Source organism: Rhinoderma darwinii, chromosome 3 (genome assembly GCF_050947455.1).
Source record: "Rhinoderma darwinii isolate aRhiDar2 chromosome 3, aRhiDar2.hap1, whole genome shotgun sequence".
In the NCBI taxonomy this organism is placed as follows: Eukaryota; Metazoa; Chordata; class Amphibia; order Anura; family Rhinodermatidae; genus Rhinoderma; species Rhinoderma darwinii.
In genome coordinates, this window is record NC_134689.1 from 27,018,626 (window position 1) to 27,162,804 (window position 144,179).

Consider the following 144,179-nt stretch of genomic DNA (forward strand, 5'->3'; position numbering starts at 1 on the left):
ATTATATGTTCTGCAATAAATGAAACTAATTTCAAGTGTCCCTGTAACCTACTACATCTAGTGGAGGCGTCCATGTCATTAGCCGATCTAGAAAACATGAGATTAGAATGAATCTTTAATGATATCACTGTGTTCACATGTAGAGGCTTTGGTTTATGTGTCAGACAGATTTTACATTATAGTGAAGAGGATTCTGGCTGCCTGCAGCTGCCACAAGGGGGAGCTTATGAGTTATTGCATACTTTTTAAAAGGAATCGGTCAGCAGTTTGACCCCTCAAAACTGATGACAGCATGATATATAATGGGAAAAGCAGCGTAACCATACCTGTGCCTCGGCAATTTCCGTCAGCCCCATAAACTTTGAATGGTACTGCAACGCGCATTCCTGGCTCCATTCAAACACCTCCTAGCTGCTGTCTTGTGGCTGGGGGGACCGGGGTCCCCCATTCTGGCGATCGGTGGGAGTACCAGTGGTCAGACCCCCGCCGATCTAGCATTTTTCCCCTATCCAGTGGAAAGGGGAAAAATGCTCAAGGCTGGAATACCCCTTTAAGTTTAATGTATAAATTGTATGCAGTAAGCCTTCAAGCCTCATGGTGGCTGCAGGCATTCAGAATTGTATCATCTATCTAAATTTTCATAAAGGGAATTTGGAGCTCTAACATTTAAGAATGCTTGAGAAAGACCCCATGGAGTAGGGCTGAAACGTCGCATGTGGTGAATAAATCCACTTTTTCACTATTGAGGAGTGCTGTCTCGTATTTTGGAGGATTTGACTAGGTATCTGGGGACACTGGTCACGTGTCCAAACGGGAATATTGCACCCTGACTGTACGTATTTGGAAAACGGTGCTGCTTTTCTACCTCTTTTTATTTATATATATATATATATATATATATATATATATATATATATATATATATATATATATATATTATAAACCCCCTAACAGTCACATTCAAATTGAAAAAACTCTCCTAAAATGTAACTTATCTTAGAATTTATGTTAATGTAGTTGCTGCATAACTTAGGTGCCTTAAATGAATTAAGCTTGCCATACACCTTAGATAGCTGTTGGCCGAACGATCGAGCTATTCCTCTCGACTCCCTTACACATGTACACTTAGTTCTGCCGAGCGTGCATGTGTTTTTAATAGGGAGAAAGCTGCTGTCAGACTCCTCTGGCAGCAGCTTCTCTACAAACAAACAAATGGATCAGGCATGTTGAAATTGAATATGCCAGTCCCTTCTCTCCTATGACATCTTCCTTCGAGCGAGAGTCGGGACGCCGCCACACATTAGATGGTCGGCTGGTGACTATAATTCCTGGGTTAGGCTGACATACATCTAATGTGTATCACCAGCTTTAGTGACGTAACTAATTTTAGCCTTAAAGGGGTTTTCACTTCTATGGGCTTCTATAAGCTTCTATAAGCTCGACTGTTTAGGCACTCCCAGCCGCCTCGTAACTCTGTGACCGGATCTTAGTGAGAGCAGGTAGGATTGGGGTCAGGGGGCTTCGTTCTAGCGATAGTTGTGGTTCCAGAGGTGGGACACACATCTATCGGACATTTATGGCATATCCTGTGGTAATGCCATTAATGTCCGACATGAAAATACCCCTTTAAGGTGCAGTAAAACTTTTCATATAATAATTATTGTTTTTCTTCAGTAGAGCTGTATAAGACCTTGTATTTTGCAGGATGTTGTAGTTTTTATTGGAACCATACAGGCTGGAGTGAGAGCTGCAGTTTTTGCAGCTCACACTTCAACCTGCTCTATCAAAGATTTTTGGCTTTAAAACAAGACCAAAATAGCGGTTCTAGCAGCGCTTTAAGCCGAGTTTAGAGTGGCAGCAGTCTGTGCCATCACACTGCTGAGAGCTGTGCTCGGACTAAACTGTAAAGCCCCTTACCCAAAGCTCGAGCACAGCATGGGATAAACTATTAGATGGGTAAGGCTGGGTTCACACAGACTTTTTTGCATGCAAAAAACGAAGCAAACTATGCTTTCTCTGCCTCCCATTGATGTCAATGGGAGGTCAGAGGCGTAAACGCCCGAAGATAGGGCATGTCCCTTCTTTTTCCTGTGAGCCGTTTTTTCCGCTCGTGGGAAAAAACGCCTCCGCCTCCCATTAAAATCAATAAGAGGCATTTTCGGCTGTTTTTCTGGCGCGTTTTCCAACGTGGTTTCCGTGCAAAAAACATGTAAAAAAACTCAGTGTGAACTGACCCTAATAGTTGCAGAGGTAAAGAGGTAATAGTCTTAACCTTTTCCCATAGCCTGGGGAAGCAGTGACAATGTTATATTCAAAATCCCTCTTTTTTTAGTCTTTGGCTATTTGAAAAACTAGAAATGGTTACTTCTCTCTGTTACTTTACATTATACAATACTACTCTTTAGTTAATGAACATGTTCTTGTAACAATATATACTATATGTATATTCCTGGACATCGGTGTATTAGTCTGCTAGTTAAGCTCTCTGGATTCATCACAGTTCTTGGACACTCGTAAAAAATTTTTTTACATACTTTACATGTGTGATATCTGTAACTACTTTTACCAGAGGACGGTTAGTTACAGTATATTAGGGAATGGGACAAGTGATATGGGGATTCTCAGCAGCAAATTATCATTTGCAAAAAGTTTGATAAAAACAAGGGGGAAAAAATATTCTGAATTACTGTAATAAACTACCAATGACAACAAAAACACATCCTCATTCTATTCACTAATGATTGCCTAAAAACATTATTTTTGCACATGTTTATATGGAGACTTGTATCTAATTTATGAGCCCGGTGGCCTACAATGATTTAGTCTATTTCCAAAGGGTTCCTCTCCTGTCCACAACCACAACAAATGGCTTACAAATAAATATGGATGCCCCTGATCTTCTCGATTCTCATGAAACAATAGTTATGACCACCACCATAACATTGGTAAGAGAAAATGTGGACACCTAGGTAAATAGAAAAGGGCACAGGTGGTATGTAATTGCACGGGCCCAGATTTAAAAAAAAGGCAATTCTTATTTGACCAGAAGAATTAGTGCATCAGAAAATAAAAGTCAGTTTGTCTGAATTTCTACATTACCCATCTGAAGATCGGGACCATCAACTCAACATGAGGGTATGACAGTGAGAAGCTTTATGTATGGTGGAGACATCTCTAATGAATTCATTATCAGGAACAATTCATTTTTGTTGGGATGTTGTGCTTACTACTCAAGTTGCTAGTTTTACTCCGACGTGCTTTACACATATGTGCAGTCTTTGAATACTGCCAGTGGGTAGGAGCTAATAAAGCTAAAATATATCTTCTATGGAGTCTAGACCTTAAAACATGTTGGTTCCCTTGGGCCATCAAAGGCCTTATTTTAAAAATGTACGTTTAAAAGGATGGTCCAGTTACGACCCTTCTCTCACATTGTAGGTCACCCTTTAGACATATTGATTGTGGGGTTCTTATTTCCCAACGCTAGGTTTCTTAGGTTTAGTGTCTTGTTACACAATCATATTGGGTCTTGGTCAAGCCAAGGTTTAGTGTATTATTGCATTAAGCCCTTGCTTAAAAACATTCACATAAATGTAACATAAAGTATTATTAAGGGACTGGAGCTTTAACCATGAGAACAACATGACTATACACTTAAGGGTGTTTTGTGTATAAATAGTGTCTGCCTCTTCAGTCTTTGCCAACATCTTCACAACCTTTCTAGATGAGTATATGTATTGCAACCACTGGTTTACAGACACCATCTAAACACTCACAATCTGCAAGTAACCCTCAAGATATACAGCAAGTTTCAGGGAATTAACCAAACACATGGGCAAGAAGACAGGGTGTCTAATAGTGAGACATTACTATAACATAAAAACAACATAAACAGATCTGCACCTAGTCCCATACAAAGAGCTTTCCGTTGACAGCATTTCTCAATGTAAAACCTCAGTCCATGGGGCCAGGTTGGACACAAGAATGAGGACAATCGTGTCTTGTGTTAGGGAAGCATGTAGAAGCCCCAGAAGGAAAGGACCATAAAATCCACTTAGTTCTTCTTGACTCTCTTCTGAACATCATTACATCATACATTCTTCCTCAATTTCTTTGTCCACTTCAATAGCTTGGTTTTCATAACTTGTAATTCCTCCATACTTCCGCATGTGGACCATCAATGGTCTTGGGGACTGGCTACCTGCCAAGGTGGTAACATACAGGCCTGTCCTATTTTCTTCCAGTGATGGACCCCAGTCCATAGCTGGTCTACTAGCCTGGCATATTCTCTGTAAGAAAGATCAGAAGGAGAAGACTTTCAGAAAGAGTCTGGTAACATAGTACATAGGCATGAATAACTATGCTGTCCGTCATGGTATCTCAAGGAACCTTCATTCTTGGTGTGCCTAATGAACATTTAAAGACCTACTGATGGTTATTGATTTGACTGCTTGACCTTTTACCAGAGTTTCTATACTCTACTAAAATAATTGTATAGATACATTTCCCCGAATATCTCAAAGTCCTACATTTTTTACCATGAAACCCTAGCCTAACAAAAAACCCACCAATAGATGTAATCATTCCAAACGTTTTTGTTGCGACTTTTTTTTGTTTTGTATGTTCAGGATAAGTTATTTATTTTCTAAGAAAATAGTAAAATTTTTGAAATATGGAATTTGCACAGGTTCAGCTTACCACTGGTGCACTTATAAAGAGGGAAGGCTCGGACCAGTTTGACCCATCGGTCTTCCATGTTGATGGTCTCTTTCATGCATCTGACACCATACTGGTAGCAAACAAGATGGTCGATGGGTACATGGCCTGAGGGTCACACCATTTGATCATATGGGATAAGAAAAGGAATAACTTATCTTTTGTATGCAAAGGAAATGTGAACATGTTTTTAGTTTGCCCTTTTTGTGGGCATTGGGACCATTAAATTACATTTTTAAAGTGGATATAAATAACTGTTATTTAACAGGAAAATCATGTTAGTAAATTATATTTGTGCTTCATTCAGATCTCAGATTTTGTCCCTTTTCAGAGCACAGCGTCCCCTCCTTCCCCCTTACAGTGCTTTCTGTTTCCACAATAGCTGGATAGAAAATAGGCCACATCAATGCACAAAATCATTAGCCACTTCGTAATAAATCCGATGTGTATGCTATTAAATATCAGGCCGTGTATTTAGATATTTGCGTTAGAAATTAACATTCTTTCCTAGACAGAATGCTGTAATGCTTCATGTATGAGGCCAGACTAAACCCTTTCCATTCATGTCCAAGTCTATTCAGAATATATTATGTATGAAAGATACAGTCCCTCACGCCAGCAATTTACAAAAATCAGTAAGATTCCTGTAATCCAGCATCAACATGTCTTTGTGAAATGCTCTCGATTTCCAAATGTCAAAGAAATGTATATAAAATTTACTCGGAAAAACTTCACAAAAACAGACCACAAAAAAATGATAACACAAAATATGCAGTCTATTATTTTTAATATGAGGATCTTCATCAGTGTCATAACGATTGCGGTCTCAGGTGACGCAATCGCGACCAGTCCTGAAGGGTAAAGGGGCCCCGGCTGCCACATCAGGCCCCGGCAAAGTTCTGCGCTGAGGCGCATACAAGGTCCTGATGCCAGGCATCGTCAGGACGTTGTTTGCAATGCAGCATACAACGAGAACGTGTGCTGCAAGGTTCCTGCATGGGCCATTGCTTGATGTAGCAGCCTGAGGGGATCTAGGTTGGCCCCTGTGGACAAGAGAAAAGGAGCGGTGAGTAAATCCTTTTTTTTTTTTTTTCATGTACGATCTTAGGGGGGCATTGGGTACAGCTCTATCTTGTTACGCTCCTGAGTCTCATGTACTATTTCTGCTCAATCATTTGGTAATATAAGATTCAATATTATCTTTCAATTCTGTTTCGGAAATAGGTGTCACACTATCATACTCTCTGGATTACTGAATGGCAGATTAAAATAATTGTACTGTATATGCCACATTAAAAACCCAGTGTATATCTCTAAAGTTATCATGATATCCATATCTTCTTCCATTTCATTCTTTCCCAAGCTGCAGTCCTAATAGTTAAAAAAGATCCTTTGTATAGAATATTTTCTTGGAGGAATATATTTGATCTCCTCCTTTACCATTCTGTGTTTAGAGCATATTTGGGGAAACTTTGCAAGATTTATTTCCGCAGGCAGAAATCCGAGGCTTCACGCAGCAGTTCTGCACGAGGAGGAGTGCTCCGAAGTGGTGGGACGCTAGGCATAGGAGCGTCTTGACCGTAAGGGGTACAGCGTAATGATGTAGGCGTAAGGGAGTGGAGATAGTCAGTGAGCACCAGAGGGGGAAAGAAGAAGAAGTGTATTTCTCACCCTTCTCCCCGTGCTGGGGTTGCTTATTGGGGTTTCTGTTAGGGATGGGTTTTTTTTCGAAAAAAAATAAATTTATTACAAAAATAACAATATTGTATAAAGATGGAAACAATATCTTTAGAGATGCGACTGTGGTTAATCATGGGGACCTGTTTTGTACACAGGACTTTTGTGTACTATTTTGTTATATTTGTGGTCAGTTGACTGTTAAGCTATGCATTATATGGTTGCTAAGACTGGCTAATTTTATGTACACGTGTATATTTGGTTAATGCCTAACTTTTTTAAACCGCCTTGCACGGGAGGAATAGGTGTTGGCCGAACGATCGTTTATCTCAAGTTTATGGCCAGCCATAGATTGCTTTGTTTCTGACCGAGAGGGAGTAATTTATGCCCCTCAACATTTCTGTCTGCAAAAGGGACCAAGCAGCACTAATCAATGCCTCCTTAGCTGAGCCCTGCTCGCTACCAACACAGTGGATGATAAAAGAACAGTCCGTATCAGGAGCTTGCTGAAGAGTGGTTTGTAATTGAAGCATTAGGAGTTGGTGCTGTTTCCTCCACTCAAGTGGCATTGCTCTATTTCTAGATGATTACCACATTGTTTCATGTTCCAGTTCAATAATATTAAGCATATGTTTGGTGTAGATGCCAACGTGCGAGGAATATTGAGGCAGATTTATCAATAATCACTTTACAATTTAGAGGAAACATAAACAGACAATATCAGATATTACATAGTGACAAAGCTAATTTACAATTCAGACAGGAGGAGTGAGGACCCTGCTCGCAAGAGCTTACAATCTATGAGGAAATAAAGGAGACACAAAGTGTAAGGCCTCATGCACACGACCGTATTTTTTCCCACCCGTAAATACTGGTGTAAATACGGGTCCGGTGTCACACGTATTCGACCCATTTTGCACCAGTATTTACGGACCCGTGCCCGTAAATATGGGTCCGGTGTCACCCGTATTCCACCCGTATTTACGGGCACGTTTTTGGCTGCAAAATAGCACTGCACTAATCGGCAGACCTTCTCTCTATCAGTGCAGGATAGAGAGAAGGGACAGCCCTTTCCGTAATAAAAGTTAAAGAAATTCATACTTACCTGGCCGTTGTCTTGGTGACGCGTCCCTCTCTTCACATGCAGCCTGACATCCCTGGATGACGCGGCAGTCCATGTGACCGCTGCAGCCTGTGATTGGCCTGTGATTGGCTGCAGCGGTCACATGGGCTGAAACGTCATCCAGGGAAGTCGGGCCGGATGTCGAGAGGGACGCGTCACCAAGGCAACGGCTGGGAGACCGGACTGGAGGAAGCAGGAAGTTCTCGGTAAGTATGAACGTCTTTTATTTTACAGGTTGCTCTATATACTGATCGGAATTCACTGTCCAGGGTGCTGAAAGAGTTACTGCCGATCAGTTAACGCTTTCAGCACCCTGGACAGTGACTATTTACAGACGTCGCCTAGCAACACTGCCGTAATGACGGGTGCACACACGTAGCCACCCGTCATTACGGGAGCTCCATAGACTTCTATGGGCTGCCCGTGCCGTTATTACGGCCTGAAATAGGACATGTTCTATCTTTTTCGACGGCACGGGCACCTTCCCGTAAGAAAACGGGAAGGTACCCGTGGCCAATAGAAGTCTATGAGCCCGTTATTACGGGTCGTAATTACGACCCGTAATAACGGGTGTTTTTACGGTCGTGTGCATGAAGCCTAACAGTGTTTGTTCAGTACAATGGTCCATCCATCTTCTATACACATGGGGTGGTAACATAAAGCTGCATGAGCCGGTCATCAGCCAGTATCCGTGTATGACGGACATGAAGAGAAGGAGTGTGAGGGAATCTTATTCTGAGGACTAATGGGGCCATGGAAAGGAGTCTGATTAGGGGATGTTATAGGCCTGTCTAAAAAGATGTGTTTTCAGGACATGTTTAAAACTGTGGATATTGGGAATTAATCTGCTTGTCTGTGGTAGCGCATTCCAGAGGACTGGTGCAGCACGAGAAAAATCTTGGAGACGTGAGTGGGAGGTTCGGATTATGGAGGATTTTAATCTAAGGTCGTTGGTAGAACGTAGAGAGCGAGTAGGGTGGTCAGGGTCGCCATCAAGAATTTCAGGGCCCCATACAGCTAAATTTTCTGGGCCCCCCTACCATGGCACCGCCTGATAACGGTACTCCATCCAGCACTGTATCATGCTACCCCTTCATTTCTACTTGCTCTCTGAGAATCGTCCACACAGATGTAGTGCAGTTCAGAGTATTGCAGCCTCCTGACATTCAGTTCATTGTGAGAAGGCTGCAATACTGCGAATCGCCGCTACATCCGTGACGACGATTCACAGTGAGCAAGTAGAAATGAAGAAGAAGCAGCGCTCGGACCGACCCATAAACTATTGATGGCCTATCCTGAGGATAGGCCATAAATTTTTAGGGACCGGAAAGCCCCTTTAAAAGGAACCTTTTAGCACACTCATGCTGCTCTAACAATGGACACAAGCCGGTGCTAAAGCTATGACTTCTCTTATAGTCTAAAGCAGGGGTCTCAAGCACGCGGCCCGCTCCGAGACTCTGGAATACCCTGACATCGCTGTCCACATATGAACAGCGATGTCTGGGGCTTCCCCAGAGCCGGAGTCCCGGGCAGAGCGCTAGTACAGGCTCTGCTCCGAGACTCTGTGGAATTCCCTGACATCGCTGCCCATATATGGACAGTGTGTCAGGGTCTTGCCCAGAGCGGAGCAGAGCGCTGGTGTCGGCTCTGCTCCTGGACTCTGTGGAATTCCCTGAATTCGCTGTCCACATATGAACAGCGATGTCTGGGGCTTCCCCAGAGCCGGAGTCCCGAGCAGAGCGCTGGTGTCGGCTCTGCTCCGGGACTCTGTGGAATTCCCTGACATCGCTGTCCACTTATGAACAGCGATGTCTGGGGCTTGCCCAGAGCCGGAGTCCCGGGCAGAGCGCTAGTACAGGCTCTGCTCCGAGACTCTGTGGAATTCCCTGACATCGCTGCCCATATATGGACAGTGTGTCAGGGTCTTGCCCAGAGCGGAGCAGAGCGCTGGTGTCGGCTCTGCTCCAGGACTCTGTGGAATTCCCTGACATCACTGTCCACATATGAACAGCGATGTCTGGGGCTTCCCCAGAGCCGGAGTCCCGGGCAGAGCGCTAGTACAGGCTCTGCTCCGGGACTCTGTGGAATTCCCTGACATCGCTGCCCATATGTGGACAGTGTGTCAGGGTCTTCCCCATAGCGGAGTCCCGGGCAGAGCGCTTGTATAGGCTCTGCTCCGGGACGCTGCGGAATTCCCTGACATATCTGCCCATATATGGACAGTGTGTCAGGGTCTTCCCCAGAGCGGAGTCCCGGGCAGAGCGCTAGTATTGGCTCTGCTCCGGGACTCTGGGGAAGCCTCTGACATCGCTGTCCATACATCGACAATGATGTCAGGGGCTTCCCCAGAGCAGGAGTCCAAGTGATGTCAGGAGCACAGCTGGAGTCCCGGGAAGAGCCTACTAGCGCTATGCCTGGGACTCCAGCTCTGGGGTTGCCCCTGACATCTCTGTCCATATATGGACAGTGATGTCAGGAGCAGAGCTGGAATCCCAGGCAGAGTGCCAGAAGCGGCTCTGCTCCGGGACTCCAGCTCTGGGCAAGCCCCTGACATCACTGGGGCAGCCTCTACAGAGGGCACTGGGGCAGCCTCTACAGAGGGCACTGGGGCAGCCTCTACAGAGGGCACTGGGGCAGCCTCTACAGAGGGCACTGGGGCAGCCTCTACAGAGGGCACTTTGGCAGCCTCTACAGAGGGCACTGGGGCAGCCTCTACAGAGGGCACTTTGGCAGCCTCTACAGAGGGCACTGTGGCAGCCTCTACAGAGGGCACTGTGGCAGCCTCTACAGAGGGCACCGTGGCAGCCTCTACAGAGGGCACTGTGGCATTATCTACAAGTGGGTGTGTGGCAGTATCTGAAGAGGACACTGGCATTATCTAGGGGTATGTTGCATTATCTACAGAGGGCACTGTGGCCTTATCTACAGAGGGCACTGTGGCCTTATCTACAGAGGGTACTGTGGCCTTATCTACAGAGGGCACTGTGGCCTTATCTACAGAGGGCACTGTGGCCTTATCTACAGAGGGCACTGTGGCCTTATCTACAGAGGGCACTGTGGCCTTATCTACAGAGGGCACTGTGGCCTTATCTACAGAGGGCACTGTGGCCTTATCTAGGGGTGTGTTGCATTATCCACAGAGGGCACTGCGGCAGCATCCACAGAGGGCACTGCGGCAGCATCCACAGAGGGCACTGCGGCAGCATCCACAGAGGGCACTGCGGCAGCATCCACAGAGGGCACTGCGGCAGCATCCATAGAGGGCACTGCGGCACTATCTAAAAAGGGGTTGCCCAATCTTGACATGTGTGCTAACTGAGCCGCCGGGCTGCATTTAGTGACACTTAAACTGGAAAGGTGGATTGTTGAAATAAGCACGTGGAGAAATATCTCAAATTTTAAACCTAGCGCTATTATTATAGTAATGTAGTATTATTATTCTAGTAATATAGTGTTCTAGTAGTTCAAATAACTAATTGATTAACAATAATTTTGTATTGTATCAAATTTGAAAGTAATGCGCCCCGTCAACTACCCATTTTTTCTATATGCGGCCCACTTACCCGACCGAGTTTGAGACCCCTGGTCTAAAGAACCTTTTTTTCTCATTTGTGATTTTTGCAGCAGAACTGAAGCATTTCCGCAACAGAGGAGCAGCGATTCCACAGCATAAATTTACATCCGGCGGCTTAAAAAAACACACTGCAGGTCATTTTTTTTTGCAGCGTGTGGATGACATTTGTTCAAATCTCATCCACTCTGCTGCGACTGTAAAACGCTGCAGGTTTTCCACAATAAAATGTGTTGCATAAAATCCGCAGTGTTCATGCCTAGTGTGTTCCTACCCTAAGGCCGGATTCACACGAGCGTGTGCGTTTTGCGCGTGCAAAAAATGTAGCGTTTTGCGCACGCAAAAGGTCCATAACAGCTCCGTGTGTCAGCAGCGTATGATGCGTGGCTGCGTGATTTTCGCGCAGCCGCCATCATTATGACACTCTGTTTGTATGTTTGTAAACAGAAAAGCACGTGGTGCTTTTCTGTTTTCATTCATAGTTTTTACTGCTGTTGTGCGAATCATGCGCGTCACACGGAAGTGCTGGGCGTGATTTTCACGCACCCATTTACTTATGGGTGCGTGATGCGCGAACAATGCACAAATATAGGACATGTTGTGAGTTTTACGCAGCGGACACACGCTGCATGAAAATCACTGACAGTCTGAAAGGCCCCATAGACTAACATAGGTCCATGCGAGGCGCGTGAAAATCACAAAGTTTTTGGGCCTTGATATTGACTCGGACACTGCGTCAGAATCAGCATAAAAAAACGTCCAAAACTGCCTCCCATTGATTTAATCTGAAATCAATGGGAGCCAGTCGCGGAAAAAATAAAAAGCAGCGCGTCCTTTCTTGCCGCGGTTCCGCCTCTGACCTCCCATTGAAATCAATGGGAGGCAGAAAATGCATTTTTCTCTGCGTTTTTTGTCTGCTGTCCTCAATCGCCGCGGGCATAAAACGCAGCAAAAACGCAGCAAGATAGTGTGGGCAGGTCAAAATCTGCCTCAAAATTCTTTAAGGAATTTTGAGGCAGATTTTTTCTGCCTGCAAAATACTCTGTGTGAACAGGGCCATACATAATCAGCACTTTGAGACACTTTACTCACTGTGTCAGAAGAGCTGCTGCTGGCTCCCACGCCAGTCCTCGTTGTCAGGCGATGTCTTCGGTCCAGACGGTCCAGTCCTTCACCTCCAGCCAGGCTCATGGTAAGTTGTGTGTCCGCGCGCATCGTTCGCGGGTGCGCGGGGGGGGGCGCTCACAGGCATTCGCTAGAGCACAGGCGCGGGCGTTAGCGGGTGCACGCGTGCTGTCGTCGTTGCACGCGCGCGTGCGGTCGTCGGTGCGCACGTGCGGGATGGTTGCGGGTGCGCGTGCGAGCAGGCGGTGTTTGACGGCCCCCATGATGAGAGGGGGTGCCCGCAGCTCCCGACATTCTTTTGGTGAAAAAAACGGGCCCCATTGCAGGGGCCTGTTTTTTTCTACCAAAGGCAAGTCGCGGCAGTTGCCGGGCCCCCCTTTCAATTAAGTTTGGCCGGGCCCCTCACAACAGTACCCCTGATGGCGGCCCTGAGGGTGGTAGACAGATGAGGGAGGAGATGTAAGGAGGTGCAGTACTGTGGAGAGCTTTGTGGGTGAGAGTAATAAGTTTGAATTCAATTCTGAAGGGGATGGGCAACCAGTGCAGTGACTGGCACAGGGTAGAGGCGTTGGTGTAGCGGTTGGTCAGAAAGATGAGCCTGGCTACTGCATTAAGGATTGATCAGAGAGGGGAGAGTTTAGTGAGGGGAAGACCGACTAGTAATGAGTTACAGTTGTCAAGAAGAGAGTGAATCAGAGCGACAATAAGAGTTTTTTCTGTTTCCTCAGTAAGAAAAGAGCGGATTCTGGAGATGTTTTTGAGGTGAAAATGACAGAAGCGTGAAAGTGATTGAATGTGAGGAGTAAAGGAAAGATCTGATTCAAAAATAACCCAGAGAGAGCGGGCGTGCTGCTTAGGATTTATGGTTGTGCCACACACAGAGATGGAGACATCGGGTTTAAGTAGGTTGGTAGATGGTGGGAACACAAGGAGCTCAGTTTTAGAAAGATTCCGTTTCAGGTAGAGAGAGGACATGATGTTAGAGACAGCGGACAGACAATCACTGGTGTTTTGTATTACAGCGTGGGTGATGTTATGGGAAGTGGCATATAATTGGGTGTCATCAGCGTAGAGATGGTACTGGAAGCCAAATCTGCTGATTTATCAATGTATTGTTCAGCACGAACACCTTATTTATGAAGCCCCTGTACTACTTTTTTTAACACATACATATGTAGCGGAGAAAGTAGAAGAGGCATCAGAATCCCAACGAGCGCGAATTATGTAAATAGAACTGGCAGAAATCAATGCCAGGTCCGGCTACACTGGAGTGATATACTGGCACATTGTACAAGCATTAAAGTCTAGCTAAACGTTTGACAAACTTCTGACGTGTCATAGTGACACATCAGAAGTTTGGATTGGTGGGGGTCCAAGCACTGAGACCCCCCCCCCCCCAATCGCTAGAATGAAGCAGCTTCGTGTCTGTTCGGCTTTTTCAGGAAAGCCGATGTATCGGAGTACCGGCTCATAGACTTTTTATTGAGTCCGTACACCGATACATTTATTTCCGGAAAAAGCCGAACAGACACGAAGCGGCTGAGCGCTCACACGAACGATTCAGCTGCTTCGCTCTAGAGATTGGTGGGGATCTCAGTGCTCGGACCCCCACCAATCCAAACTTCTGACATGTTACTATAACATGTCAGAAGTTTGTCAAACGTTTAGCTACACTTTAAGGTTATTAAGTATTAGTAAATCTCCAAATTTTGACTACATTCTCCAGAGATTTAAATGTAGTACTGTCTAGGCATGTCCACAGTCTACACTATTACAAAGTACAACCCGTAGACTCCTTTCTCACAAAACGGAGATAAAGTCAAACATTTTCATTCATTGCTGTAATTAATACACAATTTCTTTAACCCCTTCCCGACATTTGACGTAAGTCCATACGCCAAAGTTGGGTAGGTGAAGTATGGAACGGGCTCACGGAGTGAACCCGCTCCATACGATGCGGGTGTCGGCTGTATGTTACAGCCGACACTGCAGAATAACGAGCTGTATCGCTCTCGAGCGCAATTCCGCTTGTTTAACTTGTTAAATACTGCGGTCAATAGCGACCGCAGCATTTAAATAGTTAGAAAGAGGGGGCGACCACCTCTAACAGCTCATCGTGCCCCCCGCAACGCAATCGCGGGGGGTTGATGGTTGCTATGGCTGCCTGGGTGCTTAATGAACGCCCCCAGGTCCGCCATCTTTGTGCTCCTATGAAGCCCTGCCTCCAGCATGGCTTAATAGTTGCCTGTCAGAATCACGATATACTGCAATACATTAATATTGCAATATATCGTGCAAGCGATCTAACGATCGCTGGTTGAAGTCCCCTAGGGGGACTAATAAAAAAAGTTAAAATTAGTTAAATAAAGGTTTTTTTTGTGGAAAAAAAAATATATTTAAATTAAAAGTTAAAAAAAAAACCTTTTCCCATTTTTCCCCTAGAGCATAGTAAAAAAAAAACAAAAAAAACCCATAATTGTTATCGCCGCTTCCGTAAAAGTCTGAACTATTACTATATATAATTATTTAACCTGCACGGTGAACTACGTAAAGAAAAAAAATTGTAAACGCCAGAATCTCTTTTTTTTGGTCACTTAATCCCCTGCAAAAAATAAGCTCTCATACCACTTAATCGACGGAAAAATAAAAAAGTTATGGCTCTCGGAATTTTGCGAAACAAAATACATTTTCTTTTTTACACTTAGGTTTTTACTTGTAAAAGTAGCAAAATATAGAAAAAACTATATATATTTGGTATCGCCGTAATCGTATTGACCCACAGAATAGAGTTAACATGCTGTTTTAATTGCACAGTGAATTGCGTAAAAAGGGTGCGCAAAAAAACATGGAGGAATGGCTGTTTTTTTCATTTTCTACCCCACAAATAATTTTTTCCATGTTTCCTAGTACATTATATGGCAAAATAAATGGTGCTCCAAAAAACTACAACTCGTCCCGCAAAAATCAAGCCCTCATAGTACTATATAGATGGAAAAATAAAGACGTTATGACTTTTGGAAAGTGGGGAGGAATGGGTCCTGTGTTGGGAGGGTGGCCGTGACACTCATATCTGTTAGTCACATCAGCCACTAGGGGGAGCTCACAGAATGCCGCTGACATCCTCTGCCTTCGCTTTCCAGCAGCCGGTGTGTCCCTAGTGTGCATGGGCATGCTCCTAGTGTGCATGGGCGTCCCCCTGGCCATCTCTTAAAGGACCAGCCCGCGCAAAATTCAAAAATTGTCTAATTATCCCTGCTGCTCACCAGGATTATATAAGGCACCTTCACCATCTCCCAGATGCCTGAGCAATTTTGGAATACTTAGAGTTATCCTCCGAAGGTTCCTGTATGCACCTTAGCCTGTCTGCTATCGCTTTTAGTTACCAGTCTATATCCAGTGATCTGCTATCAGCCTTTGTCCAGTGGTCTAACACCAGCCTGCTTCCAGTGGTCCGGCATCTGCCCTCGTCCAGTGGTCCGGCACCTGCCTGCGTCCAGCTGCCAGCTGTCTGGGTTCCACTGTCTGCATCCACCTGTCATGAAGGTATCTTCTGACAGTGCCTGTCAAGCACCTGTCTGAACTCTGCCGGAACACCTCAAAAGGTAGCAACCTGGCAGTCTCCCTGCAGCGAAGACTAGATCCCTGTATAGGGGTTAAAGGGTGAGGACTGGGGAGGCTGCTTAGACAACGCCCTTAGAGGTGCCCCTAAGCCAACGCGATGGGGTAGCTCAATGGGTCCACAAACCTGCTGGCTGGTCATTACAATGAATATAGATTTATACAGTTTCCATTGAGTTCAATACTACCCATATAAATCTGTATGCAGTTAGCTCCCCCTAGTGGTGACTGCATGCAGACCATATTGATATAATACATTACTAAATATTATAAAGGCGAGGTACATTTCGCAGAACTCTCAGTAGACAGTGGGACCCATTCTGTTTAGATATGGAGCCCTATGATTTCTGTGTACACCACTGAGTTTTGCTAGGATTTAGATCTGAAGTATTTACATTTTGGAAGAATATTCCGTGAACAAATAGTTAACACTATGACTCAAGTCATGTCATGCGTTCTGCAGAATAACACTGTAAATGGAGAAAGTATCACTTTTTTTGCTTCAGTGCTTCTCTCGGAAATGCAGGAAATGAAGAACAATTCGCACTACAAAGTCACATTTCCATTAGTATTCAGAAAATACCAGAACGGTGACGGAAGGATCGCTTCTGTGTAGTTGCCTTAGAAACAAAGAGCACGGACCAGCATCATGTAGATCTGTAATACGGGAACGTAGCAGTGTGTGGACTCGATACCAGGTAATGTCTGACAAATACATGTCAACTCACCTGTATTCCTGGGAGCCACACGTATTTTACCCCCTCAGTTATTTATCAGCTATCATGGGAATTCATGCAGGTGTTTCAATATTCACCAAATAAATGGTCCATTTGGTGTCTGTATAGTGCAGTATGTTCAGTATGGGGGAGATTTATTAAGACTCACATTTCATACGCCAGTCCTAATATAAAAATTGAGTAAGATGCGCCAAATTTTTTTAAGAGATGCTCGCCTCTTATTAAATCTGTGTGGCTGAAAGGGAAATCTACACAAGTTATGAGATGGCATAGATTTCCGACATAATTTACAGCAATTTTTAACGTAAACTACAGTAAACTTGTGTGTATATATGAGGTGTTTGGACGTGGTTTGCAAATATATATATCTATGGTGTCAAGTCTCCCGGGGTGCCACGGAAACCTCCCTGATGGCAGCACCTCCCTAACATTTCCTGTGCCGTAGAGAACACACGAACATACCACACCCCTTTAATACACTGGGGGCACTAATGACCGGGATACACGAGGAGAGAAGGGGACTTTAATGACTGTGACACACAAGTATGGGTACTAATGACAGTAACACTCGAGGAGAGGAGGGGATGCTAATGACTGTGACACTCAGGGAGAGGAGGGGACCCTAATGACTGTGACACACAAGGATGGGTACTAATGACAGTGACACTCGAGGAGAGGAGGGGATGCTAATGACTGTGACACTCAGGGAGAGGAGGGGACCCTAATGACTGTGACACACAAGGATGGGTACTAATGACAGTGACCCTCGAGAAGAGGAGGGGATGGTAATGATCGCTATAAACAGTGTAGAGAAGGGGTCAATATATAATAGTTGCCAAGTGTGTTTTTATGGTGTTTGTATATGGTGTGAGTACTGAGTACATATTTTTGCCATTGATATTGGTGAAACTATATATTGGTATGGTGTCATGTAAACACTGCATGGTGGCATTATTTTGGTACTGTATGACAGTATTTTAATAGTACTTTTACCTGTCACTTTGTTCAAGGCATGGCCACTATAATAAAACCCCACCTACTGCCATAGCTAGCTATAGAAAAAGACCATCGTGTCATAGTATGCCCATTTACTGAAAGCAGCGCTCTGTAGGAGAAATGCCAAAAGGATCTAGGTCCCTTTGACTTTCGGATATGTTGGGGTTTTATAGGTGGGACCCCCAATGATCAGAATGTCATGGCATATCCTAGTGATATGCCATAACCTTATCAGATGGGAATACCACTTTAACTTAAATGGAGTTTATGAGATTATAAAAAAAAATGGTCTGCTTTTCTTTTCCCCAGACCAATTCCAGCAAATAGGGCTAAGTTGCAATACCACACACAGCCTACAGATAGTAGTGGCGCTATTTCTGAAGCAAGAATTACAGTTCTTTTATTTCTCTTATCATAATTAACCGTTTTAACTATCAGCTAGTAACATATTTGTATTCATTATCAGTAAGTAAGGTCGGGACTTCCACATAGGGTATTGATTCTAATACATTCGACTCATCTGTATAGTAAATATACATTATATTTTGCATTGTTGTTGTGTATTACTTACTTCCCATAGGGTTCCTTCTTCTTTTAGCACAGCAACCAGCATTCCAATGGGGATCATCATGCACGAGAGAAGCCCCATTAGGATTCCTAACGCCTCTGACCAGTAGGGGAATTTATAGCTTCCATACTGGGATGGCTGGTATTTTATTATGCTATACGCCAGCAGACCCTGCGAGGACATGAAAGCAGTGATCAGGAGGAAAACTGGCATTAACTGACTACAGCACACAAATCTGGAGTTGACGCCATAGAGCCTTATCCTGCCACACACACATCGCTACCTGCTGCTGTGGGCACACATAGACCCTTAATTAACTCAATAATCACTGGTCATCTTTTACCACATTTCTAAAAATGATTAATAAAGGAAAATTGCATTAAATTCATTTTCTAGAATATTTGGATCCTCATGAATGATAAAGATGGGGTCCATGTGATGGATCCAATCATATTGGCCAAACAGGACTTTGGCACTTTTCTTGGCACTGCTCAGAGATTTCCCTCTCTGGACCATAATATATTATTTTACTCTGTACAGTGTAGAAAAATATTCCTGTTGCTACTTGGAAACCAACAACATGCAGGCTATCTGCTGACATCTGTTTTGTTTTCCCATTATGTATCCCTGTGTATACACACAAAGTACTAAACAGAAATGTATTAAGAAGAACAGATCCATCAGAAACTAGCCTGCTTGTTCATGGTTTTTAGGTAGCAAAAGAACAAACTTTTCAGCCTGTTCAATGTAGAAAAAAAAATCTGAAAAATACGTAAAATACAAAAAAAACAGATAGATAGACAGACAGACAGACATAGATAGATAGATAGATGATAGATAGATAGATAGATAGATAGATAGATAGATAGATAGATAGATAGATAGATAGATAGATAGATAGATAGATAGATAGATAGATAGGTAGGTAGGTAGATAGATAGATAGATAGATAGATAGATAGATAGATAGATAGATAGATAGATAGATAGATAGATAGATAGATAGATAGATAGATAGATAGATAGATACGTAGATAGATAGATAGATAGATAGATAGATAGATAGATAGATAGATAGATAGATAGATAGATAGATAGATAGATAGATAGATAGATAGATAGATAGATAGGTAGATAGATAGATAGATAGATAGATAGATAGATAGATAGATAGATAGATAGATAGATAGATAGATAGATAGATAGATAGATAGATAGATAGATAGATAGATAGATAGATAGACTTCTTACAATAACATGGTAAAGTTGTACTTATAGAGAACCAATGTTTCTATATTTACAAGTTTAGTTTTACCTTTAATTCCTTTATTAGCATTGCATTTTTTCTATTTTGGCTGGAGCATTGTAAACACTACAGCTTTTATATACATAAGAAAAAGTTAAAATGAGGTCATTGCTGGAAAATATCACCTGAGATCACCTTACATGTCCTATCACTTCTATACAGAAAATCAATGCATGAAGCAGATGTAGCAGATTATTTAAGACGCTTCTGTATTCCCGCAGATTATAAAGTGTAAATGATGCAATTAATCAATTGTCCATAGCAGGATGTATTTATAGAGAGGCTGCTATGTGTGTCTACGGAGGAGGGGTCTCCACAACCCTAGAGATACATCAAGCTGTCACTGACCCAGGCACAGGGGGTTCCCTTCATATTTATGCTTCATGATCTCCACAGGAAGATGTTGTCTTAAAGGAGCTCAATAAAAATAGAATAAGGCAGGGCCGCTTTTAAGGTTTCTATTATGGCTGTGACTTAGCTCCTAACTCTGCAAGTGGTTTTACTACAGGGTTTTATAGATATCAGTACAGTAGAACCGCAGGGGAATGGGGTGCTGCCGCCATAATATGGCCTGAGAAACCAGCCTTAGGGCCTGTTCACACAGAGTTTTTTTTGCAGGTGGAAAAATGGGCCTCAAAATTCATCCAGCGAAAACCGCTTTCTCTGCCTCCTATTGACATCAATGGGAAGTTAGAGACAGAAACACCCAAAAAAAAGAGCATGTCGTTTCTTTTTCGGGCGACATGCCCTTTCTTCAGTCAATGGGAGGCGATTTCGAGCGTTTATTTGGTGCTGTTTCCGATGCGGTTTCCGCATCAAAAACAACGCCAAGATACTCCATGTGCCCTAAATTATCATTAATCTTTTGTGAGACATTTTTGATAAATGAGGCCTCAAGTATATTAGAAAGAGTCTTAGATGGAATGACACAATATTTTTTTTTCTGTCTCAATCTGACAGTAAAAAATTCTTTATACCTCTGTATGAAATCAATCATACAGAGGTACAGTAGGACCTAATAGAAACCTATGGGTGCCCCATTACAGCTTTGTACAACACCAAGGTATGGCATGTGCAAGAGGCATGAAAGTCATCGATTGAACACATTTGTTTTCAGCGTGAGTGGGGCCTCTCCTTTTGGACCTCCCATGATGTCTCCCCCTGACATGTTTCATTGACAGTTTAAAGTTAATATACTAAGAAAAGTTTTTAAAGAATATATTTTTTTGTTTAATATTTGGAATCACCGCAATCGTACCGACCCGCAGAAAGTTAACATACTATTTATTCCACACGCTGCATGGCGTAAATAGACCCCCATAAAACAATGGTGAATTTATGTATCCCAATATGGTACCATTTAAAAACACAACTTGTTCTGCAAAAAACAAGCTATTATACAGTTCCGTTAACAAAAAAATAAAAAGTTATGGCACACAGAATGCAATGTTGATTAAAACGAGATAATTGCTTGAATCTTAAGGCCCAAAATAGACCTGTCCTTAATGAGTTAAGCGACATTGCAACATTTTTTAACACCTGCCCGCTTCACCCCAACTGTAAGGCATTTGAATCACAAGTAGTGCATATGGCCCCCTTCCTCACACCTTAAAATGAAGACAGACCCCAGACCAGACCTTTAAACAAATAAAGATCCAGGCCGCCACCTAAATAAAATACAGATCCCACACCAGACCCCCTAAATAAATACAGACTCTAGATTAGACTCTGCAGATACGCACCTCTCCTTGTTCCTGCAGTCCTCTTCACTCCCTGTCACTACCACAAACAATGTCCAAATGTCAGCTATGGGGTCAGGACGTTGTCTATGGTGACATCGGTAGTGAAGAGTATTGCAGGAACGGGGAGAGGTCAGTATTTGGTCAGGACGTTACACCTGGCAGACTTGCCTCCTCTTCTTTGAGTTTGACTGGTCGCCACTTTTGTGAGACTCCCGATTCCGGGAGAGTAGGCCGGTATTCTTTACCCTCTATAATAATATTGACATTACAGTAAATTTATAGTAAAAAAAAATGGACAAAAATTACTCACAATTAAGGTGACTGGTGAGAGAAAAGCCCAGCATGCTTTAAAATATATTCCTGGCTTAAATCCCAGCATCATTTGGATATCCCTGCAGAAGCTCTTGATTCCTAGACAAGTAAAATATTACACAAACAATGAAATGCCTTTTTAATGATTTTACTGTTTTGTCTATAAGCGAAATTGCTAATTGCAGTTGTGTCTTGGAGCGGGTGACATTGAAAACCGCTGAAGCAAAAGACAAGCCCCCCCCTGGAACATATGGTAGTCTTGGGGTAATGTTTGTTAATCTATCTCATGGGATTAGATAGTTTGACTTGTTTGATCTGTAACCGTTTTGTTAACGTCTTTTAAGGACAATGCCAAGGCGACAACATAAGGATGTACATTGGTCTCTGATGAATTGATTATTTTGCAAATAGACTTCTTAGGGGACTTTACTGTACCGCTGTATGCCTCTGATTTCATATGGAGGTATATAGATTTTTTTTCTATAGGACTCCGTACGAATGTGTTAGAAGGATCTGATGAGGGGAGAATATCTCCAATATACGGCGCTGCGTTACGCACCATACAGTGGCATACATAGTACGAGCCAGAGGGAACTTCATGTACTGCCGTATAGTCTTTTGCATATGCCATTGACGTGTGCATGAGGCCTTTGGCACAACTGAGCCCATGGGCATTATGATCGAGAAGCTGCACGTCATGTTTTATTACTTTATTTCCTATTGCCTATATAGTGCCAACAGATGCTGCAGCGCTCTGTAGAGGTTGTCACCAGTAACATTAGTCCACATTGTTTACATACGGCTATTGGCTTCATACAGCATGTTCCGGGGGCAAAAGTACTGTAGAAATTGTATTAGTTGGGGATTTCTTTCTTTTAGGGAGTCTGTCATCCAATTTTTCAGCCCCAAACTACTAATACCAGTATATAGAGTAGGATGATCGTTTTTCAAATATACCTATGTTGCCCAGCCCAAGTCAGCCCATCGTGAACCATATAAAAGCGCTTTATTCCTCCGGGTGCTCTATGCAAATGGGCTCTGAAGAGTCCTACAATCCTGGAAGAGTCCTGTATTCTTCATGATCTCTGCTAAGAATGCAGCACACTGCCTGGGTTGCAGGACTATTCAGTGCTTATTTGCATACTGTGCCATGGAGAAATAAAAGCACTCTTTATGGTTCACGATGAGCGGACTTGGGCAACCTACTTATATTTGAAAAACTATCATCCTTCCCTATAAAGCAGTATTACCGGTTTGGGAGGCGAAAATGTGATGACAGCCCCCATTTTAAGAGGACCTGTCACTAGGTTAAATAAGTTGAACTGGTTTACTGACCTGAAAAGTACTGTCTTCCTGATTCCAGGTCTGTGTTTTTTTTTTTTCCTGGACCCCCTCTGTTCCAGAGATATGGCCCACTGTTGTATTGGCTCCCTCTATTTTAGTTTGCTGTAGTTAGCCAACAGGGCGAGAACTAACCTCAAGCTGCCTCGCACTAATCTGTCAGCATCAGAGGCAGGGAAGATAGCTCCACCCCATTGGCTAACTACTGCAAATTACCATATAGGGAGTCAACGCAACAGTGGGCCATATCTCTGGAATGGGGGGAACAAATCAGCGCTGGTATCAGGGAGACAGCGCTATTTAGGTCAGTAAACCAGTTTAATTTATATGACCTAGTGACAGGTCGTCTTTAGATAATAACCTTTTGGTATATATTTACTATCATTATTATTATTTGTATTAATTATTTTTTTAACCTGAATAACCCCTTTAGCTGATAGATATTTTGGAATCTCTGCATGGAACATAAACAGAGTATTCACTTCCCAGCTGATCATTACAGGGTTTGCAATTTCCATTTCATTATCACTCCTCCGACACATCAGCAAGAAGGATCAGAGGCAGCCAGAAGCGACATGATTGTATATCAGCAGTACATTACTAATGGCGTGTGTGTAGGATGCTCAGTGTCTCATCCCTTTTCTCATATTCTGATAGCTTCAGATTCATATGTTACAACGTGACCATAATTATACCAACATGGAAACTAGAGCACTGAATCACGGAATCGCTACAATTAAATTACATGGTCAAATGTGCTCTATAAATTTAAATAAATATGGCTAACAATAGATGAAGCCCCTAGAGCTATTTTGGGGTTCATGGAGACGGGACATTAACCATGGCCAGATTAAGAAAAATGGTTCTCTCTGGGCAAAATCCAACACAAACTTTTAGGTCTATTTCAGGTCGCTTTTATTTGAAAAAACTGCAAGTCATACACATTTATTAATCAAGTGTGTTAACCCACATACCGCCATAAAATGCCCAAATAATATTCTTATACAGTGCCCAAATAATACAGCCTATATAATAATGCCATACAGTGCCCACATAATACATCCATTCAATGCCCAAATAATACTCTCATACAGTGTCCAAATACTACAGCCTACATAATAATGGCATATAGTGCCCACATAATAAATCCATTCAATGCCCAAATAATACTTTCATACAGTGCCTAAATAATACGGCCTACATAATAATGCCATAAAGTGCCCACATAATATGTTCATTCAATGTCCAATTAATACTCTCATTCAGTGCCCAAATAATACGGCCTACATAATAATGCCATAAAGTGCCCACATAATACGTTCATTCACTGTACAAATAATACTCTCATACAGTGCCCAAATAATACAGCCTACATAATAATGCCATAAAGTGCCCACATAATACATTTATTCAATGTCTAAATACTCTCATACAGTGCCCATATAATGCAGCCTAAATAATGTTATATAGTGCCCACATAATAAATGCATTCAATGCCCAAATACACCATTCAATACCCACATAAAACTTGTTATTGATTTATATTTTACAATATAATATTACATTTCAACATATAGAAACACTGGATCAGTATCCTGTGCACCAGGTAGACGTTATAACTCTTGACTTACCATAAATTCTTGAAACCACAAGGCAGAATGTGATAACTAGCACAAGAAGACCAAACCCTGCACTGTAGTCATCCAGTAGGACCAGCCAATACATTCCTCCCTAGGAGATACAGATAAAAAATATGGTGGACGTATTATAAGCAATGACAATTTTTTTTATATTGTTTGTAATAACTCAAACAGCGGTGGCCTACATGGTTTTTACAATGTGGAACTAGAGTTTACAAGGCTCACCACCAGTGTGATACATTGAGGTCTGCTGAGGTGACAACCTCAAATGTCCACTTGTCATAAGTAACCTAGTCAGGGGTAACCCTAAAATATAACTTCATAGTTAACCTAATCTTATCTCTTATCTTATCCCTTTATCTCTGTTCTAAAGGTAGCTTTACATAGTTGGTTCATATATATTTACATTTCATCCTCTTCTTCAAAACCTTGGATGTTATCTGGTATAGTACCTTCTGCACCCAGCATTTATTATAGAAATGTGATCATCTAAACTCTGGGTGCCTTCCACACGACATCTCTGTAAATGTGCTCTATCAAATGAGATGAAAGTACAGAACTAAAGGTGGTCATACACATGAGTTTAACATTGTCCGAACCTTCCGATTTCGTCAGGATCAGACGACCACGCAGGGCATATGGGAGCCTCCCGATTCTTTCCTGGCAGCAAATGTTAGGGGAGAGAAGGATCGGACAGTTGGAATTCAACATGCCCGATTCTTTTGTTCTCAGAGGAGATCAGTCGCCGCCAGAGGTGCCTGACAGCAGCTTACTCCCCTCTCCCCATCCAAAATACATGCATGCTTGGCCAAACCGAGCGTGCATGTGCATGGGGGGATTGGGAGGAATAGCTGTGGGCAGAAGGAGTGTTGGGAAACATCTATGGAGATCGCATTTCGACATTGCATCTAATGATTGTCAATATTGATTGTGTTGCGGCATGAGAAATAAGGCGACCGCAACACGACTGTCGCCGAAAATCCAAACCTGCTAGATTTTTGGTTGCATGCGGCTTTTCCAGCATAAATTGCAATGTAAGGATTGCTTGCGACCTTTCTGCGACCCGTTAGTTTTTTACTGTCAAATTGCAAATATAAAATAGCCTTGCTACAGAAAGTCGCAGTCAAATTGCACACGTTTTTTGGTCATGCGACTTGTCTGAGGCTTAAAGTCGCTCAACCAAAGTTATTTATTGAATTTTTACCATTTTTTTGTGCCATTTCCATTTATTCTACTGTTTGAGCATTCTCAGACTATCACGCCTTTTTATATACATAATTATTTGTTTTTTTATTCAACATAAATATCTATCCCCCTATTGTCCCTTTGGGGGTTCACATCATTGTGTTGTGAGCGCTGGCTCCTCAGGACTGTGTAGTTTACAATCATCCACTCACTGTGTCTCTGCTTTAACTTTCTCCTCTTTGTGTCCCTCTTAGGCTTCCGTTGGCATGGTCTTTCCGTTTGCCATGGTTACCAGCATGCTTTGACCAGTGTCGCTGTGTTCCTATGGCTACCCACTAAACCCTCCAGGCATACTACCGTCATAATGGCTGGTGATCGCCGTTCATCTCTCTTAGTAGCTTCACACGGCGGTGCCGCTGTTAGTGCATTTCTAAACAGTGCATTTCAACCAATCCTTGACTTACTAAATATATTGTGCATTCTACTAATGTCTATTTTTCCATTTCCCTTATATATATATATATATATATAGCTATGCCTGTGTTTATATTCTATATTTATATCTTAGATTTTTAGGCCTCATGCACACGACCAATTGCACGGACGGGCCGCAGAGTGTCACCCGCATTTGTGGGCAGTGCTCATAGTAATAAGCATAGGAGTACGGTCCGTAATTCCGAAAAATAGAACATATCCTATTTTTTGCAGGGAATTTCTACGGCCCGGACACTTACCTGTAAATATACAGGAAGGTGTCCGTGGCCAATAGAAACGAATATGTTATTTTGATATTTACATTTGTTTTGCATACATGACAGTGAGGTCGATTTCGGCCTCCTTTTATGTCTGTCAATCCTAAACTCTGACCTCACATGACATCATTAATTACTTTTGGGCGGTTCTTATTGTAATTGTCTCACTATAAGGCCAGATTCACACGATCCTGTCCGTTTTGCGTCTGAAAAAAACGCACCATTTTTCATGTGTTGCAGTTCCGTGTGCCATTAGTGTTTGTTCCGTGTGGCATCAGATTTTCATGTCAGTGTTGGTGCACATTTTTTATTCATTTATTTATTTTTTTCTCAGCATATCTTTAGCCGAGAAAAATTTCCGTGTGGTGTCCATGATATTCACGCAGCCATAGATTTCAATGGGCGACGTGGCCCATGAAACGGATCAAAATAAGACATGCAATGAGTTTCACACAACGGCCACACGCTGCGTGAAAAACAACGCATGTCTGAATAACCCCATTGAATTGGATGGGTCCATGTGCTGTCCGATTTTTTAACGGACAGCACATGGGCCTATACAACGTTCTTGTGAATCAGGCCTAAGGCTGGGTTCCCACAGTGCAGGTTTTGTGCAAATTTTGCATGCGTTTTTTAAGCCAAAACCAGGAACGGAACCTAAACAGAAGAACTATATAAATAAAGGCCTTATAGGTCTGTACTCCTAGATCCAATTCTGGTTTTTGCTTACAAAATGCTGGCAAAATCTGCACTGTGGGAACCCAGCCACACATTGTGTAAATACTGCAGATTTTCCGCAACGGAATTAGTGGCGGAAAATCCGCAGCATAATACAGTAGTAGCAGAGTAGATGAGATAGAACAAATCTCATCCACATGCTGCGTAAATACTGAGCGGAAAAAAACGCTCAGAAATTGACATGAGCGGGAAAAACCGCTCAGAAATTGACATGCGGTGCGGAATTTTATTCTGTAGCATGTCAATTTTATTTGCGTAAATGCTGCTTATTTGTTGCTGGTTTTCCCGATTTAATTCAATGGGGAGGTAAAACCCGCAAAACAAATAGCAGTCGTGTTTTTTTTGCAGCAGGTTCGCAGCGATTCCGTCGCAAAAAAACGCAACTCATAAAACGAAAAAAATCTTATACTTACCCAGAAGTCTGTGTTTCCTCCTGCAGGGCGGCCTCCAGGGTTGCTATTTCATCCCAAGTGACCGTTGCAGCCAATCACAGGCTGCAGCAGTCTCCTGTGATGAAGCGTCATCCCAAGAGGCCAGCATGGTAGCAGGCCGGCTGAATGCTGCAGTTTAACGCAGCTGACAATCTGGGTGAAAATCTGCACCACAGTTTTCGCCCGGAATTCCCTGCAGCGCACAAGGCGAATATGCTGCTTGTTTTTACGCAGCGTATCCGCCCCATGTGAACTCAGCCTAAATGTCTTGCATGTTCTGTGTATAACTCTTGGCCTGATGAAGATGCTGGTTCAGCATTGAAACGTGTAGCCTTAATAAATCTTGTTAGAAAATTACACATGGATCATTCTCTGATGTCAGTAGCGTTTTTTCTTCATACCCTGTTCTAGCTCAACCAAAGTGTCCATATAGCCCTAGTCTAGTAGCACCAATCCTCATTTATCTTGTCCTACATGATGGCTGGCAAACCATTGCTCCACAAAGCATGTCCTACAACTCTCTTATTTTTTTTTATTTTTTTGTTAAGATAAAATAGTAAAATAGAATGATATAAAACTGCTAAAATGTTTTTTGGTATTAGATAAACATAGCAGCTTTCTTCCAGTTTCAGCGCCATTTTTGCCTTTAGTCTGTGTCTGGTATTGCCGTTTATACCCATTTAAATGAATAGGGCTGAACTGCAATACCACACACAGCCCATGGACAAGAGTGGCGCTGTTGCTAGAAGAAAAGCTATGTTTTGATAGAAGCTATGCTCTGATAGATAGGACTTACAGAAGTTGTAAGGACTAGTCCTAGCAGGAATAAAACTATGCAGATAATAAGAGAAAGAAAAGCTTTCTTCGGTCTGAGGTAGTAAGGGAATTCATCTGTGATGGCCGTCACTATTGTCTCCATGAATGCAAACTGAGGACGAAACAAAATATATACTTTATTATTGTGATAACTGTTTATTACAATCATAGTCTCAACATGTAGCTTTACTCAACTTTTCTAGCTTTAAAAAATTGCAAATATTGGTGCATGCCTTATTTGCGCTAACATTTTTTTACTTTTCCCTGCTCTCGCCACTTTTGAAAAGTAGAAAGAAAAGTGGGTGGGGTAAGTAAGAGGGGGTAGGGCCAGCAGGTGTCCGACAAAATTGGCACCAAGGAGGTCATAGCATAACTAGAACATGACGGTATGGGCAAAACCATATCACTCACAGTTAACACTAGGGTAAAAGCCATATAAATCAGTCACATATCTTAAAGTTTTATCCTTTTAGTACTTGGTGTGGCTCTATTGTATTTGAAAGTGACTTACAACTTACACAATATTGGGGACCGCTGATGTAACATATGAAAGAGACTTGTACCGTATAAAAGGTGCCTAAAATATACTAAGAACCTTACCTGGCTGTCTAATCCGAGGGTCAAAAGCATAAAGAAAAAGAGAAATGACCAGAATGGGGATAATGGAAGCATCGTCATTGCTTGTGGGTATACTACAAAGGCCAGACCAGGACCTGTGGGAAGAAGAGTACATATTATATATAAACTTAAGAGTATCTAAGCCTAGTCATACTCAGCTTTTATAGATAGTTACAGTTCTCCTCAAAAGCACTCAAAATCATTCAAGAAATGTGTCTTCCAACACTCTGGAAGATCACCTTGAGATTAAATTCACCATTATCTCAAAGAAACCAATGGGCCTAGGATGGTCTATCTAAGAATGAGTAAATTGTAGATCTTTGGTGTAGGTAAAAACACCGGAACATGTTTGGTTAGCTTTAAAGGGGTTGTCCGCTTTGGACAATCGCTACTTGTTAGAAGGGTCCCTTGACAATAAGCTGATAAAGTATCCCGCTGCAGGGATCCCCAGCGGTCAGCTGTAATCTGTAGGCAAACCTGGCAGTAAGTGTTCAATTTCCCTGCAGCGCCACCAGAGGGGAAATTAATCATTACATAGTACCCAGGAGAGTAGGACAGGCCAGGTGCTCCAGAACGAGAGAAAGGTCTTTGTAACTGCTCTCCACTCTGACCAAGAGATGAGGCTATATTAATAGGCTATATGAAAATGGGTTTTCTTAACTGGACAACCCCTTTAAGCATACTTGCTACCGTTAAAACAAGATTAAACAAAGACCAGTAAAAAACATTGTATTGCATAAAAAATCATAATCTTACCACCATTCCTTCTTTTGTTCGTCAAAAATATAAAATGTACACAGCACACTGCCAACGGCGACCATTAGTCATCATGGCCACCATTAAATAGGTTAACAGATTCTGAGTTAATACAATTGAGCCCCTTGTTTGGGATCATCAATTAGCCGGATCGGAAATTGGCTACAAAGAGTCTGTCTCTATTTTCATGGGCACTATGTAATGCTTTTTTTTTTTCAGGTGGTGCTGCAGGAGAATTGAACTGAGGAGGGAGGTCAATGTAGAAAATAAAGGGTGTAGTCATGTTAGAGAGGGGTCAGACTATATTGGTGGGGGGAGAAACAGACTGTGGGGAGAGGACTAGACAACAGGATAGGGAGATCCTTTTACTGAAAGTGGAAAAATTAAAGCCAAGTTAAAGTGTATGTTCACAAATGCCAGAAGTCTAGCAAGCAAAATGGGGGAGCTGGAGGCCTTGATACTGGAAGAAAATATAGATATAGTTGGTGTTGCTGAAACATGGCCGGACACTTCACATGACTGGGCTATAAATCTATAGGGTTTTACACTGTTTTGGAAAGACAGGACAAATATGAAAGGCGGTGGAGTATGTCTGTATGTGAGAAGTGATATGAAGGCGGTGGTGTATGTCTGTATGTGAGAAGTGATATGAAGGTGAGTGTGAAAGAGACATTAGAGGGTGAAGATTGTGAGGAGGTTGAAACATTGTGGGTGGAATTACAAAGGGAAGTAAACACTGAAAAAATTACTTTTGGTGTAATCTATAGACCCCCAATATAACTGAGGAGGTGGATGATCAGCTATATACAGTGAAGGAAATAAGTATTTGATCCCTTGCTGATTTTGTAAGTTTGCCCACTGTCAAAGACATGAACAGTCTAGAATTAATAGGCTAGGTTAATTTTACCAGTGAGAGATAGATTATATAAAAAAAAAACTGAAAATCACATAGTCAAAATTATATATATTTATTTGCATTGTGCACAGAGAAATAAATATTTGATCCCCTACCATTAAGAATTCAGCCTCCTCCAGACCAGTTACAGGCTCCAAATCAACTTGGTGCCTGCATTAAAGACAGCTGTCTTAAATGGTCACCTGTATAAAAGACTCCTGTCCACAGACTCAATTAATCAGTCTGACTCTAACCTCTACAACATGGGCAAGACCAAAGAGCTTTCTAAGGATGTCAGGGACAAGATCATAGACCTGCACAAGGCTGGAATGGGCTACAAAACCATAAATAAGACGCTGGGTGAGAAGGAGACAACTGTTGGTGCAATAGTAAGAAAATGGAAGACATACAAAATGACTGTCAATCGACATCGATCTGGGCCTCCATGCAAAATCTCACCTCGTGGGGTATCCTTGATCCTGAGGAAGGTGAGAGCTCAGCCGAAAACGACACGGGGGGAACTTGTTAATGATCTCAAGGCAGCTGGGACCACAGTAACCAAGAAAACAATTGGTAAGACATTACGCCGTAATGGATTAAAATCCTGCAGTGCCCGCAAGGTCCCCCTGCTCAAGAAGGCACATGTACAGGCCCGTCTGAAGTTTGCAAATGAACATCTGGATGATTCTGAGAGTGATTGAGAGAAGGTGCTGTGGTCAGATGAGACTAAAATTGAGCTCTTTGGTATTAACTCAACTCGTTTGGAGGAAGAGAAATGCTGCCTATGACCCAAAGAACACCGTCCCCACTGTCAAGCATGGAGGTGGAAACATTATGTTTTGGGAGTGTTTCTCTGCTAAGGGCACAGGACTACTTCACCGCATCAATGGGAGAATGGATAGAGCCATGTACCATCAAATCCTGAGTGACAACCTCCTTCCCTCCACCAGGACATTAAAAATGGCTCGTGGCTGGGTCTTCCAGCATGACAATGACCCGAAACATACAGCCAAGGCAACAAAGGAGTGGCTCAAAAAGAAGCACATTAAGGTCATGGAGTGGCCTAGCCAGTCTCCAGACCTAAATCCCATCGAAAACTTATGGAGGGATCTGAAGATCCGAGTTGCCAAGCGACAGCCTTGAAATCCTAATGATTTACAGATGATCTGCAAAGAGGAGTGGGCCAAAATTCCATCTAACATGTGTGCAAACCTCATCATCAACTACAAAAAACGTCTGACTGCTGTGTTTGCCAACAAGGGTTTTGCCACCAAGTATTAAGTCTTGTTTGCCAAAGGGATCAAATACTAATTTCTCTGTGCACAATGCAAATAAATATATATAATTTTGACAATGTGATTTTCTGTTTTTTTTTAAATATAATCTATCTCTCACTGGTAAAATTAACCTAGCCTAAAAATTCTAGACTGTTCATGTCTTTGACGGTGGGCAAACTTACAAAATCAGCAAGGGATCAAATACTTATTTCCTTCACTGTAAACACTAGTGATAATGGGAGATTTTAATTACCGGGATATTAATTGGTATCATGGTTCGGCTTCAACTGCCAAGGGGAGACATTTCCTCAAACTGTTGCAGGAAAATTTTATGGGCCAGTTTGTGGAAGACCCGACTAGAGGTGACGCTCTGTTGGATCTGGTCATTTCTAATAATGCAGAGCTTGTTGGGAATGTCAATGTTCGGGATATAGTTACTTTTTACCTATACTGTAAAAAACAAACACAGGCTGGGAGGACAAAACCACTTAATTTTAAGAAGGCCAATTTCCCCAGGATGAGGGCTGAAATTCAGGATATAGACTGGGAAGAACTAATGTCAAATAATGATACAAATGATAAATGGGAGATTTTCAAATCTATTTTGAGTGATTATAGTGAAAAATTTATTCCTATAGGTAACAAGTATAAGCGACTAAAATTAAACCCTGCATGGCTTACACCTTCTGTAAAAAGGGCAATACATGACAAAAAAAAAGGGCATTTGAAAAATACAAATCTGAGGGTACAGCTGTAGCCTTTGTAAAATATAAAGAGCTTAATAAAATCTGTAAAAAGGTAATAAAATCAGCAAAAATACAAAATTAAAGGCAGGTGGCCAAGAATAGTAAAACAAATCCCCAAAAATTCTTCAAATATATAAATGCAAAAAAGCCAAGGTCTGAACATGTAGGACCCCTAGTTAATGGTAATGGGGAGTTGGTCACAGGGGATCAAGAGAAGGCAGAGTTACTAAATGGGTTCTTTAGCTCTGTATATACAACAGAAGAAAGAGCAGCTGATGTAGCCAGTGTCAGTGCTGTTAATATATCAGTTCATATACTGAATTGGATGAATGTAGAGATGGTCCAAGCTAAATTAAATTAAATAAATATACACAAGGCCCCAGGACAAGATGGGTTACACTCTAGAGTTCTTAAAGAGCTTAGTTCAGTTATTTCTGTCCCCCTCTTCATAATATTCAGAGATATTATTATTATTATTATTATTATTATTATTATTATTGCGCAGGGCAAATGTGGTGACTATTTTCAAAAAGGGCTCTAGGTCTTCCCTGGGCAATTATAGACCAATAAGCTTAACATCCATCGTGGGGAAAATGTTTGAGGGACTATATACAGGATTATGTGACAAAAAATAGTATTACAAGTGACGGCCAGCACGGTTTTACTAAGGACAGAAGTTGTCAAACCAACCTGATTTGTTTTTATGAAGAGGTGAGCAGAAGCCTAGACAGAGGGGCCGCTGTGGATATAGTGATTTTGGACTTTGCAAAGGCATTTGACACTGTCCTTCATAGACGTCTAATGGGTAAATTAAGGACTATAGGTTTAGAAAGTCTAGTTTGTAATTGGATTGAGAATTGGCTCAAGGACCGTATCCAGAGAGTTGTGGTCAATGATTTCTACTCTGAGTCGTCCCTGGTTATAAGTGGTGACCCCAGTGTTCCGTGCTGGGACCTCTATTATTCAACTTATTTATTAATGATATAGAGGATGGGATTAATAGCACTATTTCTAATTTTGCAGATGACACCAAGCTATGTAATAGGGTATGTGCACACAATGAGAGGCTTTTACGTCTGAAAAGACAGACTGTTTTCAGGAGAAAACAGCTGCCTCGTTTCAGCAGTAAAAGCTCCTCCTCACATTTTGTGGGGCTTCTCTGACAGCCGTAAATTTTGAGCTGCTCTTCATTGAGTTCAATGAAGAACGGCTCAAATTACGTCTGAAAGAAGTGTCCTGCACTTCTTTTGACGAGGCTGTATTTTTACACGTCGTCGTTTGACAGCTGTCAAACGACGACGCGTAAATGACAGGTTGTCTGCACAGTACGTCGGCAAACCCATTCAAATGAATTGGCAGATTGATTAATTTATATAAATATATGAATGGCACAATATGGTGAAATCCTGTTCCATGTAAAAAAAACTCAAAAAACAAGGGGGCACTCCCTCCGTCTGGAGAAAAAAAGGTTCAACCTGCAAAGGCGACAAGCCTTCTTTACTGTGAGAACTGTGAATCTATGGAATAGTCACCGCAGGAGCTGGTCACAGCAGGGACAGTAGATGGTTTTAAAAAAGTGTTAGATAATTTCCTAGAACAAAAAAATATTAGCTCCTATGTGTAGAAATTTGGCCCTTTCCCATCCCTTGGTTGAACTTGATGGACTTGTGTCTTTTTTTCAACCGTACGAAGTATGTAACTCTTGCTGCCGGATCACCATTAATTCTTGGATCATTACACTTTAAATGCTATTCTTCCTCATAAAATTCCGTCTAATAATTAAAGAACATTTTAGTTCAGTCATAATCTGTTCCATTTCCAGCAGAAACCTACACAAATTAGTAAATTTCTTGGCTGTAGCGTGAACCCAGTCAGTTTAATTTGTCAGTTGGTTAATTAGTCAGAGGGGCTTGTGCCAAGACGAGCTGTGTTTCAATGAGAAAATGGGGGATTAAGTCTGCCAAAAGTGCAACCCAGGAATTTATGGAAATAATTTTCCAATTTATTTTAAATCTATGTTAGTAGAATGTATATAAAATATACACAATGTCCTATTACTTGCTGCTAGTAAGTCATATGACTGTCAGCAATCCAATTCTGCAGTCTATCAAGATATTCTATATATAATTGATTTATCACCTTAAAAGGTGTTGTTCACATTGTATAGGTTTTTGTTTTTTTGTTATAGGGTTTCTCTAATGATCAGCTGGTGATACAGTATGCCACTGCTAAGATGCTCAGCGATCTTCTGTAGTATTTAGGGAAATCTAGCAGCAAGTTCTCAATAGCCCTGCAGCACCACCACAGGCGAAATTAAGTATTACACAGTTCCTATTGAAATTAGTAGGCTGTGCATGTAATGCATGGACATTCTGGGTCCTCCAGAACGAGAGATACTGTGTCTCTGCTATGACTAATAGATCAGGGTTCTGAAAAGGGTACCCCCACTTTATTACTTCAGAAATCCTTAACCCAGTATTTGAAAATTAGTTTTTGAAACCCGATAACTTATATAAATCATGCCTTGCATGGGCCATAGCAAGTTCTCAAGATGTGAGCCCTACCTTACCCCATTTTTACCATCACCTCCAAAATCAATCCTAGTTATAACCACAGGACACTTCTGTGTTCTCTGAGCTAGTAGCGGAAATGATGTCCCTGAATAGTTGCAAATGTTACTGCTTAAAGTGGACTGTACTCCTCTGAAAAAATTAGACTGCTGGCACAAACACAAACCACGCAACGACTTTGCCCTTTAACTTTGCTCATCAGACACAGGATGATATGGAAAAAAAATTGCGCTCTCTGTTGGACGGGATTGCACACCTCATTGACGTCAAGGCAGCTATATCATTGTAGCTCTAGTTGGAGCAAGGTTTGTAGATAATGATTCCCCCCTGTGTTACAAGGAAATTTCAGTGATGATGAAAAAAACTGAATTGCTGCCACTGATCAGATAGAGAGTCTTGTAAAAACCTTAATAATTAGAACAGAGAAGCGGAATTAGCTGAATGGATTGGAAGGGACTGCCAAAACTTACGGCACCAATCCCAGCAGAATCAGGATGGAGAAGAACGGCACCATCTGCCTGGCAGAATGTGTATGACAATGGCATCCCACGTGGGCGGCAGACATATACAGCGTTAAACGTCGATGATGTTAGATCAATGTCTTAGGGTTCCTCTTAAAAAAAAAAAGAACCAAGTAAATATTAAAAGAAATATTCTGAGGGCTAACATTGTGCAAGTCAAGTATGTATTTACTACAGTATTAACGAACTAATGTTTTACGAGAAATCTGGACTGTAATTTCTTTCCAAAATTGACATGTGAACCCATGGTTATTACTCCAAAAATACTTTATTAGGACTGTTACTACAAAAATACTTCATTAGGACTATTACTACAAAAATACTTCTTTAGGACTATTACTACAAAAATACTTCATTAGGACTTTTAGGCCATGTTCAGACGTGGCAGAATTTTTCAGCTGAAAATGTTGCTGCAGATTCTTTGCGAATTTGCAGCAACATTTTCATATTTGACAGGTAATTCAGACGTTGTGGATATCATAGAAGACGCTGCAGATTTCAGTCTTTGCAATGCAAATGCTGAAATCCGCAGTGAAATTTCGCTGCTTCTCCGCAACATAATGAGCATGCTGCGGAGGGAAAATTCTGCACCCCAGCCTAATTTCCGCACAATTATTTTCCGCAACGTCTAAACTAAGTTTCCTAAAAATGTATAGAAACAAATGTAAAAAACGGCTGCTGCAGGATTCCACTACGGACTGTTCGCAGCGGAATTCAACAGCAATTCCGCCACGTCTGAATGTGCCCTTACTCCAAAAATACTTCATTAGGACTACTACTCCAAAAATACTTCATTAGGACTACTACTCCAAAAATACTTCATTAGGACTACTACTCCAAAAATACTTCATTAGGACTACTACTCCAAAAATACTTCATTAGGACTACTACTCCAAAAATACTTCATTAGGACTATTAATCTAAATACTTCATTAGTACTATTACTCTAAAAATACTTTATTAGAACTACTACTCCAAAAATTATTTGCCTGTACTATTACTGTAAGGCTGGGTTCACACAACCTATTTTCAGGCGTAAACGAGGCGTATTATGCCTCGTTTTATGCCTGAAAATAGGGCTACAATACGTCGGCAAACATCTGCCCATTCATTTGAATGGGTTTGCCGACGTATTGTGCATACGACCTGTAATTTACGCGTCGTCGTTTGACAGCTGTCAAACGACGACGCGTAAATGGACTGCCTCGGCAAAGAAGTGCAGGGCACTTCTTTGCCACGTAATTTGAGCTGTTCTTCATTGAACTCAATGAAGCACAGCTCAAGATTTACGAGCGTCTCAGACGGCTCGCAAAATGCGAGGAGGAGCATTTACGTGTGAAACGAGGCAGCTGTTAACAGTCTGTCTTTTCACACGTAAATGCCTCTCATCGTGTGAACATACCCTAATAACACTTCATTGGTACTAGAGATTCTTTTTAGATATTAGTCGTTATTAGTCCATATGTCGAAAAAAAATTGTTTGGCTCCTTTAAAAATCAATAACAACACGTATGTAGGCCTTTACTAATTCCCTGTGCTCCAGGGGGCCTGACATTTGGGTTTTCCTGACATTACAGCCTGGTCACCAGACCTACAGTATGTTCTTGCCCATTTTCACATATTCCGAAGACACATAACTTTTCTCAGCCCCAAGCTTTCAGACGTTAAATACTCTATTGTGGCATTAGGGTGTGTCTAGGCACAAGAGAATGTATGAGATTAGAAAAAAGGACTTCTTATTTCCAGAAACAGCGCCACTATACTACAAGGGCTGTGTCTGGTATTCCAGCTCAAGTGAATAAGGCTGAGATTCAATACAAGACACAGTAATGGTATATATTTTTTATAATTTCATACAGTCAATACCTGCAATCACGGCAAAGTGCAAGCCGCTCTGACAGATAATGTCTCTAAATAGTTTCCCCACTAAAGTTGGCGATATGAAAATGATAGCTGTTAAAGGGATAGAGCGATTGAACGACTCCATTTCATATTGAAGATTCCCTGGCCACAGGATAATCACTAAACAAAATACAATATTGCCAGCGATCGCAGAGAGAACCTCTGTATAATTTCTCAGTACATTATACCCATTCAAATAAATTGGTTCCATGGTATTTCATTATATCCTGGTAGTCCTCCAGAGCTGTACTCTCTCAGCTCTAACTACAGGAGGAGGTTAATGATCAGATAACACCATCTTTGAGCACAACAAATCCTAATCGGGCAAAGGAGAACTATATGTCTAAAGATCTATGCGCATGGCATTGCAACGTACAAGGACCCTCCACGGTAGCACGCGGAGTCTCTGCAGGCCTGCATTACGGAGCTGTGTGTCACTGTACGGTACATCCTTCAGAATACCTCCTTAATGTGGCATGCATTGAAAGGTGTCATGTTTTTGTATTTTTCTCATGTGTTCATATGGAGGAACATTGAGGAACAGTATGTAGGGTTACATACAGCCCATTGTAGGGTTCGTACAACATACCGTAGATCCATAATATGGCCATGTCCAAGTACAAGCAAGAGAAATTCTACAGTCCGAGTATAAAGTGTCTTTATCACATTTGCTTTTCAACTTTGTTAATTTCCGTTCTAGATCGCAGGTTTGCCAAGAAAGTAACGGGAGTCATTTATCAAAAAAGTACTTTGTACAGCACATAAATGTTTTCTGAAGTTCAGTAGAAAATGTTACATATTCTATAAATGTCACAGAGCAGAGACAAAGAATATAGAGCCGGAGCTGACTGTTCTCGGGGGAAATATAATGAAATATGTTCTTAAATGCTATTGGTAAGAAACAAAATCACTTTTCCAGGCCTATCAACTCTCTGCATTATTAAACTGCATGGTGTACCCATGTCACAGCTTGAATATCAGCATCTCTGAGATGGCAGCTCGAACAAGGAGATAAGTGACATTAATTGAATAATGTTCAGCTCTCCGGGGGCGTCCTGGGATGTACTCCCTGCAGCTTCAGCAGCATAGGCTGTGTTCACACCTATTGTTTGTCATCAGTTCCTAAGAACAATAAAATGGAACTGATGACCAACAATTAACTAGATCAGAACCAATGACGAGTATGTTCATCATGAGCGGTAGGCAGTTGCCATGCTGACCATGCGGGCACTGTTCACACGTAGCGTAAATACTAAGGATTTTCCGCAATGTATTTCATTGCGGAAAATCCGCAGCATAATACAGTAGCAGCAAAGTGTATGCGAGTTAAACAAATCCCATCCACACACTGTGTAAATGCTGAGTAGAAAAAACGCTCAGAAATTGACCTGCGGCACATTTTTTTAATCCGCAGCATGTCACTTGTATTTGTGTAAACGCTGCTTATTTGTTGCGGGTTTTGCCCATGGAATTCAATATGAGACAATCATCAGTTTGTCCACGTTAAAGTCGGTGGCGATGACAGGGGATTTACCGTTCATCCTTTTTATATCAAATCCATGCATGCAATGTTTTTCTGTCAGGTTAAGAAGATGTCCAAGGTTAAAGAGTTGTCGGTTTTAGAAAATGTATTATCAGTTAATAGAGGGGAGGTCCCTCAGTTTAGGAACCTCATATATGAGCCAGAGGAGAGAGCGGCGGCAAACAATATCTGCTCATTACATGGACATTATTGGGAAATGCATAATGCTTTGTTTCCCCTGTGGTGGCGCTGCAGGGAAATTAAACACTTGGTGCTGATCCCACCCTACAGATTACAGCTAATCGCTGTGATCAGTTTATCGCCAGTGTAGCATTCTAAGGCTGGGTTCACGTCGCAGTCGACTGCGCTATTGATGGCATCAAAACAACGGAACCCTTTCACAATGGTGACAAACGGAAACCATTAGCAAAGTTTCCGTCTCCATTGAGATCAATGGTGATGCAAACGGAAGCTAAGGTTTCCGTTTGCCTTTCTGTTGAGGGGTTCCCCTGACGGAAAGCTCTGACGGAACCCTCAATGGAAAGACAACGCTGATGTGAACAGGCCCTAACAAATAGGAATAGGTCCAAAGCGACCAACACCAGGATAGACACAAAGTGATGCCTTTGCATCATTTTTTAATCCCATTTAAAACAATGGGATCAGTTTGAAAATTATTTTTCTCTTCCTAGTACGAGGCATGATGCAAATGTCATTCTAGTGGGCGCAAGCCTGAAGTCTAAACTCTGCAGAAACAAAATCTAAATCTCAGTCGGTTACTTGTAGGAACATAAACAAATTGTACCCCAATGGTGTCACATTCCGTCAGCTCTACATCCATAATGGCTATTATATGGACATGCATAATATAGGTCTACCTAGACTGTTGGAGACGCTGACGTGATCCATGGCCAGAAGGGTGCTCAGCCCCTCTTAGAGCCATTAGAGTTTAAACATAGGATCTGGTTAGGTATATTATAAATATAGGGCCCATTACCATTATTGCTCAGGGGCCAGACTACGCTTAGACCGCCTCTGCTCTATTCATATTTATGCATAGACTCAGTACTGCATTTTAGAACAATTGTGGTCATTCATGAAAACCAGTGATCTTTTCCACAGCAACCAATCAAGAACTGTAATAAAAAGAAAGCCATGGGGAAAGCCATTTCTGCCTTCCATTAAAGGGGTTGTCCAAGACTTTAAGAAATTAAATAGGCTGCTAGATATGTTATAAAATAAAAAAGAAACAACATTCACCTTTTAAAACCCCTGCCGTTCAGCGCTGATGCTTTGGTGGTCCCGGCCAGTCTTGGTTTACTAATCCTGCAGTGATGACATACCATACATCTATGTGACCACTGTAGCCGATAATTGGCCTCAGCGGTGACATGACGTACATGCTAGTATCCCCATTGAAGCCAGTGATTGGCTGCAGCAGTCACATGGATGTGCATCACTTTATTGCTGCAGTAAAAGTAAGCAAAGGCCACCAGATCATCAGCGCTGGAGTGGCGGGGGATTATTGTATCTTTTTCAAGTTTATAAAAAATCCACCAGCTTATATAATTTCTTAAAGTCTTGGACAACCCCTTTAACTAAATAAATACCAAATGTAAAAAAAAATTTCAAAAATATTAGCACTTTCCATACTACCAACTCTTATTTCATCATGTTGTATCCCATATCAGAATCAAAATGTTGAAAATCTAAAAAGCAAATCTTTAATATTATCGATAGATAGCATTCTACTCAAAAAGCCCAAATGAGGCCAATGGTGGGTTCACGGGTATGGTTATGCATATACAAATACATACAAATAGATACATATGCAGAAATAATATAATGGCACCATACAATGTACATATACAAAGCTGCCATACTGTACCCATAACTAACACCACCATACAGTGCTTATAAATGAAGCTGCCATATTGTACAAATAAATAGTGCCGTTATACAGTGCACAAGTATCCACATCTAACAATAGCCAGAGTTCTCCCAATGACAGTACAGTCAGATTCGCCTTAATAACAAGTGCCCCCATAAATAATGCCAGCTGAGTTACCCCATAAACAATAGTTCTAGCAGAGTGTAGTGGTAATATCTGTGGTGTCTTGGGCAGTAAAATGTTTAATAGGTTCAGCAAAGACTAAAGGCCCTTTTACACTGGGCAAACGCTCGTTCATTGGCTGATTGCATAGTTTTAAATGCCTAAAATATTATTGTTGTCGGCAGCACATCTGCCTGTGTCAACAGGGAGACGTGCTGCCGACATGAACGAAATGTATGGTGACGAACGATCGTAGTGATGAGCGCTCGTCCCCATACTGGCTCCTTGTGAAAGGAGCAAACAAGCGCCGATCAAGGAGTTGTCTCAATGATCGGTGCTCGATTACACGGCCCACAACGGCCTAAGTACCTTAAGGAGAGAAATGGGGAAGGGGATTTAAAGGGGTTTTCCCATCAGAGACATTTATGACATATCCACAGGATATGTCATAAATGTCAGATAGATGCGGGTCCCACCTCTGGGACCCCTAAACCCCATTCTACTGCTCTATATTGTGGCTGAATCGTGTGATTTCTGACCATGAATTATGGCTGAGCTACGCTGTTTCCATAAGTCCCATAGAACTGAATGGCAGTTATGGAAACGGTGTAACTCGCATGCTACGTTGCTTCCATAACTGCCGTTCACTACTATGGGAGTTATGGAAACAGCTTATCTCAGTGAGCTACGCTGTTTCCGTAATTCAGGGTCGGAATTCACACGCTTTAACCACAACACAGAGCAGTAGAACGAGATTTAGAGGGCCCCGGTCTAGAGATAGGTTCTGGTCCCAGAGGTGGGACCCGCATCTATCTGACATTTATGACATATCCTGTGGATATGTCAAATGTCCCTGATGGGAAAACCCCATTAACCTCATTATCCCATCTGCCTTGTTGCCTTCCATAACATCAGCACACTCAGCTCCTATCATTGAGAGCGTTGCCTCCTTATCCACATGAAATCCAGGTACAGGTAGACAAACAACAGATGTCAAATGGATAATGTGCTCAGAATTTATTCTTACCTGCTTTAGCCACTTGATCTACTGGTACACCTAGTTCCTGGGACATATAACCCAAGACGGAGAAGATAGCAAATCCTGCTAGAATGCTGGTAAAGGCATTGCCTAGCGTGACAATGAAAGTGTCCCTGTAATATAAAGAATAAAAAACACGTCTCTTAACCTACATTAAACATTGCCGGGAACAATTCAAATATATTTGCAGTCTAAATGATTAATGCAAGGAAAGCCACACTGGCTCATTAGTGGAATATATTACTTCAGAAGTCGGCTTAACTCATTGCTCTGGTGACAGATTTTTTAGTTATAGACCAGATTTTATACTATATCTGGAAGAAGTGGATTTACATATTTACCTGTAGATATTTTGATGAAAAGTATTGTAGGATGCAAATGTGAGAAGTCCTCCAAATCCAACCCCGAGGGAATAAAAGATCTGCAGCGCTGCCTCTATCCATACCTATAATTAGAGTTGATTAATATGTTAATTAACAGACTGAGAATAAGGTTCGGGCTACTAGGCGACAGATTGGTTGCGCGTTCCTAAGATCACATCGTCGCTTTGCAACATCGCAAATAATTCTTGTTTATGTGGTCATATTACTATACACGAAGTGATGCGAAATAACGGCATCTGTCGGAATTTTTGGTCGCAGATTACAGTTGCACACAACATTTTCAGCCTTCAATGGAAGTTGTGACTAATTTCTGACATGTCAGCAATTTTTCTTTTTTTGAAAGCGACCAAATCGCACCCTAACATAGTCGTGACCCAGCAAGTAGCAGGCAAATTGCTAAGATTTTTTTGTTGCGCAACCAAAGTCGTCGTGTAGCCCTAGACTAAAGGATCGTGCACTTGGCCGTAGTTCCGCCGTATCCTTCAGATTTTAGACAAAGGTTTTGTTCTGATCTATTCCATACGAATATGACAAAAACAAAAAACATGACAGCTTTTTCAGACTCTGTATGTACGGAGATATTCTCCAGAGGCATTGCTACTGGAGTTGAATATTTCTGTAAATGGAGTCCAATAAAATATGTGCGGCAGTGCATGGCTCTGTACTAAAGGCTCCGAGCACAGGACGTGTGCTTAACCCTAAGGTTGGATTCACATTGTGTGTTTTTATTGCATTTTTAGAATTTTATTTTGTTTTGTTTTGGTTGAAGAACTCCTATTAAGAGACATAGGAGTTTATATACGAAAACAAAAACTTGCATGTTAAAAACGCAACAAAAACGCACAGTATGAATCCTGGCTGTCCAGGCATTTTTTATTGATGGCCTATCCTTAGGATAGGTCATCAATATCAGATCAGTGGGGATCCGACTCCTGGCACCCCCACTGATAAGCTGACTGAAGGGGCTGTGGCGTTCGTTCCCAGGCACAGCGCCGTAAACTTCCGTAGCCGCTGTGCCTGGGATTGCAGCTCAGTACCATTCAATTGAATGGGACCGAAACTGCAATCCCAGGCACAGACACAGGGATGTGCACGGTGCTGTGCCTGTAAACTAGGAAAAGGCTGCAGCGACGAACGCCACAGCCCCATCAATCAACTGATCGGTAGGGCTGCCGGGAATCGGCCCTCAACCGATCTGATATTGATGACGTATCCTAAGGATGGGCCATCAATAAAAAATGCCTGGAAAAGCCCTTTAAGGAGGTTTAACACGAGCAGATATCGCCCGTGTTTTCCACCTAAAATGAGCGCCGATCGAGAATAAAGCTCATCGATCAGCGCTAGTTTTCTCCCTTCAAAGAGAGAAGTGATTGTTTAGTGTAGGGGGAACGATAGTCACTACGATTGTTCGTCGCCATTCATATGTATCATGTCAGCAGAACATCTCCCTGTTTACGCAGGTGGATGTGTTACCAACAACCAACAACCAAAAGATGCGATCAGCCAATGAACAAGCTGGTTCATCGGCTAATCTTTGTCCTTCTTACACAGGGCAATGATTGGGGACGCTAGTTCACCGAATCATTGGCTCATGTAACAGAGCCTTTAGTTCGAAAATTAAGTATTTGAAGGGGAACTTCATTATAGCTCAGAATATAGAACACAAAACCATGATGTTAAAAGGTGGATATTCACATTAATGCTCTTTTATGTTGTATTGGAGCTGTCAGTAAACTTTCACACTCCACTGAGTGTAGTACCAAATGCAGACACAATGAGGGTAATTCAGTCAGTAATAATGATTATTGAATATAAATAGATTCTGCTAAATCACATGCCAGCGAACCAATGAATTTGCTCATTTATCACGGATCTAGCTAATATCAGTCCTACTTCTATAATTTTCTAGTGCAAGGGTGCAGGATACATTGTTCAATAACTCTAAGTTTCGCACAGGGCGTATACACTGCGTAAAAGCACACAGAGTATACGCCCTGAGCACTGCAGGTAAAAATTGCACCAAATTGCAGTTATTCTAATGTCTGCTGCCAAAAAATGCACATAAAAAAGTTTCATATTTATATAGCCATGGTGACGCGACCCTCTGCCGACCTGCAGTCCGGCTTCTTGGGATGACGTATCATCCCATGTGACCGCTGCAGCCTGTGATTGGCTGCAGCGGTCACATGGGATGAAACACCATCCCAGGAGGCTGGCCTGGACGAAGAAGCACAGAATTCTGGGTACAATTTTCGTGCCAGAATTGCGGCTTTTCCCCCGCAAAATCTGCTATTTATTGCGGGTTTTACCTCCCTATTGAATTCAATGGAGAAAACTCGCAACAAAAAAGTAGCAAATACGCAAATATAATTGACATGCTGCAGATTAAAAAACCGCACCGCAGGTCAATTTCTGAGCATTTATTCCGCTTATCATTTACGCAGCGTGTGGCTGACAAATCTCATCCGCTCTGCTGCTACTATATTATTCTGCGGATTTGCCGCAACGATATCCGTTGCAGAAAATCCACAGTATTTACGCTATGTGTGGACTTACTCTAATAGTGAACATTCGTTTTAACTGCCTTTCACTTACCTTTGAAGATAACAAGTGGTCAAACTGTGGTGTGAGATAGAATTTGATTCCTATCCATGCTCCATCCAATGTCACACCACGAATCAACAGCATGACCAGAATTAAGTATGGGAATGTTGCTGTGAAATAGACCACCTAAATACAGAGATATAAACTGTAAGCTATAACACTGTACATAATCCAGTTCTGATGTCTATAATGATCTATGTGGTTGTTCTTAAAATGGCCATAACCTTAAGATTTTGGACAGTGCAAAAAGGCGACTTTTGACCATTTTCTGATGACTTTCGTCACCTTTTCATTACATAAACGAGCGTGACGGACACCGAGATAAGACAGATACTGTATCTGTGGAAAAGTTGATCTGACTTGTTAGATTATTTTGTAAAGTTATTAATGTCAAAGGATAGATCTGCATCCCATCGATAGAAGCCCAGACCCGGCCACAGATCAAAGCAGAGATTAATCTGCTTAGATTTGTCCTTTTAAAGAGGCTCTGTCACCAGATTTTGCAACCCCTATCTCCTATTGCAGCAGATCGGCGCTGCAATGTAGATTACAGTAACGTTTTGCTTTTTTAAAAACGAGCATTTTTGGCCAAGTTATGACCATTTTTATATTTATGCAAATGAGGCTTGCTAAAGTACAACTGGGCGTGTTTAAAGTAAAAGTACAACTGGGCGTGTTTAAAGTAAAAGTACAACTGGGCGTGTATTATGTGCGTACATCGGGGCGTTTTTACTTCTTTTACTAGCTGGGCGTTGTGAATAGAAGTGTATGATGCTGACGAATCAGCATCATCCACTTCTCTTCGTTAACACCCAGCTTCTGGCAGTGCACAGACACACAGCGTGTTCTCGAGAGATCACACTGTGACGTCACTCACTTCCTGCCCCAGGTCCTGCATCGTGTCGGACGAGCGAGGACACATCGGCACCAGAGGCTACATTTGATTCTGCAGCAGCATCGGCGTTTGCAGGTAAGTCGATGTAGCTACTTACCTGCAAACGCTGATGCTGCTGCAGAATCAACTGTAGCCTCTGGTGTCGATGTGTCCTCGCTCGTCCGACACGATGCAGGACCTGGGGCAGGAAGTGAGTGATGTCACAGCGTGATCTCTCGAGAACACGCTGTGTCTGTGCACTGCCAGAAGCTGGGTGTTAACGAAGAGAAGTGGATGATGCTGATTCGTCAGCATCATACACTTCTAGTCACAACGCCCAGCTAGTAAAAGAAGTAAAAACGCCCAGATGTATGCACATAATACACGCCCAGTTGTACTTTTACTTTAAACACGCCCAGTTGTACTTTAGAAAGCCTCATTTGCATAAATATAAAAATGGTCATAACTTGGCCAAAAATGCTCGTTTTAAAAAAAAACAAAAAACGTTACTCTTATCTACATTGCAGCGCCGATCTGCTGCAATAGGAGATAGGGGTTGCAAAATCTGGTGATAGAGCCTCTTTAACTTATAGTTGTCCAGACAAAAATTCACAGTCCAACCGTGAACAAATAGTCATTCAGAATGTGGCTGCCTGAAATCCGTAATCTATGGCCATTTTAGGACAATAAGAATAATTAACGATAGTGCAGACTTATGCTGGGTTCACATCAGCGTTGCTTTCCGTTGAGAGGTTCCGTCTGAGCTTTTGATTCCGTCAAAACAATGGAACCCTTCCACAAAAGTGACAAACGTAAACCATTAGCAAAGTTTCCGTCACCATTGAGATCAGTGGTGATGCAAACAGATGCTAAGGTTTCCGTTTTGCCTTTCCGTTGAGGCGTTCCCCCGACAGAAAGCTCCAACCGAACCCCTCAACGAAAAGCAGCGCTGATGTGAACAGGCCCTTAGTATTGAATGGTAAATATGAGTGATGAATGCGGCAAATAATCAAAATTCTAGTGTGTTTGCACCTGGCTTATTTTGGACAAGCTTCCGAAAAGAGTAAGTTTGTAAGTATTGTTTTTCCAGGACTGGTGAGGAACATCTAGGAATATTCTTGGGTTAATTTGCACCCCCTAGACTTTTAATTTCATCCATCCCTAAATAATATTATGGAGAACGAGTATAATATTTTATTATATTTACCTTGCCTGATGACTTCACTCCCTTAAGAATGCAGAGGTACACAATGGTCCAGGCCAGGAGAAGACACAGACACAGGTTCCATCGAATTTGTCCTGGATCCCCAATTCCAGTACTCCCTTGTATGTGAAGAACGTAGCGACTTCAGTGGAAGCATTGACCGTAGAAACCACAATATAAAATGGATAGGTAGATATTATTGATAATGTTTGGTTACTACAAATCTTCTCCACCCAACATTATCAGATATCTCGTTCTAGTTCTTTATTTTTTCTCCAAGATCAATAAACAATGCAGAACGTATAGGTCACACTGTACTCACCTCCAGTACTCTTCACTGGGGCTCACTGTGCTGCTGATGTTGATTGGCATCGCAGAGTTGCTGGCCCGAATAAGATGGTGGTCTAAACAAAGCTCAGTATTCCACCAGTTGCCACAGTGTTCCCAGGGCAAACTGCTGGTCAGGGAGGCGAAGAGGTAGAATAACACGTAGGCTATTATCATGTTGTAGTAGATGGCTACCAGGGCAACAATTAGCAGCATGCCCATGCCAACACCTTTGGAGTAGAGACAAAGACATTGGAGGGTCACAACATTTGTCCGAATTCCTATGTTTCACTATAATGGGTATTCAACAGGATAAGCTCTGGCACACATAAGAGAGGATAGGAGAAAACTTATGAGCCCACAATTCTGTTAGAGTCGTAAGGGGCTTTGTAGTCCGGAACAATGGCAAAGCTGGTTAGACAGCACAGGAAATCACACTCACCTTTGAAAAGTGGACTTATTTTCCACACAGCCAGGGGTCCCAGGCTGGAGAACTGGCCTAGCGACAATTCCATGAAGAAGAGGGGGATTCCACAAATGGCCAACATGATGAAGTATGGAATAAGAAACGCCCCTGAAAGATGACATTTTGTGTTACGGTGCAGTTGATCACTACTAAACTTTGAAGATTACTTAGAATAATATTAGCTACTTGCTAAAGTACTTGGGGATTTGTTAATCCCATGGCAGCTATTGCCTGTGCCACGTTGATGCCCTGTTCATCCCAGAAGAACAATTTTTGTAGCTTCTACCTATCCCTGACACTGTAGTCTAGATCAGTTCCTTTAAGGTCAATATCATGGACAATTTTGAGAGTATGCAAGGTTAAGGAATGGGTTAAGATTCTGTAGTATTGAACTATGTAGAAAAAATTGGCCTACATTGACTGCATACAGTAGATAGGTTCACACATAATTTCTGTTGGTTTCAAACAATTGTTTTACATGGCCATTTATAGGATTGTAGCCCCAGGTGCATATTACCAAATTATCATAAAAAGAGAATGGCCCAATAGATAAAAAGCAGTTGCGACCAGCTTTTCTTGACAATCCTATGTCTTTACTATGTAGTCCTTAAAGCTGGCCATATACATGTCACTATTTCTGCTGAGTCCACCATAAACATTCACATTCGAGTAGGCTTATTTCAATGGGGAGAGGGGAACAAGGCTGGTGTCTGGCAGCGTGGACACAAAGAGTCTCACATCTACTGTCAGGGGACAGTTGGGAGGTCCCATACAAATTAAAGTATTGGCCGATCCCGTTAATAATGGCAGGTTATGGCAGGCCAACTTTTCTCTCAAGCATGGCCAACTTTTGGTTTCCTATATTTATTCAGTAGATACTAAAGACTTTGTAGTTCAGGTTTCAAAGAAAATTAATCACAGGACAACAACTTTATACAGTGAAGGAAATAAGTATTTGATCCCTTGCTGATTTTGTAAGTTTGCCCACTGTCAAAGTCATGAACAGTCTAGAATTTTTAGGCTAGGTTAATTTTACCAGTGAGAGATAGATTATATAAAAAAAACAACAGAAAATCACATTGTCAAAATTATATAAATTTATTTGCATTGTGCACAGAGGAATAAGTATTTGATCCCTTTGGCAAACAAGACTTAATACTTGGAGGCAAAACCCTTGTTGGCAAGCACAGCAGTCAGACGTTTGTTGTAGTTGATGATGAGGTTTGCACACATGTTAGTTGGAATTTTGGCCCATTCCTCTTTGCAGATCATCTGTAAATCATTAAGATTTCGAGGCTGTCGCTTGGCAACTCGGATCTTCAGCTCCCTCCATAAGTTTTCGATGGGATTAAGGTCTGGAGACTGGCTAGGCCACTCCATGACCTTAATGTGCTTCTTTTTGAGCCACTCCTTTGTTGCCTTGGCTGTATATGTCGGGTCATTGTCGTGCTGGAAGACCCAGCCACGAGCCATTTTTAATGTCCTGGTGGAGGGAAGGAGGTTGTCACTCAGGATTTGACGGTACATGGCTCCATCCATTCTCCCATTGATGCGGTGAAGTAGTCCTGTGCCCTTAGCAGAGAAACACCCCCAAAACATAATGTTTCCACCTCCATGCTTGACAGTGGGGACGGCGTTGTTTGGGTCATAGGCAGCATTTCTCTTCCTCCAAACACGGCGAGTTGAATTAATGCCAAAGAGCTCAATTTTAGTCTCATCTGACCACAGCACCTTCTCCCAATCACTCTCAGAATCATCCAGATGTTCATTTGCAAACTTCAGACGGGCCTGTACATGTACCTTCTTGAGCAGGGGGACCTTGCGGGCACTGCAGGATTTTAATCCATTACGGCGTAATGTGTTACCAATTGTTTTCTTGGTGACTGTGGTCCCAGCTGCCTTGAGATCATTAACAAGTTCCCCCGTGTAGTTTTCGGCTGAGCTCTCACCTTCCTCAGGATCAAGGATACCCCACAAGGTGAGATTTTGCATGGAGCCCCAGATCGATGTGGATTGACAGTCATTTTGTATGTCTTCCATTTTCTTACTATTGCACCAACAGTTGTCTCCATCTCACCCAGCGTCTTACTTATGGTTTTGTAGCCCATTCCAGCCTTGTGCAGGTCTATGATCTTGTCCCTGACATCCTTAGAAAGCTCTTTGGTCTTGCCCATGTTGTAGAGGTTAGAGTCAGACTGATTAATTGAGTCTGTGGACAGGAGTCTTTTATACAGGTGACCATTCAAGACAGCTGTCTTTAATGCAGGCACCAAGTTGATTTGGAGCGTGTAACTGGTCTGGAGGAGGCTGAACTCTTAATGGTTGGTAGGGGATCAAATACTTATTTCTCTGTGCACAATGCAAATAAATATATATCATTTTGACAATGTGATTTTCTGTGTTTTTTTTTATATAATCTATCTCTCACTGGTAAAATTAACCTAGCCTAAAAATTCTAGACTGTTCATAACTTTGAAAGTGGGCAAACTTACAAAATCAGCAAGGGATCAAATACTTATTTCCTTCACTGTATATTGGAGTTTCTCCATAGTCACAGTCTGATAAACAAAAACAAAAAACGTAAAATACCTGCAGATTTTATTGTTGGATGTACATATGACCAAACCTGTTGGGCCCTGTTCACATATGGACTCGGGTTTCCATTGCTCTGCTTTGTCATTTTTGGTGGACAGAGCCTCCAACACAGATGTGAACAGGCCATTACGCTAGTCAAAACAGACCCAAATCAAAGGCTATGGGTCGTTTTTGTGTCATTTACAAAGGTGGTTACAAATTTTAGGACCATGAAAGATGTCCTTTTTGTTTATTAATGCTTAGGATTTGTTTATCACTGCTGATATCATCCATGCATAATAAGTTGGGGGTAGAGATGCTATTTATGTCATCACACTGTATAACTAAATTTAGAAAGACTCCCACAACTGTGAAAGAGGCCGTGCTGGTGACTTACAGTAACAAAAATAGTAACAAAAATACTTCACACACATCCACTGTTAGGGCTCATTCAGACGAGCGTAATACTTGTCTGTGTTCTGTGCATTGAAATCACTCACAGCACACGGATCCGTGCTCGTCTAAATGTAGCCTTAGCTTTTCCTTTAAACAAAGCACCGAAGGGTATTGCTCCGCAAATTTCCTCTGTACCTTTCCTCTTTCCTGCCGTGTTCTTAGAAGAAAGCTGGCCTGTAGGGAGAGATTATGGACCAACCAGAGCTCTCTATATTAAACACTCGATCTTCACTCCACACTAAAAAATATTTGATAATTTGGGAACTGTTCACACCATGTAAAATAATATTTATTTTTTTTACTGATTGGACCATGTTAAGTAAAGAAAAGTGGGCCAATCTCATCTGCTAATGTTTTTTTACATTGTTCTGATGACCCTTTAATTCTGTTCTAGCTTTTAGGTCCATTTGGCAAAATGCCCGTTATTTATAGCATGTAACAATCTTCTAAAAATGTCCAACTTTCTTTTATATATTAAAAGCTATAAATATACTGATATCAAACAATCAATCTGAGATCTGCTTATCTGGCCCCCAAAACCTGATCTAAAAACTGGACTGATAAGATATTATTAAACATATTTTATACATATGTGTGCTCATATCTTGCCGGCAAAATGGTAATGTTAAAAGCATACCTTCCGAAAAATAATAAAAACTTGACATTGTTCTTAGACCTTAGTACCTCATGAAGCCTTTACCTTCAAAGCTAAACAGTTTTTGCTGTAGACCTCTGCTTCTTCTTAATTCACTAACAGAAAGTTGTTATCAGAGTAGGCGGGGCGTGACACATGGATTCTGGCTTTGGAGTTTTTTGAACCCCTGTGTCATGAACCAGCCTCTTCAGGCCCTGCACTAAGCATAACACAGTTCATCAGGTTCGCCAGGAATGTTCCTTATATTGTCATTTAGTTTGGATAATTTGAACAAAAGACACAACGACACATGGTTCTTACATTGCGTGCGTCATTATATTAAAGATGTTGTCTAAGAAAGGTAATCCTGGACAATATATTCCCATTAGATGTCCCCTGCTCAGGACCCCCTCTTCGAGCCAGAGTGGGGTGCTAATAGGTAAGAACGGATCATGGCATACCCAACCTGTCTATGAACTACATGATCAACCTCATTTGCGGTATTACTTCTGATACTAAATTGGGTCTTTAAGACTGATAAAGACGCATTGTTTCTCGTTGAAGGTACATATGGTCGTAAATTTTATGCCTATGCAGAGTTTACGCTGTGACAACTTAAATTATGTTGATACAGAGAGCACTGATATTGTTACAAATTCAAGACAAGTCCGTACACACTTAGGGCCTGTTCAGATCAGCGTTAGGTTCTGTTGATGGGTTCCGTCAGACCTTTCTGTCAGGGGAACCCATCAACACAAAGGCAAACGGAAACCATAGCTTTCCGTTAGCATTACCATTGATTTCAATGGTAATACTTACGTTTCTAATGGTTTCCATTTGTCTCCGTTCTGTACGGTTTCCATTTTTTCTGCGGAAACAATAGCGCAATCGACTGAGCTATTGATTCCGCCAAAACAACAGAAACCTTACGGAACGGAGACAAACATAAGCCATTAGCAACGGAAGTGTTACCATTGAAATCAATGGTAATGCAAATGGAAGCCTTTCCGTTGATAAGTTCCTTCGACAGAAAGGTCTGACGGAACCCATCAGTGCAAACCCAACGCTGATGTGAACACACCCTTAATGCTTGAAAGACCATCAAGGCTGCTTGTTCATGGCCTGTTACACTACCAAGAATTTTTTTATTTATTCTTACATGTCATTTATATAGAAGTCTTTTATGGGTACACATCTTAAACAGGTTGAAAATAGCACGAATGATGGGCACAACACCTTATCGAGCAACAGATGAGGAAGAAAATGCACTCATTCTATTTAAAAAAAAAATATATTACCTCCTCCATTGGTATAAGCTCTATATGGGAACCTCCAGACATTGCCCAAGCCGACACAATATCCAATGCAAGACAGCAGAAAATCTAACTTTCCTGACCAATTCCCTCTGTCCTCTGGGTATTCCATCTCCAGCTCTGCATCATCACGATCACTAGGGCTCATCAGAAGATCTGGAGTGACGGGCTTGGGATAGTAACAACAAACAACATCATGGATAATTTGACAAATATAAAAAAATTAAATTAACAAACTAACCCTGTAAAGTAACATTAGTTGGTTGCTGTTTTTTTCTTATAGAAACCAAGCCGCATAGTCGGTTCTGTTGCATGACAGATACAACCAGCACTGGAAGGACCCCATTGACTTACAACTGGTTTCCGTTGAGTTCCGTTCTGCTTTTTTTATAGTTAAAACGGGAAAAATAGCACCATATGCAGAGCTATTCTTTATGTCAACTCTGACAGGACTGCTGACGGAGGCAGTGTGAACATAGCCTTAATGAAACACAATTTACACAATCTATAAAATTTCTCCTGAACACAAACCCGCTGAGAGTCGAAAGTAAATGTAACTATAAACTGTATTCTAATTTGCAATTTTCCCAGCATTCATCTGTGACTTTGGTCTATATGGGGGATTGCTGGCCAAGGACAAGCAATTGAAAGGGAGAATGCCTTTCTCAGTTAAAGTTTAAACCATTACTTTTCATGTAAACGTATTTGTGTCAGGATTTAGGGGCCAACTTCAACAGTTGATACAGTCTGACATGTTGCGTGGCTTTTTTTGGAGGTCATATTATAGTCAATGGTCAAAAGCTGAGCGGAGCTAACAGATGTCAGTCCCCTCCAATCAAATATTGCATCGTAATCACGTATCTTTTTTAATATAAACATATTTTTAACCTTAGTTTGTGGTGTTTTTTTATATAACTATCCACATAAATTGTTTTTGAAATATCCTAATTTTTAACACTGGCCACTAGAGAAGAAATAACAGGCTAACACTTCAGAAACACTGTTTTCTGCAGCTCACTTATCAGCTTTGCTGTATAGACCGTAACATTGTGAGCAGAGTTATCTCATTATTATTAAAGGTGTGCAACTTAATGTCAGCTCTATTGCACTGCTTAATCCTAGTTATGTTAGGATAGTGAGGCATCATTTACACGAGCGTAATATACGCGTGTGCGTACGCACCTATATTAGGCTATGGGGCAGTGCAGACAGTACGTGAATTTTGCGCAGCGCGAGTGCGTTGCGTAAAACTCACGACATGTCCTTTCTTTGTGCGCTGTTCGCGCATCACGCACCCATTGAAGTCAATGGGTGCGTGAAAACCACGCATGCCGCACGGAAGCACTTCCGTGGGACGAGCGGGACTCGCGCAACAGCTGTCAAACTCTGCATGTAAACAGAAAAGCACCACGTGCTTTTCTGTTTACAAACATCCAAATGGAGTGTAATAATGGCGGCTGCGCGAAAATCACGCAGCCGCGCATTATACACTGATGACACACGCAGCTGTTAAGTGCCTTTTGCGCACGCAAAACGCCGCGTTTTTTGGCGTGCGCAAAACGCACACGCTCGTGTAAATCAGGCCTGACACTATATACTATATACATGGATGAGGGAGCTTTACACCATTACTTCCTGGAGACTGCAATTATCTATGACATTTCTCTGTCTACTGACGCTTATCCATGAAGGAAGTGTGTGCCTCCAATATGGTCATCCCAGAAATGTTTTTGAAGATAAGAAAAAATAAATAGCTACATTTTAAAAAAGCACAAATACATGATTTATTTTCTACAGATTTACATCTAATTAATAAAACTAAAATTAGAGGCATTCCCTTTAGAGGGGTTGTTCACTTTAGATAATACCAACTTGTAAAAAGGGTAACGTGACCATAGACTGATCCCAAAATATTCCTGCTGGGACGCCCAGCAAACAGCAGATTTTCTGTGAGGAAATCTGGCAGTCAATGTTCAACATCCCTGCAGCGCCACCGCAGGGGAAATTAAGTATTATACATTGCTCATTGAAATCTATAGGTTGTCTGTGTAAGGCAGGACAGGATAGGTCCTCCAGAGTGAGAGATGCTCTTTGTAACAGCTCGTCAAGAAATAAGACTCCTGAAAAGACCTGAAAGGGGAACCCCCCCCCCCACTATAAACTCCGAATTCTGTAATAGAGTATATGAAAATAGGTTTGCTAAACTGGACAGCCCCTTTAAGTGACTTTTCTAATTACATTGGGTCCAAAGTGACATTATAATTCTTTTCTTCACGATATAATAACATTTTAAATATTTTTGTTTGTATAATAACTAAAAATAAACATCACAGTTAACCATTGATGAAAATGGTACTATGGAGAATTTTCCAGCAGTGAACGCTCACGCTGTGATATGATCGAATGTACAATTACAAGAATAAGTGGTTAAAAGGCCACTGGAAATGATAGCATACAGAGAGCTCTAATTGGGGCAGAAATAGCCTCACATCTAATTATAGCATTATTTATTTATTTATTTATATATTAGCCTTATTTTTCTCGGTTTAGAGATAAGAAGATGTAAGAATATTTTGACGCTGCATCCAGCATTACACTAGGGCATACAGTGCTGTGCCCAGAAATAAATACAGTTATATATGATCTGTGTAAATGATGAAAATAATAGATTCTATACCTGATATACAATTTATTAACACTTTGTGTGAATTTTCAGGTGTCTGGTTCATGTAAAAAAAAAGATGTAGAAATAACTGGTGACATTGGCACTACTTGGTAATCACCCTGGTGCCAATGTGGGTGTTTTTCGGGGTAATTGATCACTACATGGAGGTATTACACATCCTTATAGATTTTAACAATCACAGTACTATTCGCAAAGCGATGAAGAAGCCTAAGGGCCTATTCAGATGAGCATTGTAAAACATATCTGTATTTCATAAGGGATATTGTGTCAGGCCCCATGCACATGGCCGTAATTTTGATCCGCAATTACGGATCCGTAATTGCTGATCAAAATACGGACCCATTCATTTCTATTGCCCGTGGACACCTTCCCGTATGTATACGGGAAGGTGTCCGGGCCGTAGAAAGGCTCCACAAAAAATAGGACATGTCCTATTTTTTTGATTTTAAGGACCGTGCTCCCACACTTTATAATGGGAGCATGACCCGCAAATGCAGGGGACTATCCGCAGCCGTCCGTGGCCAAAGCCATAATCACAGACCAGGATTACAGCTAAGGCCGTTTGCATGGGGCAGTGTGTTATTACCGTCCGTGTAGCATCAGTGATCATCAGCATTTTACGACCGTCAAAATAAACATCCTGTTTTCTTTTCAGCGTCTCCTCGAATGGCGTCCCTGTGCTGCCCGATTTTTTTATGGACCCAATGACTTGATGGACGAGTCTAGTGCGAGAATCGGACCGAAAATTACACACCGCAGGTCAATTTCTACATGGAATTTTTACAAAGCATGTGGATGAGATTTGTTCAATCTGATACACTATGCTGCTACTGTATTCTGCTGCATTTTTTCCGTCCGCTATTCTAGACGTAAAAAACGCAGCAATTCTGCAGCGTGTGGACGAGCCCTAAGATAGATATGAGATAGATAGATAGATAGATAGATAGATAGATAGATGGATGGATGGATGGATGGATGGATGGATGGATGGATGGATAGATAGATAGATAGATAGATAGATAGATAGATAGATAGATAGATAGATAGATAGATAGATAGATAGATAGGTAGGTAGAGAGAGATAGACAGACAGACAGACAGACAGACAGATAGATAGATAGATTGATAGATTGATAGATAGATACAATGGCGGATTATAATATGGGCGGTTCGGGCGGCCGCCCGGGGCTCCCAGGGGGCCCATCGCCGCTCCGAACCGCACACACCGCAAAACTATGCAACGCTGCTAGCTGCCGCACTGTCCCGCTTCCAACTGAATCTGCGTCCGCAGGACGCAGATTCAGTTGGGTTGAATGCTGGAGCCTCGCTCCAGCATTCACTCTGCCATGAGCGACTCGGTGCAGGCAGGCGCGATGTAGTGACGTCATCGCGCCTGTCTGCACGGAGTCACTCACAGCACAGTGCAGAGGAGGAGAAGCATCCTCCACCGTCGTGGGAACCGGGATAGGTAAGTAATTATGTTTTTTTATTTATTAGGTACGTACATATGGAGGCATTATACTGTGTCACAGCTATGGGGGCATTATACTGTGTCACAGCTATGGAGGCAATATACTGTGTCGCAGCTATGGGGCATTATACTGTGTTGCAGCTATGGGGGTATTATACTGTGTCACAGCTATGGGGCATTAAACTGTGTCGCAGCTATGGGGACATTATACTGTGTCGCAGCTATGGAGGCATTATACTGTGTAGGGTCAGCTAAGGGGAAAATTATACTGTGTATAGGCAGCTATGAAGGGCATTATACTGTGGGGGCAGCTATGGGTGGCAATATACTGTGGGGGCAGCTATGGGTGGCAATATACTGTGGGGGCAGCTATGGGGGACATTATACTTAGCAATTACAAGAGCTGCAGGTCCAAGGGGGGAGACGCTGTGTAGCACTATATACAAGGGGGGATTGTTGTATAGCACTATATAGAAGGGAGCGCTGTGTATCACTATATCTAAGGGGGATTGCTGTGTAGCACTATATACAAGAGGGGGAGGGTTATGTGACGCTATTTACAGAGGGGGAGGACTATGTAGCGCTATTTACAGGGGGCTGTGTGTGGTGCTATCTACAGTGTTTGACACAATTATATTCAGGGGCGCAGTCTATGGTGCTATAATATTTAGGGGCACAGTGTTTGTACTATTTTATTCAGGGGCACAGTGTTTAGTGCTATTATATTTAGGGGCACAGTGTGTGGCACCATGATAATATTATCTTTGTTTATAGGTGTGGAAATGTTGGAAAAGTGAGGAGCCAAAGACATCTGAGTGGCAAATTCTGCAGAAATGGGTCATGGCTGGGAAAAGTCATCATGAAATCTGGACTGGATGGAGAAGAAAAGAGGAAAAAAACTACGTCGTCACCTGTGAGTCACTAGGTTTATAGACAATCTGTCATCTCTACTGTCATGTTTATTATAGGAAATCCTTGTATTTCACAAAGTCTTTGTGCAGTCCAGAACTGATAGACAAATAAGTGTTACTATTCCCCTTGTCAGGAGAATGTGTCCCTACACAGTGCGATACTGTCAGCGATGGTTGGAGACTGTCAGTATGTGGGGACACAGCCTTTTGACAAGGGGAGTAGTAACACCCATTTGTTAATGTCTGGACAAAAAGGAAGTGTTAACAATAGTTACAGGGCGGCGGTGGAGAAGGGGGGCCCAAGTTTGGATAGCAGCCCAGGGCCTATGGTCTACTTAATCCGCCACTGGATAGACAGATAGATAGATAGATAGATAGATAGATAGATAGATAGATAGATAGATAGATAGATAGATAGATAGATAGATAGATAGATAGATAGATAGATAGATAGATAGATAGATAGATAGATAGATAGATAGATAGATAGATAGATAGATAGGATGGATAGACAGACAGATAGATACACACACAAAACTTGCATCTTAGCAGTAGAACAACATTCTGGAAGTAGAACATCTTTGCATTGCAGGATGGTAGCAGAATGTATATATAAATACGCTCACACATGTGTTAAATCAGCTGTCTACATTTCCATGGAAACAAAGCATTATACTGCACTGTGGAGGAAACTCTGTGGTACAAGGGCAGCCCGGCAATCTGTGAGAGGAAATAAGTGAGGGAAATTTTCTATTTAGAATTACCAGCACTGTCGGCGTTAATATCAGCTCTGTTCATATAACGTTTGCCGGAAAATTCCCAATGCAATTCAGCCTAAGGGAAATAAACAACTTGATAACAGCAGAAAATTATCTATCTATCTATCTATCTATCTATCTATCTATCTATCTATCTATCTATCTATCTATCTAGGCTTAGTTCCAGTTCTGGGTGTATGTGCAGCGTAAGTTCCCACCTTACAGAGGTCGCCTTGTCGTGGCAGGTGGGCTAACACTTTTTGATCAAAATGTGCACTAAGAACCTCCCTATTTGTAAGTAGATTGAGCTTTAGTGCATATCTATTTATATTTAGTGGTTTAGGTGGCATTAGTGTTGCAGGGTGCTGTCGCAATTTTTTTATATCTGCTGTATATCTGCAGTCATAGGTGTTCTTGCACCTGCGTATTTTGTATCATTTAGTTGGAATGTGCTGTTCAATTTTTGTTGTGTTTATGGGATCCATATATGTGCGGTTTGTGGCTGCCTCCACTTGTTGTTCTTGCACTCCTCCCACTCTGCCCTGGGTGATTTTAATCAGTTCAATGCTGGATCCTACCATCCCCAGGTATATATGTAGGCTTAGTCCCAGTTCTGGGTGTATGTGCAGCGTAGGTTCCCACCTTACAGAGGTCGCCTTGTCGTGGCAGGTGGGCTAACACTTTTTGATCAAAATGTGCACTAAGAACCTCCCTATTTGTAGGTAGATTGAGCTTTAGTGCATATCTATTTATATTTAGTGGTTTAGGTGGCATTAGTGTTGCAGGGTGCTGTCGCCATTTTTTTATATCTGCTATCTATCTATCTATCTATCATCTATCTATCTATCTATCTCATATCTATCTTACGGCTCGTCCACACGCTGCAGAATTGCTGCGTTTTTTCCGTCTGGAATAGCGGACGGAAAAAACACAGCAGAATACAGTAGCAGTATACTTTATTATGGGAGCACGACCAGTGGCGGACACAGACTGCAAAAGGCCCCTGTGCAGATAATGTGCCAGGGCCCCCCCGCCCCCCCCCCCCAATACCGACAAAGTTACCTAAACATATATATGCATATAAAAATAAACCTTACTAATAAAAATTATGAAGGAAGATTTATATTGTACATTTTATTACCAGTTTAGAACACAAGTAACACATTTTTTTCCGGGTTAAATTCTTATCTAAACTAAGTCCCTAAATGTGGGCAAAGAAAATGAAAAACCTATACTCACCTCCTCCGGCGCCTCCGTTCCCCCTCCGCAGCCCCTATCCCTTTCTGTGTTTACAAAGCTGCTGTGGTGACGCGCGGTCGATGGCACATGACCGCTGCAGCCAATCAATGCCCTCAACAGCGATTTGCTGTGGAACTACTGTCCTCAGCAGCACACCAATGAGGAGTTATTGGCAGCAGCGGTCACGTGCCATCGGCAGCGCGTCACCAGTGCAGCCTTGTACACTTGTAACACAGACCGAGACAGGAGGATGGGGGCTGCGGCGGGTGAACGGAGGCGAGGGAGGAGGTGAGTATAGTTTTTTTATTTTCTTTGCCCACATTTAGAGACTTAGGTTAAATTGAATCATTGAATATAACACAAAGCACTCATGCAACTGAGATGCAATAATTTAGATGATCTTATCATGCTTAGCTTACTGCACTGTTACCTATCAAGCAGGACTGAATCTCAAGATATCTACAGAGGGGGCTGTATGGCGTTATCTACAGGGGGGACTGTATGGCGCTATCAACAGAGGGGGCTGTATGGCGTTATCTACAGGGGGGACTGTATGGCGCTATCTACAGAGGGGTCTGTATGGCGCTATCTACAGGGGGGTCTGTATGGCGCTATCTACAGGGGGGACTGTATGGCGCTATCTACAGGGGGGACTGTATGGCGCTATCTACAGGGGGGACTGTATGGCGCTATCTACAGGGGGGACTGTATGGCGCTATCTACAGGGGGGACTGTATGGCGCTATCTACAGGGGGGACTGTATGGCGCTATCTACAGAGGGGGCTGTATGGCGTTATCTACAGGGGGGCTGTATGGCGTTATCTACAGGGGGCTGTATGGTGTTATCTACAGGGGGGACTTTATGGCGTTATCTACAGTGGGGTCTGTATGGCGTTATCTACAGGGGTTCTGTATGGCGTTCCCTACAGGGGGGGTCTGTAGGGAAAGTCATACAGCCCCCCCCTGTAGGGAACGCCATACAGACCCCCCTTTAGGGAACGCCATACAGACCCCCCTGTAGGGAACGCTATACAGCCCCCCCTGTAGGGAACGCTATACAGCCCCCCCTGTAGGGAACGCCTTACAGCCCCCCCCTGTAGGGAACGCTATACAGCCCCCCCCCTGTAGGGAACGCCATACACCCCCAATCACTCAAAAAAATGCGACCTACAGTGTGAAAAGACAAAAGACATGTATCCCCTATCCACAGGATAGGGGATACATGTGTGATCGCTGGCATTGATAGGGAGAGCGGGGGACCGAAAGTCCCCCGAAGTTCTCCATCACTCACCTCTGACTTCCGGTGTCTGCGCAGCTCAAGTGTGACCGGCGCTCCATTCATTTCTACGGAGCTGCCGACACAGACCCCGGAAGTCCGAGGTTTGTGATGGAGAACTTCAGGGGACTTTCGGTCCCCCGTTCTCCCTATCAATGCCAGCGATCACACACGTATCCCCTATCCTGTGGATAGGGGATACATGTCTTATGTTTAATGGCAGAGCGGGGAGATACTCCCTGCTCTGCCGTAGTGTTCCGTGGCATCGCGCTGTAGCAGCCATAGCGGCAGCTAGCGGAGATTCCGGCCAAGGTGGGGGCCCGTGCCGGCAGGTGACGCGGGCCCCCTCATGCCGCGGCCCCGTAGCAGCCGCTACGGCTGCTATAGCAGTAGTTACGCCCCTGTGTTAGGGGGAGTTCACACTGAGGTTTTTTTCGCGAAAAACGTCAGAAAGTGCCTCCCATTGAAATCCATGAAATTTTTCCTGCGAGCAGTAAAAACCGCATGCGGGAAAAAGAAGCGCAATGCCCTTTCTTCGGGCGTTTCTGTCTCTGACTTCCCATTGACAACAATGGCAGGCAGAAAATGCGTTTTTTGCTGCGTTTCCCTGCCCACGGCCCGATGGCCGAAAAACGCCACAAAAAAACGCAATGAAAAACGCGGGAAGTGTTCTACCGGCAGGTCAAAATATGCCTCAAAATTCCGGAAGGAATTATGAGGCAGATTTTTCTACATAAAAACTTCTCCCTTCTGACATGAACTTTTTAACTTCATCTACCTGTCCTCTGCAGTCTGCACGTCCTCCACTCGTCCTGTGTCTGTCCTCCGCTCATCCTATGAGTTCTCCGGCAGTCCTGACTGTACTGTCCAGCCGCCCGAAGTCTTACGTCGCACCGCCCCCTGTCCTCTCCCCTGCCTGAGCGCTCCTCCTACCACCAGCATCGCCGTCCTGTCCTATTCATCTGTGCCAGATTGGCAGTGCAGTGTAGCGGCTATCACCGGGCCCGGGCACCCGCCCCCTCCCTCCCGATTGGTAGTGCAGTGTGGCGGCTATCACCGGGCCCCCGCCCCCTCCCTCCCCTCATGCCTAGTGTTGTGATGCTACTAGGCATGAGGGGGCCCGTGCCGCCAGGCCTGGTACATAAAATGTAATGTGCCTGTCAGGGCGACACGGGCCCCCCCATGCCGCGGGCCCCGTAGCAGCTGCTACGGCTGCTACTGTGGTAGTTACGCCACTGAACGGGCCCCCTTCCCACGCGGGGCCCTTGTGCAGCTGCACCGGCTGCACATGCGGTATGTCCGCCCCTGAGCACGACCCCTAAAAACGTCCACGCCCGTAATTACGAGTCGTTATTATGGGCACGGTCGTGTGCATTAGGCCTTACACTTGAAAAAGCTGTCAGACAAGGGAAATGTGACAGGTCTTGTAGGTGTTTAGTAAGTATCAGTATTTGGACAGAAAAGAGAATAGTACAATAGGGTAATCAATATGGTGAACATTTTCAATGCCATAATTTCCATCATACTTGTGTAATTTTCATGTCTACAACATACTGATACATAAACCCTACTGACACTTCACTAAATGTAGATACTTACTTGTCAACAGTCTCATCTTTCGCAGGGCTGTCCTGTAAACTATACCTTTAAGTGGGTGGAGTTTAATCCAATGCATTAAAATAGTGTCTCTTGCAGTTTTGGGGGTGTTTCTGAGTAGAACAGTGGTGGGTTTAAATCCTGTAATTTGGGATTGAAATTATGGTCAGAGCAGGTAATATTGTTATGATAATCTGTCAGTAGTACAGCCTCAGGCTTTGAAATAATTGTCTTCAGTTATGGCCTCTGGTACGGTCTACAAAACAACTGTTTCACTATATCAGGGTGAAGTCCTGTTCACACCTCATTGTGTGATTTACGTTTATCATGTACGTTGGTAAAGCTCCTGACGCACACAATAAACGTGTCCATAGGACAGTACTAGCCTGACAGAGACCAAAAGAGTTCTTTTGGCCATTATCAGACTAATATATGTTGGTATGCCTTTTTTGAATGATGGAATAGCATAGTAGACATCTGAGTCTAAGGGTGATGGATGCCTCTGTTAGACATCCATCACAGGTATAGGTTAAACGTATACTTCTGGAAGCTCCAGTGGCATATTTGTTAATATATGGACAGTTATGTCACTGGAGCTTCCTGCACAGCCGCTCTGCCGGGTGACTCCGGCCCTAGGAAAGCTTTTGACTTCTCTGTCCATATATGGAAATAAGATCAGGAGCTTCCCCAGACCGCAGTCTCTGGGCAGAGCGAATCCTGATGCTTCCTCTTTCCGAGGACACTGGCCCTGGGGAAGCTCCTAATGTCACTGTCCAGATATGGACAATGACTTCAGGGCTTTCCCATGGCCGAAGTGGGATACACTGGGATACGTTTCAGCCTTCCGTCGGACATAAAGCCAAACCATGATGTGAAGAGGGCCTTAGGCTTAGTTCATACTAACGTCATGGCTTTCGTTTATAATGTTGTTGGAAGGACCCAAATAGTGACCGATGGCCCCCATTGACTTATAATGGGATTCATCGAAGTTCCACCAAGGTCTCTGGCATTTCAGCTTCAAAAATAGCAGTACATGCTGCACTATTCTTTCTGTCAAAAGTGATGGAAACCCTAAATTAACTCCTGACAGAGGCTCTCTAATAGATAGATTTTCTGCTGTTATCAAGCTGTTGTTTTAATCCTTAGGTAGAATTGCATTGGGAATTCTCTGTCATACTTCATATGAACAGAGCTGGTATTCTGGATGGAATATTTATTTGGACAGTAATGGAAAATTTATATGGACAGTTATGTCACGAGCTTCCAGCACAGCTGCTCTGGACTGTGACATCAGGAGATTCCTGAGGGCCGCAGTCCCTAATCAAAGCGATTCTTGGCGCTTCCTTTGCCTGGTGACTCTGACATCACTGGCCATATATGGACAGTGACTTTAGAAGCTTATCTAGGGCTGGAGTCCACATGCAGAGCATCAGGAATCGCTCTGCCTGGAGACTCTGGCCTGGGGAAGCTCCTGACGTCATTATTCATATATGGACAGTGATGTCAGGAGCTTCCACAAGGCCAGAGTCCCTGGGCAGAGCGTTAGCTGATGCTCTGCCTGAGAACTCCGGCAGTTAGGGAAGCTCCTCATGTCACTGTCCATGTATGGACAGTGATGCCAGGAGCTTCCCCAGGCTGTAATCCCTGGGCAGAGTGATTCTCAATACTTCCGCTGCTCAGGGACACCAGCCCTGGTGAAACTTCTGACATCACTGTCCATAAATGGACAGTGATGTCAGGAGATTCCACAGGGCCGGAGTCTTTGGGCAGAGCACTAACTGAAGCTCCACCTGGGGACTTCAGCCGTGGGGTAGCTCCTCACACCACTTTAGTTATATGGACAGTGACTTCAGAAGCTTTCGCACGGCCTGGAGTTCCCATGCGATGTATCCCACTGTATACCATACAGTGGGATACGCTGCAGCCTTTCGTCTGGGGTATACGTCGGGAGTTCTTCCGACGTAAATCTGAGTCGGAATAATAAATTGTGATGTGAAGAGAGCCTTAGGCTAGGTTTACGCTAGCATCATTGCTTCCATTTATAATGTTGTATGAAGGACCCAAAAAGTGAGCAATGGACCCTATTGACTTATAATGGGATCCGTCAGGGGTTCCATCAAGGTTTCCAATATTTTAACTGCAAAAATAGTACTGCATTCTTTCCTTCAAAATCAACAAAAACCTTAAATGAACTCCCGACCGAGGCTCACAATACAAATATGAAAAAAGAATACAATTTTCAGTCTGCTTTGTTCTGTCCTAGCAGCAAAAACACACGGTAAGGTCTACAAATTGTTGTAATTGTTTATGCAGACACTCATTCTTGTTTAATTCCCAATGAACTTGGTTTCTATGACAACTAAGAGCAATAATATTTCCTTTCTTTTCAGGTCATAGGAAATAATATTGCCCAGGGTTCGCAGGAAAAATAGACAACTGACAGAAGATATTCCGCTGATCAGATATCATGAAATGAATGATTTGTAACTTATGTAATTATTGTGACACACCAGAATACGACTACAGATGTAGCAGAGTTGATTTGTCATTTAACGCTATTGGACTTCATTAAATCAAGACCACAGTTGTTGTTTTTTAGGTAGAAGTCATTAATTCAATACGTTCACGAATTTCTGAAAGGTTCGATTAAAGAAAAAAATTGGAACTTGCTCTAAAATCAAGAACAATTATAGTTAGAAACCAATACCAGAAGAATTCAGAATAGGCTGAAGAAAAAAAGCTCCTATGTGGAGCGCTCCCGTTGGTGAAATATGTACAATCACAATAATAGAGGATGAGTTTCTTTTTCTTATTTATTCTGAACGAACATAAAGTATGGCAAACACTAAGATAAAATGGAGTGCTACGCGTTTCAACCTATCAGGCCTGAACATAGGAGCTTTTTTTCTTCACCCTATTCTGCATTCGTTGGACGCTGGGAGGATCCCTATTCCCAGGGAAGGGACACCCAGAGTCAGCTCCGGAGGCCAGCAAACCACGGTGAATAGAGGTCGACTATGACCCGATAGGAGAAAAAGTTGAGTTGTGCCGACCTTCCAGCACAACCTCATCAGGTGAGCCTTTATGTTTCACCACTCACCAATAGCACCCCCGTTTGAAACGTTAATACCCTAGGGGAGCGCCATATTTGTCAAATTTTTTGTCGTTACTAAGCATCAGAAGAATTCGAGAGCAGAACCTAGAATCAAAAATTTGGAGGAGCAGTTGCACAGTAGCCACCCATGGATGCACCAGGTGATAATAGCTGGTCCTAGTTTCTCTCAGTAGTGGGCTGGGTTCTACACCGTGATGCATAGCCACTACATGTGGCTAGTTGAACGGAACACAATACATCATAGTTAGATGGTGACCATAGTCATATAGTGAGCGGCATATGAATTGAAAAAATTAGGATTTTGTAAAACATAAAGTAAAAAGATGGGTATTAGGTCAGGAAGACATAGAGTCTAAGGGTGAATTTACACGCTACTGAATTGCTGCGGATTTTCCACATTGAAAATCTACAGCAATTTACTATACATTACATGCGGATGGGGTTTTCAAAAAATCATCCACATGTAGAATAAAAAATCAGCATGGAATTAAAGGAATGCTGCAGATTTTTTAATCCACAGAATGTCAATTTTGTTGTGGAAAATTTCCGGTGGAAAAAGTCTGCAGTGTGTGGACATAGCACTGGTAGAAATGTCCCTTATCATACTTGAGAAACGCTGTACACAAATATTGCATGTAAGGACTCAGGAGCACTGACAATTTTACATTTTTAGTTGGTCGTTGATATTGCCAGGGAAAGTTATGACTGGCCGCACATTTCCCCTGCAGTAGTGGCTATAGGGTAAATATATGGCTCCCATTCAAATAAATTAGTGACCACATAATAAATGTTCAGGTCAGAGGGGGCGCATCTCTTTCCTTGTGGTTCTCCACTTTAGCTTATAGGACGTACTGAGTTAAGATCCACATTTAACAGGATCCCAAATTCTTTTTATATGTTTTGGGGTGGTGCAAATGGAACTAGATCCCAAAAAATGCTGTGCAGTTTGGTTCAGAAAAATCACAAAAATACCAAAAGAAAAACAAACATCAAAAAATACACAATAGTGTGAATGTGCCCATACTTTAGAGGGGGAAGGGGGCTTGTGGGACATGTACCCCCATAGCCAGGGGCTATGCCAACAAGCCACTCTGCCTTAGCAAGGGTATTTAGATGCAGTTTTAGGGAAAGGAGTGGAATCTTTGCCCCGGGTAAAGGAAACCCTAGCTGCGATTCTGCTTTATTTTGTTGTGCTACGCTGTACAATACAACTGATCATAAGGAATGAACCATGTGGTGTATGTGTAATAGATATCAGATGCACACTAAGATGTTGTGGGAACAGGGCTAGGTGAGTATAAGTATTATTTGTTTGGGGGCACTATTACCTAATGAAGGTACTATCTACAAGGGGCACTGCGTGGCCCTGTCTACAGTGGGCACTGCGTGGCACTATCTACAGGGAGCACTGCCTGCGTGGGGAACTGTTTGGCACTATCTACAGGAGGTGTGGCTTTATCTACAGGAGGCACTGTGTGTGGCACTATCTACAGTGGGCATTGTGTGTGTAGCACTATACATGGGGACTGTGTGTGGCACTATACAGGGGGTGACACTATCTACTGGAGGCACAGCATGTGGCATTATCTACAGAGGGCAATATGTGTGGCACTACACATGGGGACTATGTGTGGCACTATACAGGTGGGTGACTCTATGTACAGTAGGCACTGTGTGAGGCACTGTCAACGGGTGTCTTTAATTACAGCCCACAAACATAACTTAGTTGGGGCCTGGAAATACCAAATCTGTCACTGAGGGTGAGTACAAATATACTTACTGATGGGGCCCTGTATCTAAGCCTATCATGTGTGACACTGACTACTGGGGTGCTATATCTAAGCCTATCTCTTGTAATACTGTCTGCAGAGCCAATGTATCTAAGCCTATCATGTGGAATACTGGTTACTGAGCCAATGTATCTAAGCCTGTCCGGTGTGATACTGTCAGCTGAGCTGCTGTATCTAATCCTTTCCTGTGAGATACTGTCTACTAGGCTGCGGTATCTAAGCCTATCGTGTGATACTGTCTACTGAGCTGCTGTGTGTAATCTGTGTCTAATCTTATCATGACAGATACTGTCTGCTGAGATAATGTATCTAATTTTATCCAGTGGTGTAGCCATAGGGGTCGTAGTATTATAGATATCCTGTTTCCAATATATTTCTTTTTTTTTCCTCACATTTTTGGGGGGAGGCAAACATATGTCAGGGCTTGTGCCACTGATCTTTAAAGACCCTAGCAACACCCCTGTATGAGAAGATAGATAGATAGATAGATAGATAGATAGATAGATAGATAGATAGATAGATAGATAGATAGATAGATAGATAGATAGATAGATAGATAGATAGATAGATAGATAGATAGATAGATAGATAGATAGATAGATAGAATTGTTATATAGAAATTCCACACTGCCATGTTCCAGGCAATGAAAGGGTTAACCAAAGAGAGCCCATCTCTCTACACACAGTACAAACAGCCAACATCATCTCCACTCTACATTAAATGCCACAACCTAACAACAAACAGCCCCGACAGCTACTACATCCAAAAACAACAACAACAAAAAAATTATGTTCTTCTTTTTCTCTCTCGGGCACTGAGTGCCTCACCGCTCAACTTCCCAATTATACAAATCCCGTTACACGGTCTGTTTTCTCTGGACTATTATTCAATTCTTCCTTTATAACATCATTGCATTGCTATGTCTCCAGATACTCTACGGTGGAAATTCTACAGGTGCCTGCTCAATGCAAACATGATCGATTCATAGTGTTCCACCATAGAAATATGGACTTGTGTGACATAGCGGTCTATAGATTTATTACTAATCTCATGGAGTGGAGAGGTTATCCCAGTAGAGGCGTTCTCTAGGAATCGACATATATATATATATATATATATACACACACACAGCTCAGATAGTAAAATACTAAACATGTTCCAATCTTTTTTTCCTAATGTTGGAGAATGGATAGCATTGTGAGAAGACAGGGTTTCAGGACCCCTGGCATGATGTCTTCAGTCACAAGAAGCCTGTTGCCTACCTGCTGCAGATGATGCTCTTGGTACCTCTTCATCCTGTTGCTCGGGGCTTTCCCAGTCTCTGTTTCGCTCCGTCAGATTCTGTGCCCACAGCTGGGAGATGCGAGGCCAGCTTGCTGGGTAGACGTTCCTCCTCGCCTGCTCTCCCTCGTTCTCTCTCTCTCTGTATCTCTCACACTCAGGTGATTGGCACAGAATGGGATGAGCTTGTTCTGCTGTTAACCCCCCTAAGATGAGAATGACATAGGCCTGTGCGGAGAATTTGCACAAGAAAGACACACATAAGGTTAATTGGCTTCCTTGACCATGGCATGTATGTATGTCGGGTATAAGGGAAATAGATTGCGTGCCCCAAAAAGGACAAGGACTGGTGTGAGTGATAGACATCTGTGTACAGCGATGCAGGATATGTTGGTGCTATAATAACAAATACAGTGTTATTAGAATTATACTATTGTCGATCTACCCATACTCAAAGCAATAGAGACTACAGTAAATAATAATAAGCTTAGAGTTGTGGCATATGAACATAATACATCCATTACATAAGAATAAAGAGCTTCTCTGGTTATAATTAAACACAGCCCCAGTGATATAGCAGTATATAGTGCGGGGGGTGCAGTGCGGCAGATCTATTGGTTCGGTACCCCCTTTATCGCGATCGGTGGCGATGCCAGCATTGAGAAAATGATCACCTGTCCTGTGGATCATTTTTGATGGACTTTCTCAATCGGATTCCCAGGTCACCAGGAAAGTGATCAGGATTCAACAAACTTAGAGGACAAGGACACAGTCAGAGGACGGGCCGAGGGTCAGAACCGGGAGTAAAACAACAGGTACCAGGCAACAAATCCAAGACGCAAGACAGAAGTGGAATCCAGCAATGAAGTCGAGGTCAAAGTTAGGGTCAAGGTCAGGAGTCCACCATGGATAATTGATATCAATATTAATCTTTCCCAATATTAACCCTAGGCCTCCCAAATTACCAGGTATTAACTATTAAACCACTCTAGGGCTATTACCAGGAATACTATCACTTATTCCTAAAGCAATATAGAAATGTACATGTCATACATGTAAAAATTAGACTAAGTGAGTATAGACAGGGCTATTTTGCCATCACCATCATGGGCACCAACAGATTTGGAAACTCCTCTTTAGAAATACTGCATATGCTCCTTTTGAGATATGATAACAACTTCTCCACTTTCTAAAATCTTAATTCTGCCCATCTATAGCTGCCAGGCCACAGGTACCTTTGACATATACCCTCTTCATTCCTAGACTCTTGGCCGAACATCCGAAATAACTATTTTCACCATTATAAGACTCAGCACAAAAGATATAAAACTGTCTGAGGTTTGGAGAATAAGAAATGTTCGTTAGTACGCAGAAATGATATAAGAAGGTCTCCAAAGCTCTTGGAGACGTTTTAATTACCTTTCTGTAAAGAGAACTCTAATAATCTAATCATTCACCATGCACTTGTATTTATGATTCCCAGATCGCTCCATCTCTTTTTATTATAAACTATTTCATGGCTTTTCCCTCCACTTCCTGCCACTTGCAAATTTGCATAAAAAATCTAATTAAAGAAGTTGTGAATAAGATTCTCTAACACCTTCTACATGAAACAGCTACTGACAGATGGAGCTCTGCTACATAACGCCACCTGCTGGTAAAAGCGAAGTATTGCATATACACAGTGAGACATCCCCCATGTGCAGCTGGCATGTGAAAAAGGGGAAAGAACAGTTGTTCCCAAATGCATTTCCCTCTATGATGGAATATCTCTGAAATATAGGGCATACTTATATAATAGTTATATAATAAACGTCATTTTTGACCCCCTTGCAACGAGGACGGGGGAACAAAAATTAGCACTTCCTCCCATGGCAACCCCATAGATCAATATCCTAACTATTGCATTGTTTTTTCATCCTGACTGGCATCCCATGGTATTTGGATTTTAATTGTTTTATTAGTTAAAGCATACTTACCAACATTTGAATCTCAAATTGTAGGACATTTTGACCCCCACACCAGTTCTGCTTAGGAACACATCCCGATTTTTATTTTTTTTTTTAAATCAATTTTAGTACAAATTAGCATAAACACGCTCCTTTAATGGACTGTCTCGTGAAAATTGGGACTGTTGGCAACTATAATTACAGGAGTTGTCCACTTTGTTGGAAGCGTACTCAATAAGATGATCAAAAGATGTTCCTCTGCTGGAAGTCCAGGGGCGGATTGGTCATTGGCTCTACCAAAAGAAATCCCAGTAGGCCAGTCAAGTCATGAGGCCATCTGTGAATGAACAAGTATGCCTGGGGCCCAGAGCGCAATGTAGTCATGACATCGTGCCACCTGCACTGGGCCAAGTATAGTAATTGCTCTAATGTTGCGCTTAAAGGGTAACTATACTTTCAAAAATCTTTTGACATGTCATAGTGACATGTCACAAGTTTTGATCGGTGGGGGGCCGAGCATTGAGACACAAATGGTGTACAGGCTCAATAGGAAGTCTACGAACCCGTACACCACTTATTCAGCTTTACAAGAAAAGCCGATCAGAGACATAGCGAGACAGCTCTCACACGAGCGCTTCTGCCACTGTGTTTTAGTGATGGGTAGGGATCAGTGCTCGGACTGCTACCGATTAAAACTTCTGACATGTCACTATGACATGTCAAAAGTTTTTTAAAAGTTTAGTTACCCTTTAAAGGACATCACAATTTTGGGCAGGAAGGGGATGCGCTTAATTCTAATGTAACTCTAAGTGGGGAAAAGAAGATAGCAGGAAGAGGCTGCTGCTGTGAACTCCAACTGGAGGAAGGTAATGTGGGGACTGAGAATGAGAGGGAGCGGTCAGTGTGAAAGGGGCATGGGTAGCTGTCTGTGTGAGAGAGTACAGACTGAAAGAGGCCCCAACCACTTTTTTAAATTATTTTTAGCTACATTTAAAATACTGTTGGGGAGCACAAAAGGGGCTATTAACTCTGTATGTTGGGGGCTTTATTTCTGTGTGGTGCACAAAGGGCTCACTATTTCTGTGTGGGGCTGAAAAGAATACCCTATTACTCTGTGTAAACAAAGGGGGCAATGTTATTGTGTGTGATTGACAAGGGGGCACTATTAGTGTGCAGGGCCTTCAAGGGTACACTATTAGTGTGTGGGGTGTAAATGGGGCACTGTTACTGTGTGGGGCAGTATTACCATCTGGGCATCTATGACTGTTTGGGTCCCCATCTATTTGGCACAATTGTTTTTACAGTGGAATGTCGAGTTGTGGCTGGAAGAAGTCATCATGGCAGTCTCAGTCGGATAGAGAAGAAAGGGGAGAGCTAAAGACTTTAATCTGAGAAGACGTCATCTGTGAGTCAAAACCTTTCCCATTAATGTCTAAAATGTTGCCTCTAGGAATGTGTGTCACACGTTGTGGCTGCAATGCATCTTTCAAACTGAGTGTATCTAAAAGTTTGTTGGTTAATGGTGTGTGGTTTTACATGTATCAGCTGCAATACTACGCAGTCATGCAACCTTTGATATTATTGGCCCAACAATGTGTTAAAACAACCCTGGAACTTGGCACACCTCCCAACCATGCCAGATTTAGCGGCACAGTCCTACATTTCAGGACCCGCTGTCCCAGGAGGGTTTACAGAGCGTCGTCCTGTCACCGTCACCGATGCTTGCTCCCGGCTTCTTCGTCCCTTCCTATTGCCTCATTAGGTTGAACACAGCAACAACATGAGGCCTCTATTTTATTTTTTTTCCAGTTCCACTTTAAGTTCCAAATCCGCCCCAGGCTGGAACCCCTAGCGAGCATTAGTTATGGCATTAGTTATGGCAGTGCCTAGCATGCATGTGTGTGGAGGAGGCAAGAGGAATAGCTGTCAGCCGAACAATGATTCGGTTATTCAAAGTGTATGGCCAGCTTTACTGTTCAGGGAATATCAGTATGGCATCTGCAGGGCATAACTAGCACTACAGCCCCCTTTTTTCTAAGGGTAGCAGTCAGACCCCCATCGATTTGTAAGTGTAGGCATATCCTAGCGATATGCTGTCACTTACTTTAAAGAGGCTCTGTCACCACATTATAAGTGGCCTATCTTCTACATAATGTGATCGGCGCTGTAATGTAGATTACAGTAGTGTGTTTTATTTAGAAAAACAATCAATTTTGACGGAGTTATGACCTATTTTAGATTTATGCTAATTACTTTCTTAATAGATAACTGGGCGTGTTTTTACTTTTTGACGAAGTGGGCGTTGTGGAGAGGAGTGTATGACGCTGACCAATCAGCGTCATACACTTCTCTCCAATTATTTACTCAGCACATAGTGATCTTGCTAGATCATGATGTGCTGTCACTTACTCACACATTAACGTTACTGAAGTGTCTTGAGAGTTAATAGACATCGCTTCCAGCCAGGACGCAATGTCTATTCACAATCCCGAAACTTCGGTAAAGTTTGTGGGGGACTTATAGTACAGCACATCGAGATCACGCTACTGCTGTCATTTACAGCGTGATCTCGCAAGATCATGCTTGCTGTCATTAACTCCCACACAAACGTTACCGAAATATCTAGAGAGTGAATAAACATCGCCTCCAGCCAGGATGTAATGTCTATTCGCACTCCCGACACTTCGGTAAAGTTTGTGTGGGACTTAATCGCTGCACAGCGTGATCTCGCTGTGCTGTCATTCATAGCGTGATCTCGTGAGATCACGCTTGCTGTCATTATGTCCCACACAAACATTACCAAAGTGTCGGGATTGTGAATAGACATCGCGTCCTGGCTGGAGGCGATGTCTATTCACTGTCAAGACACTTCAGTAACGTTAATGTGTCAGTATGTGACTGCATATCATTATCTAGCAAGATCACTATGTGCTGAGTAAATGAATGGAGAGAAGTGTATGACGCTGATTGGTCAGCGTCATACACTTCTCTTTACAACGCCCACCTCGTCAAAAAGTAAAAACACGCCCAGTTGGGCATTAAGAATGTCATTAGCATAAATCTAAAATAGGTCATAACTCCGTCAAAATTGATTGTTTTTCTAAATAAAAAACACTGCTGTAATCTACATTACAGCGCCAATCCCATTATGTAAAAGATAGGCCACTTATAATGTGGTGACAGAGCCTCTTTAAGAGTTCAGTACCCTTGTAGCGCCACAACAGGGTAAAAGAAGCATTACATAATTTTTATTCAAATTAATGTGCTGTGTATAGCACCGAAGTGCCAGGCCCTCCAGAGCGAGAGACACTCTTTGTAGCTTCTCTCCTCCTAGCTTAATGCAGGAGTCAGGACCCCCGCCTTTAACCTTTTCTTTTGTCGCTTTATATTATTCTCCAGAGACATACTTATGGTATTATATACAAACCTATATACGCCGATGTCATTTCACTAGAATTTGAAAATACTACACTTTATGAGGATCTTTTCTTTATCAATACTGAACGTTTATCATTCAGGACCACCACCTCCCAGTTGGACCCGTACAGTTTATCTAAGAGATACACAATAGAACGACACTAAGGACTTCAGAACTTTTATTATGTCAGTGCACACAGTTACCGATGATGTATATATATGTCGCAGTGTAGAAAGGGGGTTTCTGGTTTTATTTAAAGAAAGTTTAAAGGCTATGTAAACCTTTGCAGCCTTTTTTTATTTTTTTAGTACTTTATGAATTATGTGTTTATAAAAATTTTCTGATTTACATTTATTACCAATTTTATTTAATTTTTGCTCTGCAGCTTCTATGTATCCAATGTACATAGAAGCTGTATAACGCCCCTGTAAGGCTTCGTTCACATCTGCGTTGGGACTCCGTTCATGGTTTCCATTTGTTTCAGTTTGGATTCCGTTCATGGGTTCCCCTGACGGAACCCATAAACGGAGTCCCAACGCAGATGTGAACGAAGCCTAAGTCGAATCCATCAGTCAGCTGGACCGCGGCTCCTGTGTGCTTCTAACACTGAATATAACCCTTATTACCGATCCAAGTTGCTCCACTGAGACTGATATTTGTGGCTCAGGGAGTGTTGTCATATTCCTAAGCTTTCTCTTGCTATTGGCAAATAAAGTTTTCTTTCACAAACAGTAACCAACCTTGACTGTGCATTGGCCCCATGATCTCTGACGCTTTTATTCCTATCTCTTAGTCTGATTAGGACAGTAATGTATACAATTTTATGATGTGGAATTCAATAAATAATTTATAGTCCGGGTCCAAGCGCGTCTGTGGAATTCAGCATGACGTAATAAACGGGGCGAATTTCGAGCCTACATTTCCTCCTAATGCTTACTCAGATGTTCAGCTATCATAACGCATTGCTGTGTTTCTTTATAAACACACTTTACCTACGCTGGTGATAAAAATCCTACTGATTGTATTCCACAGAAGTGTTGATAAGGTGTCACCCGTGTCCCTTGTGAGAAGAGTAGAGTCAGCAGCGCCCTTCCCCCAGACAACATCATCTATTTATGTACGGGATGGAAGGGTGAAGAGTAGAGGGCTCATATTTATTGCCTTTTCCCAATAGCACCTGCTCCGGTACACACCTTGTGAGGATCATACATAGGGGAAGACCTTTGCCCTGCCTGTTTAAACAACCAAGATATTGTGTTAGCAGCAACTTCTCTCTTTTTTTTCTTACTTTCATCAAATCTCTGTTCACTCCTAAAGCCGGCCAGTACATGTTAGATTAATGTCGGAGGATTCCACCAATTTTCGACAGGGTCTGCTAACAGTCTAATGTGTTTGGGAGCATTTCGACTATCAGAGATGGATGGGCCCACCAGAGTAGCAGGGAAACCTCAGATGGGCCCAGATTCTGGAACAATAATGGGACCAAAGATGCAGTAGAAGACAACCGCGTTTGAAGCAAACTTGGAGCCAATCATTTGCTGCTAGGGACAATTCTCATGGGTTAAATCACAAGTTTAAATTGTTAGAATCATGTGCGCATATTCTAGGATGTAACTACAGGCAACATGCACAGTTCTGTAAACCGATAGTGGGCATTCAGAATAATTTCCTCCGGGGAGCCCAAGGTACGAAAGTCCGATACGCATGTCATTGGCAGCATATACACTGTATGGATAAAAGTATTAGGACACCTTCATATTACACCTACAGGAGCTTGTATGACATCCCATTCTTAATCCACAGACATTAATATGGAATTCCCCCCCCCCCTCCCTTCCTTTTTCAAATAAAACAGCGTTCACTCTTCTGGGAAGACTTTGTACAAGATTTTTGGAGTGTGTCTATGGCGATTTTTGCACATTAAGAAGAGCATTTGTGAGGTCAGACACTGATGTTGGAGGACAGGGCCGGGCTTGGAATCTCCATTCTCGTTCGTCCCAAGGGTGTATGATGGGTTTGAGGTTAGGGCTCTGTGCAGGCCAGTCAAGATCTTTCCCACCAAACTCACCCAACCATGTCTTTATGGACCTTGTGCACTGGGGCACAGTCATGCTGGAAAAGAAAGGGATCTTCCCCAAACTGTTCCCACAAAGTTGGAAGCTGCAATTCTCCAAAATGTTTTGGTCTGCTGAAGCTTTAAAATTTCCCTACAATGAAACTAATGGGCCTTGCCCAACCCCTGAAAAACAACCCCATAGCAGTTGGCACAATGCAGTCAGGCAGGTAACGTTCTCCTGGCATTCACCAAACCCAGACTCGTCCATCAGACTGTCAGATAGAGACGGGTGATTCATTACTCCACAGAACATGTTTCCACTGCTCCTGAGTCCAGTGGCGACGTGCTTTACACCTCTCCACCTGACGCTTGGCATTGTGCTTGCTGACGTAAGGCTTGCATGCTTTTCGGCCATGGAAACACATGCCATGAAGCTCCCGGGCACAGTGTTCTTGTTGATTTTAATGCCAGAGTAGATTTGGAGCTCTGCAGTTATTGAACCAGCAGAGCATTGGCAACTTTTAAGCACTATGCCCCTCAGCACTTGGCGACCCCGCTTTATAACTTTACGTGGTGTCCACTTTCAAGGCCAAGTTGCTGTGGTTCCTAAATTCTTCCGTTTACAATAATATCACTCACAGTTGATCGTGGAATATCTAAGAAGAAAGAAATTTCATGAACTGACTTTTGCAACGGTTGCATCCTATTAAATACCACGCTGGGATTCAGCGATCTCTTAAGAACAACCTGTTTGTAAAGGCGACTGCATGGCGAGGTGCTGGATATTATACACCTGTAGTAATGGGACTTAATGAAACACCTGAATTCAATGATTAAGTGGCGTGTCCCAATACTTTGTCCATATAGTGTATCAGGGAAAAATAGGATCGGGCATTTTACTTACCTGATTTTATGTTCTGCTGGGTGATAACTCACTGTTAGAAGTGTCTGGTAGGGGCTTGTGCCCCCCTCTCCTATTAAATATATATGCACACAGGCGAGCGTTTTCACGGGGAAGTCAGGTGTGATATCTGGTCGGCCGAATGCTGTCTTACATGTAAAGGTTTAAGCTGGCTTTAAATGTGACCGATAATCTAATATGTATTGGGCAGCTACATTTCTTTACTTCAGCTGTTAGTGAAAAACAATAATCAGCAATGTTGGATTTTAACATTCCCAATCCAGTGTTATCTCAGACATAAGAGGTGTCTGTCAGCGGTTTATCCTCCTCTATCTGGAAATAAATAGGCACTCGCCCTTGTGGACGTTCATATTTATGATAGCATCGATTGGTCAGGTTCAAGATTTCAGTCCACCATAGTCATTCCGATTTTGGAGGATAACGATAAGATTGGGTTTTTATAGCCCTCCTCAATCGTTGGTAATAATATTAATATAGGGATAACCACAAAAGAATCAATGAAGAAACAAAAAGACAAGTGAAAGCAGGAGTGAAGTGTATGGTTATGTGGAACAAAAATGTATGAAAAGTTAAAATATAACCTTTATTGAGTCTGGTTAAAAGGTAAATCCAAGGTGCAAATCTCAGGCAAATCAGTTAGGATCACCTATATTTTTTATGGCGACCAAATAGATGAAGGCTTCTAAACGGTTAATGCCAGGATCCTCTGACTGCTGAGGTATCAGGGAGCAGGGCGGCGTCAGCACCCGGAGAATCCGGGCAAGTGCCGGGGCCCACTACTGCCGCTGCCATCATGGCTCCTCCAGAAGAGGAATCCCGGTCCAGAGCGTTGCCAATGCTCTTGCCGGGGTTTCTGCTCCTAGAGGGAGCCCCTGTCTAGGAGCCAGTGGCGTAACTACCGATGTAGCAGCCACAACGGCTGCTTAGGGTCCCGAGGCATGAGGTGGCCCATGCTGCCCGCCGTCACAGGCCCCCCCATGCCTGGTGGCGCCGCTAGCATCCGCTATGGCTGCTACAGCGGTAGTGTCACCACATTCAATAGTATCTGCGTCCTTAGGATGTAAAATGCTGTGGCAGAGCAGGGAGGTAGTTTCCTACTCTGCCATTTACTAGGCTACAGGCCATGTTCGGCCTGCAGCCTATCAGGCACAGGGACGGGATAACTGCACAGGCTGACGTGATGACATCACTGTATCACGCCGACCTACGCAAGGATCCCATCGGCGTTGATTCGCTCCATTAGTCACGGGAACAGTGTCTAGGTGAGTATGAGGTTTTTGTTTTATTTGTTTGGGGGTCGCTATATAGCGCTAGCTGCAGGAGGGTGGGTCCCTATATAGTGCTATCTACAGGAGAGGGAGTCGCTATATGGTGCTACCTACAGGAAGGGGGGGTCACTATTTGGTGATATATACAGGTGGGGGAGCTGTATGGCACTATTTACAGGGGAGGCTGTATGGCGCTATCTACAGGGGGATTGTATAGCGCTATCTACAAGGGGGCTGTATGGCACTATCTACATGGGGAGCTCAATGGCGCTATCTATGTGGGGGCATATGGCACTATCTACAGGCGGCCATATGGTGCTATTTACACGGGGGCTGTACAGCGCTATCTACAGGGGGGCTGTATGACGCATTTACAGGGGGCTGTATGGTGCTATCTACAGGGAGGCTGTATGCTACTATCTACAAGGGGGACGTGGGGGCGCTATCTACAGGGGGGCTGTATGGCACTATCTACAGAGGGCACTAAGTTTATGGGGGTACAAACTGGGGGCCTAACTTCTATATGGGGGCATAAACACAGCCTAACTTCTATATGGGGGGCACAAAGTGATGTTTTCTGCCATTTTACTGCCACCATGTGTTCCCCCGTAAAGGGGCCCACTAAGTCTGTGTCGCCCAAGGGCCCACATAAACCTGGAGCTTGCCCTGTCAGGGAGGGTTAGTTCAGGTCACATGTCCTCGAGGCCAAATTCGTAGATCATTAGTGCGGGGGACTTTGCAGGGGTTGGCAGGCCTCTTGGGACCTGCGTTCAACTGAACTTCTTACTCTCCGTCCTTTTATTTTGCTGTTACTCTTGTATTTCTTTGAATTATTACGCTCTGTTAATTATTGCTTTTTTTCTCTGTTTCACTCTTTGTCACAGCTGGTGGGTAGGAGAACCTTGGCTCTCAAGTTTTGTCATCCACTGGTCAACAAGTACATGTATGCGGCGGACACAGTAGGATCTCTTTAAGCCAATAATCGCTGTGGCCGACCCCATTTGCAAACATACTCTCTTCAACATTGAAATTGCAACACCAAGAAATAAAAGTTTTGGATTGTGGATAAAGATCGATAGACATGTTAATGATATACAAATGATAAAAATTGGACACAAAAAATTCCAAAAACATCTTGATATATTCAGTATTGAGTATGAGCGCCACGTGCAGAAACACTCGCATTTACACGCTTTGGCATGCTATCAATGAGGTTATTAATGGTTGTCTGAGGGATGTTATGCCACGCTGAATGCATTCGGGCATGCAAATCATCAAGATTGGCTGCTGGCAGCTCCGTTTGCAATTTCCGACCAATGATGTCCTAGAGGCGCTCAATGGGGACAATTCCGGAGACGCTGCAGCCCACGGTAGCACATTTAGGCCACGCAGGCTGCTCACAGTAGCATGAGCAACATGCGGCCTGGCGTTGTCCTGTTGAAAAACGGCTTCCGGGGCACTTTGGAGAAATGGCCTTACCACTAGTTCCATGACCAAATCCATGTAATGCTGAGCTGTTAGTGTACCTGACATGAAGACTAGAAGGGCCAGCTACCGTACATTATGCCACCCCACACAAAAATCCTGGGAATAGGACCGGTGTGAAGGCCTCTTCATGGCATTGCCCATGTGGTCTCCAGACCAATCTCTGGCTATCATTGTGTCTGAGACAAATTCAGGATTCATCGGTGAAGAGGATATGCCTCTTCCACGTGCCACAGATTGGAGCTAGGTGCTTGAAAATTTGATAATTTGCAGATTTTATCGACACCTGCTACTTCCCCGATTTGCATAATCTTAGGGCTTCCCCTTCTTTGTGTTTTAATTTCAATGTTAACCCCTTAGTGACCACCAATACGCCTTTTCACGTTGGTCACTAAGGGGCCTTAGGCTAGGCTGACGCCTTTTCACGTGAGCCTAGTCTAAGTCCTGCACGGGTGTCCCGTGCAGGGTGGAGCCGGGGCTCTGCTGTCTGATGACAGCTGGGCTCCTGCTCCAACACCCACGATCAAAGTTTACTTAGATCGCGGACATTTAACCTGTTAAATGCCGCCGTCAATAGCGACCACGACATTCAACTTGTTTACAGAGTGAGTGAGCTCCCTCTGTCACCCATCGGCGGCCCGAAAATGCAATCGCGGGTCTCCGATGGGGTGTCATGGCAGCCGGGGGCTTGATGAAAGCCCCCAGGTCTGCCCTGGACATATGCCTATTAGGATGCGCTGGAGGCACGTCCTAATAGATTGCCTGTCAGATTTACACTGACGAAGTATACCAAAGCATTATAGCAGCAATCTGAAGATCGCACAGTAAAGTCCCCTAGTGGGACTAATGAAATAAGTAATAAATGTGAAATAAAGATTAATAATAAAAATGACAGTAAAAAAATTAAATAAAAACATTTTTTTCCATAAAAAGTTTTTTTTTTTAGTAAAAGTGTAAAAAATAAATAAAAGTACACATACTTGGTATCGCCGCGACCGTAATGACTCAATTAATAAAGTTAATATGTAATTTAAACCGCAAGGTGAACACCGTAAAAAAAAAACGCAAAAAACAATGGCGAAATTGCAATTTTTTTCCATCGCCCCCCAAAAAAGTCATAATAAAAATGAATCAATAAGTCCCATGCACCCCAAAACAGTACCAATCAAAACTACGTCTCGTCCCCCAAAAAATCACTACATTGATGGAAAAATAAAAAAAGTTACGGCTCTTGGAAAGCAACGATTCAAAAACAAATAATTTTAGTTCAAAAGTGTTTTTATTGTGCAAAAGTCGTAAAACATAAAAAAAAACTCCACATATGTGGTATCGCCGTAATCGTACCAACCCATAGAATAAAGGTAACGTGTTATTTATGCCGCACAGTGAACGGCGTCAATTTAAAAACGCATAGAACAATGGTGGAATTTCAGGTTTTTTTTATAATCCCCACAAAAAAATGGTGCTATTAAAAAGTACAACTAATCCCGCAAAAAACAAGTCCTCATACAGCTATGTAGACGAAAAAATAAAAAAGTTATAGCTCTTTGAATGCGACTATAGAAAAACGAATAAAGTAGCTTGGTCATTAGGGCCTAAAATGGGCTGGTCACTAAGGGGTTAAAGAGGCTCTGCCACCAGATTATAAGTGGCCTATCTTCTACATAATGTGATCGGCGCTGTAATGTAGATTACAGCAGTGTTTTTTTATTTAGAAAAACAATCATTTTTGACGGAGTTATAAACTATATTAGATTTATGCTAATGAGTTTCTTAATGGACAACTGGGCGTGTTTTACTTTTTGACCAAGTGGGCGTTGTGGAGAGAAGTGTATGACGCTGACCAATCAGTGACCAATCAGCGTCATACACTTCTCTCCATTCATTTACACAGCACATAGTGATCTTACTAGATCACTATGTGTAGCCACATACACAAACACACACATTAACGTTACTCAAGTGCAAAACCTGCAAAATAAAAAAAATAAAGTTAGTAATATGAAAAATAAAGATACTTATACTCACCTACAGCGACTTCTGCCTTCTCCCCACAATAAATACTAGAATTCCCCACAAGCACCCTGCATGCACGCCCCCCCCCCCCCCCCCACACACACACACACACATACGCCCACGGGGGTTGTGTGTGGCACAGTTGCATGTTTGGGGGGATTTGTGCGTGTGAGGAGGGGTGCTCTCCGCTGATTCTTCAAAACAGATGATAAGCGGCTATGAAGGATCAGCGGAGCCCGTGCATACTTCGCTGTGCAAAAATAGGATACAGTTCTGCTGCACACACTAAACACGACGGAAACCTCAGACTGAACCCCTGAACGGAAAGCCAACGTTGATGTGAACAGGCCCTTAGAGACACATACACAGATTAAATAAAACATGGCAGCCCCCAGTAAAGTAAGAAAGTGTTAATAAAAAAAAACATTGTGTGTGGAAAAATAAATAAAGTCAATATAATATTTTATTAAATAAAAACACATAAATTAATAATAAAAAAAAAAAATCATGACGTCTATCCTTTAAAGCAGTTTTCCACTCCTAAGAAATTGATGGCCTATCCTCAGGATAGTCTATCAATATGTGATCGGTCAGGACCCGACTCCCAGGATCCCTACCGATCAGCTGTTTTTAAGGGGTCGTACTGCTCACACTATGAATTGCCAGAGAAGGCTCTAAACTGTGAACCGCCGCTACAAGTGCGTCCTATTACAGGACCACGCTGGAATTCAGTGAGCTCTTTAGCACGACTCATTCTTTCACAAATGTTTGTAAAGGCGACTGCATGGCGAGGTGCTGGGTTTTATACACCTGTGGAAATGGGACTGAATGAAACACCTGAATTCAATGATTAAGAGGTGTGTCCCAATACTTTTGTCCATATCATGTACATTGAGATACATGTAACCCCCAGATGCGTAATGATAACCCAGTTCCGTCGAGAGGTTTATTTCCTTCACATAAATAATTTCAAATGAATGAGTTTCTTGTTTTACGCATTTCCAGCATGTAAATAATTAATTTTTCTTCGTTAGAGCATTGACCTTTTCTTCTTTAGTCCTTAGCGCTTACCTGTTGTCTGCTCTCCCCTCTGCCAGCTGCTCCCACCGATATCTCGGAATGTTTCAAGTTTATGGCAGTGGGATATTCAGTCTGTTGTAAGTCATAAACACAGATTAGACCAGATTCTAGGACGCTGGTCAGAATCCAAAGACTTTATAAGGGCTTGGCCTTGTTCTTTGACCTCCTGTTGTATTTTTTCTATCTACTCTCTCATCACACCTGTCCTTTGCATTATACACCTTTCACTAGTTAATAATCCAATTAACCTTTTCCGCACCTTTTTCTATGAAGTTATTGTTTGGAACAGTTGAATAGACATGCTGCTTCTCGATGGACACACTGCTGCTTGTCCATGATGGTCCTTTTACAAGGGCCCATTTTGGCCGGTACAACGAGCGCCATTCATTGAGACAGCTTGTTAATCAGCGCTCGTTTACTCCTTTCACAAGGATCTATATATGGGGACGAGCGCTCGTTACTCTGATCGCTTGTCCCCATACATTTCTATCATGTCAGCAGCGCGTCTTCCTGTTTACACAGGGAGATGTGCTGCTGACGAGGATAATATTTTGGCCATTTAAAACAATACAATCAGCCGATGTACAAGCGTTTGCTCCTTCATCTGCTGATCGTTCCCCTGTTTACACAGGGCAATTATTGGGAACGAGCTCATTTGCCTGATAATTGGCCGGTGTAAAAGGACCCTTTGGGTTCACATTGTGCGTTTTTGTTGCATTTCTTAAGTACCCATGCGTTTTTACAAAGTGTGCCACTGTAATCTGGTTTTCATCTTACTTCTCATAGACTTACAGTTGAAACCGTTTTGTAAAACGCATGGGTCATAAAAAAAAATCATGCATTTTTCAGATGTATTTTTTTACTTTCCAGCATTAAAAAGCACAATGTAAACCCAGCCTTTGCGTTTCGCTGCATTTTTAACATACATTTTGGTTGATGGTCTACCTTTGAGAGACATGGGAGTTTATATACCAAAACAAAAAATGCATGTTAAAAAGGCAATAAAATGCACAGGGTGAACCCAGACCCTATTACATGGGCCAATGATCAGGCAAACGAGCATTCATATTTGCCGGGACTGTCTCAAATTTACAGAGACAGTCCCGGCAAATTACTGTCCCGGACGTGTCCCGGCAACTGCCTTATTCAAATGTATCTGCGTCCTCAGGACGCACTCACTCCTCCAAGAGCGGAATCCTTGCCCAGAGAGTTGCCGACGCTGAGGTAAGGTGGACAGTGACGTAAGGGGCTCCTCCTGGACTGGAATCCCCTGTAGATAGTGCCACACACACCCCCCTATAGAAAGTGCCACACACACCTCTGTAGATAGTGCCCCCCCTGTAGAAAGCACCCCACACATCCCCCTGTAGATAGTTTTACCCCCCCCTGTAGATAGCGCCCCACAAACCCCACCCTGTTGACAGCACTACACCACCCCACCATGTAGATAGCTTCATTGGGGCTCCCTTTAGGAGTGGAATCCCCATCCAGAGTGTTGCCAATGCTCTGGCCGGGGATTCCAGTTCAGGAGGAGCCCCTGACGGCACTGTCCATATGGACAGTGCCGTCAGGGGCTCCTCCTGGACAGGAATCCCCAGCCAGAGCATTGCCGATGCTCTGGTTAGGAATTCCGGTGCTAGAAGTGGCTACTGATGTCACTGTCTCTATATGGACAGTGACGTCAGGGGCTCCTACAGGAGATGAATTCCCCGCACAGAGCATCGACAATGCTCTGGCCTGAATTCCGGTCCAGGAGGAGCCCCTGATGTCACTGTCCATATATGTACATTAACTTCAGAGGCTTTTCCATTAGAGGAATCCTCAGCCAGAGTGTCGGCAACGCTTTGGCTGGGGATTCTGTTCCAGGAGGAGCCCCTGACGTCACTGTCCATATATGTATTCTGTGGAGTGATGAATCATATTTCTCTATCTAACAGTCTGATGGACAAGTCTGGGTTTGGTGAATGCCAGGAGAACGTTTTCTGCCTGACTGCACTCTGCCAACTGTAAGGTTTGGTGGAGGAGGGATAATCCTATGGGGTTGTTTTTCAGGGATTGGCTGAGGCCCCTTAGTTCCAGTGATGGGAAATCCTAATTTTTCAGCATAGGAAGACATTTTGGACAATTGTATGCATGCAATTTTGTGGGAACCATTTAGGATTCGGCTCTTTTCTGTTTCAGCATGACTGTGCCCCAGTGAACAAAGGTCCACAAAGACATGCTTGGGTGAGTTTTGCGTGGAAGATCTTGACTGTACCACACAGAGCCCAGACCTCAACCCCATCCAACACCTTTGGGGTGAACTAGAACAGAGATTGTGTACTAGGTCCTCTCGTCCAACATCAGTGTCTGACCTCACAAATTTACTTCTGAATAAATATGCAAAAATTCACCCAGACACACTCCAAAATCTTGTAGAAAGCCTTTGCAGAAGAATGGAAGCTGTTTTAGCTGCAAAAGATGGATGGACCAACCACATTAATTCCTATGGATTTAGAATAGGATGTGATGAAAGCTCCTGTAGGTGTAAAGTGTCGTTTTCCTAATACTTTATATATAATGTTTTACAGGTATGTTATGCACAGAAAGCCAAGCCTATGTGGGAATCCAACCTAGAAAGTCAATAGCACAAAAATTACTTCATGTACTCACATGTATCGAGTTGTATTTTTTAGGTTCCGGAAATAGAAGTTATGATTCATCAGAACAATCTAAAGATTATGAGATTATAATTTATTGGTTTACTACTGTTTGTTGATGTGATTGTTCTGTAGAAATGACCTTAGAGTGATGAGAGTAGTATGTGACCAGTGTAGGACTGGGATACACTGGGACCATCAGAGGACATATTTCTGAGGAAAAAAACCTTCTTCTATACAGAACATGTACATGTAAACTTATAGTTGCATCGTAACCTTGGATCAGTGCCGATTCTAGCTTTTCTGCTGCCTGAGGTGAAAATTTAAATGGCGCCCCCCAGATTTTGATTGACATCCCCTGGCTTTTCTACATCACTACCAGCCTCCTCCAACTCTTGCGGATGCGCCGTTGCCTTGCACTCCCCTGGCATTCACGGTGCAGCGATGAAGCCGAGCAGAGTACACCTCGCTGAACGGCGGAATAGTACAAGGCAATGGTGCATCCGAAAAAGTTGGAGGAGGCTGCTAGCGATGTATAATAGCCAGGGGGTTGTCAATCAAGCACGGAAAAGTGGGTTTGGAGGCAAGATTATGTGGGACCGCCCCATGAAGTGTGCACCATTTTAAAAGTTGATTTTATAGATTTTGCTGCATCGGATAAAAACATACAAGGGAATGTTTGGAAATATTGTCAGGTCATGTATTACTGCATGGTGGCGGTTCAAGGGGTTAAAACTACCTGACAGGTTCCCATTAAATATACAATGAATTGAAAACAATTCCATCTGGCCTGCAATTTTGTTATTATAAATATATCCTATATAATTACAGCTTCAGAAACAAGCTCATACATATATACAGTACCACAACCAAGCTCAATACATATATAGATCCCCAGAACCAAGCTCATACATATATACAGTAGCAGAACCAAGCTCGATACATATATACATCTCCAGAACCGAGGTCAGTACATTAAAACAGCACCAGAACGAATCTCAATACATAAATACAACACCAGAATAAAGCTCTGTACATATATACAGCACCAGAACAAGCTCAATACATATATACAGCTCCAGAACAAAGCTCAGTACATAAATACAATACCAGAACCAAGCTCAGTACATAAAAACAACTCCAGAACGAAAGCTCAGTACTTTGATACAGCACCAGAACAAAGCTCAGTACATAAATATAACACCAGAACGAAGCTCAATACATATATACAGCACCAGAACCAAGCTCAATACATATATACAGCACCAGAACAAAGCTCAGTACACAAATACAACACCAGAACCAAGCTTTCTACATAAATACAGCACAAAAACCAAGCTCAGTAAATATATACAGTACCAGAACCAACTCAGTACATATATACAACTGCAGAACCAAGCTCAGCACATTGATAAAGCACCAGAATCAAGCCCAGTACATAAATACAACACCAGAACCAAACTCAGTACATATATACAGCACCAGAACAGAGCTCAGTACATAAATACAACACTAGAACCAAGCTCAGTAAATATATACAACACTAGAACTAAGGTCTCAACATAAACACAGCACCAGCACAAATACAGCTCAATTTAGTGCAAACCCTGCTGTATAGGTTTGTACGGCGTAAAATTACCGCTACCAGCATGGCTCGAACAATGGTAAGGATATGCTGGGAGTTGCTGTTTCTCAAAAAAATTAAATCATACCACCCATCATCTTGCTACAGATTATACAGTGACTACAGTTCTGATTAGAGGTAAAATAAACATTTACATTAAGTGACTCTCAGATGATGTCTTCTCAGATTCTAGTTGTTATTTTTCTCTTTTCTTCTCCATCCGGTCAAGACCTCTATGATGACTTCTCACGGCAACAAACCAATTCTACAGTTTGCCATTTAGATGCCTTTAGCTTCTCGCTTTTCAACATTTCTGCACCTATAAAGGAGGATAAAATCCTCATGGTGCCACACACTACGCCCCTAAATATACTGCACCTCTGCCACACACTGCACCTCTAATTCTAATAGCGCCATACGCTGTACCCCACCTACACACATGCACACACAGTGCACCATGTAGATAGTGCCCCCATAGATCCCCCTGTAGGCAGTGCCCCACATAGACTCCCCTGTAGACAGTGCCCCACATACAGCCCCCTGTAGACAGTGCCCCACATTTAGCCAACTGTAGACATTGCCCCACATATATATAGCCCCCTGTATAGCCTCCTGTAGATACTGCCCGCATAGAGACCCATGTAGATTGTGCCCCCATAGATCCCCCTGTAGATAGTAGCCCCTGTAGATAGTGCCCCACAATCAGCCCCCTGTATATAGTGCCCCACATATAGCACCCCTGTAGATAGTGCCCCACATATAGCCCCCTGTAGATAGTGCCCCGCATATTGCCCCATGTGTAGTTAGTGCCCCACATATAGCCCCCCTGTAGGTTAGTGCTCCACATATAGCCCCCCATGGATAGTGCCCCACACATATAGGCCCCTGTAGATAGTGCCCTACAAATAGCCCCCCAGTAGATAGTGCTGGACATATAGCCCCCTGTAGATAGTGCTCCACATATAGCCCCCCTTGTAGATTGTGCCCCACATATAGCCCCCCTGTAGATAGTGCCCCCTGTAGGAAATGCCAGAGAGAAAAAAACTTTACATTCTCACCTGATCCTGTTCCCGTGCTGTCCTCTTGCAATGAAGACCCGCTCTCTTCTGAGCAGGTCTGCTGGGGCTGTATGACTCAAGCGGCGATTGGCAATGTGCCTTTCTCTTCGCCATTCAACAATGCAAGATAGTGCCCCCTGTAGATAGTGCCCCACATATAGCCCCCTGTAGATAGTGCTCCACATATAGCCCCCTGTAGATAGTGCCACACATATAGCCTCCTGTAGATAGTGCCCCACATATAGTACCCCCATGTAGATTGTGCCCCACATATAGCCCCCCTGTAGATAGTGCCCCCTGTAGGTAATGCCACTCACACTAATGGAAAAAAAAACTTTACACACTCACCTGATCCTGTCACCACGCTGTCCTCTTACAATGCAGGCCTGCTTTCTTCTGATCAGGTCTGCAGGGGCTGTATGACGCCTCTTGCATCATTGAAAGGCGCTGATTGGCAGGGTGCCTTGCTCTGCGCCATTCAACGACGCAAGCGTGTCATTAAAAGGCGCTGAATAGCAGGGCACGGAATTCCCTGCCATTCTGCATTTATGCAGCGCTTATGCATGTATAGACGCAGATAAAATTAGACGCAGATCCTATAGATGCAAATACAATTATAGTTCGGGAGGGGGTGGCGGTGGCTGGTTTCAGTGGCGCCGCCACCCCCTTTAGAGAGGCAGCAGGCCGTCGCCTGAGGTGAGAAACTCATCTAGCCTCATGGACGGTTTGCCCCTGCCTTTGATACCAACAACACATCATTAACTTGTTAACGACCGCCCACCGTCTTTTGATGGCAGGAGATGCAGGTGCTTCATCTACAGCGACGTCTTTTGGTGTCGCTGTAGAAAAGGCTGATGAGCGCTCATCCTCTAAGCAGGAGCTGTAACTTATGAATACAGCTGGGGTCGGAAAACATTCGGACCACTATTATTCAACTTATTTATTAATGATATAGAGGATGGGATTAATAGCACTATTTCTATTTTTGCAGATGACACCAAGCTATGTAGTATTGTTCAGTCTATGGAAGATGTTCGTAAATTGCAAGCTGATTTAGACACACTAAGTGTTTGGGCATCCACTTGGCAAATGAGGTTTAATGTAGATAAATGTAAAGCTATGCATCTCGGTACCAACAATCTGCATGCATCATATGTCCTAGAGCGAGCTATACTGGTAGAGTCACTTGTTGAGAAGGATCTGGGCGTACTTGTAAACTAAACAACAGCATGCAATGTCAATAAGCTGCTTCTAAGGCCAGCAAGATATTGTCGTGTATTAAAATAGGCATGGAGAATCTAAGTTATGAAGAAAGATTAAAATAATTAAACCTATTTAGCTTTGAAAAGAGGGAACATGATTAAAGTGTAGCTAAATGTTCGACAAACTTCTGACATGTCATAGTGACATGTCAGAAATTTGTATTGGTGGGGGTCCGAGCACGGAGACCCCCACCAATCGCTAGAACAAAGCAGCTGAAGCGTTCGTGTGAGCGCTCAGCTGCTTCGTTTCTATTCGGCTTTTTCCGGAAATAAATGTATCAGAGTAGGGCTCATAGGCTTTCTATTGAGCCCATACACCGATACATTTATTTCCGGAAATAGCCGAACAGACACGAAGCTGCTGAGCGTTTACACATACACTTCAGTTGCTTCGTTCTAGCGATTGGTGGGGGTCTCAGTGCTCGGACCCCCACCAATCCAAACTTCTGACATGTCACTATGACATGTCAGAAGTTTGTCGAACATTTAGCTACACTTTAACTTATATAAATATATGAACGGCACATACAAAAAATATGGTGAAATCCTGTTCCATGTAAAACGCCCTCAAAAAACAAGGAGCCATTCCCTCCGTCTGGAGAAAAAAAGGTTCAATCTGCAGAGGCGACAAGCCTTTTTTATTGTGAATGTATGGAATAGCCGACCGCAGGAGCTGGCCACAGAAGGGACAGTAGCTGGCTTTAAAAAACGCTTAGATAATTTCCTAAAACGATAAAATATCAGCTCCTATGTCAATGTGTAGAAATTTTTCCCTTCCCTTTTCCCATCCCTTGGTTGAACTTGATGGACATGTGTCTTTCTTTCAACCGTACTAACTATGAAACTATGAAACTATGTAACTATGTAACTATGTAACTCTGTTATTCTTCCTAGAAGTTTATAAATAAATTGACAACTGGGGGGTGTTACCAGTTGGGGGTGTGTCCTTACACAATCTGACACTGTCAAATCAGTGCTCAGTGTGTACGGACACACCCCTTTGAGAAGGTGAATGGTAACACCCAGTTGTCAATTTATTCATAAATTTCTAGGAGGAAAAACATAGAAATGGCACAACGCAGAGTTCTAAGAAAATATGTTCCAGAATTGTTACTTTATGGGGAATACAAGTATTTTATAAAATAGACATGCCAGGAGAGGTGATGGTCCTTTTTAAAAACTTTAATGCAATGTTTTATTTTTAGTACTCTGCCCCTGTATGGATAATGATAACGACTTTGTGCGCATTTAACCCCTTCTTTGTTTCAGCTGGTGACTATTAGGTGTTGTTGCATTGCATAAGTTGTATAGATGCAATACCTGTGATCAAGTGACTAGGTCTATGCAGGTCCATCACATGGACTGGAATCTACGGTCATGCGTTCTTACCTGTGTCAGCTTGGTGACAAATAGTCTCCATGATAATCCACCACTGATCCCTGGACATTATTATCAATGGCATTGTAATGACGGGGTAGGGAGACAGACAGGTGAGCCCTAATCTACCCGCCACTCAGTCACTGCCTACTTGCAACGACCCGTCCTAGGCGACGAGGTACAACTGGGGGACGGTCCCTACGCTCAGTAAGTTGCACGACAGACAAAACAGACAAGGGTACACAGAAGCTAGGGAAACGGGGCAGCTGCCCACGGAGACACCGTGAGCAACAAGAGTAGTGAACGAGCCGAGTCAAACCAGGAGTGCACAAGCTACAAAATGCTGAGCAGGAGAGTGGTCAGTAAAGCCAAGGTCAATAACAAGCAGAGGATCATTAGTTCAAGCAGCAGCAGCAGAGCCAGGAAACAAGCAGAGCAGAATCACAGGCAAAGGAGGAACAGGAAAGGCAGGTATAAATAGACAATGGGTGGGAGCTAGCTCCGTCTGGCCAGGCTGTGATAGGCTCTCCCACTCCTAAGCCTGCCATCCTGAGTGGTGGAAGATGGAGTCAGTCTCACAGACATAGGAGCAGGTGCAGACTGATTACCCACGGGCGTCGAGACAGAAGCTGTGTCTGGCAGATCCTTTACAGTAACCCCCTTTCATGAGGGGCCACTGGACCCTTTCTAGGTGGACCTGGCTTAATGGGGAAACTAAGGTGGAACCTCCTGAGCAATACCCCAGCGTGAACATCCCGGGCGGGTACCCAAGTCCTCTCCTCAGGCCCGTATCCTCTCCAATGGACCAGGTACAGGAGGGAGCCTTGGACGATTCTGCTGTCCACAATCTTGGCCACCTCGAATTTTACCCCCTCAGGGGTGAGAAGAGGGACCGGAGGTTTCCTCGAGGGAGCCAAGGACGGGGAGCAGCGTTTAAGGAGGGAGGCATGAAACACGTTGTGTACTCGAAAAGACGGGGGCAACTCCAGTCGGAAGGAGACAGGGTTAAGGACTTCAATGACCTTGTACGGCCCTATAAACCGGGGAGCAAACTTCTTGGATGGGACTTTAAGGTGCAAATTTCTTGAAGATAGCCACACCAGATCCCCGACCACAAACAAGGGGTTAGCAGAACGTCTTCTATCTGCCTGAGTCTTTTGTATGCTCTGGGACGCCTCTAGGTTCTTCTGAACCTGGGCCCAGACTGTGCACAGTTCCCGATGAATGACCTCTACCTCGGGATTGTTGGAACTACCAGGTGAAATGGAGGAGAACCGCGGATTAAACCCAAAATTACAGAAAAAGGGGGAGACCCCTGACGAGTTACTGACCCGGTTATTAAGGGAATGAATGAGACCCAATCATATTGACAGTCAGAGATAAAACACCTTAAATATTGTTCTAGAGACTGATTAGTCCTCTCAGTTTGGCCATTAGTTTCAGGATGGAAGGCCGAGGAGAAGGACAGATCAATCTCCAACTTTTTACAGAAGGCTCTCCAAAAGAATGAAACAAATTGTACCCCTCTGTCAGAAACAATATTGACAGGAACCCCATGGAGACGCTGGATGTGTTTGACAAACAAGGTAGCTAACGTCTTAACATTGGGTAGTTTCTTGAGGGGCACAAAGTGGCACATCTTACTGAAGCGGTCAACTACAACCCACACCACCGACTTGCCTTGAGATGGAGGCAAATCGGTGATAAAATCCATGGAGATATGGGTCCAAGGTCTCTGGGGAATGGGCAAAGAACATAGTAAGCCCGCTGGTCGGGACCTGGGCGTCTTGGACCTAGCACAAACTTCACAAGCGGCGACGTAGGCCTTAACGTCTTTAAGCAACCCAGGCCACCAGTAGTTTCTGGAAATTAGGTGCTTGGTACCCAGGATGTCTGGATGGCCAGATAGTGCAGAGTCATGATTTTCCCTAAGTACCCTTAGCCGGAATTGCAGGGGAACAAACAGCTTGTTCTCAGGAAGGTTCCCGGGAGCTGAACCTTGATCAGCCGCAATTTCAGAGACTAAATCAGAATCAATAGAGGAAATGATTATATCTGGAGGCAAAACACAAGCAGGATCTTCCTCAGAAGGAGGGCTGGCCATGAAGCTACGCGACAGTGCATCAGCCTTAATACTTTTAGACCCAGCCCTATAGGTGACCAAATAGTTGAATCTGGTAAAAAATAACGCCCATCGAGCTTGTCTCGGGTTTAGCCTCCGGGCAGATTCTAGGAAAACCAGATTCTTGTGGTCGGTAAGGACCGTTACCTGGTGCCTAGCCCCCTCCAGGAAGTGGCGCCACTCTTCAAATGCCCATTTAATGGCTAAGAGTTCGCGGTTGCCAATATCATAGTTACTCTCAGTGGGCGAAAACTTCCTGGAGAAGTAGGCACAGGGACGGAGATGGGTGAGGGACCTGGTACCCTGGGACAAGACAGCACCCACTCCCACCTCGGAGGCGTCAACCTCCACGATGGATGACTCCATTGGTTGGGCTGAACCAGCACTGGGGCCGAGATTAAGCACTTCTTAAGGACCTCAAAAGCCTCGACAGCCTCAGGAGGCCAGTGGGGGAGATCAGCACCTTTGCGAGTAAGATCCGTAAGAGGCTTAGCGATGACCGAGAAGTTAGCAATAAATCTCCTGTAATAATTAGCGAACCCCAGGAAGCACTGTAACGCCTTCAGGGAGGCAGGTTGGACCCATTCCGCTACAGCCTGGACCTTGGCGGGGTCCATGCGGAATTCATGAGGAGTGAGGATTTGACCCAAAAATGGTATCTCCTGCACACCAAACACACATTTTTCGGTCTTAGAAAACAGTTTGTTTTCCCGAAGGGCCTGGAGCACCTTCCTGACATGTTCAATGTGGGAGGACCAGTCCTTGGAAAACACAAGTATGTCATCAAGGTACACTACAAGAAATACCCCCAGGTAGTCTCTTAAAATCTAATTTATGAAATTCTGGAAGACCGCGGGAGCATTACACAACCCAAAGGGCATGATGAGGTATTCGAAATGACCTTCGGGCGTGTTAAACGCAGTCTTCCGCTCATCCCCCTCTTTGATGCGGATAAGGTTATAAGCCCCCCGTAGATCAAACTTAGAGAACCATTGGGCCCCCTGAACCTGATTGAAGAGATCAGGAATCAAAGGAAGGGGGTACTGGTTCCTTACAGTGACCTTATTCAAGTTCCGGTAGTCAATGCACGGCCTAAGACCACCATCCTTCTTCCCTACGAAGAAGAAGCCAGCACCTACCGGAGAAGTAGAGGTCCGAATGTAACCCTTGGCCAGGCATTCCTGGATATACTCTCTCATGGCTTCACGTTCGGGACAAGAGAGATTAAATATCCTACCCTTAGGGAGCTTAGCTCCTGGTACCAAATCGATTGCGCAATCGTATTCTCTATGAGGAGGTAACACTTCGGAGGCCTCTTTAGAGAAAACATCAGCGAAGTCCTGAACAAACTCAGGTAGAGTGTTCACCTCCTCAGGGAGAGAAATAGAATTAACAGAAAAACATGACATCATGCATTCATTACCCCATTTGGTAAGATCCCCAGTATTCCAGTTAAACGTGGGATTATGCAACTGCAACCAGGGATGGCCTAAAACCAAATCGGACGATAATCCCTGCATCACCAGTACAGAGCACTGCTCCAAATGCATGGAGCCAACAAGGAGTTCAAAAACAGGGGTATGCTGTGTAAAATAACCATTAGCAAGAGGAGTGGAGTCGATACCCACTACCGGGACAGGTTTAGGCAAATCAATCAATGGCATAGCTAGAGACATAGCAAATTCCACAGACATAATATTAGCAGAAGACCCTGAATCCACAAAGGCACTGCCGGTGGCAGACCTACCACCAAAAGAGACCTGAAAGGGAAGCAAGATTTTATTAGGTTTCATATTTACGGGAAATACCTGTGCGCCCAAGTGACCTCCCCAATGATCACTTAGGCGCGGAAGTTTTCCGGCTGCTTATTCTTACGCCTAGGACAGTTGTTCACTTGATGCTTGTCATCCCCACAGTAGAAGCAGAGACCATTCTTCCTGCGGAACTCTCTATGTTGTTGGGGGGACACGGAGGCCCCGAGTTGCATAGGTACATCCCAGTCTTCCGTGGAAGAACGAAGCAACGGAACCTCGGGAGGCATCATGGGGAGTCAGAGGAGAAGGCACAAAAACGTTCAAGTCGTCGTTCCCTGAGACGTCGGTCAAGTCGTACCGCTAAAGCCATAACCTGATCTAGGGAGTCAGAAGAGGGATAGCTAACTAGCAGGTCTTTCAGGGCGTTCCACAGACCCAATCTAAACTGGCACCTTAAGGCAGGGTCATTCCACCGAGAAGCTACACACCACTTCCTAAAGTCAGAACAATACTCCTCAACAGGTCTCTTACCCTGACGTAAGGTCACCAGCTGACTCTCGGCAAAGGCAATCTTGTCAGTCTCGTCATAAATGAGCCCGAGAGCAGAAAAGAAAAGATCAACGGAGGAAAGTTCAGGGGCGTCAGGAGCCAAGGAGAAGGCCCGTTCTTGGGGCCCGTCCTGGAGCCGGGACATAATTATACCCACACGTTGGCTCTCAGAACCTGAGGAGTGGGGCTTTAAGCGAAAATAGAGCCTACAACTCTCCCGAAAGGAAAAAAATTCTTCCGGTCCCCTGAGAACCGGTCAGGCAACTTGAGGTGGGGTTAAAGAGGTGAGGTTGGGGGCACTACCAGGGTAGCATCATGCTGGTTGTCCTTCTGAGCCAGGGCTTGGACCTGTAGGGAGAGGCCCTGCATTTGCTGAGCCAGGGTCTCAAGGGGGTCCATAGTTGTGTGAGGGACCAGGGTAGACTAGGTATATGGGCCTGTGATTATGTAATGACGGGGTAGGGAGACAGACAGGTGAGCCCTAATCTACCCGCCACTCAGTCCCTGCCTACTTGCAACGACCCATCCTAGGCGACGGGGTACAACTGGGCGACGGTCCCCATGCTCAGTAAGTGCACGACAGACAAAACAGACAAGGGTACACAGAAGCTAGGGAAACGGGGCAGCTGCCCACGGAGACACCGTGAGCAACGAGAGTAGTGAACGAGCCGAGTCAAACCAGGAGTGCACGAGGTACAAAACGCTGAGCAGGAGAGTGGTCAGTAAAGCCAAGGTCAATAACACGCAGAGGATCATTAGTTCAAGCAGCAGCAGCAGCAGAGCCAGGAAACAATCAGAGCAGAATCACAGGCAAAGGAGGAACAGGAAAGGCAGGTATAAATAGACATTGGGCGGGAGTTAGCTCCGTCTGGCCAGGCTGTGATAGGCTCTCCCACTCCTAAGCCTGCCATCCTGAGTGGTGGAAGATGGAGTCAGTCTCACAGACATAGGAGCAGGTGCAGACTGATTACCCACGGGCGTTGAGACAGAAGCTGTGTCTGGCAGATGCTTTACAGGCATAGCTTTAAATCACATCCATGATTAACAAATATAATAAAATAAATTATGAATTTAAAGGGTGGTCTAGTTTAAAAAAAAAAAACTATCTTTAAATACCCTACTAGTGCATTCTGAGTTAAAAGACCCTTTCAGGGCCCTTATTTATAGTCCAGAGTGGAGAGCGGCTACAAAAAAACTTCTCTTATTCTAGAAGACCTTGCACATCTGTGCATTACACAGACTGACCAGTGAATACAAACGGCTTGTTGTAGCGCTTCATTTCTCGTGTGGTGGTGTTGTAGTAGAAATGGACACTTACTAAACGCTGGGGGTCCAAACAGCTGCACAACTTGTGATTTGTATATAGTCATGAACACTTCTAACAAAAAAATAAAAAAATTGTCAAAAGTGGAGAATCCCTTTAAATATGAATAGCAAAAAAGTAAAGAATAATAGAATAATAAATAAATAATATCTCTACATCAGGATCACAGAGCTACATAATAGGCTGGTATTTACAACCATTAATTCGGTCAGCCCAATTATTGAAGAAAATACTATAAGTAATGATGTAATGAAGATGACGAGTAATCATTGATAAATGACTGCAGTTTATTGAGGTATATAAAGGCTAAACACAGTCACATTTGCATATTCTTAGGTACATCTCCTGGGTTCAGGTAATTTCCTGTATTGATTTAGATTTATGAGGGATTTGCTGTCTTTAAACACCAAACATCATGCACCGTTATCTGGGCCATTTGTGCGTATGATTAAATTATGTATTTCTTTCTAATGCGTGCTCTTTAGAGAACGTTGGAGTGATGGTACAATGCTGTTCTCCACCCCTCCATGTCGGCGTCTGACTGCCCTCCACTCCAAGCTGCATCTGGCTGTTGCCCAAATATGTAACCACAGACGTCCTATATGAATATTCCTGGCCTAGGGAATTGCTAGGATCTAAAAATATCAGAAGCACTAGCCCCAAGGAATATATTTTGCCCCACCTCCAGCCCCTAAAAAATATATTGAAGACAGCATAGCTATAAAACAACTTTTAGAATATGATAGGCTTAGATACACCACTTCATCAGTACACTGTCCGTGGAAATTACTTTGTAAGGAAACCGGCACCCAAAGATATATCAGCCCTGCCTCCAAATAATTTGCCTTGACATAAACAGTAATGTAGATGTAATAATATTTCTCTGAATAATAGTCACGCAGGTACCAAATAATACCAGTATACAAGGACCAAATAATACCTCCACAACATGACTACATATATCTACCACAAACACCAATAATATCACCATACAGCACCAATATAGTGGTCACATACCAGTTCTACACTAACGCTCTGCAGAGTATAATAACATTTTAGATCTTAGAAAAGTGAGGACAGTACATTTAAATCCAGTTACCACGTTTTGTTTCTTCTTCATCCGACCCTTCTCCCGGCCACCACTTGTTTCTGCAGAGTTTTCTACCTCCTCTAGTGCACAAAACAGTATTAGTGCCCCACACAAAAATAGTGCTTCTTAGTGTTCACCATAGTAGCAGTGTCTCCTTGTGTGCCCTTCATGCAGTAATAGTCCCAGTTTGCCCTCACAGTAATGGTACCTTCTCAGTTTTTCCCACGGTAGTTTCCCCACACAACTGCCCGCTCCAGTACTGGTGTCAACTTAGTGCCGTCCACACAGTAACTGCGCCCCCTACTTAGTAATAATGCCTCTTCTGTGCCCCCACTCAGTATTAGTGCCCCTTAATGTCCCCATTCAGTATTGGTGCTCCCTTAAAGCCTCACTCGGTATTGTGCCCCCAAAGTGTCCTCCACTCAATAATGATACATCCCCTAGTGCCCACACTGAGTAATGATGCGCCAACTCAGTAATGCTGCCCCCTTAGTGCCCCACATTCAGTAAGCCTGCCTCCCACTTAGTAATGCTGCCTCTCACGCTGTAATGCTGCCCCCTAGTACCCCACACTTAGCAAGCGTGCCCCTTACTCAGTAATGGCGCCCCCTTATTGTTCTGGAATAGTTTCATTAAAAAAATGAAATACTAACTTAGCCCCATTCCCACGCCAACCCGTTCAGTCTCTTTAGGCTGGCAGCCTATGAGACGCTGACATGCAATCCCTACACATTAGCTTCCATGCTCCGCCATAGTATTAAACTATATCTAAAGATGGAGATGCAGTTAAAAGTGACGGTCGCACGGAAATCTGTGGCACCGGGCCAAAAATCCAGGGCTTTGGCCCAGAATGCCCGGTTCTAGTGACACCACTGCTCCTGGTCCTGCCTACAGTCCTCATGAACCTCAGCTTATTTCAATATATTATATTTTCCTGATCCAAGATAAGAAATGTCACTTTATCCTGACCTTTGCTATTTTGGATTTACATCTAGTACCTTTCTTGCTGGACTCTCTGATAATGACTTCAGCTTCTTCTCATAGATACATGTCAGATCTACCCTGGTAATTCTGCCCAACTTAGACCTTCTTACTGGTAGTTACCTTCGGCAATCTTGACCTTCTCATCTGTATCGGCAGGATACCAGCGGCCTCCATATATGCAGCGCTTTTCTTCCTGTCAAAAATGACATCTGCCACTGAGGCTCCAGAGACTGAGACCCCCACCGATCGCTAAAACGAAGCTGCAAAAGCTGTCTTGGGTGAGCGTCTAGTTTCCGATCGGCTTTCCTCGAGAAAGCCGAACGAGCGGTGTACGGGTTGAATAGAAAGTCTATAAGTCCGTGCACCAAGTCCAAAGCTCACTCGCTTTCCGAGGAAAACCAATCAGAAACGAAGCAGCACACTGCTCACTCGAATGCTTCTGCTGCTTCGTTTTAGCGATCGGTGGAGGTCTCAGTGCTCGAACCCCCGTCAATGAAAACTTCTGACTTATCACTATGACATGTGAAAAGTTTTTTGAAAGTTTAGTTATCCTTTAAAAAATCTCAACTATATTTTGCTGAAAATTTTCTGCACGGAAATCAGAGCATGCTGCCCTGCAGGCTCTTTTTATTCTGCGGTTATATTATTGGGCTGCCCCGTTAAATTATATCTAACACCGTTTTTTATTTAATATCCCTCTTGCCAATAACCTCTTACCTCTTTGGTGCCTTGGACTTGTTTTTGCTTTTTCTGCGATGTCCATTTCCCTACTTTAGGCAATACAGTCATATCTTTCATGTATTTCTCCCTCTGTAGGGTGTATTTATGAGTCTTTTCCTGCCATTACTTTTGTATTCGCAGCAAATAACAAAGCGTTTTTCTTTCAAAATTCACACTAAAATCGCAGCAAGAAAACGACTCATGTAAAGGCCAGGATTACACGCTGGTTTTGGAGAGTTTCTTTTACCTTGTATTTTAAGCCAATCCCGCAATCTTAATTTCCGTCATACAAATATCTTTAGTCATAATGTTCGCTTTCTCACCAACTGACTGACATATAAACTTCCCATGACTCAACAGATATCGGTCTAGAAAAGCTACCATCTCCAGATTCTTGGCATAGGCCCCACTCCAAGTTCCGGGCTTACCTGCAGTCCAACCCGCCTCACCCACTCCTGAGTCAAAGGCCATGATGACTCCCTAGGGGGAGCTCTGATGTGCACACCTTCTCTCTACAACACTAGAAACGACTGAAATCTCTCATATCAATCCTGAAGCACATTCATGTCTTAGGGCCATATTTATGGGAAGCCACTTAACTTTAGAATGCTTTTAAATGTGGGGGAAAAAAGTGGAGCCCATAGAGGTTGGTTATTTTCAAACCCATTGGGGGATTTTTATCAAAAGTACTGTTAAGAATAGTGGAGTAGTTGCCCGTTCAAACAAATTAGATTCCATCTCTGATTTTCCTGAGGTCCTTTGGAAAATAAAAGCTGAAATTAGTTTGGTTGCTATGGGCAACTACGCCACTTTTCCACAAGGGTATGTTCACACGTAGCATATATGCTGCAGATTTTTCTTATGGAAAATCCGCAGCATATCACAGTAGGCTTTGAAACGTCCAAAATATGTTATACTGCTGTATGGCACCATTCATGAGTCCAAACTGTAAACAGAAATACCATAGAAGACAGGAAGGAAAATCTTGGTGATGTTTATATTGCATTTTTAATAACTTGCAATCAATGTCTACATTAGAATGAGAAAAGTAAAACATCATTATACAGGTTTTTGTTATTTTTTCATTACACTATGTTTCCAGGTCCAGTGGTCCTTGTACTTTTTTCAGTGTTGCATAATGATATCTTTATCAGCATGCACTTAGAGAAATTTTCCGGCTTTGGACAATCCTTTTTTTTAGGGTGCCCCAGTTTTAGGCCGATCACGCTGATCAGCTATAATCTGCAGAGGAAGCAAGTGTTAAATTTCCCTACAGCACCACCGCATGGGCTGTCCATGTACTGCACGGACATGCTGGGTCCTCCAGAGATAGAGAGACGTTCTTTGTAGCCTCTATCCTCTTTAACTAACTGATCTTGGTTACGCTACTGTACTAACTCAGAATGCCCTACTAGACAATGTTTTTCTTAGCCATACAAACACTACAAACTATTGGTGGTTCCATTCTCTAGTTCCACCTCTTTAATTGGATCCTATCTTTAAATTGGGTCCTATGTCTAGCATAATGCTTGGGTATGAATTCGTTTTTTTTTACACGCAAAGATAAATTAGTAAAAACGACTGCCAACCGATGATATAGCTGGTTGTTAGAATTTGAATGTCATACATTTCTACCTAACAATAATTGTGTTTTTTCTGAATTTCGATTTCTTTTGTGATCGCTTGCCCTTGATCTTTTCCGCATTCACCACGCCTCAGTCAACATTTCCACACCTCATGGCACGCCTGCCAGCCACTAGCAGATGCCTGTTTACACGAGGGGGTGTACCGTAGACAAACAATAAATTTTAGGTAATCATAAAGGATTAGATCAACGAAAAACGAGATGTTTAATGCTGATCGTGCCATCGCTGCACATGAGTGCAATCTTTTAGTTGATATAGCGAACTCTTACACAATAATCACCCTGTGTAAAAGGCCCCTTAGCCTTTAAGGTAGCAGATTCTCGAATATAGTAGAGACGTTCTACTAAAAATAGTCTAGAATTTGTTAGACAGACAAAATAAGAAAGAAAATAATGCAACTATCTGCCCATGCACAGTGTAAGATGAATATTTTTGTGTTTTCTGTCACATCTATAGGACTACCACCCCCTCCCAGAAAAAAAAAAACCCTATTTGGGTCCTACCTCAGTTTGCTGGTTCACACTACATTCCAAATAAAAAATATCTCTGATGTTACCTAGTGGCAGAGGGCCAAGTAGATCCAAGTTCGAAGAAGATAAATGGGGCTAGCTCCATCTAGAGTCGTAGCTAGACACCTAGCCCGGGCAAATGCCCCACCAGCCCCTGTTTGCAACATATCAAAAATTGACAATCCATTACAGGTGAGTGGAAAAGTCAATTTCTACCATTAAATTACTTTTATTCTAATACTAAAACAAAGACCGAATACCTTTTGTGCAAACTTTTGCCTGCATAAAATAGTAACAAGGAATTTAATCAATATTTAAACATACATATTATGCGTATTATAGGCAATTGTGAGGACAATGACCTTTAATTTATAGAAAAAGAACCTGTTCTGAACAATATGGCCACGTGATTTTTATCACATCTTTTTTCAGGCTTTAGAGAAAGAAGAAATCGAAGAAATTTTACAATAAAAAAAGATCATTGCGAAAACTAGAAAAACAAAAACAAATGTACATGATAAAAAAATCCTGACGTAGATTACACATTCCTTCCTCTTTAAATATACAGTTATGTCAGTTATGTCAAATATACAAACATATGTCAGATATAGTCTTATTGCAGGCACAGATCACTGCGTCTTCTTGTTGTGGAGGAATTAATGTCACCAGTTCTTTATAAAAGGGCCAAAGTTCTGGCACCAAAATGTGTGGGGCCCATTTATGTATTATTTGTATGGATCACAGGTAGAGAGGGGCCCATTTCTGTAGTTCTGATGCCTGAAGTTCTGAAGACTTCATGAGAGATATTCTTCTTTAATAGTCAGTGCTGTTGGTGATACCATATTACTGTTGCTACTACTACTACTGCAAATGCCTCCCATCCCTGCAGTGGTGCCAACAGTGGGGGGTGTAGGTGTGGTGGTGGTGGCCTGTTGACTCTGTTGCTGCATCTTTTTCTTGTTTACTTTTCTTTCTTTCGCCCTTCGATTTTGGAACCAGATTTTTACCTGCAGAATAAGACACATATTCAGAAGGTCAGTACAATACAGATATAAAGTACAAAGATCATAACCACTGGCATTAAATTGCCCTTACCCAAGGGGTTGTCCAGTTTCACCAAATTAATGTTATTTTTTGTATAATTAAAAGTTATACAATTTTCCGATATACTTTCCGTATTAATTCCTTGTGGTTTCCAAGATCTCTGCTTGCTGTTATTCAGTCGGAACATTTATTATTCTAGTGGATACAATTCTTTCCATGGTCATTTGATGGATACACAGGTGCTGGGATTGTTAGAAGTCACAAATCTGATACACATACTGTAACAATCCAATCCCAGCACCAGTGTGTCCATCACATGACTATGACCGAATTGTATTCACTGGAAGTAAACAGTTATCGTAAGCGGTTATCATTCAAATCTAAGTTTAAGAATTTAGATGTGATCGATCACCTCTGGATCCTGCGTGTCATTGACACACAGGACCAGCATTCACCGAAGCCATCAGTCCTGCTGACCTGACGGATTTTGCTTTGATGGCAAGATACCTACTATATGTATACAGGATACATAGAAGATTTAGCTTAAAAAGTTAACTTTTTTTTTTTTTAAACAATTCTAAAGTTTTTCAAAGACAATTGAAACAAAGTTTGCCTTCAAAAGTGTACACAGCCTGTATTGCAGTTGGGGCTCAGATCACTGGATGGGTTGCAAAATGCTCTTTATAAAGGCTATGGTAAAAATTATTTACCTGTCGCTCCGTTAGTGACAATGTGGCTGCCAACTCTGCCTTCCTGCGTATTGTAATGTAGCGACTGTAGTGAAATTCTTTCTCCAACTCAAGACGCTGATGATCTGTGTATACAACACGGTATTTGTCTTTTGTTCTTGTCTTACCTAGAAGAGAATAACAGAGACATGTAATAAAATATCTAAATATCTAAAACTTCGACCAAAAATATACAGTACTTAGAGGTTGTCTACTTTTTACAATCCTTTATGTTAGAAAATAAGCTAGGGACATTTCCCTCTATTAACTCATAATGCTTAATGGGATAATAAAAATGGGTTTTCTAAGACTTCGTTCACATTTGCGTCGGGTCTCTGTTCATGGGTTCCCTCTGACCTTTCCGTCACGGGAACCCATGAACGGAATCCAAACAGAAACCATAGGTTTTCGTTTGCATTACCATTGATTTCAATGGTGACGGATCTGGTGCAAATGTTTCCCATTTGTCACCGTTGTGTAAGGATTCCATTGTTTTGACAGAATCAATACCGTAGCCGACTGCGCTATTCATTCTGTCAAAACAATGGAAACCTTACACAACGGTGACAAACGGAAACCATTTGCACCGGATCCATTATCTTTGAAATCAATGGTGATGCAAACGAAAACCTATGGTTTCCGTTTGTTTCCATTTCAATTCCATTCATAGGTTCCCCTGACGGAAAGGTCAGGCGTAACCCATGAACTGGGTCCTGACACAGATGTGAACAAAGCCTAAGCCAGACAAATTCTTTAAAATCCAATACATCTAAAAACAATAATAATATTATAATAATAGATTTGGTAATGAAAACAAGAATAATTGTTGGTTAGAATTATTCATCAAAATGTAAAATATAAGGTCGTGTTCACACGTAGCGTAAATAGTGCGGATTTTCCGCAACTGTTTTTATTGCGGGAAAATGCACAGCATAATACAGTAGCAGCAGAATGAATACGATTTGAACAAATCTCACCCAAATACTGCGGTGCGTTTTTTAATCCGCAGCATAAATTGACTAAAAAGGTAAACTCCCTATTGAATTCAATGAGGAAAACCCGCAACGGAAAAGCAGCGATAAATTGACCTGCAATGCGTTTTTTTTTAGTCAATTTATGCTGCAGATTAAAAAAATGCAGATGTGATTTTTGCTGAGGAAAAAACTGCGATTCCACCGCAAAAATTGCAACTCAGAAAAAAAAAATCTGCGTCCAGCCCTGCCTCCGGGGATGACGTTTTATCCCATGTGACTGCTGCAGCAAATCACAGGCTGCAGGACATCAGAGAGACACGTCGCCATGGCTAGGGTACGTATATAATTTTTTCTCTATGTGCAGTTTTCCTTAGAGGACATTCCGGATGAAAAACTGCCCCACAATTTGGTACCGTTTTTGGCAGAATTTCCCTGCAGCGTCCAGGACGGGTACGCCATACCTCCCAACCATCCCAGATTCAGCGGGACAGTCCCGGATTCTGGGCAGTGACCCGCTGTCCTGAGCGGCCGGGGGTTTGTCCCGCTGTCAACTATATCTGTATCCTCAAGACGCAGATACAGTTGAACCCAATACTGAAGCAGGGAACCATCAGCTCCCTGTTTCAGAATTAGTTCAGAGCGGAGGAGCAGAGGGAGCTCCTCTGCTCGCCAAGGACTCCCTTGGCACAGCGCTACTTTAAGTGATGTGCTCGGGGAAGCCCTTGATATCACTGTCCATATATGGACAGTGACGTCAGTGGCTACTGATTGTGCGGAATCCTCGTTGCCGATGATCTGGCCGTGGGTTCTGCTCTTAGAGGAAACCCCTGAGGTCACTGTCCATATATGGACATTGACATCAGGGGCTCCTCCTGGAGCGAAATCCCTGGCCAGAGTCGGCAACGAGGATTCCGCTCAAGGAGTAGCCACTGATGTCACTGTCCATATATGTACAGTGACATCGGGGGTTCCTCTAAGAGTGGAATCCCCGGCCTATGCTCTGGCTGGGGATTCCGCTCCTAGAGGGAGTCCCAATGGCGCTATCTACAGGAATGGGGGGTAGCGCTATCTACAGTGGGGTGGTGCTATCTTCAAGGGGATGTGGCACTATCAACATTGACACTGTAGCACTATATAGGGGCACTATCTACATGGGCACTTTCTACATGGGCACTGTGGCACTATCTACAAGGACACTGTCACTTTATATGTGTGAACAGGCACTAGGGGCAGCTTTATACTGCATAAGGACAGTTAGGGGGGTATTATACTGTATGGGGCTGCCATGGGGCATTATACTGTATAGTGCAGCTATGAGGCCATTATACTCTATACTGCATTATACTGTATAATGCCCACACTGGGGCATTATACTGTTTGGGGCAGCTATGGGGGCATTATGCTGTATGGGGGTAGCTATGGGGCATTATGCTATATGGGGAATTTGTTTGGGCATTATACTGCATTGGGTCATCTGTGTGGGGATTATAATGTATGGGGGCATCTGTGTGGGCATTATACTGCATGGGAGAATCTGTGTGGGCATTATACTGTATGGGGGCATCTATGTTGGCTTTATACTGTATGGGTGCATCTATGGGGGCATCATAATGTATGGTGGCAGCAACAGGGCATTATACTGTGTGGGAGCAGCTATTTGGCATTATACTGTGTTGGAGGCACTATGGGAGCATGATAATGTGTGGGCTGAACCAGGTGTGTATGGGCGCGGATTGGGTGGGATTAGAGGTATGGTTTAAAAGAAAAAAAATGACCCCTTTTTGTGATACTTCAAAGTTGGGATGTATGGGTACGCTGTGTGCTTTTACACAGCATATCCACCCTGTGTGAACATACCCTAAAAAATATAAATGCAGGACGAATAAATTTTGATCAAATTACTGTGAGATCTTGGGATTGGGGGAGGCAAGTGGCAGCAAGCCAGGATCAGGGTGGCAAGTGCGGTTGATTTTGATTTTGCCATGGGTACCACCTTCTGTGTATACCCCTCTATAGGCTTATGTGATCAGTTGGTGGCCAAAACTGATGTATTATCTTGCAATTAAAAATTTAAGTAAAAGAATAAATCTCATTGTAGCAAAAGAAGTCTCCTCTATCCCGCAAAAAGAATGCTTTTTGAAATGACGATCATTTACCCGCTTTAAGCATGGCATGATCAATTAGTTTGTATGCCTGTATGTACCTTTTACGTGTCTATATATGGTTTTAATTTTTCTAAAATTGTCCAATATAAAACCTTGTTTGTCCTTCTGCCAAAGAAACGAAAGTATATAGCCAAACATAAGTGGATTGTGGTCAATATAACATTTAGAGGTATAGTATAGTATTTTAAGCTTGACAGTCAAAGATATGGCTTTACTACGTACACGTTGGCCTAATATACTACTATATGATGTCAAAGTGTACATTTGCTCATGATGCTTCGATGCATAGGATTATTTTACCTTCATCTCCAACACATAAGAAGTCAGTAGTAAACATTTTACAATCATATTACAATTGCATTAGAACCATCTGCTTCAAAGAAATAATTTTTCAGTGTAATGCTTCGTTCACATCTGCGCTAGGGTCCCGTTCTGACGTTCCGCCTGAGCTTTCCGTCGGAACAGGACCCTGACTGACACAAACGGAAACCAAAGGTTGTGCAAGGGTTCCGTCATTTTGACGGAATCAATAGCGTAGTCGACTACGCTATTGATTCCGTCAAAACGGCGGAACCTTTGAACAACAGAGACAAACGGAAACCATTGGCACCGGATCTGTCACCATTGAAATCAATGGTATTGGAAACGGAAACCTTTGGTTTGTGTCAGTCAGGGCCCCGTTCCGACGGAAAGCTCAGACGGAACATCGGAACGGGACCCTAGTGCAGATGTGAACGAAGCCTAACACAACAGTGTTCAGTCTAATGTAGGTCCAGTGTTTTGGATATTTCATGGGTTTTATAAAGCCGTAGTTATCCTATCATTTATTAACCCTATACCCTACATAACTCTCCTTCCCCCTCTAAAGTGGGTCTAAGAGTAGACCGTGTTCATCAAATACCTTTCATAAAGGGTCATTCCTAGCAAGACTCAAAACCTGACTTAAAACACTACCACCGACCCATTCTTGATACCTCCTGCTGCCTTCCTTCTGAAGTAGGCTTTAATGAACATATCACATAACAGCCTTCCACGTGTTCGGTAATGTATGTAGTACATATTGTGTGGATGGCTGACATATGACTCACTCCTTTTGCAGGCACGTGAGCCGCTGGAAAAGGCTGCAGAGACTGCTGAAATAAGGCATGGAGAATGTTTGAGAATGGGCCCGCAGAGAGAGATAATACATGGGGAGCTAGGGCATGACAAGAAGTCCTTTCAAATCTCAGATTTGGCCCGGAATGACCCCTTAAAGTGTGCCAACAGTGTTTACTAAAATCTTTAGCCATTGCCATGTCATTGGGCCAGAATCTTTGTATAGTTGGCCATATAAATTAGTTGTTTCTTAGTGAATCCAGATAATTTTGATGGGATCCACAGTCAATCGAAAGGCCCTTCTACACAGGCCAATAATCTGGCAAGCAAGCGTTCCCATTCCCGATCACGCTTGTTCATCAGCTGATCAGATATTTTATACGGCCAATAAAATGGTCGCTAGTCGGCAGTACATTTGCCTGTTTATACAGGGAGATGTTCTACCGACATAATGCAAATGCATGGGGACAAATGATCATAGTAACGATTGCTCGTCCCCGTAAATTACCGATCATTGCCAATATCGGTCCGTCTAAAAGGATATTTATTTGTATCGGGAAAACTCAACTGTCCTTTGTTGGGGGACTCAAGGGTTAGATTTTAATCAGCCCTGTGCTGTTTTCTTTATTTCCTCATGAGATAAGCAGCGGTTATCCACCAGCTACTTATTTCATTCTCCTATTGGAAGAACATGCTCAACTAGCCAAACTGAGCACTCCTGACATTACCGTACATCATCCATGAGACAAGGCCTGTGCATCAGGTGGCATCGTTCTATGACTGTAGGGGGCAGCATTTTGACAGATATGCTGTCTATCGCTGCACTTCTCCATCTCCAATTTTGGGGAGGAGAGGGGCATTTCTGTTTTATACTCAGGGCTCAAAAAGTCTAGAAGCACCCACACAAATATGAAGCCTACATGTATAAAGAAATCCTTAAGAAAACCAGAAAATCTTGATATCTGGAACAATTCTACATCCAAGACGTTCTCAACTTAGTGACCAGATTTGGCTCTACTTGGATTTTTTACGTTGACACCTGAAGGTCGAAGGGGGTTAATTGTCACCCTTTAAGATCAAAGGATCATGTAAAGTTTGTATAGCACTTAATTATTGATTTTTCTATACTGTCAACAGATATTAGTTTACCTTTTTTAAACATTGAGGCCTGTAGTCTATGTAGACATATGTATCTAGATATCTAAATCATTACATTTGCTGAAATCAATAACTTAAGATCTACCGCCCTGTTTGTTACACTTTGCTTGAATTTTTTTTCAAAAACAATTCAAATATACTATCCATGATTGAAGGTCATCCCAGGTTCTTCTATTAATTTTTGTTTTCTTTTTCTCATTTGCTTTGGTTAAGTTTGCCCATGCCCTATAGAATCGTCAGAGTCGAGTGACTTATCTAATGTACATGGGCAGCTGAAGGCCAATGGTTAAAATAAATGTTAATTTGACTAGATTATGCCATCTGTACAATGCCCTATCACAGCTTAGCTACTGGGTGTAATTATGACCCAAAATTTTCCCCACCACCAAAGTGCCACCAATCAGGAGGCCAGAAAAAGGAGCTGTGCCCCCGGCTCCCAAGAAATAGGACTCTACTGGTTTGGAAGGAGTCAGGGCTGCAGAGAAGTGTGTCATGTGACTCCACATAGCACTGCTGAATGGCTGAGAGGGTTCACATAGGGGAGGGATTTATGCAGCAACCTATTTTCCACTCACCTGACTTACACTTTGGAAGGCTCCTAATCGAGTATTATAACAGCTTACAAATCTAATAAATGTAAAGAGGACTGTCCTATCAAGTTCCTTTATCAATATACCAAAGAAAACGTCTGCTTTTATATACTCAATTCATTTATCGTCTGTGTTAATTTATGACTCAATATACTATACAAAAACGGCACAAAACGTTTCGGGCTGTGATATTTGAGAGTAAAATAAATTGTTTGTGAGGGAAAACTTGACCTTTTGGTATTATCCACTTGGTCTTTCAGTCTGACTTACACTATTTTGCACCATTACAACCCCACTTGGTTTGACGTATTCCAATGATCACACAGTCACCCACAATTCCCATAAATGGCCAGGACAGTAAACAATAATGCACATACGTCTCTTACATAGTTAGTATGGACAACCATGACCTTCTACATGAATGTTGTGAAGCTTTTAAGGGCATCTCCATAAACATTGCAAAAATGGAACAAGGTTAAAAGGTGAAGAATGGAAGCCATATCATAATGCAGAATTTTGGGACCATGCACAGGCATTTATTTACATTCAAGGGTGTGACTACCTGGGTAGAAGGCATAGCAACTGGCAGCTGAGGAAACCCACCTCATCCAATATAGTTATACTTCAGGAGAAAGCTGAAAACTCAGTTTTTGTCTGATCTGTAGATGTCTACCTCCAAAGTCTCACCTACTTGGTCGGGTGATCCACGGGTGCAGCCTACATGTAGGATCTGGTCCAAATCAGTGGTTGTCGGGACCTGTATAAGGAATAACTCACTTTGATCGATGCATAATTTCCTATACAGGTTTCCAGGAGGAGCATGACAACTAATGCTCAGGACTAGAGATGAGCGAACCGGGACAACCGAACCCGGTTTCGGTCCGAACTTCCGGTAAAGTTCGGTTCGCAGCGAATCCGAACTTCACCGGGTTCGGCCGAACCCGTTTTGACCGAACCCGGTCAAAAACATTATACAAATCGGCAGCCACTTATCTCTATCAATCACTGATAGAGAAAAGAGGCTGCTGATTAAAAATAAAATAAAAAGCATTTCATACGTACCCGGTCGTTGTCTTGTTGACGAGTCCCTCTTCTTCCTCCAGTCCGACCTTTTCTGACGCGGCAGCCTGTGATTGGCTGCAGAGGCCTCTGCAGCCTGTGATTGGCTGCAGAGGCCGCGGCAGCCTGTGATTGGCTGCAGCGCTCACAAGGCTGCATCGTCATCAAGGAATGTCGGGCCGGATGTCGAGAGGGACGCGTCACCAAGGCAACGGCCAGGAGACCGGACTGGAGGAAGCAGAAAGTTCTCAGTAAGTATGAACGTCTTTTTTTTTACAGGTACTGTGATCGGTAGTCACTGTCCAGGGTACTGAAACAGTTACTGCCGATCAGTTAACTCTTTCAGCACCCTGAACAGTGACTATTTAGTGTATGTGCACACACACTAATTACGTCCGTAAATGACGGACGTATTTCGGCCGCAAGTACCGGACCGAACACAGTGCAGGGAGCCGGGCTCCTAGCATCATACTTATGTACGATGCTAGGAGTCCCTGCCTCTCTGCAGGACAACTGTCCCGTACTGTAATCATGTTTTCAGTACGGGACAGTAGTTCCACGGAGAGGCAGGGACTCCTAGCATCGTATATAAATATGATGCTAGGAGCCCGGCTCCCTGCAGGGTGTTCGGTCCGGTACTTGCGGCCGAAATACGTCCGTCAATTACGGACGTAATTAGTGTGTGTGCACATACCCTTACTGACGTCGCCTAGCAACGCTGCCGTAATGACGGGTGCACACATGTAGCCACCCGTCATTACGGGGCCTCATGCACACGACCATAAAAACACCCGTTATCACGGGTCGTAATTACGACCCGAAATAGCGGGCCCATAGACTTCTGTTAGCCACGGGTACCTTCCCGTTTTCTCACGGGAAGGTGCCCGTGCCGTTAAAAAGATAGAACATGTTCTATTTTTTTATTTTACGGGCCGTGCTCGTAATTACGACTCGTAACTACGAGCACGGCCGGCCGGCCACGGGCAGCCGGCCGCTTTTGCGAACCGTGCTGTCATTATAATTATAGCAGCACGGCCCGTAAAATAGAAAAATAGAACATGTTCTATTTTTTTAACGGCACGGGCACCTTCCCGTGAGAAAACGGAAAGGTACCCGTGGGTAACAGAAGTCTATGAGCCCGTTATTGCGGGTCGTAATTACGACCCGCAATAACGGGTGTTTTTACGGTCGTGTGCATGATGGGAGCACGGCTCGGAAAAACGAACGGCTGCCCGTGCTCATCTCCTGAAATAATCTGTGCTGCCTTAAACTCTGTGGACAGGTCAGGATCCTGTTTCTTTTAAATGCTGCTAGGGAACCTGCTCGATCCACTATATAAGGCTACGCTACAGTGCAGCATTTAAAAGAAACAGAATCCTGACCTGTCCACAGAGTTTAAGGCAGCACAGAGTATTTCAGGAGATGAGCGTGCAGATTCAGTGCTGTTGTGAACTCTGCTCTTACCATTACGTAGCTCTCAGTCTGTTATCTCTCCTCCACTCCTGTCCTCAAGAACACCTTCACATGATTGGCAAGTCACCACGTAATGGTAAGAGCAGAGTTCACAGCAGCACAGAGTATTTCAGGAGATGAGCGTGCGGATCTTGTGCGTGGTGGTGACTTGCCAATCATGTGAACGTGTTATAGAGGACAGGAGTGGAGGAGATGTAACAGACTGAGCTACGTAATGGTAAGAACAGAGTTCACAGCAGCACAGAGTATTTCAGGAGAGGAGCGTGCAGATTCAGTGCTGCTGTGAACTCTGCTCTTACCATTACGTAGCTCAGTCTGTTACCTCTCCTCCACTCCTGTCCTCAATAACACCTTCACATGATTGGCAAGTCACCACCCCGCACAAGATCCGCACGCTCATCTCCTGAAATACTCTGTGCTGCTGTGAACTCTGCTCTTACCATTACGTGGTGACTTGCCAATCATGTGAAGGTGTTCTGGAGGACAGGAGTGGAGGAGAGGTAACAGACTGAGAGCTACGTAATGGTAAGAGCAGAGTTCGCAGCAGCACTGAATCTGCACGCTCATCTCCTGAAATACTCTGTGCTGCCTTAAACTCTATGGACAGGTCAGGATCCTGTTTCTTTTAAATGCTGCACTGTAGCGCAGCCTTATATAGTGGATCGAGCGGGTTCCCCAGCAGCATTTAAAAGAAACCGTGTTTGTGTATGTGTGTGTTTGTGTATATATGTGTGTTTGGGTATGTGACTTTGTCTGTTTTTGTTTTTATATGTGTGTGTGTATATATGGGTGTGTTTGTGTATATGTGTTTTGTGTATATGTTTGTGTATATATGGGTGTATTTGTGTATATGTTTGTGTGTAGATGTTTGTGTGTGTTTTTGTATATGTGTATATGTGTGTATATGGGTGTGTGTTTGTGTGTATATATGGGTGTGTTTGTGTATATGTGTTTGTGTATATGTGTGTTTGGGTATGTGTGTTTTTGTTTGTATATGTGTTTGTGTATATGTGTTCGTGTATGTGTGTATAACTGTGTGTGTGTGTGTTTGGATATGTGTGTTTTTGTTTGTATATGTGTGAGTTCGTGTATATGTGTGTGTTTGTCTGTTTATGTGTGTGTGTATATCTTGTTGTGTTTGTGTATATATGTGTGTGTCTGTGTATGGTTGTTTGTTTGTGTGTGCGTGTATATATGTGTGTAGGTGAGTAGAAGTATTGGTATTGTTCACATTGATAACTGTTTTTTTATGTTGTTGCAGATTTTGATGTACCGATTGGACTACATCTACGATTCGTTGGACTACTGCGTAGATCTGCGTTTTTTCAAATTTTAATAAAATGGTTAACGAGGGTTTTGTTGGGGATTTCTTATTTCAATAAAAAAGAATTGTCTTTGTGTTTTTTTTTCAAACTTTATTAGTGCCTAGATAATGGCAGTTGGCTGATTGACAGCGTCCATTATTAAGGCGGTACTTAGTGTTAGCCGGTGCAGAGGCTAGCACTAACCACCCATTATTACCCCGGTACCCACCACCACCAGGGGTGCCGGGAAGAGCTTGGTACGATCCAGTACCCGACCATCTGTTGTGATGGTCGGGTACTGGGGCGGCCGTAGGCTGGTATTATGAGGCTGGGAAGGGCCAAAATCAGTGGACCTTCCCACCCTTGTAATGCTAGGCTGCTGCTGCTGTGTTGTATCGGGCTGGTTATAAAAATGGGGGGGACCCCCACGTCGTTTTTTTTTTGGAATTTAACAAATTTAGCAATAGACGGGTCCCCCACATTTTTAATAACCAGCCATATACAAGGCCGCAGCAGTCTGGCATTACATGGGTGGGAAGGGCCACTGGTTTTGTCCATTCCCAGGCTAATAACACTGTGTTGTATGTGGCTGGTTATGATAAATTGGGTGGAACCCCATGTCTTTTTAAAAAAAAAAATGTAAATAAATAAATAATTTAAAAAAATGACGTGGGGTCCCCCCCACTTTTATAACCAGCCAGATACAACACAGCAGCAGCAGCCTAGCATTACAAGGGTGGGAAGGTCCACTGTTTTTGGCCCTTCCCAGCCTCATAATACCAGCCTGCGGCCGCCCCAGGGCCCGACCATCACAACAGATGGTCGGGTACTGGATCGTACCTGGCTCTTCCCGGCACCCCTGGTGATTTTGGGTACCGGGGTAATAATGGTGGTTAGTGTTAGCCTCTGCACCGGCTAACACTAAGCCCCGCATTAGTAATGGATGTTGTCACTCAGACAGCGGCCATTACTAAAGTGGTAGTAATAAAATTTGAAAAGAAAAAGACAAAGATATAGATAAAATATTTTATTGAAATAAAGCACCCCCAACACAACCCTCATTAACCATTTTATTGTAGAAAAAAAACGTCATCTAAGTAGTCCTCGAAACCGACGTAGTCCAAACACCAAACCTGTAAAAAAAAAAAATAATGAAATAAAACATGTCGTAGGCTTAGATTCAGTTTAATGTGTGATACTGACTGTTATACCATGTATAGAAGCCTGCCGTGAAGTTGACTTAGATACAGGGCGCCAGCAGACAGTATCATACATGGCCATACATACATATATACAAATATACATACATATATACAAACATACATACATATATACAAGCATGCACATATATACATGCAAATATACATACATGCAAACATACACACATATATACGTGCAAACTATCATACATACATGCATACACACACACATGAAAACATACATACATACAAACAAACATGCAAAGATACATAATACATATATACAAGCATGCACAAATATAAATGCAAACATAAATACATGCAAACATAATTACAAACATGCACATATATATATAAACATACATGCAAACATACATGCAAAAATAAAAACATGCAAACATACATACATGCACATATATACATACATACATGACAACATACATACAAACATACATGACAACATACATACATGCAAACATACATACATGCAAACATACATACACACATGCAAACATATATACATGCAAATATACATACAAACATGCACATGTATACATACATGCCAACATACATGCAAACATACATGCACATATATACATACATACATGACAACATACATACATGCAAATATACATACATACACACATGCACATATATACATACATGCCAACATACATGCACATATATACATACATGACAACATACATACATACATACATGACAACATACATACATATATATATATATACACACATGCAAATATACATACAAACATGCAAACATACATGCAAACATACATACATACATACAAATATACATACACACATGCACATATATACATACATGACAACATACATACATGACAACATACATGCAAAAATACATACATGCAAACATACATGCAAATATACATACAAACATGCACATATATACATACATGCCAACATACATGCAAACATACATGCACAGATATACATACATACATACATGCCAACATACATACATGCCAAAAAATAATAATAATACGTTCATACTTACTTTCCTCCTGTCCGGCCTCCAGCGATGACGTTTCATTCATGTCGCCGCTGCAGCCTGTGATTGGCTGCAGAGGCGGTCACGTGGGATGAAGCGTCATCCTGACGTGCGTGACCGCCACTACAGCCTGTGATTGGCTGCAGCGGCGAAAGGGATGAAACGTCATCGCTGGAGGCCGGACAGGAGGAAAGTAAGTACGAACGTATAATTTTTATTTTTTTATTACATTTAAATGGTATTTTCCGCGCGCCGAGCATGTACTGTGAAGGTTGCTGAAAGAGTTAGTGCAGCCCATTAACTCTATCAGCACCCTGGACAGTACTATGCTCGGTGCACGTAAGTGACAGGTTCGGTCAGAACTAGTTCGGTCCGAACCGAACTTTTTTGTGAAATTCGGCGAACTAGCCGAACCGAACTTTTGATAAGTTCGCTCATCTCTACTCAGGACCTGTACGTTCACCTGTGAATCCACCAATCGGCAGGGAAATCGTAGGGGATACTTTGGGGGTGAGGTGGGCGCTTCCACTCTGGGGATAGCGTTTAAGGGGGTAGTACTATTGTTGGAAGATGGCAGGAGCCTGGAGAAGGGAGGATGGTACAAAGGGGAGAGTTGGTAAAAGGTGTTAAAGAAGCTTGTGAAATCCTCAATCTATTTCATGGTGGTAGCCATAACCAACCATAACCTGTTAAGCCATGTTTGCAATTTATTTATGTAAGTCGCTCCTACTTGAAGCTCTTCGGCCCCAATATAAAATTGGTCACAGAGCTTCTACCTACCATGTGTAATTTATAATACTAGTGTCTGTATATCTGACAGAGGGGCCTTTTGGTTTGCGACTCCAACCTCTGCACCTCCTATAGCTACACCCTTGGTAGGTACATAGATACTGATTATACTGACTCCATATACAAATACTGAGTGAAGGGCTGTTTGTCTCCTATAGACTTACTATACGAGAAAAGGACGGCACCTTTGAGCCATTTTCACATTAGTATCCACGTAAGCCGTCTGTTTATTTATCAGCATTAATGAGCCACTTCATTTATATTCCTCTAACGTGTATAATGATTTATAACTGTCCATGTGATAGGCACGGTATTAATTTCCTTTCCCAACTGTAGACAACTGTCTAATCTGGGCAGATTTTTGAGACCCACCTTTATTGATTTCTACAGAAGCTAAAGTAATAATCAGTGGCACATTAACCCTGTCCCTAATTATCTCAAGTGAGAACTTTAAGGCTCAATGCACACGATGCGTATTATGTGCGGTTTTGCTGCGCGGTTTTGCGTGCAGCCAAACTTCAGCGTAATACAGTAACAGCAAAGTACTGTAAGAAAGTAGGAAATGTCATGTACACGCTGCAGCTTTTTTCTTCATGGAAATTGACCTGTGGTTCGTATTATAAAATCTGCAGTAATCTTTTGTTTCGGCTTGCGAATTGTATCTGCCTAGTTCTGAGGGAAAATGCACCAATTTACACATCAAAACGTAAAAACTGAACCGAAAAACGCATAAAAAAATGCACGATTAGGTGCGGCTTTTACCTGCGAATTTTCTGCGTTTTACTGTGCTTTTGGTGCATATTTTCTGCAGCATAATATGCAGCGTGTGCATGTAGCCTATGAGGTAGAGACAGTCTATTTTTTCTACAGGTACATGCTACATGTAAATGTGGAAATCATAACCAAAACCCAATGCCGTCTTTTTCTGGAATTCTAAAGTTGACCATATAAGACGAGAAGTTTCACCAACACAATGTTCAGTAAGCCATACGTTTTTTACTTTTCTATTGTAGCCATATGAAGGCTTGGTTTTTTGCAAGACAAGTTGTAGTCTTTAATGGCACCATTTAATATACCATATAATTTACTGGGAAATGAAAAAATAAAACTTTTTGTAGGGTGGAATAGGAAAAAAAACAGCGATTCCTCCATTGTTTTTTGTATTTTGTTTTTGCAGTGTTCACTGTGCGGTAAAAACATTGTGTTAACTTTATTCTGTGGGTTATTACGATATTATATCATATTTATCTAGTTTTTTCATGATGTACTACTTTTAGAGAAATGAAAAAACTATTTGTTAAAAAACGTGTCTGGTGTCGCCATATTCTTATATTTTTCCATTGATGGAGTGGTTTGTTGGCTGAATTTTTGTGGGCCGAGCTGTGGTTTTTATTGGTAGCTTTTTGGGATACATACTACTTTTTGATTACTTTTTATTTTAAAAAAAAACTACTTAGTTTTCCATAGTACTCAGAAGGACATTCCAGTTATTTTACTTGAGCACAGGGCATAGCGTTTTGTCAGACAACTGTATCTCAAAGGGAAACAAAGAATTGAACCAGGTTCTTGTTTTAGAAAACTCATGTTCAAATACCGTACTATGAAATTCTGAGGTAATCAAGGGGGTCTTCTATTCAGGACCCTTATCTGTTTACCAGAGCAAAGACTAGGTAGAAAGAGATAATCTCCCTTTCTGGAGGGCTTGGCTCATCTATACATTACATGGACAGTCCATCGATATTAAAGTGGTTATCAAGACATTTCACAATCGGCTGCAGGGCAGGGGATGACATAACATAATAAACTAGCAGATACTCAGTTGAAGTGATCCCCGCTCCAGCGCTGAGCTCCCGTGTTCTGCCATTCCATCATCAGTCACATGTTTCTGCAGCCAATCGCTGGCCTCAGTGGCTATTCTGCAATGAACAGCACATGTCGGTTGAGGCCAGGATTGACTGCAGCGGTACATGACCGCTGCTGGAGCTTCCGTGACCAGAGCTGTGGAAAACGGGACCTCAGCGCCAGAGCAGGGAGCACTTCAGGGGCTCAGTATCTGCTACTTTAGTATGTTATGACATCCCCAGTCCTGCTGTTGATTGAATAAAGTCCCGGTTAACCCCTCAAATCGGCACCGTGTAATGCTTTATTTTTCCTGTGGCAGCACCATATGGGAATGAAACATTTGCTGCTAGATTAAGTTGATCATTGAGGTTCTTAGCACGAGGACACCTTGTCATTAACTTATAGTCAGGAGCCTTTGCAGACAAAAGAGGAATTTCTAAAGTGGACAACTCCTTTAAAGGGAAGGTGTCATGATTTTTTTTTTTATATATTATATTGCATTTAATTAAATATAAACAAAAATTGTATTTATTAGTGTTGTGACTTTAAACTTTTTACTGTGTTCTTACTTTTACTTCTCTATGGGGGCTGCCATTTTTTTTTTCATCTCTGTATGTGTCGATTAACGCCACATACAGAGGTGGGATACGGCACATACAGCCCCATAGAGAATGCAAACGGGAGCCGTTCCATTCACAAAGCGTATGCCGTCTGTGTGGGAACGGCGCATGCGCCGCTCCCACACAGACCAAAACAAAGCTCTTTTGTAGAGCCAAATCCGGCGCCATTTTCATGTGGAGCGGAAGCCGCTGCCGGACAGTAAGATGACGACTTCCGGACGCGGCTTCCCGCCATATGTTCAACGAAGCGAAGGCGCAAGGAGCGTAGACCAGAGGAGGCGGCGGCGGTAGGAGCAGGTAATTTATTTTCGTGTATGTGATGTGTGTATTATGTTCGTGTGATACTGTCTGCTGAGCCCTCTATCTAATCCTCCGACACTGTGCAGTCGCTCAGAAAATGGCGGTACACAGTGTAGGAGGTTTGAAGACCTTCAAACCCCTCCTTCTCCTGGCACTAGCCAGAAGAAGAGAGGGGGGATTGTGTGAGGACACTAGAGGAGAGTGTGTCCACCCCAAATTTGCAGCATAAATCAATGAGGTTACTTTACCACTGTGGCCATGCAGGAATTTTTGGAACTGCTCCCTCTAGTGACCAGCACTTGTGAAAAAATAAAAAAAATTAAAACAATGTGTAATCACTCAAATACTAATTGTTTAACTGAAAAAAAAAAATAATTCTAGCGACACATTCCCTTTAATGTCACATAAGTATTAGCTTGTCATGGAATCCCCATGCAATTGTCAGGATCCACCAACTAAAAGTTGATGTCTATGGCAACTGTAAAGCCAAAGGTATAATATATTGGGTGTATACAATATCTTAGATATACTGTAAATGGATTAGGTGTAATAGTAGGCTTTTAATAGTATAATTTATTTAGTATGACCTTCCTGAGCCATCTATAGTCTAGTCTTATAGGTGGCCGTTTTGTACACTGTAGTCACATGTTGACACTATAATAAGATGGATCAAACTGCAAAGCCTTTTCATTTGTAGTTTTTCACAGATTTCGTCTACCATAGTTAGGGTACTATTACACGGCCCGACATGGGCCGTGTGATTTGTAAACGAGCGGCGATCATAGAGACATGTATGGGGATAAGCGCTCGTTACTACGATTGCTCGTCCCCATACATTTTCATCAAGTCGGCATCACATTTTTATGATTACACAGGTAGATGTGCTGCCGACAACGATGATTTTTAAGTCTGCGTAAGTTTGCTCACTCATCGGCTGATCGTTGCCTTGATTACACAGGGCAATGATCGAGAACGAGCGTTCATATGAACGTTAGTTTGCCCGATCATTGGCCAGTGTAATAGGGACTTTAGATGTATGTGTGAGTTCAGCCAACAGCTATCTCAAAGGTATGGCTACCATTAGACGTTGAACACCTGCCCTAACAGCTATCAGCTATTGGTCCTTATGAAATCTTAGGGTCTTCAGCTACATGGACTATGTAGGAATATAATGACACATTTTCTTTCTGACTGAGATAATTTCTTAAAGGTAGATAGTATAATATACTAACAAACGCCCTGAGGAAAAGTCACGTCAGTGATGAAACGCGTCGGCGTTCTATGTGACCTCACACGCCGGAAAACCATGGCCACGGTTTGATCTGGAGATAACTGAAATACACGCACGTCCTGCATGAAATCTGGACACTGCGAGCACAGTGGGCAAGAAACCTGAGGAGATGTGCACTCCTACTTGGGGCTAACCCTGCAGCTTTATGAACCAGATAAGAAGGGCACTATACTTATGGTGCAATTTATTCAAACTGGAAAACGCACTCACGGCAAGACGACCACTTACATTTTGGAGGTCTCTTATTGCACAGACGCAGAGGACGTGAGTCTGCCCTGTCGTCACCTTGTTCCCGGTCCCGGGAAGGGATCTTGCTCCGTGACTCTTACTTACTGGAGTACTGATACACTTGCTGCAGACTATCTCCCTTTCATCTGGGAAACCCCAGCAGACAATACGGAGGAGGTATGCCTGATCTGTCGTCACTTTACTTCCAAAGTTAAGAAGGACATGAGACTACTGCTCACTGGAGGAACGATTGAATTGCCTCAATTAACAGAGACCTCCTATGGACTTCCATATACACAACTTACTGATAAGTATACCCTTCTATATATATATATATGTCTCTTGGGCTGATTACCTGCACCCTATACCATGCAGTTTACTGATTCATTACTTACTGTCATATATCTGTATGAGTTTCTATGTCCATTCACAGTACTCGCTTTGATATTACTCTAGCGATTTTAGATTTATGCTAATGAGTTGCTTAACGCCCAAGTGGGCGTGTTTTTACTTTAGACCAAGTGGGCGTTGTACAGAGGAGTGTATGACGCTGACCAATCAGCGTCATGCACTCCTCTCCATTCATTTAGGCAGCACATAGGGATCCTTTTAGATCGCTATGTGCTGTCTTTTACTAACACATTAACAATACTGAAGTGTTTAGACAGTGAATAGACATTCCATGGGACGTCTATTCACAATCTCTGCACTTCGTTACTGTTTCTGTGGTAGTTACAGCAGAGGAAGCGTAATCTCGCGAGATTACGCTGAAGATGGCAGGTTACAACAAGATTACGCGTCCTCTGCTGTAACTACCATAGAAACAGTAACGAAGTGCAGAGATTGTGAATAGACATCCCGTGGAATGTCTATTGACTGTCTAAACACTTCAGTATTGTTAATGTGTTAGTATAAGACAGCACATACTGATCTAAAAGGATCCCTATGCACTGCCTAAATTAATGGAGAGGAGTGCATGACGCTGATTGGTCAGTGTCATACACTCCTCTGTACAACGCCCACTTGGTCTAAAGTAAAACACGCCCACTTGGGCATTAAGCAACTCAGCATAAATCTAAAATCGCTAATAAAGTGGTGAAAACAGATCGTTTTTTAAAATAAAAAGTATTACTGTCACCTACATTATAGCGCCGATCTCCTTATATAGGAGATAGGGCACTTATAATGTGGTGACAGAGCCTCTTTAAAGTCAACTTGCATCTGTAAGATTTGACCAGCATAAATGTTTCTTTTCCCAAAATTTTCCAAAATTGACCACAGGAAATGGGAGTTGTTACAATGCCTACAGTAGAAGTTTTTTCCAATCTGCTGCATAAATCTGTTATAGGTTATACATTAAAACTTTGTTTGCCCCTGTATTATGGAAATTGTCCTTCAAGAGTCTACAAAAATAGGTGACAACTCCTAAAGAATCTGTAATTTTCTGTTGTCAATAATGTAAAACAGTTACCAAGAAACAACTGTACAAAATAAAAAAAATAGTGAATGAAAAAGAAGTTATGCACTACAGTTATTGGTCATTTTTTTTAAGGTGGAAATGTTTTTTAATATTACAATATAGAGTCCAACAAAAATTCCAACTTTTGCAAAAAAAAATTGTTCTACTATGGGGGATGCTAGAATCTTCTGCATTTCCTGTGAGTTAAACCATTTATATGTTATATGGTCTTAGAAGAGTTTGTTCTTTTACATTAAGAGGAAGTCTTGCAGCTACAGCCGGTAAGATGGACCTCTGTGGACTTTCTCATGCAATTTTTCTTATTCTGTATTTTCAATGAGCAAGAAGAACCTTCTGAATTTAAAATGGAAGAATTGTATCCAAGATCAAAGCCTCTTCTTTCTATATCTCCACCCAGAACAACTCAAGACAAAGCCTGAGAACAATGATATCTATGAAGACTCCCGTCTCTCCCCTCCCTCTTCCTGCACACAAGTCTCTTCAAGATCTCACTATACTTGATTTACATCAGAAACACAAGTACTTGTAACATTTTGATTTCTCTAAGAGAATCACTTCCAGATTTAACTATTACCCCCTCCCTCGTGACCTCCATAAAAGTACAGCTGGTCATACGTGATGCAATGTTTGATGAATTGACCCTAGTTATTAAATATGCTTTAAATTGTGTAAATGATAATGGGAAAATATAAGATATCTGGAAATAATGAAAATACATGTTATATAAAATGCACACAATCAAACAAAAATCTAAAAAACAGTGTGAAAAAAATACAAAGTGCTAAAAAAAACAATGGCTTGTGAACATTTACAATAATTACAAGAGCTTGAATGTAGTAATTCCTACTTTAATCTTCAAAAAAACAAAAACACTAAGAACATTAATTGTGTATTACGAGGTACATATAGGTAAGTAGAGTTCATGGTAGTTTCAAAAAGTTGACCAAAGTTAAGGTGGCCAGAGACAATCATCATCATTGGTAATCCTTCTTATGTCTCTGGTACTAAATCAAGTGGTTCCGACTTGGAGCAACTATAGGATAAATTTGTACTTTTATGTTTTCAAACGTTTCATATATCCAAATGTTGGTTGAATGGAGGCAAGTGTTCCTGTCTGCATCCAATTTTGAGAGTCTGGGTAGTCCCATGATACCCTCATGTTCATAAAATATGCTTTATTTGCAGTCCAAACAACCCACAATACTTGGTACTTGATATAAAGGTACACTTAGGGTTCATTCATACGAATGTGTTTCTTGTCCATGTGCTGTGCATTGAAACAACGCACAGCACACGGCCCCATTGATTTCAATGGGGCCGTTCACACATGCAGGAGTTTTCACACAGCGAGATTCCGTTGCGTGAACTCACTGCATGTGCTATATTGGTGTGTTTTCACTCACCCACACGCCCTTTGAAGTCAATGGGTGCGTGAAAACTACGTACCGCACACGGATGCACATCTGAGTGCAGTGCAGGATTTGTACATCAATTCCTTTAAAAAAAAAAAAAAGAAGTGTTTTGCGAATGTGTAGAAAAAGCATGCCACTCGCAAAGCACACTAATGCAATAACGCAACGCCCAAGGCTAAGGCTACATTCACATGAGCGTATCAAATTCGTGTGCGTGAAAAACGCACGTGAATCTGGTCCGTATGTGTTGTGTTATGCATCAGTGTGCTTTGCGAGTGGCAAAGCATATCTTTTTTTTTTCAATCTAATTGATGCGCAAATTGCGCACCACACACGGATGTGCATCCGTGTGCGGTGCGGTGCGTGGTTTTCACGCACCCATTGACTTCAATGGGCGCGTAGATGTGTGAAAATACACCAATATAGGACATGCAGTAAGTTTCACGCAGCGGACTCTCGCTACGTGAAAACTCACGCACGTGTGAACGGCGCCATTGAAATCAATGGTTTCCATGCACAGCACACTGATGTTATCGATATTCGTGTGAATGAGCCCTAAGAGTTTAAAGACCCTTCAAAGAATAAGATAGTATTCACAAAGTCAAGTTGCTGGCAATACAGATTAGATATTTGTTGGGGGATCCTGTCAATTGTGATGAGATCTTCTGTCAATCTCATGTATATGGGTCAGCCGGAGTGTTTTTTGACGGAAGGGAAACAAAAGTCAGACAGATTGGATTTTAACCCACCCGAATCTTTGTTTCTCCCTATAATAAAAGCAATCCATACTGAAACTATATGAACCCACGGGCATAGATTTTTACTGGTAGGTATGTGAATATGGCTGTCTGTAGAATGATTGCCTACCTTATCTTATGTGTATATCCCGCTTTAAGCTGACCGTACACATTGAAATATCTCACTGACACTATGGTTGTAAAGGCATCAACTTTTATGCTGAAAACTGGGTTTAAAAGTGACAAATCAAAGAAAAGTTTTTGCTATTTTTGTATTTTTCGTATTTTTTTTTTTTCTGGTCCAGTTACATTATCTTTAGGAACCAAAATTGAAACTTTTAAAAGAAAAAGGAAAAGCTGTTCCTAACCTTGTTTGATGCTACAAAGATAATGTTAACGACCTAAAGAAACAATAGGTCTATTGAAATTACAGGGTTAAAGTACTACCTTCTATCAAATGCTGCCCAGGCAGCCTTTGAACTCCAATTTGCAAAACATGCTTATTTGGTTTTTCATGGGGACTTGCTTCCACTTTCTAGGGAAAAAAAAAATCAGTCTTACCTTGTCCTTGCTCCTCACCCTTGCCTGGGATCAATACAAGATTTTCTATGAGACAACAGAAATTATATGTAATCACAAATTGCATGAGAGCGAGGAATGTGGAATTCCAATGTCTATAATTGGAAAACCAACAACTTTTTTTCAAAAAAGGATTTTTATAAGTTCAATATATATATATATATGTATATATATATATATATATATATATATATATATATATATATATATATATATATATATATATATATATATATATATATATATATATATATATATATATATATCTAATGACATCACAATTTGCACAGGTGGATTAGCCAGAAATAGTCATAGTGCATTTAAATTATTGTAAGCCAGGCACCGAAAACCTATGTTGAGACTGGAACATGTAGATCCACGTAATGCCTGCGTGTATATATATATATATATATATATATATATATATATATATATATACTCATGGATATTCACACATTCAAATGTATAAATGCAACGCGACAGTATTTAGAAGTGTCAGGCCTATGCAGTAAAGTGTAAACTAGAACATTACGTATTGACGTAGTGTAATGCTTATACATAAAAAAAAATCAAAAAGATCCAATCAAAAATGACCAAAAATAGTGGAAAACAAGTCTGTTATCAGATTAGAATAAAATGCATTCAACATTATTCCCACTATAATCATAGTATGTGAATGAAGAGAAGACACCATGAGGAAGAATAGTGCGAATGTATCTTACTTTAGGAGCAATAAAGGCCCTTTTACACAAGCCAATGACTGGCGAAACGCCCGTTCATCGGCAAATCTGCTAGTGTATGTGTCATTGCATATTTACCAGATGCTGTTATCGAGACTTGAGGTTATCGAGGGCACCACAAGTCATGAAGAAGAGTTGTGGCCCCTAAAGGTGTATCATGACTTGGACATCATCTCTTTTAACTCTAACAAATCAAGTTATTGAAAAGGTTTTCAAGACCTAATAAAAATCTATAAAGTATTTTATACCTTAACAATATGATGTAAGGGTTATATCGTCCGTCTGATTAACAGTCCTTTTATACGAGCAGATAAACTCCCGGTAGCGAGTGCTGATGGACGATATAGAAAGTCAATCGGCGCTCGTTTACTTTCATGTAGCAATGATTGTGTAAAACAATCGTAAGGGGGTTTATTAGAATGATCGCTCATTCCCCCTCCTCTCATACACTTTACATTATTATTAATGATAATGTTGGTACTTATGATAAAAAATAAATATTGTATCTAAACAGCTCTTCATTGGTTGTAAACAATTGTTTAGGCACCATCAATAATCGATAGGAGGTCATTATCATGAAATGTTAGCATATACATGGTTCTTGGGCCAATATGAATGCAAAGGCTAAAATTATGATTATTTTTCAATGGGAAAAATTCTGATTGTAGCAAATATAGGTAAATGATTTAGAAAAATCTCCAAAATATCAAATCATTAGTAATAAAAATAAATTAATATTGTCTATGAACAACAAAAGTCAAGAGAGGCTTTAAATGCAGTGTTCAGGTGAATCAGAACGGTCCAAGAACTTTAAGACCACAATTACTAAGGAGTGACCGATGTGGTTATATACATATATATATATATATATATATATATATATATATATATATATATATATATATATATATATATATATATGTATATATATATGGGCTGATGTCACCCGTTACTTTCAAAATCAGCATTCATTACTTTCATTGGTACGGGGCAAAATTATACTTCCATTCTCTTGGGCCTCATACACACGGCAGAGGGGTGTTTACAGACCTAAACAGTGACACATGGTGTCCCCATAGCGCCATACAATGGAGCCTAAGTCCTTCCACGTGCTACTATTTTTCGCCTCTGTATATTATTATTTGCATATTATTTAGATATTGCCCCCAGAAGTAAATCTTCAGGAGAAGAATACCTCCATAATATAGTATCCAGTGGAACATGTCATAATTTTTTTTCCTGCCGGATTCTGTATGAAAATAACCTCTGTATGGAATCGGGAGGCATATGGAGGTACAGGAGGTCCTCCATAGAATTTTATGTGCACCTTATTATGGATCTTTACAACTCGGCCATGTACACGCCAACAGAAGAAAAATAAGGAAAATCTTCTGACAACAACAAATAATAATCTAATAATAATAATAGAGTTGTAAGGAGAAAGATTCCACGACACTCACCAACTAGCAAAAAACATTCTTCTTTACTGTCATAAAGTAGTAATAGGATGTAAAAAGTAACCTAATAATAATAATAATATAGCTTTTTTTTTTTTTAAGTAAACATTTCACTTTATTGGGTTTATTTTATACATCACAGTGCCTTTGTGTATTTAATTATTTTTACTATCTATAGATTATCTATTTATTGAATCTCTCCTACAGTTGTAAATTATTGCCTCACTGTTATTAAAATTACATTTACTTACTTACATTTACTACATTTACTGTTATATTATGGCACGGTTTCTTATAATACTGTAATAAGCTGTAAAGTGTCAGCATCGCTGTTTAAACTTTACAACCGTGATTTATGATTGATGTTTAATGACCAATGACAAATAAATGGTCTAAATTGTATTTCTTACAAGTGCCTTTAAAAAAAACTTTGTCATATAAAATCACCAAATTGCAAGGCAAATACTTTCATGCAGAACACAGAAGCTTCAGGTCAATTCTCATATCTTTTGTATCAACAACATATTTTGTATGTTATATCTTATCAGTTTAAATAATTAGTATTTATATTTTTTCTATTTTAAATATTTGTGTTAATATGTTATTTTGATTTTGGATGATATTTTTATAATTATGCATTATTTAAATATACAGTGTGTGTGTGTGTGTGTGTGTGTGTGTGTGTGTGTGTGTGTGTGTGTGTGTGTGTGTGTGTGTGTGTGTGTGTGTATATATATATGTGTGTGTATAAATAAATAAATATATTTATAATATTTATGTTAACATTTTAAGATTTTGTATGATATTTTTATAATCATGCATTATTTAAATATACAGTATATATATATATATACATACACACACACACACACACATATATATATATATATAGATATATATATAGATATATAAAGATATATATATAATATATATATATGTGTGTGTGTGTGTATGTATATATATATATATATATATATATATATATATATATATATATATATGTAAATCGTTTCTTATTTTTATGCTCGTCACCACAGTTTAGTGACAATCCATGGTGGACTGATAATTATTATTTTATATTAATTGTACGGTTTTATAAAATGCTAATGTTTGGCATGTTTGATCAGGTCTGAAAGTGTTATGGTCTCCTCACACTGATGTTTTTTTTTTTTTTTTAGATTTGAAGGCTATGAAAGGCATTGATTTTTTAATGTCATGTATGTGTTTTGGTGTAGTAACTATTTTTCTAATATAGTTTTTATAAAAAATTGTATTTAGTTGTAGCAATGCAGTTTCTATGTATCCACTGGACTGATGACTCCATTGACAGCGGCTCCTGTGTGCCTCTGACACACAATCTAACCTTACTAGCAATCAAATATAAGTTTAAATAAAAATTTTAATAAAACTATATTAGAAATTTTTTAGTATGCCAAAACAGATACATTTCATAAAAAAAATGGCATCAAAGGTTTTCATAGCCTTTAATCTGAATTATGCTGAGCTGTAATTTTTCCATTGCCCTTTTTATGTGCAAATAAAATGCTATAAAACACAATATTTACCATACTTTCATATATATATATATATATATATATATATATATATATATATATATATATATATATACATACATTTAATTTTTTTACTTATTATTTTTATATATATATATATATATAGCTGTTTATATATATATATAAATATAAAAATTGTCGAGGCACTCACCGAACTTGCAACACTTTATTCGAAAGATCTCGGTCAGGATGTGGAATTAGCTAACTGTGTAACTGTGTTGCAAGTACGGTGAGTGCCTCGACAATTTTTATATTTATATCAAGTTGGTTTGCGCTATACTTCCGATGAGCAACTCCGGGGCAACTTACCTGCAAAAATCCATTAAGGAAAAGAAGCCATTCGATACACTCCTATTCCAATTATTACTGGTTCAACAGTGCCAGCCTTTTCTTTCTTCCTACTAATATTCTATATATATATATATATATATATATATATATATATATATATATATATATATATATATATATATATATATATATAGATGTATATAGATGTATATATAGATGTATATACATATATATATATATATATATATATATATATATAAAGAGAGAGAGCAAAAAATGCAAATATGGGGCAGCATTCCAATCATAGTGAAAAAGTAAAGGATCCTTGTATTCACTCAAATGCAATGTTTCACCCTACTCCATGGGGCCGTTCTCAGTTATATATAATATTACAATTACTATAGCCAATATTGAATATTTGTTATAACAAGGGGGCATCCTCTACATTTAGAGGAAAAAAAAGTTTCTACAACAGCATAAAAGGGGATTCTTTACTGTAAGAGCAGTGAAAATATGGAACTATTTGCCAAAGGAAGTTGTCATGATGAATTCACAAAAAGAGTTCAAATGGCGCCTGGATGTCTAACGTGAGCATAATAATATTAAAAGGTATGATTACTAGATTACTGAAGATCCAGGAATTTATTCTGATTGACATATAATTTCGGAAGAATTTTATACCATAAGATGAGAAAAATTGGCTTTTCCTCATGGAAGTTTTTGCCTTCCTGTGGATCAACATTACAGAATATTACGGTAAACTTGGTGGACCGATGCTTTTTTTTTTTAGCTATAAATTATGTTACTATTGATATTGTGAAAACTATTGTCCTAAAAAAAATTACAATTGTACCAACTATTGACTTTGAAGTGCTCAATTAAATTTTCTACCGGGCTCCTTAAACAATTCATCAGAAACTTTTTTTTCCTTTTTGTAAAATTACTTTTAATTATCAAACAATTGTATTACTTCTCATAAAACTAGAGTCTCCTACAAAGACAGACAAAATATACTTAAGAACTATTTCTTTTATATTTTATCTATCAATTGCATATACCAAAAAGCAATTCAAAAAACTAAAAAAAAACTCTTTTTTTTTCATGTAAGATCATTGTGGTCCTGGAAATGCTATTGTCTTCCTAGGGACCAGACACCATAAATTAGATGGTAGCTAGCTCCAAACATTAAAATGTAATTACCCCTAGGCCTCTACATATTAAAATATTTAATCAACGGAATAAATTAAATCAATAAAATACAACAAAACTTCACACTAATATACAAACAAATACATTACTGAAAGGAATTGTGTTGCCATGTAAAAAACATTTTTAATGTGTAACTATTGGAATAAACAGATGTGCATTTCTGGCCTAAGATGACTTTTTTATGATTTTTTTTACTGTGCAGTTAAAGCAAACAGATTAGGCCAATAAAAATATATAAATATGGACCATAACAAAAGTTGTCCGTACACATTAAATTTTTCTCAGAAGATCCACTGATTTCAATGAGAGCCAGCGGATTTCTTCTGTATATGGACGTAGCCGAATAAAGAACGACTGGGTAGGTTCGATTTTAACCTGTACGATCTTTTGTTCCCCAGGGAGATAAGTGGCATCAGAGATGTTTGGCAGCTGCTTATCCCTTCCCAATACAAGCATGTATGTGTATAGGTGACTTGGGGAACATAGTTTGGTCGGCCAACAGCAATTCAATGTCAATGGCCAACTAAAGATCCAAATGATTTGAAATTCCAAAATAACACTTGGTAACACTGATCAATTTTTTTATTTTTTTAAAATCTATTTGATGTTTTAAACCACTAGGTCAATATTTCTTAGTCAAATCAATTCTCCTTCCATTATACATGTGAAATGAAACCTGCAAACTTCACAAAAATGCTACTTTAGTTGGGAGTCGAACCCATGGCCCAAGTGTTGTGTTGCTGATCACTGTGCCACATTTATTAACCAAAGATTATTAAACCACTAAATCTAAAGCTGACCATAGACATCAGATCTATATCTGCCCTTTTACTCTTATTTATATGGTAATTTGACTTGACCAAATATGCATGTAATGAGTGGAATATCCCCGTTCCCAGACCTGTCAGAACCAAGTTTCCCGCCTATAGTCGTAAACAACTGTCAAATTCACTGGAGCAATAGATATGACAAGCGAGTAGGCAAGTTATACAATTGCTAGTATAGATGACAGTGTTGCACTTCATAATGGATCAATCAATTAACATTAAGGGGCTTATACAATCGCTATCCATATGCTCTATTAGACCACGTTCAGACGAGGAAGAATTTTTCCGCTGCAGATGTTGGTGCAGATTCGGGGCAATTACGCAAAGAATCTGCACCAACATTTGCATATTTGACAGGTAATTCAGACATTGCAGATATCACAGCAGACTTGCCACAGATTTCAGTTTTTGCAATGCAAAGGCTGAAATCCGCCGTGAAATTCTGCTTCTTCCACGCAACATAATGTGCATGCTGTGGAGGGAAAGTTCTGCACCGCTGCCTGATTTCCGCACAGTTAGTTTCCGCAACGTCTGAACTAAGTTTCTTAAAAATGTATAGAAACAAATGTAAAAAATGGCTACTACAGAATTCCACTGTGGACTGTCCACAGCGGAAATCAACAGCAATTCTGCCACGTCTGAACGTGGCCTTAGGCTCTGTGAATGTAATAAAGCAAAAAGCTGGAGATCCAACAAAAAGCAAGTTTCCCCCTGGAGGGAGCTTGTTCATACATCATCCATGGCCCATTTACTCCAACGTTCTGTTAAAAGGGCAATTTTACCGCAAGCAATACTAAAGTCGTTTCCTCTGTCTATAACAGCTAATTTTGGTAGGTCCTGGTAGGGGGACCCCGTAATCCGCTTATTATCAGGAGACCTGCTATGCGCTAAAGGGTGATCCAAAAAGGTTGATGCAGCAAGTCACATACTTCTCAACAGATGTGTACAGCACAACTTGAAACCGGAACAACATGTATCCATGGCATAAGACTATAAAAAATTTATAAATTATAAATAGAAATATCGCCTCCCATATGAAGCATCAAGGAAAACTACTGATAGTCTCACAATAATTCACTAAACATTTTTGGAGCATTTTGGATTTATCGATAGGCTTAGTAAATTTTAATATTGCACTTTTTTTATGTAAACTAATCCTTTACTGAAGGCAAATATGTGTGAGTGGTATAAAAAAAAACATAATAAAACACAACGTACTAATGTTTGATGCACTGCAGTTTGTATAGAAATTGCGTAAAGCAACTTTATCCAGAGAAAAAAATTATATAAAAGTGTTCTGCATGTGAATGTAACTTGTATCTCTACAGAAAGAGTAGATAATCAGTCAGAACAAATAGGTATAGGGTCCTACATAATGTAGATGCTCTGTATATATATATATCAATTGAGATAAATTGGTATAAGTTAAAAATAAAATACAAAAAATTAACTAAAAAATTTAAATGAATTCAAAAACGTTCTTCAAAAATAATGTCCATATTAAAAAAATATATCATCAACGTTACAACACTGTGGCAGATATAGTGTGGGAAGATATGTCTATTTGTTCCATAACCATTTTGACAAAATTCAATAAAATAAGTAAAACAAAATTACAGAAAGATTTTTACAAAAATATATACCCATAAACGCCGACATCTACAACTGTCTATAACAAGTGTCTTTCTTTGTAAATATAAATACGCTGTACTCACCATTACTGGGATTACTGTGTGGCACTCCACTACGCCTCATCCATTCGTAAGGATTGCGCCTTTGTGCATTAGGGGACAAAGGAGGCGCAGTGCTGTTCATTGTTGGTGGCAAAAGTCCCGAGCCTGGTGGCTGAACAGAATTAAAATCAGGTGGGCTGAATCCAATCTGTCCAGGGTTGGCAGAAGATGCTGCTGGTCCTGGTCCATAAGAATGCCAGTCATCTCTGCTAGGAGCATACGGGGAGCTCCAGGTGCCACCAGGCTGCCCATGATGTGGATCGCTGTTAATCCCAGGGACATGATGGTAGCTGGCAAAATCGGAATACTGAGGAGGTGCAGGAACATAATTTTGGGGGTTGAGATTCAGTCCAGGATGCCTGACGGGGTTGGGGTACATATTGTTGTCCTTATCCAAAAGATAACCCACGTACATTTTCAAAGATTAGTCCAGTGCACATAATGTGCCTCCCAGCTGTGTCATGAGAGTTTTCTTCTCAACTCTGCTCTACTTCTTCCTGGTTGACTGTTGTTCACCTTCCTTGGCAGCTCACGAGCAATCACTTTGATAGGCACCTCCCTGTCTAAACCCTTTTATTGGGCCAGTAGGCCCAGGATTTGCATTGAAAGACAGCTTTGCATTTCAAAGAGACTCAAGTGCAAGAATCAAAGTGGAAGCCACTAGGTGAATTCAAATAGTACAAATTACTTAACAGATAGCCCCGGTGTGTGTCAGTGTGTGTGTGTCTCCAGGAAAAAAAAATCACCCCAAGGACAATACTGCAAACTCAATTAACAAACCAAAGCACTCGGGATCCAAGTCAAACACTGAAAGGTTTTTACTATGTTAAACTTACAGACCTTCCTGGGTTCAACGTAACCAGATAAGTCATATACTGAAGAACAGGTGAACGCTGTCCTTGAAATACCAGCTCCACTCTCTAAAGGAAGTCGTTAAATGTACGTGGCAACTGCTGAAAAGTAATGCGAAATAGAATGTGTTATCATTTTTGTGGCTTTTTTTACGTCTTTTAGTTGTTGGTCCCAATTTTTTTATCTTATCTTGCTCACGTTGGATCACCTTTGTACATTCAGTCTTACAATTGTATGTGTTTGTGAAGTGTGTGCGTTACAATACGTACATGCCAGATTAGTTCTGTTTATGTGATGTGTCTTGCATTGAAGTGGTCAAAGGTTATGCTTAAGCATGCACAATTATTTATTATAGGAAAACTAGGTAGTGGATTATATGAGGATAACCAACCAAATTTTATAATGGCTGTTTTCATATTAAAAGAGGTTGATTAGAAAAAAGCTCAGTTTTTTTTTCTCCAGAAACAGCACCACTCTTTTTCATGGGCTGTGTCTGATATTGCAGCTTAGTCAAATCTACTTGAATAGGAATGAGTTGTAGTACCATACACAGCCCATATACCTTTTTTTTTTATCCCGAACAACCCTTAAAGCGAACTTGCCACCAGCATTTCACCTATTAAACCAGCAATACCTGGTGGTAGTGGGTGCAAAATAATTTTTTATGTAACCTATAATTATCTTCTAAGTTGCTCTGTACCTTTATTATTCAGTATTTTTAGGGTTACCGGGCTGTATGCTAATGAGCTTAAAAGAGTAATTTCTTTGTTCGAAAAGTGTCATATCTTCATTCCTCAAGTCTTTCCCAGTTAACCCCACCTCCTTTCTTTTGATTGACAGGTCCTCGTCTCCCCCCAGCACACACAAAATGCCACGCTTGCGCATCGATGTCCTGTTCTGGTGCGTGCGCACAACGGGACACTATACTGCGCATGCGCAGTAACTAAATTTGAGGCCCAGATGAAGCAGGGAAGGGTGTCGGACAATACATGATGGGCGCATGTGCACTATCTCAGATGAGATTTCAGCAAGAAGAGGAACGATCGAGACTGACGGATTATTACCATAAAAAGCGCAAAATGTTTGCTGACCGTTATTTACGGTCGGAGGAGGAGTTTAGGGGAGCAGATAATGGCAATTAACTTTTGACAGCAGAGGCCAGTGAGGGGTGAGTAGATTTCAATAGATTAAATGCTGGTGCCAGATTCCCTTTAAATTTAATTCAATACTCATATTTTACAATATAAGGCCCCAAGTAAATTTGATAAAAATAAAAAAACATCAACATACGAAGGGATTTTTCAATGTTAGGTTTGTCCTTTTATGCAAATCACTGAATACCATTAAAAGTGCATTGGACAACTACATTACATTAAATTGTATTATTAGTTTTAATCAGGGCCGGCTGTAGGATAGATTGTACCCTGTTGTTGGAATAGCATTTTAACCCCATAATAGAACGTCGTGGCTCGCTGGTCATTCTTGCAATCCACCATTCTATAATAACTCAGTGAGGGTGTGGGCCCATAAGCTGTGCCTGCGCCATTACTAGAGGGTGCCGGCTGTAACTTACAGTTGACATCCAGCTCTAATGGCAAAGATCAGAGTTAACTCCAATCCCGGCAATTTAAAACCTTAGATGCCGAAGTCAATAACAACAACTGCACCTAAGGAGTTTAACAGAGGGAGGCGGCGACCCTGTCGCAGGGGGACAATAGGCCATTTTGGCAGCTGGGGGCGCAGCAAAGGCCCTCGGGCCTGCCAAATGCATGTGCCTATTAGGTCCGGCCTTAGGTTGCCTGTCAGTAAACATTATATAAAAACACAATAATACACTGCAATGCAGGAGTACTGAATATATTACAGAAGCATAAAAGATTGCATGTACAAGTCCCCTAGTGGTACTAAAAATTAAAAAAAATGCTAAATTTATTTTATTAAAAACAAAAAGTTTCAAGTAAAACAATAATGAAAAAAATATTAATATTATAAATCCACTTATAAGGCATAACCAGTAAATCATAAAAATAAAATCAAAAAGTTATGGCTCTTGGAATGTGATGATGCAAAAAAATAATGGTTTTATGAAATCGGCTTGATCGTGCAAAAGTAATAAAATATAAAAAATATAAACTGTCCATATTTGACAGTGGCGTAAACTTAACAACGCAAAAAAGAAAGCTAAAAATGTTTTTATATATATATATATAAATATATATTAAATGAGTAACAGCGTGAAAAAAAATGGCGTAATTGCTGTTATTGTCTTTTCTCCCACTAAAAAATTTATAAATGTGTATCAATGAGTTATATGGACCACTAAAAATACAACTCATTTCACAAAAAAAGCTCTCATATGGCTATGTAGACAGGTAAATAAAAAAGTTATGGCTTTTGGAATAAGGTGATGAAAAAAACAAAACAATTTGCTGCATCCTGAAATCCAAAATAGGCCGTGACCTTAAGGACTTAAAAGAGCATCGGGATACCGCTTTAACATATATACAGTTCAACTTACACATATTTTGGACGCAGATGTTTTGGGCATTGAAGACACAAATATTTTTTTTTATTTTAATCACTGTGTTCCGAGAGTCATAACTCATGAAGATCATGTGTATTTTTTAATGGCACTATGGTCTATTGTAAAACTTTTATTTTATTTTTTGGGGGGGAATGGAAAAAACCCAGCAATTTCAGCACAATTTTTGGGGTTTCGTTTTATTCACCATTTTGTATAAATTACATGTTAACTTTATTCTACGGGTCATAACGACTCTGGTGATAACAAATTGATATTGTTTTTATGTTTTAGTAATTTTGCACAATGAAAACACATCAAAACGAAGCTTCATGGTAGTTTGAATTTTTGCTGGACGAGTCTTAGTTTTCATTGGCACCATTTTTGGTACATATAACATAGATTAACTTTTATTCCTTTTTTTGGAAAGGGTATGAGCATGGCGTCGATAAATAACTTGTTCATTATTTAGTACGAGGCGTTACGGTTGCCGCGATACGAATTAGGTGTACTATTTTTTTATATCTTTATTTTTTCCATAATAAAGCATTTTATAAGGTAAAAAGAGGGGTTTTTTTCTTTTATTTTTTACTTTGGATTATTTTTATTTTTTATCCAGAACATTTTGTTGAACTTTTTTCACTTTTTTTTGCATTGTATTATGCAGCAGTCACTTTTGAAGTAGTTAAATGGCCGGTATTGTAGTCATCTCTGTGATACACAGCTGACACCCACTCCAATAGCGCGGGCACAGCTCTGCTCCTGTGCCCACAGCATCCTAGTGCCCTTCATTTACGCCGCTTGGCATTAACTACAAAGCGCTGTAAATGTACGTCCAATGTCACCATAGAGTTAAAGGTTAACTGTTGTTTGAAGAAACTTCTGACCTTTCATCGGAGATGCGGGCAGAGCAGTGTACAGACATATACGTTCTGAGTCAATACACAATTTAGCTCGCGTCTCTGAGAAGAGCCAAGAAAAGCCATTGACAGCAGACGGGTCAAAGTGCTCAGCTTCTGCCCCTTCGTTACTCTTTAGGTGATAGAGTATATCTAATACACTGATAAACAGCCTGTATTTTTCTTGTGCCAGCAACGTAGTGCAATAGCCACACCTTACTGGCAGCTGAAAAATACAGGGAAGTGGTTCATACTGTCAATTTGGTAGGTAGAGATGGTGTCTCAGTCCTCAGAGCGCCCCCTAGACTCACTTAATTCACAAGCCAGTCCTATCTCCTGCCACTCTAGTCTTTCAAGGGAGGCAAAGTGAGGCTCAGGACCAGCTCCAGGCCTCCATCGTTATGTGGGCCTTGGGCGATAGAGACACAGTGTGCCACACTATATCTCAACGTCTTTCACCCATCTAGTATACCATACTAAAATAATGCTGCCAGTATTATTAAGGGTATGTTTACACATGGCATTTTTTCTGCAATTTTAGAGCATTTTTTTTGCTTGTTTCTTTTTGTAAAAATATATGAATATATTTTCCTGCCATCTTTACTAAATAGAACATAGCAAAAATGGCATGTGTGAACATACCGTAAGAGGGAGAAAGGCAGCTACATGTTGCATAGTTTGTAATTTAACCAGTTAATTGGTTAAATTTGGGTACTGTTGGCCGAGAAGAATTATTTTTGCTTTTGCCTTCTCACATTCCAACAGCCATAACGATCACAGTTGTATTAGGTCTTTTTGACAGACAAGTGGAATTTTTTTAGACAACATTTTGAACTACATGTGAGTGTCTCATTTATATTATTTTTTTATTATGCGGGTAATGCAGAAAAAAAATTATTCTGACTTTTTTTTACACCATAGTTAATGTGTTGACCGTTTCAGGGATACCAAATATTTCTATCTTATGTTCTGTTTTGCGATTTGGAAAAATTTATTTATTGTACATTTTTAGGGCGGCATTATTTTTTCAAATCGTAAACTTCACTGGATTTTTTTAAAATATATTTTTGGTGCCATTAAGGCTCTTTTACTTGTGTTCTCTTTTTTTTCTCCCTCTAATTTAGGCAATGAAAAACCTGTGGTCAATGCTAGAGCTTCGGCCTCCCATACACAAGATATGGAGAATCTTCCCCCCGAGCACCGTGGAAGAGGGCTCTTTCCCCAAGGCGGTTGGATGTGAAAGTGCAGGAGTCATAGGTATTCACAGAAGCACATCACCCTCCGGACTGTCTACCCTCAGCAGCTTGTTGACTTTCGTTATAGTAGGAAAGACAGATGTGCATTCGCAAAGGTCGCACACCCCTGCCTTCCAACAATCATAACTATTTTTTTTTTTATTTGTCAACTCGGTTGTATTAGGTCTTAATTTTAATAAAAAATTTGATAGATTAAGCAAATTAATAATGACCAACTATAGAAGTAGATGGATATTTTGTCTTCTCCATATGGAGTCAAAAGGTTTATACTGTCTACTATTACGCCTCAAAGAAAAGATCCCCTCTCTTAGCTATAAGGGAGGACCGCAAACATGACCAAGATTGCCAATTAATTTTGGTGGATACTCTGTCGTACTGCAACGAGTTTTATATTGAAGACTCTTGCAGCTAACAGCTTTAGAGCCCTAGCAGTGAGACCCTCCAAAAGGCAGGTTCTAGAAGTGGTACCTGCAGTATGGAAGCAATTGTCCAATACAGGCTTATGAATAAACATGCGCTAAGGACTGATAACAAATTAACATGGTGGACCTTCAAATTTTTTTTCAGCTAAAACCACTATATACAAACCTAAGGTTCAGTTCAGTCCATGTACTTGTGGTTCTCTCCAGTCCATGTACTTGTGGTTCTCTCCAGTCCATATATTTGTGGTTCTCACCAGTCCATGTACTTGTGGTTCAGTCCAGTCTATGCACCTGTTATTTAGCCCAGTCCTTGTACTTGTGGTTCAGTCCAGTCCATGTACTTGTGGTTCAGACTAGTCCTTGTACTTGTGGTTCAGTCCAGTCTATGCACCTGTTATTTAGTCCAGTCCTGTACTTGTGGTTCAGTCCAGTCCATGTACTTGTGGTTCAGTCCAGTCTTTGTACTTGTGGTTCAGTCCAGTCTATGCACCTGTTATTTAGTCCAGTCCTTGTACTTGTGGTTCAGTCCAGTTCATGTACTTGTGGTTCAGTCCAGTCCTTGTACTTGTAGTTCAGTCCATCTGAATACGTCCAAGAACACATATTTTTTAATTTATTCTAGAGATATTGTGGGTGGAATAAACACCGGTTGCACAGCTATTTACCTTTGTGGGTCTTACATTCAATATCAATGCTTAAAGGGTAACTAAATGTCCAACAAACTTCTGACATGTCATAGTGACATGTCAGAAGTTTTGATCGGTTGGGGTCCGAGCACTGACACCCCCACCAATCGCTAAAACGAAGCGGCAGAAGTGCTCGTATGAGCGCTCAGCCGCTTCATTTCTGTTCGGCTTTTTTCGGAAATCAATGCAGCGGAGTAAGTCTATGAGCCCGTTCTCCGATACATCGGCTTTCTGGGAAAAAAATCCAAAACAGAAACAAAGCGGCTCAGCGCTCACACGAGCACTTCTGTCACTTCGTTTTAACGATTGGTGGGGGTCTCAGTGCTTGGACCCACACCGATCAAAAATTCTGACATGTCACTATGACATGGCAGAAGTTTGTTGAACGTTTAGTTACCCTTTAAATATGGCACATTATTACTGAATTACAGTCCTACCCCTTATCCCTTTCCCTACATACTTTCAAGTCATTATATTTTAAAAAGTAACTATAGTGGGGCTATTTACGCTATATGCAGAGAAATATATGCAACCTGGTCTTCCTTTATAAAACTCAACATAAAGAATAATAAAAATAAAACAACATGTTTGGAAAAGAAGCTTCTTGGTGAAACATCTAGTCATCCTAAGGCTTCGTTCACATCTGCGTCAGGGCTCCGTTCCGACGTTCCGTCTGAGCTTTCCGTTGGAACGGAGCCCTGACAGACACAAACGGAAACCATAGGTTTCCGTTTCCATCTCCATTGATTTCAATGGTGATGAATCCGGTATCAATGGTTTCCGTTTGTCTCCGTTGTGCAAGGGTTCTGTCGTTTTGACGGAAGCAATAGCGTAGTCGACTACGCTATTGATTCCGTCAAAAATACGGAACCCTTGCACAACGGAGACTAGTGGAAACCATTTGCATCGGATCCGTCACCATTGGAATCAATGGTGATGGAAATGTGTCTGTCAGGGCTCCGTTCCAACGGAAAGCTCAGATGGAACGTCGGGACGGAGCCCTAGCACACATGTGAACGAAGCCCAGGACTGACAATCACTCTACTGGTGCATCCGACACATGGAAAGATGCACCAGTTATAACACTGGAAGGATCAATATTATAAAAGGAAGGATGCAGATTAGAGATTTTCTACAATTCTGAGCCCTTCTTATTGCCAAAATAAGTATATCTCCCCCATACGCAGCCTGATTATCGTCTAATAAAATTATTTGAGGTTCCTCAAGTGGGACTCAAGTCTGACCGGACAACTATGGTGTAGATTAGTTGATTCAAAGAAGTCTTATTGTATTGCATATTCTGCACTCATTGCACACATTAAGCAGCATTAAAGAGATTTTCCAGTTATAAGAAATTGATGGCCTATTCTCAGGATAGGCCATTAATACCTGATTGGTGGGGGTCCAACTCTCGGCACCCCTCCAATCACTTGGATGGGAGAAGGCTGCAATACTGTGGACCACCACTAAAAGTGTGTCTTTGATTCACAGTACAGAGCATAAGAAATTATGGGAAAGCAGCTCTCGCATGAGCGCTTCGGCCCCTTCATAACAACTGATCGAAGGGGGGGCCGAGAGCTAGAGCCCCACCGATCAGGTATTAATCACCTATCCTGATGATAGGCCATCAATTTCTTATATCTGGAAAACCCCTTTGAGGCCACCCCTATATACTGACAAGATGGAAACTTGCTTATAGCTAAAGGGGGAAAAGAGGGAGTAATTGCACCCTGGCCCTGGGGTCCCACATAAGAAGACACCAGTATTATTAATGGTACATGGTATTTGGGGAGCCTTATTACAGATTTTGCATTGGGGTCCAGGTGCTTCAATTTACATCTCTGGATGCAAAGTACTGTATTCTCTATAAAGCCATCTGCAGAGTATTCTTTCGACTTCAGACTACTGGGAGCCAGAAGGGATCTGACAATTTAGCTGAAAGTGGCGAAAAGGTGGATCTTATCTCATTTGATCACCCAGATCTGGACAAACTGGAGGATTATTCAGCCATTTGTAGCAGGATTGCTCAATGACTGCCTAGATTTATGTAACATTTGTCTGACCAAAGTACAATTTTATGTGCATGATTTAGAAGACACTACAGTATCCACACAAGTACAACAAATACAGCAGAGAGGGACTGAAGGGCGCCAGAATCTAATGCTAATGTTTGTAGGCTACTATAATCCCAGCATCGCCAACTGTGATCACAGAAAATCCCCCATTTAATTCTTACCCCCAAACAATTTTTCAGAGCAAAATATTTCAAACTATGTTAAAAAAAAAAAGTGAATACATATCATTGTGCTTGAATCTATAATCAAGTTTATATGTATAAAAAAATTACATTAAATATAATTGTAAAAGTTTTTTTTTATGTGGCCAACAATCCAGCAGGTCCAAATCTGACACCTACCAAACCCAAGTGGCTTGTAACCTGGCATCTCCCTGATATATGGCCCTCATTAGAGTGCGCTTATCGAGCCAGAGAGCATAAAATGGCGCCATGAAGTGTGTAAACTGATCATAAACATTCTAAGTAAAGACACGGACCATTAAGTTATTATCCAAAATCTGTGAAAAGGCTTAACTGCGACATCTTTATGGAAATGACATGTTGATTAGAGTCTGTCTGTCTGTCTCTCGCAAAACTGTTCTATTCTAAGGAACTGTGCAAATACTGAAGGTCGAAGCAAACTTTAGTGCAGCATCACTAAGCTATAAATTATAATAGGCGGCAACTACCAAATAATATAAAGGTGATTTACTCATGAAACTAAAAAAAATCAAGAGACGCCAATAAACCGAAACATTACATATAAAATGTATTAAAATAATAGAATTCAAACAGGAAAACCCAACTGTCTAATTAATTGTCCCTTCTGGTAATAGGCACCTGAGGATAGCCCTATAGATTGTTGGCCGGCCATTGCCGCCTTAATAGATGATAGCATGACTTTGTTAAATCTAAAGGTTTTGTTGTTTTTGTAAATCCTATTCATATCTTATTCGTGATAATCTCCTTGTGTGAAATAAGATATTAGCACTTTAGATATGGCAAAAATTTGCAAGGACTGTAAAGGTCCTATTCCACGGCCCGATATGTGTGGTGAAAACAAGCACCGATCAACGAGACAGACCGTTGACCTGTGCTCATTTGCTCCATTCACAAGGAATAATGATTGGTTATGAATGGGGACGAGTGATCATTACTACGATCGCTTGCCCCCATACATTTCTATCATGTTGGGAGATGTGCTGCCGACAATGGTAATATATAATTCAGCGTAAATGATATAATCAGCCAATAAACCAGCGTTTGAGCGTTCATCGGCTGATCATTGCCCTTTTTACACAGGGCAATGATCGGGAACGAGCGCTCATATGAATGCTCGTTTTTCAGATCATTGCCCCGTGATAAAGGTCCTTTAGAGTATATTTATTAAACATTTGAAAATTATTTTTAATATCTTACTGAAATGCTGACATATGATCACTTGAAGTTACAGGCCCAAAGCCTGAGGCTACACTACTGTGAGATTCTAAAACATGTCCCCTTCTGGTGTAGTATAGTCATGGAGACATTGAGAGGATCCAAATGACCAAATACAACTATATTTCCACATATACATACATAACTGCCAGTATTAGAGCCAGGAAGGATGTTGATTGTGTTGAATTTGGTGATTGTAATCCACAGAAGTTTTCCATGACAACATTGTACCCGCCAGAAATCAGAAGGGGAAATGTCATCAGAATCCCTCAGTAGTGCAGTCTCAGGCTTTTGGCCTGTAATATCTAGAAATGTTTTCACATTAGTAACCTTAAGGGCATTTTTATCTAGGTGTATTGTTCTTTGTAAATAAGAAAAAAATAAATATAATTTATCTCTGAAAATCTGCCCAGTTGTAAAGTATTAATATTCCATATGTTTCATGACCCATGGAAATTCTGATACATTGTTTTTTCTATGACACGAACGATAGTGACAGATGTCAACCGATAGTAGATATCTGTGGAAAAGTTAATCTGCCATGTTGGATTTTTTTGGTTGTCGTTGGGTCCAGTCGTTGGAAAGTCAATCATTCCAAATAACAGATCACAGATCAAGGCAGAGATTGATCGCAATGTTTTTGTTTTAACTTATGAAATTGTCGTCAAAATATCAACCTTCCCAGACCAACCATAAACGACAAGTCGTCCAAAGCACAGTCGTCTAAAATCACTAACATATGGCCAGCTTAAAGAGGACATGCCTCCACTCCTGACAGGTCTATTTTAGTAAATATTTATATTTTCCATGAAATAATTCTGGAACATATCTTCTTAGAATTCTGTATTGTGCTGCTCCTCTGTTATTCCTCCTACAAATGTATAAATAAATTGACAACTGTTTGTTACCATTCAACTTGTGAAAGGGGCATATCCCTACAAAGTATCACTCTGTCATTACTGATTGGACAGTGTCAGCCTATGTAGGGACATGCCTCCAACTGGTAACACCCAGTTG

The 144,179-nt window shown here is 41.8% G+C and overlaps 2 protein-coding genes and 1 long non-coding RNA gene across 3 annotated transcripts; 1 reads left to right on the forward strand and 2 right to left on the reverse strand.

The window, feature by feature from the left end:
- Positions 1–239: 239 nt before the first annotated feature.
- SLC6A7 (solute carrier family 6 member 7) lies at positions 240–69,424 on the reverse strand. The gene is made up of 14 exons (XM_075856173.1): positions 69,233–69,424; positions 53,113–53,296; positions 48,127–48,258; positions 47,680–47,914; positions 47,361–47,499; positions 45,271–45,405; positions 42,634–42,737; positions 42,281–42,405; positions 28,994–29,106; positions 28,374–28,505; positions 24,463–24,562; positions 21,489–21,589; positions 18,135–18,302; positions 240–4,289 (listed from the first exon to the last, which is right to left on the reverse strand). Exons 1-14 carry the CDS (start codon positions 69,263–69,265, stop codon positions 4,086–4,088), a joined length of 1,905 nt encoding a protein of 634 aa, XP_075712288.1. The 5' UTR covers positions 69,266–69,424; the 3' UTR covers positions 240–4,085.
- A 31,594-nt stretch (positions 69,425–101,018) lies between these two features.
- CDX1 (caudal type homeobox 1) lies at positions 101,019–133,448 on the reverse strand. The gene is made up of 4 exons (XM_075856175.1): positions 133,016–133,448; positions 125,185–125,229; positions 103,858–104,003; positions 101,019–103,110 (listed from the first exon to the last, which is right to left on the reverse strand). The coding sequence occupies exons 1-4, from the start codon at positions 133,446–133,448 to the stop codon at positions 102,898–102,900; spliced, it is 837 nt and encodes a 278-aa protein (XP_075712290.1). The 3' UTR covers positions 101,019–102,897.
- Positions 117,611–138,769, forward strand: LOC142748861 (uncharacterized). Its single transcript, XR_012882320.1, has 3 exons — positions 117,611–117,693; positions 134,726–135,053; positions 138,430–138,769. It is a non-coding gene; the product is annotated as an uncharacterized LOC142748861 (long non-coding RNA).
- Positions 138,770–144,179: the final 5,410 nt, after the last annotated feature.

Coding starts and splice junctions, on each gene's coding strand:
- SLC6A7 (XM_075856173.1), bottom strand. CDS start 69,265: ATGAAGAGGTACCAAGAGCATCATCTGCAGCAG. Junction 48,259..53,112: donor AGCTTATACCAATGGAGGAG/GTAATATATTTT, acceptor GTCATCTTTCAG/GGGCGTTTCTTATTCCATAC. Junction 18,303..21,488: donor TCTCACCAGTCACCTTAATT/GTGAGTAATTTT, acceptor ATGTCCTCGCAG/GGTCTGCTGGCGTATAGCAT.
- CDX1 (XM_075856175.1), bottom strand. CDS start 133,448: ATGTACGTGGGTTATCTTTTGGATAAGGACAACAATATGTACCCCAAC. Junction 125,230..133,015: donor ACACAGTAATCCCAGTAATG/GTGAGTACAGCG, acceptor GTTGTCTCATAG/AAAATCTTGTATTGATCCCA. Junction 104,004..125,184: donor GGGTGAGGAGCAAGGACAAG/GTAAGACTGATT, acceptor ATTCTCTTCTAG/GTAAGACAAGAACAAAAGAC.